Source organism: Cyprinodon tularosa, unplaced genomic scaffold (assembly GCF_016077235.1).
Source record: "Cyprinodon tularosa strain WSP-4 unplaced genomic scaffold, ASM1607723v1 ctg798, whole genome shotgun sequence".
Taxonomy (NCBI): domain Eukaryota; kingdom Metazoa; phylum Chordata; class Actinopteri; order Cyprinodontiformes; family Cyprinodontidae; genus Cyprinodon; species Cyprinodon tularosa.
The window spans coordinates 128639-270113 of NW_024039560.1; the positions used below are offsets into that span (position 1 = coordinate 128639).

Below are 141475 nucleotides of genomic sequence, written 5' to 3' on the forward strand. Positions count from 1 at the left end.
GCGTTAATGTGTTTGAAAACCAAAGTTTATATGGAAGAATTTGGGATATGAGCAGTGCAGGCTCACAGCAAACGGGGGTTTTCATGTCCCAGGCTGCTACACTAAGGGATCTTCACGAGACGTTTTCCTCCAGTCTGGCTCTGTAAGTTCTGAAACTCAAGAGAAATGTGTTGCAAAATGTCTGTTTTACAGCAGTTCGGTTCAGAAAAGTAAAACATCATGACTTATCCTTGGTCATCCTGGATATCCATGCTGGTTGACTCTTCTAGGCAGCCTCATGCAAAGAGAAGAGAAAGAGATCCTGTGTGCTGTGGTTTTACTGTTCCCAGCTCTGCGGGGGACCAAGGCAAGTCCATGTCCAAACCCACAATCATGGCACATAGCATTACAAAAATACAGGTGCTGGTCATAAAATTAGAATATCATGAAAAAGTAGATTGATTTCAGTAATTCCATTTAAAAAGTGAAACTTGTATATTATATTCATACATTACATACAAACTCATATATTTCAGATGTTTATTTTGTTTAATTTTGATGATTACAAATGACAACAAATGAAAATCTCAAATTCATCATATCAGAAAATTAGAATATTGTGAAAAGGTTCAAAATTGATGGCCCCTGGTACCACACTCTAATCAGCTAATTAACTCAAACCACCTGCAAAAGCCTTTAAATGGTCTTTCAGTCTAGTTCTATAGGCTACACAATCATGGGGAAGACTGCTGACTTGACAGTTGTCCAAAAGACGACCATCGACACCTTGCACAAGGAGGGCAAGACACAAAAGGTCATCGCTAAAGAGGCTGGCTGTTCACAGAGCTCAGTGTCCAAGCACATTAATAGAGAGGCGAAGGGAAGGAAAAGATGTGGTCGAAAAAAGTGTACAAGCAAGAGAGATAACCGCACCCTGGAGAGGATTGTGAAACAAAACCCATTCAAAAATGTGGGGGAGATTCACAAAGAGTGGACTGCAGCTGGAGTGAGTGCTTCAAGAACCACCACACACAGACGTATGAAAGACATGGGTTTCTGCTGTCGCATTCCTTGTGTCAAGCCACTCTTGAACCACAGACAGCGTCAGAAGTGTCTTGCCTGGGCTAAAGAGAAACAGGACTGGACTGCTGGTGAGTGGTCCAAAGTCATGTTCTCTGATGAAAGTAAATTTTGCATTTCCTTTGGAAATCAAGGTCCCAGAGTCTGGAGGAAAAGAAGAGAGGCACTTCATCCACGTTGCTTGAAGTCCAGTGTAAAGTTTCCACAGTCAGTGATGGTTTGGGGTGCCATGTCATCTGCTGGTGTTGGTCCATTGTGTTTTCTGAGGTCCAGGGTCAACGCAGCCACATACCAGGAAGTTTTAGAGCACTTCATGCTTCCTGCAGCTGACCAACTTTTTGGAGATGCAGATTTCATTTTCCAACAGGACTTGGCACCTGCACACAGTGCCAAAGCTACCAGTACCTGGTTGAAGGACCATGGTATCCCTGTTCTTAATTGGCCAGCAAACTCTCCTGACCTTAACCCCATAGAAAATCTATGGGGTATTGTGAAGAAGAAGATGCAATACACCAGACCCAACAATTCAGAAGAGCTAAAAGCCACTATTAGAGCAACCTGGGCTATCATAACACCTGAGCAGTGCCACAGACTGATCGACTCCATGCCACGCCGCATTGCTGCAGTAATACAGGCCAAAGGAGGCCCAACTAAATACTGAGTGCTGTACATGCTCATACTTTTCATGCTCATACTTTTCAGTTGGCCAACATTTCTATAAATCCTTTGTTTTTATTGGTCTTCAGTAATATTCTAATTTTCTGATATGATGAATTTGAGATTTTCATTTGTTGTCATTTGTAATCATCAAAATTAAACAAAATAAACATCTGAAATATATGAGTTTGTATGTAATGTATGAATATAATATACAAGTTTCACTTTTTAAATGGAATTACTGAAATCAATCTACTTTTTCATGATATTCTAATTTTATGACCAGCACCTGTAAGAAGATGCAATCTGTCCTCTAGCAAGAGTAAGTGAGCAGGGCATTTACCATTGGGTTGTAAGCAGAGGCGTAGCCAGAACATTTTTATAATGGTGGCCAGGCAATAACCAATGTACACTGAGGGGTGGCCAAAAGGGGATAGTCACCAGAACCTCAGGGTCAATCTACACTGTTCCAACAGGAAAATTAACAGGCAAAATATCCATGTTTTCTAAATAAAGACTAACTATACTTTCCTACAGCCTTTGCTAACAAATAGACTCATATATTTAAACATCCGTGCTTTCTAAACAAAAGGTATAGTGGATAAAATTCTTTCAGTTTTTAGATCTGGGTCGTAAATCTTTTCCATCGTCATTACTTACCTACTTGTATCAATAAACATTCTGCATGAAACTCATATTTACAAGCACTTATTAATAAACTGATTATTTGATTTTTTTTTTTTTGTTATTTATCTATGATTTCACTGAAGATTCCCAGATGACTTGCAGAGACACATTTTCTCTTTACCCCACATAACACAAAATCTAGTTCTGAAAAGGGCATGAATTCTGTATTCATCATCTTTGATCTTAGTATATTGATGTGTATAATTAACCACAAAAAATATAAATGTTTTGAATATTCCACTTGAGAATATTACTGCTGCCACCGTATTAGAGGGAAAAAATGGTAGGGGTGGCCACAGGGGTTGCCAGTGATTGGCTAAGGGTGGCCATGGCCACCCCGGCCCCTGGTTGTAAGGCCAACAGCGAGGCACACTACAGTTCAGTCGACTTCGGAAAGAAGGAATTGTCATCTCAAATTATCCTGGATCTTTCATGTAATGGTAAAAATTTTGACTCATATCAGCTTTGTCTCCTAGCTGATCAGGAAATCTGCAGAATCACTGTTCATGCAGAACAAGCTTCTTTGAAGGATAAATTTGTCTTTGCTAACAAAGATGGAGCACCACGAGGTATAAAGTGTTTCACAGATGCTGAATGGCAGGCTCATCTTGGTTATGTCACCTATGGTGTGATGTCAGAGCTGCTGGGCATGCTGGGGACTGTAGTTATATTTTGATATGATTATATTGGCCCAACACTCCACTGGGGTTACAAGCTGCAGTTGGTGTCCTTTACAGTTCACTGCTTCTGCCCCTTTCTTAATGACTGAGCCACTCCCTCCTGGAAGGCTGTGGTTGTTGTCCTTGGCACTTGCTTGAGCCGTGCACCATTGTCTTTCATGTACAAATTGACCGAGACACTCTGGTTTTGTCTTAATCTGTGGCAAATTTTAGAATTTGGATTGCATCCATCCCTTTTATTTATAAATGGATCATTGGATGGTGCATGTCTCCCTCTGTGCGTGTTTTAATGTGATTAATTAGGGGGAATTAACAGTTTTCTCCAATGTTTATAGTTTGATTATTTATTTGATCTGTGCATTTATTTAATTTGCTATTTTATCTATTGATTTTGATTTTTTTATCATTGAAAGGTTATTTTTTTGTATTTTTTACATGTTTTGTTTGTTTGGTAAAGCTAAATGTATATCTTTGCTTCATGCCCTCTTTTCCTGAAGTCTGTGGTGTCTTAAAAATAGGATCATCTGTTCTAATTAATATTATGCAAGCCAAAGGATTTGCCAAGACCATTGAATGGGTTTCAGGACTTTTTCAGAAAAAACGAAGTGAGATTTTGGTTACCTCAGAATAAAGGTTGTTTTGTTGTTTAAATAAATTGCCAATAAAAATAAATACAGTTGTAGAACCAAGTCTGTAGTCCAAAATGCATTTCTGAGCTTGTGATTTTTAATTAGTTGGGTAGTAAAATTCCCCTAACTGTGACAGCCAGACTGACTTATGGCCTCTGTAACTTAGTCTGGCTGGCAATGGTATGATTAATGAGGGTGGAGGAGAATACCTCTGTTTACTTTGGTTTGCGATAACAGTTATACTGATCTGATACATTGTACCAATCCAATACAGTTAATAAATTCTTTGTCATAATGAAGACTTTTGACTGTATTCTCTGATATGCAAAAAAATAAAGGTGGACTTTACCTTGAATGTGTCACAGTTATGATGCTTTTGTTTTCTGCTAAGGGTTCGTTGGTCGATTGTACTTCCTCTATGTTTGTCGAGAAATTATGTTTTGACATACAGAGTGTGACAAAGAGCATTTATTTAGCTTTCTGGTATACTGTAAAATTTTAATAATAATAATAATGGATTTTATTTATAACGCAATTTACATTTGAATTCAAACCTCAAAGTGCTACAGTTCAAAAAGGGAAACTTAAAACAAGGTTAAAAGACCATAACATTAAAAACAGAGTAAAAAGACAATCATTAAAATCAATACATTTGAAGGCATACGTAGCCTATAAAAAAAATAAAAAATCTAAAAATCAGCAGTTGTAAGCATTTCTAAAAAGGAAGTTTTTTTCCTTGCATACTAGAAGAAGTGCCGTAGAAAACAGGAACTCAGCACTAGTTGGCCATTTATAGTGGATCTGACTTCTTTGTGTGGACTGCCTAGGTTTCATTTACTCAGAAACCACACCCTCTCTCATTTCAGCCTGTTTGCTCTTCTAGTACTGTGTTTCCCTTTGCTTAATTTGACCAGTTTTAAACTGCTTGCCATCAGACACTGAAGACAAGAGTTGTTCTGGAGACTGTAAGTTTTACATTTTAATTAACAATGATTCAAAACGATAGTGTTATGGAGGAAATTAGTTTAGATAATTATTTAATATTGGGAAAGGATTTGCTGTATCTTTTTGAAGAGTGATGATTTAGTATCTCTTATAATGGTTTGATCTGATAGAATAAATCTATGTTTCTATTCAGTACTAAACTATTTTTATTCACATGCTGAGTAAAAACAGCAACCGAGTGCTTATACTTGAAAGATAGTGTAATGCAAAAAGTTTGACAAAGCCGTGTTTAAATGTGTTGTTCTTCTTTACTATTCAAAACAAGCATATTCAGTTCAGATCCTCAGAGGAAATTGTAGAAATTAACTAATATTTCTTGATTTCTTATTGATCTGAAATTAACTAGACTGATTTACAGCCTATGTAAACTTAGTCTGGCTGGCAACAGCTCTATTTTTCTTTATTTAAAAACATGCTAAATGAAATTGATACTGTACACGTTCAGCTGGACCCTCCCCAGCAGGACAGAAAATACATGATTTTTTTTTATAGATTTACTGGAATAAGTACAAAACATTACACTGTTTTTTGTGTACATCTCTTTTCTTTAATACATCTCAGTACCAAACAAGAGTCAGGAGGAATGTCTTAGTGCCGGTCAGGTTGCTGCTCACTCCAGTTCCATGCACAGTGCATACAGTCATCGAAATTGATTATATATAATTTAATATTAACAAATAATGTTTTTTTTCTGAATTTGACCCAGTCAAATGTGAGGTATTGTTTCAATATTTTTGACATCTAAAAGTGAAAATTGTGACATGTCAGGGCATCTGGTCACCCTAAAAGAGCTGTACAAAACAAAATTTCGTTTTGTATACACTCTGTGTATACAAAATGACATTAAAGTTGTATTAGTCTGAGTCTAAAAAGGACGTTAATACTATGGGCCTAAAATCTTACACTTGGTTTTGGGTACTTGAAAAGGTGAAGAGAAATTTGCAAGGCAAAGCAAGTGTATTTGCAAAGGTGGATGATCTGGGTCCATAAAGTAAAAAGCCTGCCTACTTTTCCTAACCCTGTTCACTTAATGAGGTGATTAGCCCGCAGTATGTGTTTGTGGAGCTAGAAATGCAAATGGCTGGAACTGATCTCAGTTATGGTTTTTACCAACACTGTTTATTTGTATAGAACGGTGCTGTGCATGGTGGAAAATATTCAAAGGAAAAAAAAAAAGAAAAGGTACATAGCAGTTGAATTATTGAGGCAGGTGAAGAAAAGGTTTGACAAAAAAACTATGAGTAATCAGTTTTAGTTAATAGTTTAAAGAGACATTTTCCAGGTTTTTACTTAAAAATATCTTTAAAATAGCATTTTTATTTGACCCTTGTGGAGTAGTAGAGAACTGAGAAACATGGTGCGATGAAGAACACAGATTTTGTTTTACGTCTGCAGATGGAGAGACGGCCCTCCTGTGAGTGAGCTTAGCTCTGACTTGGTCGATTTTTTACCCCTACACTGGTTAACACGTTGGTTGCTCCCAAGAAAAACAACTTCAGTTGATCAAGGACATATATCTTTCACCAGCCAGATGAAACATTTCACAACAGCTGTCTTCCTCTCATGCCACGAGGGAGGCTGAGGAAGCTGTATTTACTTATCTCTCCTGGCCTTCCCTTCCTTCAACCCTCGAATGGAGGGCCCGGTCCACACACTCCTCCTCACAGGCTCTAAAACTTTATTTTTATTTCACATCCTTTAAGACTAATGCATTGTTGGATGAGCCCACTGACACCTCAGTAGTTCAGCATCGATGCATCTACAAGCCTGTAGCCTCTGTCACAACCCCAAATCTGTCCCAGAAGCACGATCCGTACCATCAGCTCATTAGCGCATGCGCAACCAGATATAATCTGTCGCAGAAGCACGATCCGTACCATCAGCTCATTAGCGCATGCGCAACCAGATATAATCTGAGTCGCCCTCGAATTTATTTTGTCAAAAGACCTAAAATACGTTTGTCCCTCTCCAAAAATAGTAATTGTACTAAACTATAATGTGTTAAATGTTAATAATGTATTTACTGAGAAAATAAATGCATTAAAATTCTCTCTGTTTTATCACTCTCCTGTACCTAATTTGTACCAGAAATGGGATCCTACGCTACTTCCATGAGCTTTTTCCGCTTTGGATTTAAACATAAATCTAGTCTCTTTGACTTTTGTTTTCCTTTCTTGTTAACATTACGGTATATACAGGTGCTGGTCATAAAATTAGAATATCATGAAAAAGTAGATTGATTTCAGTAATTCCATTTAAAAAGTGAAACTTGTATATTATATTCATACATTACATACAAACTCATATATTTCAGATGTTTATTTTGTTTAATTTTGATGATTACAAATGACAACAAATGAAAATCTCAAATTCATCATATCAGAAAATTAGAATATTGTGAAAAGGTTCAAAATTGATGGCCCCTGGTGCCACACTCTAATCAGCTAATTAACTCAAACCACCTGCAAAAGCCTTTAAATGGTCTTTCAGTCTAGTTCTATAGGCTACACAATCATGGGGAAGACTGCTGACTTGACAGTTGTCCAAAAGACGACCATCGACACCTTGCACAAGGAGGGCAAGACACAAAAGGTCATCGCTAAAGAGGCTGGCTGTTCACAGAGCTCAGTGTCCAAGCACATTAATAGAGAGGCGAAGGGAAGGAAAAGATGTGGTCGAAAAAAGTGTACAAGCAAGAGAGATAACTGCACCCTGGAGAGGATTGTGAAACAAAACCCATTCAAAAATGTGGGGGAGATTCACAAAGAGTGGACTGCAGCTGGAGTGAGTGCTTCAAGAACCACCACACACAGACGTATGAAAGACATGGGTTTCTGCTGTCACATTCCTTGTGTCAAGCCACTCTTGAACCACAGACAGCGTCAAAAGCGTCTTGCCTGGGCTAAAGAGAAACAGGACTGGACTGCTGGTGAGTGGTCCAAAGTCATGTTCTCTGATGAAAGTAAATTTTGCATTTCCTTTGGAAATCAAGGTCCCAGAGTCTGGAGGAAAAGAAGAGAGGCACTTCATCCACGTTGCTTGAAGTCCAGTGTAAAGTTTCCACAGTCAGTGATGGTTTGGGGTGCCATGTCATCTGCTGGTGTTGGTCCATTGTGTTTTCTGAGGTCCAGGGTCAACGCAGCCACATACCAGGAAGTTTTAGAGCACTTCATGCTTCCTGCAGCTGACCAACTTTTTGGAGATGCAGATTTCATTTTCCAACAGGACTTGGCACCTGCACACAGTGCCAAAGCTACCAGTACCTGGTTGAAGGACCATGGTATCCCTGTTCTTAATTGGCCAGCAAACTCTCCTGACCTTAACCCCATAGAAAATCTATGGGGTATTGTGAAGAAGAAGATGCAATACACCAGACCCAACAATTCAGAAGAGCTAAAAGCCACTATTAGAGCAACCTGGGCTATCATAACACCTGAGCAGTGCCACAGACTGATCGACTCCATGCCACGCCGCATTGCTGCAGTAATACAGGCCAAAGGAGGCCCAACTAAATACTGAGTGCTGTACATGCTCATACTTTTCATGTTCATACTTTTCAGTTGGCCAACATTTCTATAAATCCTTTGTTTTTATTGGTCTTCAGTAATATTCTAATTTTCTGATATGATGAATTTGAGATTTTCATTTGTTGTCATTTGTAATTATCAAAATTAAACAAAATAAACATCTGAAATATATGAGTTTGTATGTAATGTATGAATATAATATACAAGTTTCACTTTTTAAATGGAATTACTGAAATCAATCTACTTTTTCATGATATTCTAATTTTATGACCAGCACCTGTAGTGTGTAATCTAAAGAAAAAAAAACTAAAATGAAAAACATGGTTTAATTATATTTTGCTGCACCACTTTGAGCATGTCTGATTATGTCAGACAAGCAGTTTAATGGAGAAAATTTAAAAAGCATGAAAATTGTCTTTCGAAAATTCATAGTTTTAGAGAGTTAAGGATAGAAATGAGTAATTATAGTACCATAATGACATTATTTATGGAAACCAAGATGTATATCTGATTGCGCAAATGAGCTGACGGTACGTATCTTGCTTCAAAGACGGATTGGGTAGTGACAACCTCCTTTCCTGAATTTATTTAGAGTTGGAAGTTCCCATGCTGTTCACCGGATGCAACGTCCATTATATTGGTCTGACCTAGCACACAATTGAAGCATTATATAAAAGATTTTTTTTTTGTGGATACGACCAGCATTCACCTGAACTCAGACACCATTAGCAACTCGACATGAGGTAAAATAAATAAAAAATAATAATTAGCAGAAGAGTTCTGCAGTTCTGTGTTTTGAGCACAAGTGGCAATTTAATTAGAAAACTCTGTCATGCCTCTTTAAATTAAACTTTCAAAGACAACTCTAAATGAATCGTTTTTTTAACCTTGACTAACAAGAATTTGTGGTTTACCACCTGCACTGTCTTCTGGGAATTTATTTTGGATAAGTGGAGCATAAAAACTAGATCCTGATTCTCCATGTTTGGTTCTGGGTATGTAGAGTAGACTTTATTCAGAAGATCTGAGAGGTTTGGGCAGTTAATACACTGACAATGCATTTTGAAGTTAAACCGTTCAGGGATTTATAGACCAACTGGAGTATTTTTTAACTGCGGTGATGTGCTCCACTTTCTTAGTTTTGGTAAGGATATAGGCAGCAGCATTCTATTCTAGTATTAGCATATAATACAATAGAATCTCTATCTTCACCAGTGTTAATTTTGTCAGCTTTTTTTAATTTAGTCTTAGTAACAATGACAAAAATCAATTTCAGTCTTAGTCATATTTAGTCATTGCCTTCCCAATTTCATCTTAGTGTTATGATTTGTTTGGAGGTTTTTGTGACGACCCAAATGCAGAAGCTATGAGGCAGGGGTAAGTTCTTTGAAAATGTAATGAATGATCACAGGCAGCAAAAACAGGAATCCAAAAAATCCAACTGAAAAAATTCACACAAATCATGAGGAGCCAGGGTAAGACAAGGAACCAGCACTGAGGGACTGCACAGGGAGTGTATTTATGGCTGACTGAACAAAGGCAGGACTAACGAGCTGATAAGGAGCAGGTGTGAGTAGAGCTGACGAGGAAGCCAAGGGAAAAGAAAACACAAGGAGTCAACAGAGGACAAGCAAAGAAAAACCTAAGAAACTTAAAAAATAAATCCAGAACACCAATAAAGCTAGAAAACATGGAAAAACGTGAAACTGAAAACTTAGAGAAAACAAAGAGAACCAAGATTGTTACACTTAGTCTTAGTCTAAATAACGAAAATAAATTTTAGTCTAATTTTTGTCATTTTAGTCAACACTGTAAATAATAGAACTTCTCCACACACTGCTTCTCTTTTTCTCTATTTTATTTATATAACACTGCAGAATAGAACTTCACACACTGATTCTCACTTTAAATTATATCACACTGTACATATTGAACCTTTTGTCAGTTTGTTTCATCATATCCACAAAGTCTTCATCCTCAAACAGACTTCCCTTCCTTCCCCAACCTCTGATTTGGTTGTGGTGTCACTGTGTCAGGTGTCTAGTTGGGAGGAAGAGATTTAAATGATTAATATCCCGTGCATCAGTAAAACATCTTTCTTCTAGGACAGAGAGACAGACAGACACAGGCACAGGAAGGCACACACACATCCACATGCATGTGCGCCTGCGCACGCGCACATATACACGTTACTACTACTACAGTCCCACCTCTTCCTACTACTACAGGCCCACCCGTTCCTTAACTTCTTACATATAGCAACATTTTGGCACCTCAGATGTCACTTGAGATTCGCTTTCTACTGCCCTGCCATTTTGAAGTTGCAGACTCTTTGGTGGCGTCCTTCCTCCGGTGCTTTCCTTCGCGTCGTAAACGAAATGGCTCCATACATCCAGGCGTTGTTTTCGCCCAGCTCCTTCAACAAACCGTACATCAGTATCCGAGCCCTACGCAATGACTGCAAAGTTGAGCTAGGATTACAGGTGCTGGTCATAAAATTAGAATATCATGAAAAAGTAGATTGATTTCAGTAATTCCATTTAAAAAGTGAAACTTGTATATTATATTCATACATTACATACAAACTCATATATTTCAGATGTTTATTTTGTTTAATTTTGATGATTACAAATGACAACAAATGAAAATCTCAAATTCATCATATCAGAAAATTAGAATATTGTGAAAAGGTTCAAAATTGATGGCCCCTGGTGCCACACTCTAATCAGCTAATTAACTCAAACCACCTGCAAAAGCCTTTAAATGGTCTTTCAGTCTAGTTCTATAGGCTACACAATCATGGGGAAGACTGCTGACTTGACAGTTGTCCAAAAGACGACCATCGACACCTTGCACAAGGAGGGCAAGACACAAAAGGTCATCGCTAAAGAGGCTGGCTGTTCACAGAGCTCAGTGTCCAAGCACATTAATAGAGAGGCGAAGGGAAGGAAAAGATGTGGTCGAAAAAAGTGTACAAGCAAGAGAGATAACCGCACCCTGGAGAGGATTGTGAAACAAAACCCATTCAAAAATGTGGGGGAGATTCACAAAGAGTGGACTGCAGCTGGAGTGAGTGCTTCAAGAACCACCACACACAGACGTATGAAAGACATGGGTTTCTGCTGTCGCATTCCTTGTGTCAAGCCACTCTTGAACCACAGACAGCGTCAGAAGCGTCTTGCCTGGGCTAAAGAGAAACAGGACTGGACTGCTGGTGAGTGGTCCAAAGTCATGTTCTCTGATGAAAGTAAATTTTGCATTTCCTTTGGAAATCAAGGTCCCAGAGTCTGGAGGAAAAGAAGAGAGGCACTTCATCCACGTTGCTTGAAGTCCAGTGTAAAGTTTCCACAGTCAGTGATGGTTTGGGGTGCCATGTCATCTGCTGGTGTTGGTCCATTGTGTTTTCTGAGGTCCAGGGTCAACGCAGCCACATACCAGGAAGTTTTAGAGCACTTCATGCTTCCTGCAGCTGACCAACTTTTTGGAGATGCAGATTTCATTTTCCAACAGGACTTGGCACCTGCACACAGTGCCAAAGCTACCAGTACCTGGTTGAAGGACCATGGTATCCCTGTTCTTAATTGGCCAGCAAACTCTCCTGACCTTAACCCCATAGAAAATCTATGGGGTATTGTGAAGAAGAAGATGCAATACACCAGACCCAACAATTCAGAAGAGCTAAAAGCCACTATTAGAGCAACCTGGGCTATCATAACACCTGAGCAGTGCCACAGACTGATCGACTCCATGCCACGCCGCATTGCTGCAGTAATACAGGCCAAAGGAGGCCCAACTAAATACTGAGTGCTGTACATGCTCATACTTTTCATGTTCATACTTTTCAGTTGGCCAACATTTCTATAAATCCTTTGTTTTTATTGGTCTTCAGTAATATTCTAATTTTCTCATATGATGAATTTGAGATTTTCATTTGTTGTCATTTGTAATCATCAAAATTAAACAAAATAAACATCTGAAATATATGAGTTTGTATGTAATGTATGAATATAATATACAAGTTTCACTTTTTAAATGGAATTACTGAAATCAATCTACTTTTTCATGATATTCTAATTTTATGACCAGCACCTGTATAAGCCCTATGCTACTACTGACTGAGCAGTGTAAGGCATGTGGAACAGGCGCCATGTAGGGACAAACAGGGCAACAACGTGTAATATTCTATGAAGCTCAAGAAACACTTATATTAACAATTACAAATGAATTATAAACAATTACATTTCTTAATGTCCATTTGTCTGGCTCGTAAATTTCATCTGGTCTTAGTCCCTTTAACGAAAATAATTTTTTATTTTCGTCATATTTTTATTTTCTGGAAACAATTTTTGTGTGTTATCGTCTCTTCATCGTCACGGGAAAAAGGGGCGTTGACGAAATATTTTCGTCATTGTCCTGGTTGACGAAATTAACACTGATCGACACTGCACATCATGAAATTGTAGTGCTTCCCCATTTGGTGCATGATAAATATCGAATTTGTACTCGTACTCATTGTCTCCAACTTCACCTGGGATGGGGTCGCGGGCGCAGTAGTCTTAGTAGAGACCTCCAGACTTCCCTCTCCGCAGACACCTCCTCAAGCTCTGCCTCTCTCAAATGACTAAGCTCCTCACCCTATCTCTAAGTGAGAGCCCAGCCTGTCAAGGCTCAGAAAATAGGACCCAGAATTCAGGCAGACAGAACCAGTTTGTTTAAAAGTAAAATGCTTTATTGACTGCTCTGGATTGCGCAGCTCATCAGCTAGGACCGGCTTGCTGGATTCTCTGTAGAGATGGATACTCAGGTTAGAGACCACTAGTCTCAGACACGGAACATTAGCAAGCAAGCGAGTCACTAACCTGGTTCTTCTGTCCGTGTCCAGAGGAAGGATTGAGAACCAGTCGGATGACTTCTCCACAGCTTGTAGCAGAAGTCGCTCATAGAGTTCCGAGAGTGAGGCAGAGCAGACTGACAAGTGGAAGCCAGCAGATGCAGTTTTTAATCAAGAATTAAAAAGAACTGATAATCTTTTCCAGATCTATATTTCAACAAAGAGTTCTGTAAGTAATATATCAGGCTGAGTATAGCTAAAAACTTTATTATCCCTGTTAAGCTCCAGGGATAATCAGGCTTTTCTATCAACTAAGGGGTGTGTATAAATAGTGACAGGGTGTTTATTGTTAATTATTTCAATGAATTACATTATATATGTAATCCATTCTGCTTTAATTTACAATAGATTGAAAAATACTGGAGATTTAAAAATTATTCTGAAAATTAAGAATGTCTGTGCATTTTCATATCCAATTAATCATTAAATATTTGGCAGCCCTAAATATTTATTTTAATGTTTAATATCTTTACTTGAATAACCAAAATGGACAAGATAAAGGCTAAAAATCCAAAATTCAAAAGTTTAATTTTGCTGTTTTATTTAGATTATATTGTTATATATCACAAAAATCAAATATTTTAAAATGCATGAAGGCTGTAAAAAAAACATTATGAGCCAATTTTATTTTTAAAACAGACAGTGTGGTTCTGCAACTATGCCTCCAACTGATTATGCACCTTGGTTACTTAGCCAAGGGATATCCCTTTGGCTGAATATTCAGCATGCATGACTTTCAAATGGGAGTCTGTGGGATCTCCCACCCGGGGTTCCTGATGTGTACCTTGTCACAGCCTGTTCGGCAGGCTGTTCGGCAGAAGGCTGGTACTAGACATGGTACTATGGGACTACTTAACTACTACCTCCTAATAGAATGTGATTGGGGTTGTGCACAGGCTTTATAACAAGCACAGCATTGTGATGGGTTTCTCAGACTGTTTTGCAGAGAGATTGGTGCAGCCTGGGGTCTGCACAGCTGAACAGCTTCCTCTATTATGTATTTTTTACAGTATACGATTTTGGTATATGAAAGAAGTGACCTGGCTATCATCTGCAGAGGGTTAAAATCAAGGTAAGTGATTTAGGATTTGATAAATCTTAAGATCTTTTTCTCTTTAATAAATAACTTAATCTAGGAATTTTGTTGCAGCTACCATTTGTGATTTACATTTTCAAGGAGGACATCACTGCCAATATGACAGAAAATATAGAAATTAAAGTAAGTACTGCTGAAAATAATGAGCTCTTTGGAGGACATATCTATATATATTATATCTAAGCAAATACTCATTATTTTTTTATTTACACAAATTTCTGATTACAGTATCAACTTTAAAGTGAAATACATAAATAATCAAGGATTTTTGCAGTTACTTTTTTTTCTAAATCAAGACATTTTAGTAGAGCTCTGGAAAAAAAACATGTTTACCTTTTTCTATTCCAGAAGGAGGATCTACCACCTGATATTGAAGACTGGAGTAAATTTGATGTAAAGAAATGGGCTCTGTCACTGCAGAATGTAGATGACTCTCTTGCAGAACTGCTGTTTGAAGAAGAGATCTGTGGTTCCAGTCTTTTACTTTTAGACGAATCAAAACTTAAAGAAATTGGTGTGAAGCTTGGACCAGCTATGCATATTGTCCATGCCAGAGATGAGCTCATCAACTTCAAGAGAGTTGAGCCAACATGTTCCAGAAACCAGTCAACTGGAGAACCAACTAAACCATACCCATTTGGTAGATATCATGATGCTTTTAGATATCTAAAGGACAACATTCTTGCGGTCCCAGAATCAGGCCCCTTGAACCTCATAGAACCCTGTCATGAATTCAAAGGATTTTATAACACACAAGAGGATAAGAAAATGGAAAAATTTATCACTGAGGTCATTAGGTTTGCTGCTGCCTGCATGAATAGCCGCACTAATGGTACCATACATTTTGGAATAGGAGACAAGCCAGATTTTGTTCATGGTCAGGTGTTGGGAGTGGCTGTTGATGACAAAGAGGCATATGCAAAATCCCTAAAAGAAGCCATTGATGGTTACTTTGAACACAAGCACAAGGAAGATGCTCAAAAGTGCATTAAGCCTCCTCGTTTTGTTGAGGTCTTAAACAAAAACACTACGTCATCTTATGAATATGTGATTGAAGTGGACATTGTGCCTCAGTTTGCTATCTGTGGAGAAAAAACCTACCAAACGTATACCATAAAGAAAGCAAAGAAAATGACTAATGAGACCAAATCACAACAATCAAGACTTTTCTACATTCGTGATGGTGGTAGTTCCAGAGATCTTTTTGCCCCAACTACATCTTCCAAACCCATGGTTGAGTATAAGAAGTTTGTTGATGGAATACCACAACTATCACAGCTCCGCAAGGATGCAGAGGAGAAGCACTCCGAAGCAATAAAAAGCTCAACTCAAGGCTCAGAGTTAATGCACATGATAACGAGTGGAACTTTGTCATTGGATAAGTCCAATTTTGATTGCTACCTGGTCGTGACAAACAAATCTCATTCAAGCCATCTTGAAAATCTGGATTTTCTCACAGAGCTCGAACCTGTAGCTGTTCTAGACTTTGATTCTGAATCAAATGAAAATGGATTACTGAGTTACTATAAGCAGAATAACACGGTGAGTCCTCATTTACCAGCAAAATATAAAATAATGGGAAGTGTCAAAGAAACTGCGGTCAAATTGGAGTTACCTAATAACACCGGCTGGGTATTCTGCAATGGAGGTATTGAGGGAGAGAAACCCTCAGACATTAAACAGTGGTTAAAAGAGAAAGGGGCCTCTGTGCACGATGTGATTTCTTTCTTGTGCCGCAGAGATGTGCTTCCAGACAAGAGGTTCCTTGTCATTTTCTTACTTTTGTCAACAGTTAGTGAGAAAATGGACCCACTGGTTGAGACTTTCATAATGTTATTGCAGGAACTCAAAGCCACGGGTCAAATTCTCTGTATCTGTGATAATGAAAATGCATTTACTTCATGGAAGGATCTCATTTTTGCAAGGTGTGGGGAGGACATCTCTGACAGATGTATATATGAGCTCAGCTTTGCTGAAGTCAATGGAACCATTCGTAGTCTTTGGTCAGAAAACCGAAGAGCCATTCGGTTTCTACCTTGTGGGGGGGGGATTAAGGTGCCTCTGTTGAAAAAATCTGAGCGCAGCCTAAAAGCCTTAGAGGTCCTGTGTGTGAACCAGTGTGAAGGAGGAAATGAGGACAGAGTTGCCATTGAGGAGGACTTTTATAGAGGTGGAAATGTCTCATGGTGGAATTTCCATTTCTCTGAGCAGCCTGGATTAACCGCATTCATCAAACGGGACAAGTTTGATTACATTGTGGACACTAGTATACCAGATCTATGCTCACTAACAAAAGCTTGTGTGCTGCTCAATCTCATCCATTTGCCTGGGTGTGGTGGGACAACTTTGGCCAAGCATGTGTTGTGGGCTCTTCGTGACAGATTTCGCTGTGCTGTCCTCAAGAAAAAGTCTAACTTTGCTGATGTGGCTGAACAAGTGGTCCAACTTTTGATGTATGCCTATGATGAGCAAACACCAAGGATCCCTGTACTGCTAATGATAGATGACTTTGATGATATGGAGAATGTTAATGACTTACAGCAGGCCATTGAAAATGAGTGCATTGAGAAAGACATACAATCAGCTAAAGTCATTCTCCTCAACTGTATGAAATCAAAGTCATTTGAAGTGACAGAGACAACTCCTACCACTGTATTCATTGGGAACCGTCTCTCTGACAAGGAGCTGAAACTGTTTGAGGTGAAACTTGGAGAAATAGAAAAAGAACATCAGAACATTGAAACTTTTTATGGTTTCATGATAATGAAGGAAAACTTTAACCCAGAATATATTAAAGGGGTGGTCCAGAAAACTCTGAAAAACTTCAACATGGGGGAAAAGAATGCGCAACTATTTGCTGTTTTGGTTCTGTTGAAAGTTTACTGTAATGGCTCCTCTATCTCCTTATCTCTATGTATGGATTTTCTGGACCATCCAAAACCTGTTTGTGGAGATGTTTGGATTGATGATATCTTTCAGGAATATTCCAGTTTCATTTCTAGCTGCTTCGATCAAGACATAGTTGTTTACAAAGCTGTGAAAATAACATACTCAGTCATTGCAAAGCAATGTTTGGAGGAAATCAAAAATACACACAATGTGACAACAGCAAAAATTGCCAACTTTCTTTTGACCACAGACCAGCTTTATGAGCATACCCAAGGTAGAGACAATCTCTTTCAAGATGTTTATCATATTTTAGTTAAAAGGTTTCCTTCATTTGACGAAGATTCTCGGTTCTCTCCTCTCATCCAACAAGTGGCTAGAGAAACACCAGGGCAGGAAGAGATAGTGCTAGCAAATGCAACAAAAAGATTTGACAATGATGCTATTGTCTGTCAGTTGTTAGCCAGATACTACTATTTGAAAAAGAAGGATTTTTTGGTTGCAAAGGATTGGGCAAATAAAGCAATGGAACTTTCCAAGGACTCCTATATGGCAGACACTGCAGCACAGGTTATTAAGCATCAGCTAAAGAGTGAAATTTCAGAGTGCAAAGAAGATCCCATCAGCCCAGAGAAATTGTTAAGTTCCCTCAAATTGGCCCAGTCTGCAATGGTAGCATTTAGGGAAACACAAGACCTTGCTAAGAGGGAGTCTTTTGAGCGATTACAAATCAAAAGAAATAACTGCCCTTTCAACACTTCAGGATGTCTTGGAGAAATCCAGGTTGGAGTTTTTGTTATACACTTATTACAGAAAACTGTGTTTTCCTCTGATGGTATTCGACATGACATAATGAGCCAGTTTCTATCTGGAAATATTTCACTGAGTAAGATGGAGAAAAGTGATCGCCAGGGCATTAAATACAAAGAGTATTATCATATTCTTAGAGGGTTTGAGAACATGCTTTCCATTCTCAAACAAAGAATGAAGTGGAACTTTGACTACCTTGATAGAGGTCATGTGAATCTCGGGACCGTGATTGGAATAAAGAATCCCCGTGAGAAGGTAACCCAAACTGAAATTGCTAGGTGTTTCGAAACGTATTCAAATGTTTTCTGCAAGACAGAATCTGAAAATGATTTGAAAAAGCAACATTTTAACCTTGACCTTCACCTGGCAAGACAGTTCCTTGAGAAGGAAAAAGCTGATACCTTCTCTGGAATTTTGGATTGTCTCACAAAGGAAATCACAACTGAAAAGATAGAAGAAATTGTTCGTCAACACAATTTTATTTGCCTACCTAAGCACAAACCAAAAATAATAGAAAGAATCAATATGATCTATGCAAACGTTGTGTTGGGCTGTATTAAACCAGAATCAGATGTTCTGTTATACCAAGACCTGCTTATTGTCCTTTCTGAACTTCTGCGTGAAAAACACACAGAGGAAGAGTATTTCTCACTGCTCTTCCTTGCAGTTGTGCTATTATGGCCGTCACCAGAACATGAACTGTGTATCCAGCTTGGGACTTACATCTCACAGCTGAAAGTGTCCTATTTTGAGCAGATGAAGGAAGTCTTCAATGGAAAGCGTCCAATTGTCCATTTCCTGTTGGGGACTAAGAGCAGCTACATGAGACTCGTGCAAATAAAAGCAATCCAAAGTTGTGTCACAGGTTCAGAGGAACGGTTTGCTTCCCTTTGGGGAAATGGCCAAATATTTAGAAAACAGGAAGTGAGAAAGTTACTTCAAAGGTTCACTGGTCAGGTGAGGGGGAAAAAGAAGATAATGGTAGATACTTGTTTCCTGGATCAGAAGCTGGAAGTCATCCCATTGTTTCAGAGTCAGATTACTGGACTTCAGCATGGATCAAAGGTGTCATTTTTTATTGGGTTCTCCATGAAAGGCCCTCTTGCACTGGACATTGAGAGGTTCTAAAAGGCCTCCTTGGACTCATTCTCTTTAGTGTTTATTACTCTCTTTACAAAGAAAGAAAAGACATTTAATAAATCAGAACAGTAATAGGACCACACCATTTCCGATTATTCTGAACCCCTATGGATGATTGCATTTGTATTGACCTTTTAAATGGGTTTTCAAGGGGCATAATTTTATTTTATGAAATTTCCTATTTTTATCATAGTAGCTCGGTGTGGTTGCACAGTTTTTGATGAAATATTACTCATATTTTATTTTGTTTATTTAAGCTTTGTTTTTGCTCAATGTATTAGTAGATAAATTCCTTCTGTGTATTTACCATAATAATAATAAATTGTGAACCTAAGTATGAAATAGTGCATGTGCGCAATGCGTAAACTAGGTAGTAATGGGTCAGCAAGTCACAGCCGAGGTGTAAAAAAAGAAAGAAGTCCTAGATTCAGTGTGAAAAAGCACAAAAAAATATTTGATTTCAAGAGGGATATTAAATAATTTTAAAAATGTCTTATTTTATTGGTTGTTTTTTGTTTTTTTTTTATGTACAAAGTGCATGTATCTGAAACCTTTGTTTTAACATGTCTTATTATGCTTTTCACTATTATGGTGTTTTTAATATCCTAATGAGTTTCTTACATTTTTTTTTCAAACTCAACATTAAATGATTAGAGATTTTTTTTTTGTGTGCAAATATTAACATTTGGATGATAATCACAATTATATATGTTAATTTTTTATTTTTTTTATTTTTTATTTATCCTTTATTTAACCAGGTAATACCCATTGAGATTAAAAATCTCTTTTGCAAGGGAGACCTGGCAAAACCTTTGCAAAATTTAATGCAAACAAGAAGGTAAATCTTTTCTGGTCCTTTGGAAATAATAAAGAGTGTTTAATTGTTGTTGTTGTTGTTGTGCTACTTTAATACATTTATTGCCCACCCCGCTAGGGTTATGGTTAATAAATATCTTATTTAAACAGATATTATTCAAAAATTTTTCTTGCAGAATTTGAGATGTGATCAAATTAGCTTTTTACTAATTTAGAGCTATTGGAATGTTTTCCAACCAATCCACAATGCAAATCCATGAGCTGATTAAAACATTATTTGGTCAATTAAGGTTTTATTAAATTATTTGCTTAAGCAGGAACCAATAACTTTTAGTTAAAATGATTCTTTACCCTCTTTGAAATAGCTAGCAGCGAATAGACATGAGTGTTAGGTTTATTCAATGATGATTATAAAATTAATGTGTGTACATATGAAACATTGAGAAATGAGATGCTTCACTCTGTCTTATGATTCAATCAGAAGACCACTCTGTCTTGTGATTCAGTCAAGAGGAGAGCTCTGTCTTGTGATTCAATCAGTGCAGCATCCTGTCTTATAACCTGATCAATTGTCCTGTCAGAAGAATACTGTTTTGTAACTCACCCTCTGTGTTATGTTCTGTTAATAAAAGGCACTGCAGAAGGAAAGGGGTCCGGGAGAGAGAGTTTGAAAGTTGGGTTTGGCTCTTTCCCCTTCTGCAGAAGCTGTTGAAAATCCCTTTCTGTGTGGATTCAGTCCCTCTTTTACGAACCTACATTTTTTAACCTAACAATGAGGATGTCATTAGATGACCTATGGTCATAATTTGATAATTGAAATGTTATGAGCATATGAGAAAACACATGAACATGTTTTATCAGTGTTAGTGAAATAAAGCTTGTTTTGGCTTATAAAGAAAACAGCTGAAGAGATCAAAATCATCAAAAGACATATTGTTTAACTACAAACTGTCCCTATCTTTGCCAGACCTTATACTTCTGCCCATGTCCGTTTTGGAATGTTTGAGTTTCCTCCAGCAGTTAGAAGCTTAGCACGGCAGGCTCACGGCTAAGGAGGTTTCCTTTGTCCCACGTGGCTCACATCAAGGGAAAGGCTCCCTTAGCAGGCTTTCACCTCCAGTCCAGTGTTCTGTCAGATGAGCATACCCGGTCAGACCAGCATACCATAGTCAATACCTCTTTATCTCTTTAGCTTATCCCTCTAATTTGTCTCTTTAGTTTTGTACGAATAATACACTTTAAACCACTTCAACAGGTGTACAGGTGCTGGTCATAAAATTAGAATATCATGAAAAAGTAGATTGATTTCAGTAATTCCATTTAAAAAGTGAAACTTGTATATTATATTCATACATTACATACAAACTCATATATTTCAGATGTTTATTTTGTTTAATTTTGATGATTACAAATGACAACAAATGAAAATCTGAAATTCATCATATCAGAAAATTAGAATATTACTGAAGACCAATAAAAACAAAGGATTTATAGAAATGTTGGCCAACTGAAAAGTATGAACATGAAAAGTATGAGCATGTACAGCACTCAGTATTTAGTTGGGCCTCCTTTGGCCTGTATTACTGCAGCAATGCGGCGTGGCATGGAGTCGATCAGTCTGTGGCACTGCTCAGGTGTTATGATAGCCCAGGTTGCTCTAATAGTGGCTTTTAGCTCTTCTGAATTGTTGGGTCTGGTGTATTGCATCTTCTTCTTCACAATACCCCATAGATTTTCTATGGGGTTAAGGTCAGGAGAGTTTGCTGGCCAATTAAGAACAGGGATACCATGGTCCTTCAACCAGGTACTGGTAGCTTTGGCACTGTGTGCAGGTGCCAAGTCCTGTTGGAAAATGAAATCTGCATCTCCAAAAAGTTGGTCAGCTGCAGGAAGCATGAAGTGCTCTAAAACTTCCTGGTATGTGGCTGCGTTGACCCTGGACCTCAGAAAACACAATGGACCAACACCAGCAGATGACATGGCACCCCAAACCATCACTGACTGTGGAAACTTTACACTGGACTTCAAGCAACGTGGATGAAGTGCCTCTCTTCTTTTCCTCCAGACTCTGGGACCTTGATTTCCAAAGGAAATGCAAAATTTACTTTCATCAGAGAACATGACTTTGGACCACTCACCAGCAGTCCAGTCCTGTTTCTCTTTAGCCCAGGCAAGACGCTTCTGACGCTGTCTGTGGTTCAAGAGTGGCTTGACACAAGGAATGCGACAGCAGAAATCCATGTCTTTCATACGTCTGTGTGTGGTGGTTCTTGAAGCACTCACTCCAGCTGCAGTCCACTCTTTGTGAATCTCCCCCACATTTTTGAATGGGTTTTGTTTCACAATCCTCTCCAGGGTGCGGTTATCTCTCTTGCTTGTACACTTTTTTCGACCACATCTTTTCCTTCCCTTCGCCTCTCTATTAATGTGCTTGGACACTGAGCTCTGTGAACAGCCAGCCTCTTTAGCGATGACCTTTTGTGTCTTGCCCTCCTTGTGCAAGGTGTCGATGGTCGTCTTTTGGACAACTGTCAAGTCAGCAGTCTTCCCCATGATTGTGTAGCCTATAGAACTAGACTGAAAGACCATTTAAAGGCTTTTGCAGGTGGTTTGAGTTAATTAGCTGATTAGAGTGTGGCACCAGGGGCCATCAATTTTGAACCTTTTCACAATATTCTAATTTTCTGATATGATGAATTTGAGATTTTCATTTGTTGTCATTTGTAATCATCAAAATTAAACAAAATAAACATCTGAAATATATGAGTTTGTATGTAATGTATGAATATAATATACAAGTTTCACTTTTTAAATGGAATTACTGAAATCAATCTACTTTTTCATGATATTCTAATTTTATGACCAGCACCTGTATGGCAATCTGACCTTAAATTTTTTTTTGTACGTGACTAAAGGGATGCACTCCTGTCGAGGTAGTTTAACGCATTTTTTTTTTTAGTACAAAACTTTAGGGATAAATGCAAATCTGACGTATTGGGTATTGACTACAGCTATGCAGGTCTGATGGGTATGGTGATCTGACAGAACACTGACTCTGTTAGTTCTAAAACTCAGAGAAAAACAGTCTGTTTTGCAGCAAGTTGATTCCGAAGTATCAACCATCATGACTTGGCCTTGGTCATTCTGGAGATCTGGGCCTTGAGCCTTGAAAAAGATGTGTGCGTGTGTATATATGAAGTACTGCATACTACTTGGATGTAATATAAATTGCCATTATGGCTTTGTCAAACTGCTGCCTACAGGAAGCAGGAAAAAGACTAATACAAAGAGAATCCAGTAGAACTTTTTATTGCCTACCTGGAATAGGTGACAATAGTTGAATACACTTTTGGCTCTCAAAATGTTATCGGTGCCTTATTTGTTGGTACTTGCCGATACCGATACCACCATTTTAGTGCTGGATCAGTGCAACACTAATTTATATATATATATATATATATATATATATATATATATATATATATATATATATATATATATATATATATATATATATATATATATATATAAACAGGGTCAATTATGTAGTTCTGACCGTAGACCGTATTGGATTGTTTATCCCTAATAAACAGTTTTCAGTTTTCTACCAATTACTGATACAAACATCTATGACTCCAAACAAAGGCTCCCAGACCTTTATAGGAGAAAAAAACCCAAAGCATTATTTCTTCATACAGCTTCAGAGTGGGCATAAGGACTATTTACTTTTATTCCATTGTCTACAAACAAAAACACCTAGCAAACCTAAGATAAAGTCTCCCTTAAAGATTTAAGGTTTCAGCAGAATTTAACAAACTCTGCATGTTTATATTTGTGATCCTAGCAAAAAACCCAGAGAAATAATAGTGGAAAAGACATAACAACCCAGCACTCTGTGGTGAGTTTTATAACAAGTCTCGGTTGAAACATCATACAAACAGAAATTCCTGGAGCATCTAAATTATCCTTATTCTAGTCAATTTATTGTAAGTCTTTGTGTTTTTTTTTAAATTAGGAATAAATGTCTCTGTGAAAGATTGATGGAAACAAACTAACTGAAGTAGTGTAGAGATTATAGTGTTGTTAAATATTTTTTACCTGCCTTATGACAGCAGATTAAAATTAGCCCTGGCACTAACTCTGGAATATTTATGTTGAAGCATTTGCTGACATATTGAATAATGTCTACCTTTATAATGAACATAAAATAAATGAAATAAAACAAAAAAATCAATTATGTAGAAACTGAGTGGTTATTCTTTTTGTGCCCGACTGACAGACCTTACGGTGAAATGCAACCAAAATCCAAAGTAAACAGAAAAAGTCTTGTTTCTCTCTCAGATCCACTCTAAGGGAAGGTCTTGATTACTGCAGGAGGGTTCAGAGGACTGATGGATCATAGGAAGGTTGAGCCATGACTTGTAGTTTTAGCCCCTAACAAATAACCAGCAGCTCTTTATTCAGTGTTCTGGTCGTTCCTCAGATCCTGGAGAGTTTGCTTCCCATGCGGGACGTGGTTTTGCCTGGAAGCCTTTGCTTGCATGGGTCACACCTATAGGAGCAAGTATGATGGATAAATCCATACATCTGCTGCTTTTTAAGAAGATCCTGACCAACAGGCCATTGAGAGAGGAGTTCAGAACTGTTTAAAACTGATGTTCCACAGAAATAAACACATCTCCCAGCAGTCTATTTATTTTTATTTCAAGGGGAGTGATGGCCTAGTGGTTAGAGCATAGAGATTGGAACTCCGAGTTCAAGCCCCACTCCCACAGACTGCCACTCTGGATCTCTGAGTTAAACGCAGAGGTAAATTTCTCCAATGTGAGATCAATAAAGTTCAATTATTATTAGCCTTAAACTGTCCAATCAAATCCCTCCTTGCATTTAAAAGGTCACAAGTCCTCATCAATGAACTGATGAAAGAACAAATTGAATGTTTACATAAAAATATTTCTTTATTCAATATTTGCACAAAATGAAAAACAAAACCTCTTCAGTACTTTAATAAAACATTACATTGGTCTAATAAAAGAAACGATGCTGACTTTGACTAAAAAGGCACTAAACCAAATTAAAATGAACACAGTATTGGTTAAAAACCAGATTTTATTTCTTCAGAGGGTGCCATCTAAAAACCTAAAAAAATCTTCAGTCATCCACAATGCTCAGCAACCCGCTCAGCTTGAACCTCCAGGCCAGCTCCTCTTCTCTGCTCGCCAGAACCTGACGCTCCAAATCCTTCAGTCTCTGAGCCAGAGGAACACGAGGCGGTTTGGACCAGGAAGGCCTGTCCACATGCTCATCCAGCTCAGGTCTCTGAAGGTCCTGATAAAGACAAACGAAACAGGAAAAAGAGGAAAGATGTTGAGAAGAAGGATCCATTAAACGGCTTATAAAGGATTTATAAAAAAAGAGGAAACCTGTGTCGCTGCTGCAGCTTCCCTCCTGCCTGAGGGAGAAGCTTTCATGGTGGGTGAGGAGAGCAGGGTAGAGGACGGGATGAAGAGCGGAGTGGACAGCTGGTCCAACGGGTCACCATCCAGCCAGCGCTGCAGCTGCTCCAAGCTCCTGCACAGAGGGAGCGGTACAATGACACCAGATAACTGCAAAACAGTTCTAGAGAATCTGATCCAGATTTCTGGATGATCACTTTTCTGATCCAGATGTTTTTAGAAGTTTGGAGCATTTCAGTTCTGATACAGATATTTACTCAGAGATAGGGCTGGGTACCGAACTTCGGTTCTTTTATGGTACCGACCGAAATGCTTCGGTTCTACAGAGTATCGAAACATGCCTCGTCTTGCGGTACCAAGTTTCGGTGATTGGCTGTAACACTTAACGTGATTGCGTCATCCAGGAAAAATACACAGGTGGTCTGAAGCAGATACACATGAAGCCTACAGCCAGGCTTCATGTGTATCTGTGGTGAACTGGTTGCAGCGTCGCGGAACCCCTTTAAAATGCCCCCCCAGGTCAAAAGTGCTGCTTCACTTTATTAAGTCTGATGCCAATAGTGTGCAATGCAATACAACGGAAACAATTTAAGAGCAGAAAGTTGCTTGGTGTTTGACTGCAAGAAGAGCGGACCGCAGCCGGTGCAACCATCCTCCTCTCAGCAGCCCGTGGGCAGAGCAAAGCCAGAGCGGAGTGAATCATGCTGCTTTCAAACTGGACGCAGCAGGAGCAGCAAAATCACGTCTGCTGCTTCCTTTTTTGCTGCTTGTACCAGTTTAGTTCTGACGCACGGCTGAAGCAGCTTTGCTGCTCTGGCTGCGCGGTGCAAAAGTGGCTCTGACGCGCGTTGGGCGGAGCTACTCTATCCTTTATTTGCCTTGCAGCTATATTTGCTGTGATCAGTGGGAATAAAGTAGTTTTATTATGTTTTTAAGTGGGAAAATCCACCTGAAAACTTAATCAGTGCAGTCAGTTCATCCTGCCTTCCAATATTTCTGTCGGAGCCGCTCAGACCCCCACATACCAGCGGTGCGCTGTCAATAGGATTCCCATTCAACGGGCTTGTTTGTCAGACATGGTAATTTTTCTAAAGGAAAACTGCTAAGTAAAAAGGTCCTCACAATGTAACAGTGAATATTAGACACTGAATTATTATTTTTTTTTATGTAAGAGGAAAAATGTAAATGGAAAAATCAGAGCTTAAATAAAACTCAAGATTTGTACTTTTTTATGTTGTGTAATTTTCTTTTTCTTCGAATTGATATTATAAAACTGGTATCGAAAAAAGTATCGTTCAGGAACCGGTATCGAAGTGAGGGTATCGGTATTGGTACCGGAACCGAAAATTTTTGAACAATACCCAGCCCTACTCAGAGATCACCACAATCTCAATAAACCCAAACAGAACAAGGGAGGTTCTGTTGAGATAAGGTGCATTTTCCCAGGTAGGATCTTTTTTAAAGACCAAGAGTGGTGGAAAGTTCATCTATAGCTATATAGGAGCATTAGGGAGGAGCTGAGGGATGGATGGTGCTCCAGGAGACCAAGTTCCCTGAATCCACAGGTTTACCAATACAAACAGGAATTAATTGACCAAAAAGCCTCTAAACATTTTTTTTTTTGCAATTTCCAAGTCTAAAAAACAACATAAAACTAAGAAAACTAACCTGAAGCTTCCTATAACATTTCCAGGTCAGATTCCTGTTTTTTGCCCAATGGTTCCTAAAACAGCATCAGGGCCTGAAGTTGGCTTTGGATTTGTTATTGTGACAAAGGGCTTATGGACCGACCGAAACACTTAGAGACTGAAAATTAACCTGGCTTTTTTTCTCCCACACTTTTTACATCACTGCTGCACTTTATGGAATGGAAATGTTCAATTACTGTCTGTAAAGCTGTACTAAATGAAATTTTGTTTTGTATACACTCTGCGTATATAAAATGACAATAAATGTTGTCTAAGTCTAAGTTTGATCCAACATTGAATACAGATTACTTTAATCACATTTTAGGTGAGTGAAATCTTCATTCTATTCAGAATAAAAAAAAAAAAAAAAAAACTTTCACTGATTTTAGGATCAAACCGGTCCCAGTTTCAGAGCCACAGGGCCAGTCTAAGGCTTAATTGCAAAGGTTAAACAAAGGTTTGAAATTGTAAAATTGTTTTTAATCTGAACTTTCTGTTAGTGAGGATAATTCAATTCAACTCAGAAATGTTGGACTGATCCCAAAGGGAAATGAAATAATTTTTATGATTACATTAATAAAATGAATGAAACCAGCAGATTATTTAAGGTCATTTTCCGCACATCCAGCATCAGTCACTGATCTGTACCTCTTGCTTTCAACCTTTTCTTCCTCCAAGCTCTGAAGGACTTTGTGGGCCAGCAGCTCCTCTGCTGTGGGTGTGTGTGTGATGTCCAGAGGGGCCCTCGGTGTCTCAGGGGCCTCCACCAAGCTGCAGAACAACTTCTGTCTGAAGAAAGGAGCAGGAGGCGGAGTGCAGGAAGGCTGAGTCACTCTGAGTCAGAGCAGGAGGGGAGAAATAAAGAAACAGATACAAACTTTTAACACATTTCAATTAAAAAAATTGCAATTGAACAGATTTTTTTTATAGGAAAATGATCCAAAGACTGTAAAAGTTTTACTCCAGTTCTTTTGGCTAAATAGAAAAAAACAAGAGCTTTCTTTTTATTCAGACAACTTTATTAAATCAATTTAGAGCATATTTGGATGCACTAAAGTCTCTGCCTATACAGTTCATTTCTTTAGTAATTTTGCCCTAATTTAAATAAAAAGTCTCGTTCTGCATCAACCAGCTGTGCCCAGGGACCAAATTTCTCCTTCTTTAACAGCGGTCGGGGTTATCTCTAAACCCGCCCAGAATGGCCCTGACCCAAGAGATCTGGCAGATCGATGGAAGGTTTCTATCTGGACGTCATGTACTGTAACTATGCAGGCACGACGGTCAGGACATCTGAAAATCTGGACCAGAGCCCCCTTATCATCCTCATCCCCTTTTCTAAATCGACCAAATATAAAACTACCACTTGTGACGAAGGTATTTAAGGAGCAAAGAACATCTCAGACATGTTTCTCCTTCTCTAACAAACCTTAATGCTTCTGGAAATATTTTATTGAAAGCCTTAATCTGAATAAATGCTAATGAAGTGGATCCATGCGGCTTCCTCACCGGTCTCTCTCCAGCTGTTTCTCTAGGTGGGTTTTTTCCACGGCCTGCGCCCACTCTGCAGGAGGTCTGAAACCCTCTAGGGAACCTGTGGGGAAGTAAACCAGGATCTCCCCATCCTCCGTCACTGCGTCTTTAAAAAAAAAGGGAGGAAAAACATCAGAACAAGTGATTAAACCTCCTGATCTTTGTATATAACTGTCAGCAGCTGGGAAGCTACAGAGAGGAAATAAACTACATCCTAGAAGGAGGGAGAAATAGATGAAAGGAGAGTCAGATAGGGACCAATTGGTGTATTATTACAGGGTTTTTACAGGAATGAGTAAGCCTAATTTGATGCTTTTTAATGCTTTTAGAAAAAATTTTGATGCCATCAACAAGTAGCTTTTTCTCCGCCTCGAGCTTCTTTTCCAAACATGCGGCCTGACGATCAACCGGAAGCACTTCCACGCAAACATGCGGAATCAGTTATATCTGATGGAATTGTTTACAGAAACAAATTTTTTTAAGCATTTTAAATGCAGCAAAATTTACATTTAATAAATTTTAATGCCAATGAAGGTCTTCATTTAAAAAATAAAAATTTAGTGACTTATAATGTTTTTTAATGGGCCGCGGAAACCCTGTATTAAGGACTGGATGCAAGTTAAATCCAACAGACCTGAAGGTCTATATATTTATTAAGGTCCCTTTATCAGAAAGCAGGGAAGTTTAGATTTCTAGAGGAAAGTGATTAAGAGGTAAGAAGGGGTTCAGGACCGGTCTAGTCTGCATGTTTGGGTTTTTACCTGGACAGGCAGGAGGTCCGGGCGGATGCCAGTCTTTCAGTTTGTGGTCGATGAAGATCAGCACAACATCATCCCATGGAATCAGTCTGAATGCTGAGCAAACCCTCGACTCTTCCAGGTCCATATTTCCACCAGTTAGCCTCGATCTGTTGGGTTGGGGGAGTTGAGCCTTTAATCTGACCTTTTCCAGAAGGTTCTCCAGTCGCGACATGAGGAGCGGCTGACTGTGACGGGAAGCTGGGATCTTAGAAGCGTAACGAAAGATGGAGGAGCAGATGTCTGACCAGGAGTCTGAGTGGAAAGAAAGAGGGACGGACTAAATAACCTTAAATCACTTATTCTGTGTTTTTAGTTCTAAACTTTATTGCTCTCCTACCTGCAGCAGGTATTTCCTCCCACTCCGGCAGCAGCAGGCTGAGGATAACCGCACGGAGCCATGAAAGATGCTGCTCAGAGTTCCAGCCCAGATAAGGGATAAACTCTCTGGTTTCAGGCTGGCTGAACTCGGCAGGAGGCCAGGAAAGGTCAGAGAGATTCCTGGAGCAGACTCTATCAGCAACATGAGCCAGGACGGCGTTATACAGATGGACGACGGGCGCCGCCTCCTGCCAGGGAAGCTTCACGGCGGCACGATTCTGCCGGTTGGAGTAAACTCTGGGACAGAACTCTTGACTCAAACTGGCCTCGATGAGCTGCACCAGGGTCCGACAGGACAGAGGGGGGGCGGGTGGCGAGCGGCCCAGGAGCCAGCGGACGGCCTGGGTCAGCTACAGATGGAGAGATAAAGTTGTCGATGACAATGATCAAGATTCATGCCTTAAAATTAATAAATGAATGACTTTTTAAACTGATTCAAATGTATTTTAAGTTTTTAAAGCTTTAAACAGAAAAATAAATAAGGCTGAGAATCACTTACAGTCAACGCAAATGTCAATGATTGGAGATAGATACACCAATATCAATAGAAATAGAAATATCACTGAAGAAAGTGCTAAATACAAAAAAGGTGGCAGGAGTTTATTAATTTTAGTTATTTTTTAAATCAAAATTCAGTTATTTCAGCTTCTAAGAAGAGATTACAGATACTTGAAATCGCTTAAATTGTAGATTAATGAAAGCAAGCAAAAGTAGAAGAACTTCTGTTCTCTCAGAACTAGTTTGTTAGCAACAGTCAGCCTTAATTTAAAAACTGCTGAAATACTTCCGTTTAAGACACTTTTCAAAGAGCTTAAAGTTGTATTTGTGTTTTACCTGCTCGGATCCCTGCAGGTCACTGGTTGAATCTGGTATGAAGACGAGCAGGAACTCAGAGATGAGCTCTTCTTTAATCAGAGCGTGAAGCTTCAGGGCTGAGAGACCAGAGAGCATCAGACGTTATTACAGCATCCTTCTACCAAGTTAAACAAGTGCTGAATACGTAACAAAGAGTTAATAAAGGGTTGACATACATGCATGGGTTAATGTATGAATTAAGTGTCTTTACCCTTAACTTGAGTAGGTAAATGAGATAGTTTCCAAATGGAATGAGTATTTTTACTCTTAAAATAAGATAATTAGATAACATGCACTTGAAATAAGACAATCCAATTGTGTTTTCTTATTTCAAATCTAGATTGTCTTGTTCCATTGGCAAAATGTCTCTTTTACTTCCTTAATCCAAGAACAAATGCATTTATTTTAAGAAAAAATAACTTTTTTCCAACGGATTTTGATTTTTTCCAAGTGTGGATGTGACGATAAATGTTGGTTGTGAGGATGTATGTTGGTTGGTTAATTGGACAGATGTATAGATAGTTAGAAAGAGGGCTGGTTGGATTTCTTTTCCAGTCACCTTCCTCTAGTCTCTGGGCGTCAGCATCACTATGGGGCCAGGGTACCAAGATGACCAGAGGCAGCGGGCAGTTCCAGCTGTTGATCTGCTGCAGCTGTTTGAGCTGAAGCAGAGCAGAGAGCAGAGGAACGTCCTGCTCTTCCTGCTCCGGCTCCACGAGGGGCTGCCCAGGAAGCAGCATGATGATGGCTCTGGTGCCATGCAGCTCACAGAATTCCTCCGCTCCAGAAAGGCCGGCTGTCGTCAGAGGACCTCTGGAAGCCTGGAAGACACAGCAGAACGCTGCTCAGTCTAACGGGATTAAAGTAACCTCCTCAGAAGGTGAAATTGTGTTTTATTGAGACATTTATCTTTGGAATCAAATCAAATTTAAAAATAATAAAGAATCTTTTTTTATTGAGTCTAATAAGCCCAGAAATGTGTAAATCTCCACCTTTAAGCTCTTCTACAACTTGAGCGTCATGTTTTCATCTAACCTTGACTGTAATGTGGACTTTATAAGTTCCCTCTCCCTTTTCCTGCAGACTGTTGGAGACGCACAGCGTCTTCAGGCTCCCGTCTGTCTCCTCCTCCTCCTCACATTCTGGATCACGCCCCAGTTTCACCTCCAGCCAATCTGAAAGGATCCTATAAAAAAGACACGGGGAACAATCAGACACATTAAAGAGACGTTTCAAACAAATGTCTGTTTTATCATAAAAAATAAAAACACCATGGAGCTCTTATACATTAAAATACCAGCAAATTGTTTGCATTTTTCTTTTCCAAGTCTACATAACATTTTAATTTAACAAAGAAACCTCTGAGTAACTTTCTAAACCCAAACTTAATCTTCTCCATATTTAACTAGAATCCATTAAACCATCCCTAAACAGAAACACGGTGGCAGCATAATCAACCTTTCAAATTCAGACACTTCTGCCCACGATTCTGCACAATAAACATTGTCTACTGCAGCAAAAGGATTTTATTAACCATGCATTAAATAAAAAGCTGACAACGTTTGTCAAAACTGTGTCAATTTTTTTTTTTATGAATGGAGGAAGAAAAGGCAATTATGGCTCCAAAAATCAGCCAAAACTAAAACATTGGCAAAATACATTGGGGGGGAAAAATATCGGCCTTTGAAAACCTGTATCTTTTGACCTTTTTAGAGATCTGATCCATGCTGTTGCTTGTTTTAGCAGATATTGAATAAAAAATATAAGAACCATGAATTACAATAGAAGGGTTTTGGTTGAATCATTTATTAAAATGACCTAGTCAGTCCAGAACAACTGAGAATCTATTGCAAGACTTAAAAACTAACTTTTATGCAGGAATTCCTTTCTGCAGAAATAAACTTCAAAGGGGGTTCTTCTAATTATTATAAGGTTCATGTTTTATCTTGTTGTATCTAAAGTAAAAGCAATCCTAATATTCACTATTTACTTTGTTTAATGAAAAGTGGTTTTTGAGCTGCTCTATCATTTTCTTTCAATCTAAAGAGTGGCTTGGCTTTATTTGCTTTGATGGGGAGGAAAAACATTGTTTAAACATGTTATTTAAGGGAGCAAGTCCACCTTAAAACTTCCTCTGTGCAGTCAGTTCATCAGGATCATAACCCTACTAAAATATTCTGTTCTGTTCAGAGTGGCGCAGTGTCGGAAATCATCCCGGTACCATTGAAAGTGAATATAAAACCTTTCTAATGTTTGTGGTAAAATCTGCGAACACCAGAACATAAGATTGAATATTTCCCACATGCAGGTTTGAACCTTTTTGTTAATGAAGGCGTTTCTAAATAGCGTTTTCTTTGTTCATAAAAAAAGATTATTGTGGCTTTTTAAAAACACGCAGAAAGATTAAAAACATGCAGCATTACAGGGCTCTGTGTGGAAAACATTGCCCAAAGCATAATTTCTTCTGACTGACTGACCCTCTGACTCAGCTGCAAATATAAAAGCTTCAAAGACAAAAGGTTGATGAACTGTAACCCTGATATATTCCATCCAAATCCAGTCAAAGTAATCTGATAATTCATAAAACAGAATCGGTTTGTGAAATAAAGAAGTTTTCCATTCAGAGAAAAAAAGAATAAAAGTCTGTGATGCTCACCTGTCTGCTGGGCTAACCTTGCATTCCTGATCGCTGGGTAAGAGCAGCAGAGCTTTCCAGAAGATCCTGTCAATGGAGGCTGGAGCGTTTTCTGTAGCCAGAGCTGGTAGATCCAGAGGCTTCCAGGACTTCTCCCTGAAACAAACAGAACCAGTTTAAAGTGCTGCTTTAGGATATGAACCACTATCTGAATAAAGTCAGGACTTACTCAAGCAGCTGCTGATAGTAGAAATGGACTCTCATCTGGTGGACGGCGCTTCGTCTCATTTCTAACAACCTGAGAAAGAATCAGAGACACGTTAAAAAGCTGCTTCGCGCTCAGCACCAAGTAGAGGGTGGGACGGACCCACCTGGTGCTAGACACGGCCAACAAGCCGCCGTTCCCCAGGTTCACGAGACCTCGAGCCAGATCGGCCATGGAGGGCCGTGCGGGGGCGCTGGGAGCGAGGGCCCTCAGCTTGAAGTGGGGGTCCACGCAGCACGGCGCCGCAGGAAAACTTCTCATCTGTCGCTTCAGCTGACGGCGAACTGCGACCACTTCACGCCACCTGGTGGGTTAAACAGAAAACATCACAGATCCTCTAAAAACCAAACAATTCTGCAAAGTTTATCTAACCGGCCAACAGGAAACATGTTTGAGCAACAACGTTTATATCCGCCTGGCTTTAACCTTTTGATGAACTTGCGGATCAGCTCCTTCTCCGCCTCCAGAACTTCTTCTGCCAGCTGGGCCATGTCTGAGTTCAAAGTCTCCTCAATCAAGCTGCTCCAGATCTGCTCGGTGCATTTAGCAAAACGCACCGCTTTCTCCTTTAATGCTTCCCTGAAAGCAAAAAAAATAAAAAATGTAAGAGTCACACTTGATAGTCTGAACAGTAACAGAGAAGAAAGTTAAGTTTAGGCTCCTTTAAGCCTCAGGATATGATGAATGCCATCCTTATTATTTTTATTTTTACAAAGACGAAGCCAAGATTAAAAATGTGTCTAATAACATCCCATAAAGCAACAGAATGAAAGACCAAAGGAAGGATCAGGTTGTCTGACTAAGACTCTCCCTTTATGGTGGATTTTAGGTCACATCACAGTATTTTAACCAGACAGAGGTCTGGGCTTTGACTAGGCCTTTCCAGCAGCTGAATTATTTTATTTTTCAGTCACACTGTTCTAGATTAGTTACTGTTTGGGAGGATTGTTCTGTTGGTGACCCAGTTGGGTCCAGGCTTCAGCTGTTAGACAGATGGACTCTAATCCAACTCCTCTTTAGATGCAGAGCCCTCAGACTGCAAGGTTCCCCGTTTCTGTAGCAACAAAACATGAGAAAAGACCATCCTCCCTCCACTGCTGAGCTGAACTGTTGGTCTGAGGCGTTTGTGCTGATGTCTGGTTCTCTCCAATCATCGTTCTATGCTTTATGGTCAAACTTCTGGGTTTTGGACTCATCTGTCTTTGACTTTGTCCCAGAAGCAGCTTTGCGGACCTCAGTCCTGCTGCCACCCAGCAGAGGATTTCTCCTTCAACCTTTCAAACTGTCCTGTTATGACCTTTAACCTTCTAACTGGGTCTGTGGGGTCTGAGGTTTCTGGTCTTTCCTCCAAGCTCCTGACCTTTTGCTGAATCTGATGGGGGAAACTGGAGATGATCTTATAACCACTTACAGATTAACAGGCAGCATCAGCAGTTTCTCTCACCTCATTGCTGATGTCTTTCCATCTTGGCATTATGCTTTTCATGTCAGGTTTCTCTTGGTTTAATTAATATAATGGATTACATATCAGTTTAAACCGTTTTCTGAAAAGCAGCTGATAACAAGTCATAGGGAAGCGGCTGTTCCAACCGCTGCAGTTCCGAATTGTCCAAGTGGTGCCCGGGTGAATTTGATTGGCCGTTTATCAAGGGAGCAGGATTGTTGTGGCGGAAGGTTCTCAAGCAAGTTTGGTTGTGGCCGGTTTGTCGGAAGCATCTTGCTAACCAGTTAGCAACTTAGTGCTAGTAGGTTCCCAATGATAAATTCCAATGGGACCAAGTAGCACTAAATTGGTGACTTAGCAATAACACTGTCAAGGAACGCTATGGACAGCGGAAACATGCAAGAGGAGGAGAGTTTTGTGTCTGAGGTCGTGGATGAGTATCCTCTGTCATACATTTTTCATTTAGAGGAGGCTAGCAGGGAGGAAGTTGTTGTGGAAGAGGACGCCAGGGCGGCAGAAGCTTAGTTTGGTTTAGAAGGCTTACAGCCGTACATTTTTGAGCCCTTGCCTCGCAACGCTGCCAGTTCTGTTAGCTCTACGCCTGCTGAAGACACAGACGTCCATCCCCGTGAACACTGGGACAGATGACCGTTAATATATGATTGGCTGTTCAAGCTGAAGTATAACTAACCAGCTAAAAAACACAAATTTTAAGATAGTATTTTTTTTTTTAATAGAAAATTTGCAACAATATAGTTCGATAAAGAGTACAGTTATAAACATGTTTAAGCCAGAATGATTTGAAATTTAAATATGACCTCCCTACGACTTTAACTTGTCCTGATACCTAAAAACTGAATGAAAACGGTAAGTACTTCCTTTCCACCATGATTCTACATTATAGATTTAGTTTTTCAAGGTTCAGAGAATCTTACTGGATCTCAGAGGTGGCGGCTTCCTTCACAGCTTCGTCAACCACCTCATGGATAATCTCTGTGCAGAGAGAACCACTGAACTGCATCAGGAAAGCTTCATGCTCCTGCCTCCTCCTTCAACAAACAGATATGGTAAAGAAAGATGAGGTGAGCTGTGAGAAAAATAACCCTTCATAATGTTTTTGATCCTCTATCCTGCTGGAGTTCCTGTTAAAAACAGTTTGATTACAATCATCAGGGAACAGACCTGGCCTCTTCGAGTCTGCGTTTCTCTTCAGCCAGTCGCTCTTGCTCTAACTTGATCTCCGTAGCTGATATCTCCTTCAACATCTGTTCTGACACCTCACCCACCAGAGCCTCCACCTGCACACTGCTCTCCCTGCAGAAACAGCAACGTTCAATCAGTGGAACTGTCTGCATAGCCTCAACACACCATCCAATCCTGTTAGCTTACATGAGAGCAGCTTTGGCGTAGCTGGCGCCACCATCAGCCACCGCCCTGACCTCTGCTCCAACCACCTCCTCTATCACAGCGTCCACCTCCGCCATGATGTCCTGAAACAGAAGGAAGAAAACAGCGGCTGAGTACAAACCAAAGCAGAGTTTACAGAGCAGGAAAATCCTGCCGGGCTCTTCCCACCTCCTCGCTGTAGACCGGCTGAGGTTTGGGTGCAGGTGATGGAGGTTTGATGAGCTCAGGCTGAGGGATAGGCTGGAAGAGCTGAGCTGCAGGTTGAAACGATTCTCCCCTCTCAGCTGCAGCGGTCGGAGCATCCAGAGCTTTGATCAACGCAAACTGGGTGGGCACCTCTGTGCGGGGCGGGGAGCTGACCTCCACAGCGTCAGCTGAAACAAACCACAGGAGCTCCTTAGGTTCTACTGAGAGAGAAGGAGGTGACTGCACACAAATGCTGAAAACAAACCTCTAATGGAGCTGAAGCTGGGCTCTGTCAGCACGCCGTCTCCTCGGAATTTGCTCTGCGAGTCGAAGCTGCAGACGGGAGTGTGCCGAGGTGGGTTGGGAAGTGGACCGCCGTTCACCACCTGTCCGATCAGAGCCGCTTTCTTAGCCAGGATCACGTCGGACCTCTTCAGAGACAGCGGCAGTTCCGGTTCCTGGAAGGACGTCCGACTCAGCTCCACCATCCTGAGGAGAACCGACAGAGTTCTGCTACAACCCGACCTTCTAATGGGCGAGTCAGCCTGGAGAAGGTCCAGCTGCTAAGGAGGAGAACTGAACATGATATGGTCAAACCGCTGCTGAGGCTCACCCATCATTAACATTGAGCCCATATTGCTGGATGAAGTCTGTCGCCTCTGCGGCGCTGCGGAACATCAGCATTCGGACGATGTCGTCCACCGGAAACGGGGTTGATCGCGGACCCACAGTGTGAGCCCAGTTCAGGGTCTTTAGGGCTCTTGATCGGACCTGAAACAGAGTAAGAAGAAGCAGCTTAAAACAAAAACATCAGAAACATTTAATTTGTTCATCCAATATAGAAACTTTCAATGGTTTAAGCAAAGAATCCAAAGCCGACCGTGAATCAAATATAAAGTTAATCAGAAAGTGAAGGAGGAAAGCTTCCCTGCTGGTTCCTCACCTGGTTGAAGTATCTGTGTAGGAGGCAGCCGGACAGGTAGGAAGCTCTTTTCACCAACTTGAAGAAACGCACAAAGTTGTTGCTGCTAACAGCAGCAAAGGCTTGAACTGCAAACTTCACCTCAGGAGATTTACGGACTTCGTCGCGGAACTGCTGCACCTCCCTGTGGGGACATTAAAGCAGTCCAATAAAAGCTGAAGCTAACAGCTGGACCTGTTTTAGGTGAAACATCGAGTGGGGTTTGTTCCGACTGACCGAAGGATGTCGCCATCGTTGAGTTTCAGCAAGACGCTGTACTGGCGGAACTCTGCCTCCCGGGGGCAGAAGGTCTGCTGCGTGGCCAGGTCCTCGTACATCTCCTTCAGACTCTGCATGCACTTGGTCATGTTCTCGTTGTTGATTTTGGCATCGAAGGACGACAGGCGCTCCTCGCAGAGGTGGTGGGCGCAGTGAACGTGGAAGCGCGTGCACTTCTCTATCAGCGCCACGGTGTCGGGGCAGCAGAGGCGCTGCTGGATGATATCCTGTGGGATGGATCAGCGGAGCAAAAGGTGAAACAGCTGCGTTTTAAAAACCGCTGCTAGATGCTGCTTCGGTCCTGACCTTGCGAATCCCTCGGGTTCTGTTCCACACAAAGTCGTACCAGTCTCTCAGGTTGTCTTGAGCCTGATCCATGATCTGGGTCACCAGGTAGTCCATGGTCATTCTAAGCACCGGAAGGGGCCGCAGCTCATGAGGAAGAGGCTCCTCCTGGTCGGCGGAGGAACGGCTGTACTCCTTTATAGCCGCTTCATGATCCACCTGGTTGGAACAGAAGACGGATCCTTTAAAAATATCTGAAGGTTTTCAATAAAAGCAAAGGTGTGCGCTCTGCAACTAACATCAGCTCCTTCCTGTGTGTCAGAGCTGCAAACTACATATTTAAGAACAGCTAATAATAACAAGAACAGCATTAAAACCTTCAAAACATCTGGAAGAATCTTAGGCAGTCGTTATTTCTGACCAACCCAGCACCACATCCATTCTAATTCGCCTAAATGAAACGACTAGAAACGCTTTGTTCTGTGAGATTTCACACGCAGCCTTCACTTTGATATTAACGGCTCCGTTATGCTTGATGAACGTACGCTACATTTGGAGATGAGACACATGGACACAGCGCCTGCAGCTTTTATAGTCTGAATGACTTCTCCACTTGTATATAATATCCTGTCCGGTTCCAGGGGGCGTGTACAGCACTAACCGCATATTTACAACACCACAGTACATGAGGAAGTAGGAAAGACTGATGTTTTCAACTTTTTCAAAGTTCTCTTGATCTTTGTGACATTTACGTCCTAAATCGCAAGATGTCTTCAGCTGTTTGTATTGGCAAACCCTCACCGGTCGGAGCCGATGCTCGTCCACCATGTTTATTAGGAAGAGGAGCATCCAGCCTGTTAGTCAGTAGGATGTCATCTAATCCACAAATGTTTTCAGTAGCTTGTGTGCCAAGAGATGTGATTTATTTTGTTCCTGTATGATGTAAACATCTTCCTTTGTGGTTAACTGTAATTGTTTTGAGTAATTGAAACCTATGACTAGGGGTGTGCAAAATAATTCTCATGACGATGCATCGCGATCCTAATTTTTGTGATCTGCTGCGTCGATTCTTGATGCCAAGTATCGATTCTTAATTAACAAAAAGGAATAAATTAAATACATGAATGGTTGGCACACATCAGCCAAAAACAAGTGGAATACAACTTTCAGTCCAGTAGATGTCGCTGCGGATACTGCGACGAGTCATTTATAAACAAAACATGGAGACTGAGAAAATTTGCCCAGCTCCATCACATTCCAAGTCAGATGTTTGAATGCATTTTGGCGTTGAAAACAAAGAATGTAAAAACTAAATTGATATAATGTTTCCATTTCATTGGTTTAAAGGGCCACTGAGGCCATGTAAACGGCACTGTTATTTTAAGTTTTATAAATCCTAAGCACTTTTTGTCAGTGTGTCGACTCCAGTAATAGTAATATTTGTGTCCAGTATTTGTTTTCATGGCAATCCTTCGATAGTAGTTTCAATAAACAAAGCTAATTATGAATTCAGTTGCTTTCAGTTATGTATCAATTGAAGACACTATCCAGATCATACCCACGCAGTCAGCCATTGGTAATAGCTGTATTTTTTTCTTACAGTGTTCAGTGAAAATATCGCAATGCATCGTAATATTTCAAGTATTGCGATGCATCGTGATAGAATCGCATCGTGGCATGTGAATTGTGATTCGGATCGAATCGTGACTCTTTGGCAATACCCACCCCTACCTATGACTATCTTGGTTTTATGCAAAGTAGACTTTTCATACTGTGGATTGAAATTATCATCTTATTCAGATCTAATTTCATCATTTTATATTGTTAATTGTGAACTGTAATGATCATTTTGGTTTTATGTAATTTCACATATATTTCAATTTAACGAACTCAAGGAAGAACAGCAGAGCATTGGATGTGGCTAACGGGGCCAAATAGATAAATAAACAACAACTGTTGCTTTTAAGACCACAGGAGGGTGGAGCTGCTGGGCTGTCCTGCCTGCAGTACAGATGTTGGACACCTGGGGTCCATCCCAATAGTGCAAAGAGAAGAGCGTCAGCGGTTGCCATGATTAGTGGTGTCTAGAAAGTACAGAAGGTGGAAGCTTCTAATGGATAGTTAATTTAGCATAGGGACCAGCTTACGTTCCTATCCGCTGCATAGGAGCTGTGTGGTTTACTGAAACCCTCCTGAAGTTTAACATAAAAACATTATTTCTTCAGTGAAATCTTTGAGACTTGCTAATATCCTCACCTTCATATGGCTTCATTTTTATAAGAGAAAGCTTTACTGCATTTATGTAACTTTTATTTTGTAGTTCCACTTTCAAAGGTTGTATTCAAGATTTGACCAGCATCATTTATGGGCGTTTCCGTCTGTTAATGACGTCTGTAAGGCTGAAGTCTGTCTGGATTCAGCATAGCAGTCCAGCGTTCCCTTTCTACCAGTGAAACGGTTAGGAGTTAGGACTTCTGAATGCTGGATGAACGGTACTGTTCATGGCTTGGTGTCCTTAGGAGGTTATTTAAATGTAGGACATGAAAAGCTGAAGAAACTTTGGGGTTTTGCATTAAGGTATCATATTTGGTAAAACGGAAAACCTTTTGGATTTAAACTCCAGATTAAAACGAAATAAAGTTTCAGACCCTCACCATCTCTGTGTTTGGGAGAACCTCGAACACGCTGAGCTGGTTCCGTGTTTCCCTCATGTACCTCTCCTTCTCTGGACACATGTCGGGACACGTCCCTACAAAAACCCTGGACAGGTCCAAGTCTGTCCTCTTTGGTCGTTCTGAGGGCACATGTGGACAGGGTTAGGTTTTTTTCACATCAGGGTCTCAGATGTGTCGACAGATTCCCTCACCTTGACGGAGAACTTTGTCTCTCTGCTCCAGGATGCGGTATCTTTCCTCGGCAGTCTCTGCGAACTGTCCTATGAGGTGGCTGAGGGATGACGGGACATTTCGCTCTGAGCTCTGCGGCTCTGTGAGGTTCTCTTTTTGAGGCTCTGGATCAAACAGCGGCTGCTTGGATGGAGACGGTCTCAGAGGAGAGCTGCATGAAAAGAGTCCATGAGCTGCAGGAACAAAACCAGGGTAAAAAACAGGCTCTGAAACACAGGAGTTACCTTTGTCTAAAGGTGAGATGGCTGCTGACTGTGGGGGGCATAAGTGTGGGTCGCCTGAGAGGGGAAGAACCGGGTTTGGGCTCTTCAACTTTAGGACTTTCTCCTGCAAATTTGTCCTTTTCTGGCGGAGATCTGCTGCTTTTATCACCGGGACCTGAAATGGACCAATGAAACAACTCAGAATCTATAATATGATCTAAAAAAAAAAACTAACAATATTAGTATGATCTCAGTCAGGGCCTAAAAGACGACCCCAGAACCACTGATCCATCTCTGATGTTACAGAGGTCCATCCAGAAAGTTTTGTTAGAGGGGCCAGATGGGGGCCAGGAGCTCTATTTAGCTCTGCTGCTGTGGTACTGACTGATTATAAACACAGCTGCAGATTTGACAAGCTAACAGTAACCTAACATACAGCAGCTTTGAGTCATAAAAACCACTGTTCACTTCAAGAAGGCAAAGAATAAACATAAAAACATCTTAAGGAAACATGTTTGAAGTGGAATGTATTAGTTAAGCTTTAATAAAAGCATTTGAGCTAAAGTTCCAAACAACCTTGTCTGGTTAAATAAACTTAATCTGAACATGGCAGACAGTAAGAGTGTCTGGGGTCACATCCATTCATCAATTTACAGTAAAATCGGCTAAAATTGTAACAGAACTCCCCCCAAAAATGACGTAATTATCAATTAATTAACATTTTCTTTTACATTCAACCAGATATCTTTCATTAATAGTCAGTTAGACTTTAGCCTAATCATAAAGTTTAGGCATAAGGTCAAGCATCAAAGCTGCTGATTTCTGGTGAATGGTTGATTAAAACATTGACCAACAGACAGCTTGATTTATTTTAAAGCAGACTTAAATGTCACCAGTTTGTTGATGGATAAAAAATAGTTTTGTGGGTAAAGTAACTGGAAGAGGTCCAGCAAATTATTAGGATTTTAACAACCTTCTATTAAACCATAACTCTTTTGGCCTCATCTGGCTAAACTCCAGAGGACATAAAATGTTTAGCTTTAATCTGAAAACATTTTCATATCCTGCTTTTTAGATTTTTAGCATCAGTACTATGAAGTTTAGTGTAGTTTTGGTTGATAGTTGTAAATGAGTTTGATTTACTTTGCTTCTTCTTTTGCCAGAGGAGGAGCAGCTCCTCTCCATGCAGGACTTTTCCTCGCCTTTTTGCTTTGGCAGCGGAAACCTTAAAAAAAAAAAACGAAAACAGAACAAAATTAGAAAACACTTTCACTGCAGAAAAGATGCTTCTCCACTAAGACACCAAGAACAGCAGCGTCCTGTGGTTCAGTGTGAGTCAGAACAATCGTAGAGTACGTTAAACAAAATCATGGATAACTCACATGGTCCTCAAAGTGAACGATGGCCAGGTTCTTATTGGGTCGGCAGAAGATTTTACAGACTTTTCCAAAACGGGCAAAATGCTTCTCGATCACGTCCTTTTTGTTAAGGCTTGGAGGAATGTTCCTGCACATGATGGTGGTGAGATCGCTGGGAGACAACCCGCTGAGACTGTCCAGGCTGTCCCTGCGTGCTCCTTGGCTGACGGGGGTCAACGCTTCGGCCACTGAGCTTGGAGGGACCACTGTGTCTACAGAGGGAAACAATAATCCACCTTATCATTCAGAGGCTATTTTAGAGAAGCCGCTGTTTGACTAAATTAATTAAATTCTTAGAAACAATTATAAATATGTGGCAAAAACTTTAAAAGAAATAAATATTTCTGGCAGCAGCATAATCTAAGTAGAAGCACTCGGAGAGCACAGACCTACACCAAGCAGCAAATGTTGTGACCAATACCTATAGCTAAGAACTAACACATGATCTGGATTATTACCAAACTTTTATGGGTTGTTTCTTGGCATGAGGCGCACCCCTAACGAAAAATTCTTTGAAATCTATTCAGAACTTTCAAGTAATACTGCTAATAAACAAACCAACTGAAATCATAACATCCTCAGTGGAGCTTTTAAACCATGAATAATCCAACCTTTAATTTGAGTACATTGAGTGAACTAGAGACAAATTCTACATTTAGAAATACTTGTTTTCATTTGAAGTATTGGAAGAAAAATTATTGGATCCTTTTTAAAAGAAAAATACTAAAAGCAGCCTTTTAAATTGACTAGATTGTCAATGAACTTCTGGTTAGTCACCCAGAATTTTTAAGTATGATGGCACACAAACTGATTTCTTTCAGCAACTGCCAGAACAAGGACTCCAGGGCTCGATCTGAAAACCTTAGATTATAGCTCTAACAGCTCCTACACTGGAAAAACTATCTAGAAATAAATAAACATTTCTGAAATTAAGTGCATTTGCCCTTTATTTAAGTAGGTAAATGAGATAGTTTGCCAATGGAATGAGTATTTTTACTCGTAAAATAAGATAATGCAATTGTGTTTTCTTATTTCAAGAGTAAATTGTCTTGTTCCACTGGCAAGATGTCTCTTTTACCTCCTCAATCCAAGAACAAATGCACTTATTTTAAGAAAAAATTGACTTCTCTAGATGTCGATTTCCCAGTGTATCCCTCCACCTTTTATGGGCTTAACAGGACTCTATGCAGGGAAGCGAAGGAGCTCTGATCTGCTGTGCTGAAACCAGACAGCTTTCAACCATATGGACTTTATCAAGCAATAAACATGCACATGAGTGATGCTGGCCAAATTGGGACTCCATTTTTCAGGAGAACTACAAAAAAATGTGTCGGTGAGGACATTAGCATGAGTCAACTAAGAGTCTGTGAAGAAATAATGTATTTTTGTTGAACTCTTGAGGTGGGCTCTGCAAATGGCCTCCATTTATCTTCAAACAAAAGCCGAGAAAGCCAGGAGCTCCATATACTAAATAAATTGATGCTAAGAAGTATCCTGCATCCTGGTCCCTCTGGTTCCTAACTGCCAGCACTATTCACACTGCAAAAATGATCTAAAAATAGGTAAATGTGTCTTAAATCAAGTGTATTTACCCTCAATTTTAGTAATTAAATGGGATGATTTGCCAATGGAATTAGTATTTTTACCATTAAAATAGGATAATTAGATAATATGCACTTGTAATAAGACGACGCAACTGCTTTTTCTTATTTTAAATGTAAATTTTCTTGTTCCATTGGCCAAGTCTCTCACTTATCTTCTCAATTCAAGAGAGAATGCACTTATTTTTAGAAAAAAGATGTCAATTTTCTGCCATGAAGATAGCACTTCATATTAAGTGTCCTAAAAAATTTGAGGTATTTAGATTGAACCCAGTTGTCACCACAAAGAGGAAGGAAGCAATTAACGAAGCCAAACACATGAATAAAGCTCATTGTTTGAAAGATTAGCAGCAGAGAGTGGTTAAACCTTTTCTACCATACTAACATAAAAACATAGAGTTTATGACTGGAACTTTACCATGATCTGTGTTATTTACTCAGAGCAAAGATCATGTTAACACATCCTCCAGTCATCGTTTCAGTGGAGGCTGGTGATGCTGTGGGCCTCCTTCTCTTCCCAAGGTCCCAGGATCATTGTTAGTATGATTATAGTTTAAGTATTTTTTTTAGTGTGGCTGATAAGGTGTACACTGTGGAGCAAATTCTCTAAATCTCACCTGATCGTTCTGGTTTTCCTACAGCGTCTCTGGTTGGTATCTGTGCAGTGGGTGGCAGAGCAGAGGGGTCATTCCCCTGAGGTTTTTCTTCTTCCTCCAGGTTTGGATTTTGTCTCAAAGCCTCGTTAGCTGCCTCCCTCTTCACTGGGTTTCCCTGGTTCTTACGGATCCCGCTCAACGCCTGGCCAAACAAGCCCGCAGGACCACGGGACCTCGTTACCTGCCTCTTGGCAGGATGTCTTGGTGAATCAATGTTAGCTGGAGCATCCTCTTCAGCAGCCGGCTTCTCGAACCCCGAGCTAGAAGCTGCAGGATCATCCTTCCTCTTGATTGCTTTCCCGAGGCGACCAAATACATTTGTGCCGCCTTCCTTTCCATCAGTACTAAACTCTGCCTTAGGGTGGATGCCTCCAAATGATGGAGTCTGACTGAAAGTAACATTCGATGAGAATTGAGTTGGCTGAGTCTGCAGGGCACTGGCTGTGAAATTGAAGGATGATGGGGTGGTGGGCTCTGTAGTGGGACCAGTGGAGCTGGATCCAGGCAGGGCAGCAGGTTTGGTGAAGGTAAAGTGAGGAGTGCTGCTGCCCTGATTACTGTTAGCAGTTGTCGGCTGGTTGGATACAGAGGAGGTTGCAGCTGGCTGTGTGAAGCTGAAACCCGTCGGCCCAGACTTGGCTCCAGTCAGAGCAGAGAAGGCAGTGGAACTGGAACCCCTCTGTGAGCTGCTTCCTCCAAAAGACGAGCTAGAAGTTGTCAGGGTTTGGTTGTTACCCAACTCTGGGCTGCTACTGAAGATGGGTTTGAATACAGACTCTGTGGGTGGCTTGAAACTGAAATCTTGGCGTCCAAACCCCTGGTTCTGGTTCACATTCTGCGCAGCACTGAATACGTTAGACGAGGCCGTCTGTCCGGACGAAGTCTGCCCGGAACTGGAGGTGATGATAATATGAGAGCTTCCAAAAGCAGGAGGTGGCTTTCCAAACCCAGAGGTCTCTCCAAAGGATGGAACCTGACTCATAGAAGGCTGGGCCTGAGTCTGTAGCTGTCCGAAAATGGAATTACTCTGGGCTCCAGGCTGATTCATCGGGGATGGCTGTCCGAAAATGGAAACACTTTGGGATGTAGGTTGGTTGACTGTTGATTGCTGTCCGAAGATGGAGCCACTTTGGGATGTAGATTGATTTGCTGTGGATGGCTGTCCGAAGATGGAGCCACTTTGGGATGTAGGTTGGTTGACTGTTGATGGCTGTCCGAAGATGGAGCCACTTTGGGATGTAGGTTGATTTGCTGTGGATGGCTGTCCGAAGATGGAGCCACTTTGGGATGTAGGTTGGTTGACTGTTGATGGCTGTCCGAAGATGGAGCCACTTTGGGATGTAGGTTGATTTGCTGTGGATGGCTGTCCGAAGATGGAGCCACTTTGGGATGTAGGTTGGTTGACTGTTGATTGCTGTCCAAAGATGGAAACATTTTGGGCCCTAGGTTGACTCCCTGTGGATGGCTGTCCGAAGATGGAACCACTTTGGGCCGTAGGTTGACTCCCTATGGATGGCTGTCCGAAGATGGAACCACTTTGGGCTGTAGGTTGACTCCCTGTCGATTGCTGTCCAAAGATGGAACCACTTTGGGCCGTAGGTCGACTCCCTGTCGATTGCTGTCCGAAGATGGAACCACTTTGGGCTGTAGGTTGACTCCCTGTCGATTGCTGTCCGAAGATGGAACCACTTTGGGCCATAGGTTGACTCCCTGTGGATGGCTGTCCGAAGATGGAACCACTTTGGGCTGTAGGTTGACTCCCTGTGGATGGCTGTCCGAAGATGGAACCACTTTGAGCCGTAGGTTGACTCCCTGTGGATGGCTGTCCGAAGATGGAACCACTTTGAGCTGTAGGTTGACTCCCTATGGATGGCTGTCCAAAGATGGAACCACTTTGGGCCGTAGGTTGACTCCCTGTCGATTGCTGTCCGAAGATGGAACCACTTTGAGCCGTAGGTTGACTCCCTATGGATGGCTGTCCAAAGATGGAACCACTTTGGGCCGTGGGTTGACTCCCTGTCAATTGCTGTCCGAAGATGGAACCACTTTGGGCTGCAGTTTGATTCGCTGTGGATGGCTGTCCGAAGATGGAGCCACTCTGAACTGCAGGCTGATTTATTGAAGACTGCTGCCCGAAGATGAAACCGCCCTGAGCGGCTGGCTGATTAACGACAGACTGCTGCCCAAAGAGGGGGCCACCCTTTGCTGCAGGTTGGTTAAGAGCGGACCCTTGTCCGAATATGGACCCACCCTGAGTGGCAGGCTGATTCACTACAGATTGCTGTCCGAAAATGGAACCACCCTGAGCTGCAGACTGGTGCGTAGCAGACGGCTGTCCGAAGGCAGGTGGCTGCTGGAAACCAAAACTTTGTCCCTGAGATCCGCTGGAATTCTGCTGTCCGAAAACCTGGAAGAGACTGGGCTTCATGGAGCTACCGGGAGCCTGGAAAGCTCCACCCTGCGGACTTCCAAACGGATTCATAACGAAGAAAAATAGGTTTATGCGGTGTTACCGGATAAAGCTGGTTTTTAACCTAGCCGTTTGCAGCTCCGGCGTTAGCATCGGAAAACTCAACATAAATTTGCCAAATATCCCCAAAAAAAAAGGTTATTTTTATGCTCCTTCGGATATTAAACAGGAAAAAGAAAACTTCCCGTACAAATAAATCGAAGATATACTGATTAAATTTTAAAATAAAACAATCTCTGCGCTCTATTTCCTTCGAATACTTTATACTTCCGGTCTAAGTCCGATGAGGATTTTCTTCCCCGAGTTACACGAAAACAGTTCCTCGACCCTCGAACAAATAAACAACTACGATTTTTTTCTAAATAAGCGAATAAAATAGTATGTTTTTTGTTAAAAATATTCATAACTCAGAATTACCATGAGGTGGATTTTTTGACATGAGAAATTGAGTTAAACTAAGACGACGTATTTTTTTTTTATTTTAACAAAAGGCCCTTATATCCTCTTCTAACTATAAATGTGTAATGCCCCAAACATTTTTATTTTGATCTAGATTCTCTGACATACAACCATTACTTATAAAACATTTATTGAACTTGTTAACTCTAAAAAATGTGAGTTTTGATGTTTGGGAACTTTTGAAGCTTTTATATTGAACCTGTTTAAAATGATTTAACAGCTTAACTTGTAAATTCTGAAATCGTTTCTCATAATTTGATAATAGGTTATTGAAATTACAGTTTGCAAGCCCAGATCATTCTCATCTAACTTAGTATTTAACATTGGGGCTAATTTCATAACTTGCAAGATTGGTCAAACTGACAGATAAGGCACTGTTTGAGTGTTTATTATCAATTATCCATACTCTTATTTTTCAAATACTTTAACAAAAAGCATAATGCTCTCAGATATCTTAGTCTTGATTAAACTGAATTCAAAACTTGTTGTTGTTCAATTTTTTTTACATAAAAATATACATAGTGTATTTTTTACATAGACTTTTTAATAATTATGATATTAGTCTTGAAATTTTGGAAAATGGCACAGTTAATCCAAGATCATAATGAGTTTGAAATCTGAAGATTAGGGCATTCTCTTGAAGATTTTTATGCCCCATAAATTTCAGGCCTCAAAACTGAGTGTGATCAAATCTAATCCTAATAACACATTGAAACATGTAATTCGTTTGTCAGCTTTCAAAAAAGTGCAATGCAACAAATTATTTAACTCTAAGTCAGCTCTGTTTAAAATATGCACCATGCAATTTCTTGAATTAGTTAACACTAGGCCAGATGTTTTTTTACACGTCACAGCCTCTTTGGATCAGAGTCCCTACATAAAATAGATGACTAAAACATGTCAAACTTAAGAATAGAATGACATGTTATTTACAACAACATGAACGGTCCAACAATTCTAAATAAAATATGGTTTAGATTTAGACATTATTTTATTTTGGATGCCAAAAACAACATCAACAACCTGTGGCTCTTAAAACTTTGGAAAAAACTGATAAAGAGAAAACTCAGATGTAAAGAAATAACAGTAAAGTACTTTTTTTTTTTATTAAATTAAACAACATTTTCCAAATAGAAAAAACACAAAAGGTGCAATTAATATTTTTATAAATATCAATTTTTTTGTCTATTATCTGGTTCATTACAATATGCCATGTGCTCCTGTTTAAAGAAAATATTCCAAAAAATGCTAAGAGGAAAGCTACAGAAGCGTATTGCTGTCACTTAATTTTTGATTGTATAAACGTAAAAGTATATTGTACAAATGGGATATGTTGTATAAACGTGATAGTTACAGCAAAAAGTTATTTTCTCACATACCAGCAATATGCTTCCATAGAACTATATGTTTGCAAAAGTTTTATTTCTTTTCTTTTGTTTAAAAACTAAAAATAATCAAACTTAGGTTATTTAGAAAAGACAAAAAGCCTATGTGTGGAAAAAAACATTATTTTTTGAATAAGACAATAGAACAATAAAAAAAAAATTATTTTAAGAGGGTGAAAGTTGGCAAGGAGTATCCAGCTTCACTTCACTTTATTTTTTAGCAAATAATCCAACATTAAACAATATCAAAACAAAACCAACAATTTACCAAAAAAAAGGAATAGGCTGAAGCAAAGCTTATTTTTGCCTACCCTGTTTTATACTTACAACCTTTATAACCTACCAGGTTCTTTACTGCGTATATAAATATTCAAATCTACATAACATAGGATTTTATCATTTTACATTTTAAAGCCCTTGTAAAATTCACCAAGAAAGGACATAACTTTAAATCATCATTCAATTCATTCCACATTTTTACACCAATAACTGAAATAAATTTAGTATATCTGGCTCTTCTCTTTTGCACATAAACAAACCTCGCAAATTATATTTATTCTCTCTTAACTTAAATAATTTCTGAATACCAGAAGGAAGACTTTTGTTCACTGCTTTATGCATTATTTCCAGTATTTTTATATAACCAATGTCTTTGAATTTTAATGTGTTGCTTTGAATGAAGAGTTTATTACCAGTAGTTGGTTCACAGTATCCCACCTTATTAATAAGCCTTTTTTTTATTTGCATTTCCCAAAACTTCTGAACAATAAGACAAATAAGGCATAACCAAAGAGGAATATATAATATGCAGGCCTTTAATATTTATTAAATCTTTTATTTTAAATAGTTTTTGCAATTTTATTTCTAATATATTCTATGTGAGAATTCCAACTAAGTTTGTTGTCTATAATGATCCCTAAAAATGTTGCCTTTTCAATTTGATAAAGCTCGGGCTTTATCAAATTAAATATTATAGATGCGAACCTAAAGAACATTTAATTCAGCCCAATAGTGATCTGGCCCTTTAATCAAACGGTGAATCGGAAGTTGTGAATCAGAAACCAGCTTCAGCTCCGGTTTGATGGTGTCACCTTAAAATGTGTCCTGAGTGAAGCTAAACGAGGCTGTCCTCCAGAGGCTGAGTATCAGTCCCCATCAGAGGCTAAAGCTTTGAGTTCATTCATGCCTTCAGGCTCCATTTCCACACCGGTTCGTTTCCTTCTCGGTTTAAAATGGGAGTAGTTCTCCGGAACCTCCAGAGGGTGGTTCCTCTGCGGCGCGCCAGGCTGCGCAGGGACGTGGACACCCTGAGACACATCCTGGGCATCCACAAGTTCGACCTGGGGATCATCTGCGTGGATAACCGCAGGATCCAACAGATAAACAGCATTTACCGAAAGAAGAACGCGCCAACGGATGTCCTGTCCTTCCCATTCTATGAGGTAAACATAGTCTGAATATGTTCAAATAATTAATTCACTTCAGTATGAATTCGGCTGCATACGGAAGAGGATTAGGGCCAAAAAAAAAAAAAGATTTAATTTTATTTTTATTTAAATACATTTTATTTCAGAGATTAAAGTCAGAATTCTGACTTTTTTTCTCAGAATTCAGACTTTTTTCTCAGAATTCAGACTTTTTTCTAAGAGTTTTGACTTTTTTCCCAGAATTCAGACTTTAATCTTAGAATTTTGACTTTAATCTTAGAATTTTGACTTTAATCTCAGAATTCTGACGTTAATCTCAGAATTCTGACTTTTTTTCTCAGAATTCTGACTTTTCTTTTCTCAGAATTCTGACTTTTCTTTTCTCAGAATTCTGACTTTTCTTTTCTTAGAATTCTGACTTTTCTTTTCTCAGAATTCTGACTTTAATTTCACAATTCTGAGTGAATTCTGACATTTAACAAACATGTTAGCATCAAGCCGTAGCTCTCGTTTTAATCACCTCCTGGTCTTCCATTAATGAAATAGTATCACCGGGGACCCCTCAGGCACATAAAAAGTCACCCAGTTCTGTCATTTTCCACCAATGTGTTACCGGCCCTCCCAAACAACTCACATCTTTGTCAGTTAAGCTAAGTGCTCCCAAATGTTCTTTAATTGTGCCCATCTACATTAAGATCCAAAATTCTGAAATTAAAGTCAGAATTCTGAGAATTTCATATACTGAAATAAAATCTAAAAATCAGTTAACTTTTTTAATATTTTTTCAGTGGCCCTAGTCTTCTTCCGTAGATGCAGGTGCAGCTACTGTCCGAAAAACCAACATCCTGCTTTTTATCTGGAATTTACTCTAAAGCAGCATTTCGTAGGCTTGATTTTCTGAATTAATGTGAAGTCATTGGAAGAAACCATGATGAATGAAAGAAGGTAGGAGGAAATTTTATTAACTCATTGCCCCTCCTTTGAGTTAAAAGAAAGTTTTCGTGCCCTCTGGTCAGTCTTTTCCACAGCAAGAAAAGTCAAATGTTATCTATGGAAGCCTGTTTCCGCCAAATAAAAAAATATAACAGTGCCGGTCTAAATCAAACTTTACTGGGGGGTTAATTTTTTTTACATAGGGGCACAGAACAAAAGAGAAACACACACTTGCACAAAAACAAAACAGGGTGAAAGCTTATCATCTAGTTTTATAAGAAAGGCCAAAGCCAAGGTTGCAGATCCTTGCAGGAGCTCAAAGAATGTTTCATCCGGTGAAAATTACAGTTCATACATTCATTCATACATATAGAAAGAAGCAATTACATTTATTTTTAATGTAATTAAATTACTTATTTTTTTACATGGTGCATTTTGATCCTCCATATATCTCGGGGATCACATCGCAATGATTGGAAAAATCATCTTGCGATCTACCCAAGGGCTCCTGACCCTCACTTTGGGAACCTCTGATCTATAAGGTGAAAACTGATTCCATCTGAAGCGTATAATGATACACCTTAGGTTCTATATAATTGTAAACACTAATGGTTAAAGATTAAATTGGTACAAAAGATCATTTGATCTGAATCCTTTCTGTCACCTCATATAAGAAATTAATTTAGAATTAGTTTGTTGATACAGGGGCACTGGCTCCTGTCTAGAACCGCCCATGTAACTAGTTAAACCATATCGCAATAAAATAAATTGCAGTCTCTGTTAAATAACAAAACAACATTTTTTAAATGGTAATTTTATTTTAAGTTTGTTTATTTTCTTAACTCTCAAGTTTTCATCCATAGTGGTGCACATCCACCTTGAATTAACTGTAGATTAAAAAGGATAATAAAATAAAGAGCAGAGTCACCAGTTGCCATGGTGATTCCCACACTACAGGAGACAAGTGGGTGGTAGGAAACATGGCTGACAAGCTTCTGGTGACATTGACTTCCACACACTGGAAGAAAAACGGAAACCTGGAAAATAACTAAAGTGTTTTGGACATTTACTCTGAACTCTGACATCCTGAGTTCTCTTTGTTTAAGGTTTTCATACATGTTTCTAAAGTCGTTTTTTTTGTTTGTTTTTTTTGTCATACATCTAGTTTAAAGAGACCAGTCTGTGTATTTCCAGGACCTGCGACCCGGAAAGCTGCCTTGCCCCCTTCACAGAGATGAGCTGAACCTTGGAGACATCTTCCTGGGGGTGGAGTTCGTGATGAAGCAGTGCCAGGAGGAATCTGTAGATCTTCATGCTGCTCTCACTGTGAGTTACTACTTCTCTTTTTTTAGACATTTTCATTTCTTTGCTAATAGGTTAACTAGTTAAAGACTTTTATCTGGAAACCTGATTTATCCAGAGTTATTATAACTGGTGGCGACACTTCTTAATTCAATTCAGTTTATTTATATAGAGCTTATTCACTACACGTCATCTCCAGCCACTTTAATGATCGATGGAGACCCTGGATCATCTTCTCAGATCCTGAAGTTGGTCTCAGTTTGAGTTCTGTTTCTTCATCTGCTTTGTAAGAACCAAACAGTTTCTCATTTAGGGTGCAGACCTGGAGGGTTTCGTCATAAGTCCAAATATCTCTGAACCACTTCCTGATGAGGTTTAAGCAGCATCTCTGTCCATATGAACTTTTTACGTCTGTAAAGTTCAGAACCTGAATAAAAGTTTGTCAGATCATGTTCTGCACGACAGCCGACCGCCATTTTCAACCTCTTAAACCCCCAAACTGATGTTAGGAAGGAGCGAGGACCCCCTAATTATATATATTGTATGAAATTGTGTTCTATCAAACTAGTCCTATAGTCACTGTTTTACAGATTGAGTAAAGTAATTTCTCCCTGGGATTATTAAAGTATTTCTGATTCCTGGTTGATGGGACAGGTGTTGTAAATGAAATGGTGCCCAGCTTGAAAGAGCTCCTGTGTGTCGCTGAATGTGTGCATTGATGACAGAAAGACATCTTCTGCCTCCATTTATCTTTTTACTTCAGTGTGTTGAATTCATTTTAATGTGGATTTAAAGACATTTCTATTAGTGGAAAAAATTGCAGGGTGGAATATATATATATATATATATATATATATATATATATATATATAAAAATTAAATCAACCAAAACTTTTGCGACCCCCATGCAGTACCTCCATGGACCCCCTGTTGAAGAAGTTTGGATCCAGGTATCAGCAAATTAAACAAAGAGTGGGAATGGAAACTACTTTTTGGAACAAGGGAAAAAAAGACATTCTTTTCATCTGCACACCTTAAGCAATATAATCCTTTCTCTCGCCAGACACTCAGTATACATTTGCAGGAACTATAAACTTTTTGAAAACAAGTCACTGGACTGCTGGAAACTGTTAGGACTTTTTGAGAACCACAGTAAAACACAGAAAAGCATCGACAAACAACTTTGACAGGACATTTTCGGACTGCTCAGTAAAGGCAAATATTTTCAAGACTGGACAATTTGATTGATCGGATTGCATAAACATTTATTTTTCCAGTGTATATTATTAAGAGGGAAAGTATTTATGTTGAAATCAGTTTGTGATGAGTTTTTGTGTTTTTTTTCTTTGGTTTTTCTGTAAACGAATGACAATGTTTAATTATCTTTTTTGCTCACTGTATATTGTTGAACCCATTCTTTTAAATAGAATTTTTCTAATAAAAAAGATCACAGCTCGTTTACATTTTTAGTCACCTGATTGGTTTGCATTAAATGTCGTCTCTTCCTGCAGGCCGTCACGACTCACGGCATCTGTCACCTGCTGGGCTACAGGCATGAGACAGAAGAGGAATGGACCGAGGTTTGTATCCATGTTTAGATTGCTGCTCTCAGGTTTCACTTGTGTTCTTTATCAGTCCTTCTTTTGCTGGATTTTTAGCAGTTATTCTAATCATTAGTTTAAGTTTCAGAAGGTGGAGAACTTTTTTTTATTTTATTGGTAAAGCAAGTTTTACAGAGAAAGGTCATCAAAGTTTCAGTGACCACCTCATTACTGTGAATAAGAAAATCAACATATGTTAATTTGTTTTGTTTTTTAAATAATAACTGGTATAACATGTGAATAGTTGAGGGAAGGTCTATTTTTTTTTTTTCACTTTCCAAAATAGCACGGTCAGCTGAGACCTTTTTCAATTACTGTAAAAATGTCCATAGCTGTATATTGGTTATTTATTCTCCAGATGCAGTTTTTATATTAAAACACTTTACAGTGCATTATTTTATTATCTTTTAACTCTTCATTATTATGTTATTCTTATACATTTTTCTAAGGTCCATATTTATTTGACAGTTTTTTTTTCTATAATCTTTTTGCTGCTGTAAACGCCAGGATTTCCCCACTGTGGGACAATAAATAGATTTTCTATTCTTTTCTATTAATAGAAGTGAATGTGAGAATAGATTTGAACCAACTGATAAACTTCTGTTCTCCCAAATTTTAAAGGATTGCCGATGGCTGACAAACAGGAACATTTGGACTGATTGTTATTAAATGGTTTTGGAAGCACGAGTTTAAAAGGCTGTAGTGTTGAAGATGAGTCACAGATCTTCAGGTTGAGAAGAAATCTTTTAAAATCAGGGATCCTCAAAGTAAGAAAGGAACTGAGTTTAAAATGTCTTCCTCTACTGTTTAACGTACTGATGAATAAATATCGCTATGATCACCTGATGGAAGCACCGACCTTATGGGATCATTTCCTTTCAGAAATGTTACCCCTACGCAAGGGCGTAGGTTTAATTTCAACTTTGGTAGGGACACTATTGGTCTTCATATTCATTGGTCTAATGTCATTGGTCCAATGCAAAAATATGCATGCTCTTTTTTTTGTTTTATGCTTAATGTGAGCATCAGGACACTGTTGTTTAAAGAGAACAGCAGCATTTCTTGCTACATTAATATAAATCTTATAAGCACTAAACACACTAGATGCTGTTTATCAATGTTTAAAGCATCACTGGCTCTGACGATTGTGGAATTAGGACTTCTTTCCCCCTTGAAAAGGTTTGCATGTAAACTTACCAGTTAGCTTACCACTTACTTACTTTTTTTTATTTAATGCTCCAAGCACGCACGCGTGCACACATACACACTAGAAAACAAGCAATCAGAGAGTTAAACAGCACAGCACAGTTCTATGCGCTGCTACGTGAAAGATACAGGAAGACGAGGCAGCTGCAGCTACCAGGCAGAGGAACTGCAAGAGGAAAAGAAGCCACTGCTGCAACAATGCTGTATAGTAAATTATAATCATGTTGTTCACATCGAATTATTGGTAGGGACAAGAAGGTCATTCCAAAATTTTGGTAGGAACAGGTCCCTATGCAAACCTATGCCCATGCCCCTGCGCAGACCCCACACATCCTGAACACAAACTGTCTAATTCTACCTACAAGCTACTTGATAACATTCAGAGAACCGGTTAATAATATAGCTTAAACGATAAAAGAACATAGCTTTATATACTATAATTTCCTTTGAAGTTTATATACTTTAAGCTTGACGTCTGAATGCTCATCACAGGAAACTCAAAGTCAAACTACTTATTTCTACAGTCTTGACAAATAGATTCTTTTTCATCCAAAAAACTTTTTATCTGCTACGGTGGCTCGTGGTGTGAAAAAAAAAAAAAAGGTCCAGCAGAAGATTGAACAAATGCTGCCTTTAGAAAAAGATTTGTTCCAGGGGAGGTTTATGAAATTTTAAGATACTCCAAAGCTTTGGCTGCATAAGGCTGCTGGACTGGATTAAGAGAAAATAAATTAATCAAACTGAATCTTTGGATTTGTTTTCTGGAAATGCTTTTAATGCTGGTTTTGATATAAACTTCCATTTAAGAATCAGTTTACTCTGGAAAATCAGTCTAGAAATAAGTAAAAATTTCTTAAGTGCATTTACCTTGATTTGAATAGGTAAATGAGAGAGTTTGCTAATGGAATCAGTATTTTTACTCTTAACATAATTTGATAATATGCCCTTAAAATAAGACAATGAATTTGTGTTTTATTTTAAATCTAAATGATCTTGTTTTTATTGGAAAAGTGTATCTTATCTCTTCAATTTAAGAACAAATGCACTTTTAAGAAAAAAAATGACTTCTCTAGATCTTGATTTTTTTCCAGTGTATGAAGTGGTTGCATTTTAAATAAATTAGAAATTAATCTGAATGTTTTGGGGGTTTTTTTTGGTCCAGACAGAAAATTCTAGAAACACGTTTATAATAAATATTTCTGCTGGTGTTTCAGATGCTGCAGAGGGAACAATACATCCTCAGCGAGTTCAGCAGACTCACCGGCCGACACACGGAGCCGCTCATGAAGAGATGCGGCCCGGACACATGACGGCAGCCTGCGAGGGCCAAAAGATCAACACTGCACCAATTGTTTTGCACTAATTCAATCCACTGCTGCTGTTTAGGATTTTAATAGAGACTCTTGACAGCTGGAAGGACGTCTTCAGCGACACAATGAAACATCAATCGTTAAAATAAACAATCCAGTCTGTAGTTTGACTATAGCTTTATTAAAATCTGCTTTTAGGAAGAATCAGTCGTGTATGAAGGGTAGAAAAAGCTTCCCACTCTCACTGCATAAATACATACCAGCCTATTCACACAGCACTCAGGACACATGGCAGGGGAGAGAAACACCATCAGCTCATCGATCCACCTCTCAGGCCACTCATATCCACCAAATTGATATAAATATTTAAAGGAAATCATCTTATGAGGGAGAAATATGACATGTTTAATCTAGCTGTGGAATAAAAACTAAACTAGATTTGTTTTGGGATTATTTTCCAAGCAAACGGAGAACTGAGCTGATAAATACTGAAGGAACAGGAACATTAACTATTGGGGGGCGGATCCACCTCTATGCTGCAAACACCATTAAAAATCTGTTGGCTTTATACATACGAACATGACAGAAGGTCCGACAAACATCCAAAACCAAAGTTGTGCACCTTTCAAAGTAAAGCTCGTGCACATGTTTATAAAAGTTTTCTCTGGAGGCACAAGTTCAAAAAAAAAGAAAAAAGAAATCCAAGCCAAAATATGGCAGAACCTCAGAAACCAACAGACATCTGATTTGAAAAGAAAACAACCGAACAGGCGAAGCAGCACGAAACAACTGATCAGAACCGACGTATTGCACCAAATGTAACCCGCTAAACACACCCACCCTCTAGCTCTGCCACAGCTTTGACTCCAACATAGAATTCATATTTATTATTTTATGGGAAATAAAGAATCTGCAGCTTAGCAGCTGCGTCTGATGGTTGAGGGCGACAGGAGGAAAAAAAAGGCATCTATAAGAAGGAGGCGCCGTTTGATGCGCTGAAGGTTTGAGCCTTACAGTTTACTGCCTGTAAGGACTCGAGCTCATTTATTGGGACAGTGTGGAGGACGCCCGCAGGACAGCTTGGTCTACGGGGACGTCTCAGAGAGGCTGCAGGACATTCCTTCCTGCTTCAGCGGCGCTGCTGGATCCCAATCGTTCCATCTCAGACAGCTGCTCGAAAACATCCCTGGAACAGAAACAGTTTCCCATCATCAGAAGCTAGAAACAGTTTAGTGATCGAGTTAAGACAGATCAGAGCCGTCAGATGGCCTCACTGGCTAAAGGTGGTCCTTTAGGAACATGCAATCATTTTCAGAGGGTCTTGTTTGTGAATCCCATTCATTTTTCATAGATAAATTCATAGCTCTTTTGCAAATGTAACCTTGCTGGTAGAATTTGCATGTTTTTAAAGCCAAAACAAGTTGATGGGCTATTATATAAAGCTTCAAACTCTATTCCTGACATTTTGAATTGAAAAGCTTCCAGGATAGGAAGCGAAACATCTTCAAACGTGAAAACAAAGTCCACTGGATTGTTTTTTAAAAATTTTTTGGAGTAGCTCTTTTATGCTTCTGAAACTAATCAGCTCAGAACTCTCTGCGTTCACAGTTAACAGAAATGAAGCAAATGATTTCCATGTTATTCCTATGTGGTGCAAAGCATGCGTTTTAAAAGCAGCACTGCGACTTTAGGTGCGGTTCACACACAGAGACAATCAGCTGACAGGTGGGGGAACAGGAGCTCCGTTTTTAGGAACTCTGAGTTTTTTCCTAATCTTGCCAGCAAAGATGATTTGTCAAAAGATTAGAAACGCATCTTGAAATGCAGTGATGTGTATGACGTCAACCAGCGACGGCAGGATAAAGGAAAATAAAGACGCTGTGCTGACTTTAGCTGGAATACCATCCATTTTTGTGAAAAATGGGCAAATGAATGTATCTCCTAATTTTATTTATCAGTTAACTTTGCTAGTTCTGAAACAAATCCGAATGTGATACAGCACAGCTGCTGCAGGCAGCTTTCAACCAACATTTTGTTTCCTGTACGTCCCTTTATACTGCATCATATAGGAAATTCTACGCACATTTTCTATTCCAAGTAATCTTGTTCGGACTTTAGATGGAGGTATCGGGATGTCAGACACACCTTCAAAAAGGTTGTTGTTTGTTTACGGTTCTAAATCTACCAAAGGGTGCATTAAAATATACAAAGTAAAATTTAAGTTTATTCCAATGAACCAAAATATTAGTGATGGGTAAATGAGGCATCTTGAAGCGAAACATTGCCAAACTGTATAGATACCGTCTCACAGAATACTGACACCTGCTGGACCTTTAAAGGGGAACACCGTTTATTTTTTTATTTTTTTTTACACTGGCACCTTGATTTTACGTTATTAGATCATGTTTACTCACCCATATGAGTTTTGTGTCATTTGGAGCTGTTCTGAAGATATTCTGTTAGGTTATATCTAAGTAACATCTTCCTTTGGGCAACAACTTGAAGGCACAAACTAAACTGTTCATTATTTATTATTTAAAGGTACACCAGCAATCATAACATGTAGGTGAATCACTGCCCCCCAGACATCTGCGGTTATATATTTTATATTTATATTCTCAAAACCACTCCACTTCGTTTTCTACTTGACAGTACAATATCAATTAAGTTATTTGTTGTATTATTTCATATCTATGTTTAAATTCAAAATATCTTTGATATTTTTAGATGCAGCCAATAAATAATGTAAACATATATTAGAAAGTGAAAATGTGAATGAGGATGCTTGTGGACTAGGATTTTAAATCATATTTTTAAAACAATAAGTACAGTAAAAATAGTAAAAGCAAAAGTCAATTTGAAATGAACTTTAATTCAGATAAGTGAGTGACAAATAGATTTGTTTTGTACAAACAAAGGAAAACTATGACACAACGAGAAAATTAAAGCAATGACTGTAACGTTCCTATTCCTTTAAGGCAAAAAAGTTCTTGATAATTTTAATGATAAACCTCAAAAGATTACTTTTTTTTTTTAGCAGATGCGTCATGTTGACAGATACGTTTTTAAACACATATTAGTGAGTCAGTCAGTTAAAAACAACTCCTGTATCGGTCACATGACTTTTTGGAAACAACACCCGCACCGATACGGTGTTTTGCTCCATGGCTTCCACGCATGCACCGACGCATCACTACAAAATATTATCTGACATTTTCTAGGCACCAAATCATTTTGAAAACACATCAACACCTAATCACAGCCAACATGCAGGTTAGCCGGACCCACCTGTGCATGTAGAAGAAGATGTATCCGCTGCGGTCGCGGTCTCTCTGGACGGCAGCTTCCTGCGTGCGCGACACGTCCAGGTCGTTGTAGGTCAGCCATGACTGCTTCTTCATGTCGAACACGTCGCTGATGTAATGTCCTGGGAGGAGATCGTAAAGACGGGTCGATATTTGGCTCTGGTTAAAACTCTGGATCAAAAAGGAGATGAACTGGGGGGGAAATCTAGGCTGTTTGGAAGCAGGAGCTCACCAGAGGAAGAGCTGCTCCCGATGTGACTGACCGCACTGATGAGTCTGTAGGAGTTGGCCAAGTCTCCGTTCTGTGGATCAGAGAGGAGATGCTCGTCATCTCGTATCCGATGAGTCATTCGACACGTTCTTAGTGACACCAGCGAGCCTCGTACCTCTGCGTTCCTTTTCAGGGTCTCCGCCTCGGCTTCTGTGTACTCCATGTCGAGGACGTCCTCGTTCCCGGAGTCGTCATCCGAGCACAGCAGCTCCGGCAGCGAGTTGTTGAACTCTGTTGAGGACAAAGAGGATTCCAGTCCGGCTGATCCGACAGCAAACGGCTCAGACGGACCGGATCAGGTCTGTTACCTACCCTGGAGGCTGAGCTCAGTGGCTCTTTTCAGATCGTCATCTTCTCTCATCTCCTGCGCTTCCTGTATGAGGCGAGAACAGCTCTGATTAGAGATGGTCAATGGATCCGAACGGCTGCCGCACAGGTTCTGGTCCTACATGTTCCTGCAGGCTCTGGGCCAGGGCCTGCTGCAGCTCCTGTTCCTCCCTCTCCTGGTCCAGGTTGTACTGCTGGACCCAGTCCAACTCTCCCTGCTGCTGCACGCTCTCCGGAGTTTGGTTCTCCTTGTTCTCATCCATCGTCAAATCCAGAGATTCCAGCACATCTAAACAGAACCAGAACATAGAGAAACAAACCCAAACGCTTGAGCTGAGTTATCAGATGTTTGACTCTGTACGTTCTGGTTTTAAACGGTTGCCGGTACCTGAAGGTGGTTTGTTGTCTGTTTCCAGCATATCAGCATGATAAGCCACTTCATGAACATCCGAGTCTCCGAACCCGGTGTCCGGGCTGCTGGTGGGCTCGTCCTCCAGCGGCGCCGCTCCAGGCAGCTCGGCTTCTCTTCGACTCATCTCCAGAACGGCGGCTAACATTTCTTCGTCGTTTATGCCGCTGAAATCTTCCGCATCCAACGCTGCCGCCTTCTGAAAACGCATCAAATGTGACGAATCGGAGCAGACAAGGAAGGCAGGCGAGGAAATGTAAAGGTGCATCAGAAGGCTCTTACCTCCTCTAGACGTTCTTCGTCTTCAGGCAGGCAGGTGCTGAGGCGCCGCTTGCGGCTGGTGTTCACCTTCCTGGTGGGCTCGTCTTCGCAGTCCGAATCCAGCAGAATCAAGCTGCAGCTGGAGTTTGTTGGTTTTCCCCCTGTCCTTCTGCAAAAAAAAAAAAGGAAAACGGTTCTGATCACTTCAGAAGGAGCAGAAACTGCTCTGTTCCCTTTGAAAAGAAAGCTTCAGATTCTTTCACCTTCATTTCATCAATGAGTTAAATTATTTTACAAATCGAATTTAAAGAACAGACCTCATATTCATGACAGTTAGAGGATCATATTTGCTTTTTGCATCCAGCTAAATCAGCTATTAATAACAAAACAAACTGCTTCCAAGAAAATTTGAAAAATCAAACCAGAAAAAAGGTTTTAACACTAAAATGTTAAATTATACAATCACTGGTGTGACTGGACAGCAGACCGTGACTGACAGAACAGCTAGCAACAACAGGCCACAGCAACACGCTAGCATTTAGTGGAAAGTTGAGTTGAGGGAAGAACTGAAAGCAGAATGTGGAAAAGCAGCACTGAAATCTGCAGCCTTAGAAGTATCATAAATGAAAGGCTGTTTGAGATCTGGATGAAGCTTCAAAAGTCAAAACACACAGATTGATCCACAGCATGGGCCGCCACACTGCAGAACTGAATCAGAACCATCCCAATAAGAAGAAGGAAGAAAGAAAGACTGTTCCACACTGGTCCAAAGTCCTCTCTTCTAATCAAAGCATAAGTTGTTTTTTATTTAGGAATAGACTTCCTAGAGTCCAAAGGGAAAGACACAGAACCAAGGCTGGTCCAATGTAAGGTTCTACAGTCTGCAACCATGCTTTGACCCGACTCATCTTGATAAAGTCCAACATCAGCAGAGTCATTTTTGTCCTGGATACTTTAGGGCCTTTAATGATTCCTGCAGCTGAAAAGCTTTATGTGGAGGAACGGAAACACACTGAGCATATCAGGTAAAGATACTTAGATGTTCTGTTCAATTTTTATTGGTTTGATAAAACAGTTTGGTTTTCTGGGCATTAATTACAACAGAACATCTGTTTGTTCTAATTTGCACATCTGGATCTTGCCTTTTGTTCCGAGCCCTATTTAAACTCACCTCAGAGGAGTCGTGGAGGAGTTGACTGATTGTGATGTTTTAAGCGTCCGAGACCTTTAGGATCCAAAAGAAAAGAACATATTTTTAAAATGCTCGGAATGACCAAACCACCTAAAATAAAAAATAAATGAAACAAACATCAAAACGGAACTAGAACAGTGTGAAACTGGACTCACATGGAGGCCTGGGAGGTCCAGCCCAGGCTGACGGGGGGCCGCGTGCTGTCGGTGCAGTGGGACAGCATGGTGAGGTACCGGGGGATCAGAATCTGCTGGCCCAGCTTGCTGTTCAGTGACAGCTGAGCGTTGAAGCTGTACCTCTTCAGGTGGAGGATGAGAACCCTGAGAGGAGAAGATCACAGTGAGGTGGGCGGTTCTGCAGGTTCTGAGCATGTGGGGAACATAGCAAGTTTGTTTGCAGGTACCTGGGCAGTTTGCTGAACTTATGCGTCACAGTAGCTGATTTCCCGCTGCACTTTTCACAGGAGTATTCGATTTCCTCTATCTGCAAACAAAAGGGGGAAAAATGTATCTTCATACTGATGCTAACGTCTCTGGCGGTGGTTAGCTAACTGATGAAGAGGACCCACCCTGAAGAAGAGGTCCAGGGAATCCTGGATGGAGCGAAGTGGAAGCGTCTTCTTCCTGCGCGGCAAGTCGATGGAAAGGTCGTTGAACTGCTCGCGCTTGTTCACCACCTCACCGCAGCTGAAGCACAGAGGAGAAGCATCACAGCCTGAAAAACCAACCGTCACCATGACGACCCAAATGAAGCCGAGCCTCACCATTTGCAGGTGATGGTGTGCTGCACCTCGAACTCCATGTTGACGGCTACGGGGCAGGTGTAGATGCGGGAGGTGTCGGCCTCGTCGCCGGGTTCCGCTTTGGCCGTCGCCTCCGCAGCGTTATCAGACACGGAGGAAGACGAGGGTGCGGACGTGTCGTTTGTCAGGGATTTGTTCATTTTCTCCACGTCGTCCTTCAGCTGATCCAAACACTGGCTCAGGAACTCGTGAGCGTCCTGATTGACAGACGGGATGATATCAGAGACCAGGGGCGTGAACTATGGGGCAGCGTCTCTGATTTACCCGCCGATTTCAGGTTCAGTTTAAGATGATCAGTGATAGCTTCTTACAGGGTCAGTTACCATAGAAACTGGTGCTTAAACCAGAGTAGAAATCATGAAAGCATCTCCTCTCAGCCAATCAAAGATCTTCATTGATCATTAGTGGGCATGTTCTGTCTGCACATTTATGTTGCAAAATATTTCAAAGTTTCCTTTAAATCGAAGATAAAAGTGTTTAAAGGGTCAGAGTTTCTGGACAGGCAGTCAGGAATACTCTAAATACAGGACAATTTCCCTAAAAAATATTAAATTTATTAACTTCGCTCAAAATGATATAATTTTCATATGGATATAAACTAAATAAAAGCCTCAGATTCCCAACAACAGTTGACTGTACCAGTTTATAAAACTCTTCCAATATAATATTTTAGAAATACTTGGTGTAAAAGCACAAAACACAAAAAAACAACATAAAAGTTGGAATTTCAGTCAGTGACAAATGCTGTAACCATAATCTTTAATCTATATTGAAAATTCAAAAATGTTATATTCTATTTGATAGAAATTATGCTGTAATATCTATCTATATATATAAAAAAAAAAAAAAGTCGAACCCTAACAGAAGCGTTATTACAGATCCTTCCTCTCAGCAGCTGTTAGACTTTATAACCATCACTGCTCCCAGCAAACCAACTAATTGTAGTGTCTCCCCCCTTTTTCTTTTGAATCTTCACCATAGCAGACTATGGTGAGCTCTGTGGCTATAAGAATATCGGATGTTTTAGTTTCTGGTCAGTCGATCGACTGCTGAGGATGATCAGATTAAATATCGGCACACTGCAGGCTCCACTCTTTTCTTTGCTTTAACCTCTAATACTCAACGACAGCGAACCGGAAAATCTTACGTTCTGCATGTTTCCAGAGAAGCGTTCGGCTGTGGAGGAGATGGCGTTCTTCACTTTCCTCAACAGGTCCTTCTTGGTCTCTGGACAGGCCACGTCCTTCTTCACCATGAGGTGAGCGAAACGCCTGCGTGCATTCAGGAAGCGACACAGAGGGAATCAAAGTGCTGCACAGACAGCGGAACTAAAGCTGTGTTTCAATACAGACTGAATTTAAAGCGGCACCTGAGCAGAGCGTTGATGGGAACCTTCTTCCATGGGATGCCCTGCTTCAGCATGTCGTTGGAGAACGAGGGGAGGCTGAAGAGCGACTGGAGGATGGCGTTCATGTAGCAAGTGTTGCCCAAGTTGGAAAACCTGCATTTTTGGATTATTAGAAGTTGAGTAACTAGTAAGATGAGTAAACTTTGTGAACAAACACGCCCCCATTTCTTACCCCTGCAGAGGGGGCTGTTGCTGGGCCAGGCTGGAGGGTCTCTGCTTGTTCCAGCCTCCGTAATCCAGAGATGGTCGGACTTTCTTGAAGGGAGTGGAGTGGTTGGGGAGCACCAGGCTTCTCTTGCTGCTGGTGGTCTGTGCAGCGCTGGAAGCTCTGAAAAGATCAGAAAATGAGTTTCAGTCGCCACTAGCAGCTAAGGAGCACATATGGAGCACATATAGAGGAACTCACCTGTCCAGGAAAGAGCTCTGGCTGTAGTCTTTAGCTGCAGATCGACTACCGTAGAACGATGTTGGCTGGAGAGGAGTGGACCCCAGTGGAGCTACAGACCAAGGAGGAAAGCTGTGGTCACTTCAGCTTAGAAAACCTAAAAACTTGAACTAAAAAATAAAAAATTTGTCTAGATTTGTCTATTTATAAAAAAATAAATAAAAGCTAAATCTTTTAAAAACAGATCTATACAATTCGGTTTATGGAGGCGATTTCTAATATGGAATTTGTAAAGGAAGCTAACGATTGGGGTGATGGCACAGAGGCCTACCACCTTCATAGACCCAGAATTCATCACCAAAGACAGTTAAAAACAACAAAACCATTCACCAACTTTACAAGAAGCTGCTGAGGATTTAAATGCTCTTATGATAACAAGACGTGAAATGTATATTTATGGACAAGCAAAAATATTATTTTTTTAATTAGCAAATTTTGTCAGATTTTACTTCTTTGTACTTATTGTACCTGTGCCATATTTTTAATGATGCCTTGTTTCACTTCCTTTCAGAAACAAATTATTGATTCAAAGAAACACATTTAATTAAAAACTAACAATGCTATTAGTTTAAACAGTCTGGATTTAAGGAAAAAAAAAAGTTCTGGTCAAAGCAGATAAGTTAGCAGTAAGTGACTAGACGTGTTAATTGACTGGAAACACGTCTGTGTTGAACTCTTTTTTTTTTTTTTTTATTTAACCTTTATTTAACCAGGAAGTGCCATTGAGATTCAGAATCTCTTTTTCAAGAGAGACCTGGCCAAGGTAGCAGCCAAACCACAGGAAGTTCATACATATTTACAACAAATTTCATTTTTCATAATAAAATCAGAGCAGTGTGTTAAAACACATTGAGCATCTCAAGAAAAACAAGCACATATCTCCATCACTACATTCTTCATGGTTGCTTTAAATTCATTAATGGTCACGAGAGTTTCTAATTTGAGGTTATTCCATCCCCAAGGTGCAGAGTAAGAGAATGCAGTTTTTCCCAACTCAGTTGAATCCCAACTCAGTGGGAACTTTTATTCCATTAATGACCATCCAGTGTCCTCACAACTTCACACAAACTGTTGGTCTAGTGGTTAGAGCAGTGCACTTGTGCTTTGAGAAGGTTGCAAGTAACCGGTTCAATCCCCACAGCCTCTACTCTGGGGCTCTGAGCAAGAACCTTAACCCCACACTGCTCCCAGAGCCACACAATGGCAGCCCACTGCTCCCCAAGTGGATGGAATAAATGCAGAGAGTAAATTTCCCATTTTGAGATCAATTAGGTTCAATTATTATTAGTTATCAACAGTCAAAGTGGCGCCTCTTCCAGCTGTCTGCCACGAGGTTTTACCTGAGCTCCTGTTCTCCTCTGCCTGCTTCAGTTTGTCTTTGCAGCTCAGCAGAAACTTTCTGGATGGGTCTGCAGTGGCCTTGTTGTTGCTATAAAAAACAGATTATAGATTTTCTTACCCTTAGTTTGACTTAATGTCTCTGTGGTTTTGAATTAGAGCTGAAGGTGTAAAGCGTTCACCTGGAGGAGTCGTTTTCCTTGGGGTAGTCCTCCGTTAGGTCACTCTCAGAGTTCAGCAGCCTCTTTCTCTTTTCACCTCTGAAACAAACAATAACACCAAAACAGGGCTACGGTAAACCAGACTGACCACAATCAGTAAGACAGACTTTCTGGGAGATTTGGTGAAACCCCCACCTGTTTTCAGACAGTCCGCTGCGAGTCGGCGTGGAGGCCGCTCTGCTCGGGCTGCTCAGAGGTTTCCGTGGCGTCGAATCCTCCCTGGCATCCGCGCTCGGCCTCCTCGGTGTCGTCTGAATGTTTGGGTCAAAAGTTCAGTCTCTCTTTATGACAGTCATCGGGTTAAACCGTCTTCATGAAATTGTGTCTCACCTGTCTTTCCCCAGTCGAGCTGTTCTCGTTTTTCATGGAGCGGTTACTGAGCACGCTGAAGTTCGCACTTCCGTGGGAGGATTTCAAAACTGAGGGGGGAAAAAGCACAGCCGTGTGAGCAGCTCGTATTGACGAGGAAACTAGACTCAGCTCCGTGGCTGAATGTATGAAGCCGCATTTAAAAAACAGTTGCTCAGTCCGCCTTATAAACGGAGTACTGAGATGTTTTTCAGACTTTTCCTGGAGTTGAAAAGCTAATCATTTCCAGCCGCTCGTTAATTGTTATAAAACTTATGTTTTTAATTTATGAAATTTAATTAGATTTTGCATTAAGCAGTAACTTTATTTGACCCAGACTTGATCAGCACTAAAAAAAAAAAAATGTTTTTTTTACATAAACAAGAGCAAAGGTAGGGGTGGAGTAAAATGTTGCTCCATTCACAACTGCCTGTTTAAAATGATAATTAGAATATAATTATTGTTGTTTGCTGTATAACACTTCCTATTTTTTCAGAGGGGCAGAACAGGCATCTGGGATTCCAAAGGTGAGAAACAATCTTACTTATTTTACTCTGATAATTATAATACAAAGTAGAACAAGTCTAAGAAAAATGACCATGTCCTTCAGCTAGTCTGGTCAAATGAGACAACTCTGCCACCTGCTGGCTGACACTGAATCTGCATGTACCTTCAACAGGAAGTTTTGCACCTTCAGTTATTTTTAGCGGGAAACAATCAGAGCGCTGCTGTCAAACTCAATAACTTTAACATCCACCAGGATTGCATAAAACTTTGATCACAAACAGAAATAGAAATAAAACATAAAAGTTGGCTTAAATGCAGAGTTGGACATTGATTACATTTGTGATAAAAGTCCCAATTTAACAAAACAGAAATAATTTTCTTACTAATCACAGAAGCACTCAATCTTATTAGCCCTTTAGTAATACACTTAAAGGGGTTTTGCAGCCATACAAAAAGAGGAGAGTGTCAGCAGATCAATGCATGTTAGTAGAAGTAAACACTTTTCCAGACAACAGTAAAGTCCTCCAACGATTTACTCATACAGAAAAGCTTTCAAAGTCATGAAAACAACAAAACCCTAGAGTGATATATCTACAGGTGTGTGTTGTAGATATTTATGCCAAATAATAAAAATAGGATTCAGGTCACTTAGTTCAAAAAAAATATTGCTTATTCATCAACAGAATGATTAAAACCTTTTTTTTTACCCTAATCAATAATAAAAAGTCCATCTTCATCAACTACTAATGTTGTCTAAAGCAACAGTTGTGGCGTCTGTGACAAATGCTCCAAATGGAAGCACTTTGCTGCCATCTAGTGGTGAGACAGAATTAAACCCACATTACCAGTTTTTCCCTGTTTCAGCTTTTCCAGGTAGTCCTTTGTCCTCTGAGCCAGCTGTGGGGGCATTCTGTCGAAGGTGATGACACTGTGGTCCTTCAGGGTCAGCATAATTCGGTTCAAGCTCGGGGATAATTTCTTCACGTTCTGGTTAAGCTGATGGCAGCAAAACAAACAGATTCAGTCAGATTATCAGGCTGCTGCTGTTTAAACGCTCAGCATCACCTCACTTAAAATAAGTAAACAGAAAAACAAAACTATGGTCAAACTTTTTACTGATCTGATAAAAAGATGTAAATCCACCAGGAAAATAACAACCTTGCATAATGGAATCCTGAACTCACTTATTCATAATATTTATCTTAGTTTAAGAGATTGTGCTAATCTCTAGAAAAACATTTTGTCACAAATCTTTGCTCACTTTTACATACGAGAACAGGCTCTGATTACTGACTCATAAGCACATAACCAAACCTTTTGAGCTGTCTTAATTTTATTACAGATTATTTACTAATACAAGCCATGCAGTAAAATTTTACCTGAAAGGTTTTGGGGGCCCCGGAACCATTGAATTTCACGCAGAGGTTAACTCTGTTGTCCTTCTCCAGGATCTCAAATGTCCCCTCTCTCCATTTGGTGAGGCCCAGATCTATGCTATCCAGGCGGATCTTTACGGTGGCACCACTGGAGAGTTTGGGCACAAATGCTGCCATAGCAGACTATCCTAGAGGTATGACGTTGGACAAATCCTAAAATGAGAGACAGGACAGTTTCTGTTACCAGACCAGATACAGCTCGTACATGCAGAGCAGAGTGAATTTTTGAAAGGTTAATCCTAACAAAAAAACAGTCACAAGAGGAGTTATTATGACGATTGGAAACTTGTAATATATGAAAACATGAGAAAGTCAGTTTCTAAACTGGATTAATGAAAAAAAAAAAGACAGATAGAAAAGAAATGTGTTAATCTCTGTTAGAACCTGTTGCTGGTGCCATTTGATTCCTGAAATGACATTTCTGTTGGTTGGTTATGCTCTGCTCTAAAGGCACAACGAGGAGCTCCATCATCAGCATGGAGTTGCAATGAGGTAAACTAAAGCTGAGCTTCTATTTAGGAATATCTGGATTTCACTTCTGGACCTTTTAGTGCATAAATTATCCTCTAAGGTGGAGGTCTTCAACAGTGGGTCCGCGACAACTAGGGGGTCCACAGAGGTACTGCATGGGGGTCGCGAAAGTTTTGGTTGATTAGACTTTTTTTCTTTATTTCCCCCGGCAATTTTTTCCACTAATTGAAAATGTCCTTAAAGACACATCAACATGAATTCAACACACTAAAGTAAACAGATAAATGAGGCAGGAGATGTCTTTCAGTCATCAATGCACACATTCAGTGACACACAGGAGCTCTTTCAAAGCTGGGCACCATTTCATTCACAACACCTGTCCCATCAACCAGGAATCGGAATCAGAAATACTTTATTAATCCCAGTGTGAAATTACTTTTGTTTCATTACTCCATAAGAGATAGACTGACTACAGGACCAGTTTGATATAACACAATTTCATACTATTTATATATATTTAGGGGGTCCATTTTTCAATCAGTTGGGGATCCTTGGCTTGGAAAATGTTGAAGACCCCTGCTCTAAGGAGTGGAAAATTATAGAATAATATGAATGAATGGGTGGATAAACAGAGAAACAGGAAGATGGATGGATCCAGGGATGTACACTGTCGATTCTAACGATTCTTCCACAAAAAAATACATTTAAGAGTCATGTTTTAACTTGTTATAGTTAAATAGTTAAACAGTAAAACATCTATCCGTGATTTTAACAGACCCTTGAAACATTGCACGACATAGGAAAAAATAAACAAACACATCAACAAGAAATGTACAAGAGTAACAGTAAGGAAATTAAGCAGCTTTTGTTAGAAGTTGTAGTTACAGTAGCAAATAAACCTTATAACTCATTTTCCTGAAGTCTGTACCAACTGACAACAAACTCTGCAATAAACGGAACCAACGCAAAAAAATAGCACGTTTTTCCCTGAACATAATTTATTTTATTATGTTTTTTTGTTTGTTTAATGACGGTTTAATTGGGGGTGTTATTTGTTTAGCCTGCGACTGATTTAGCTAACAGACCCCTCAGTGCCGCTGCATTTCGTTCTGACGAGACGGATTTCCAATGACAACACAAACATTATCGGCAGGACAGGGGGAAGAGGGAAAGAATACAAGCCACTAAACGTTTAGGATGCGAGTAACTCCGTCTAGTTTACAGCGAAACGCTGAATGGATGGAGGAGGCCGACGTTAGCAGGCATGCTAGCAGCAGCTAGCTGAGAGGCTAATTTGCCTGATTGTAATTTGGTGATGGAACCGGAGTAACGGCGTCTTTAACTTGTCGTTTCTTTACCTGAAGACGTTGAAGGACCGAACCTTGGACGTAAATAATGTAGTACGGCGTTTGTTGGTGGTCCTCCGGGAGCAGAAAGTTAGTTTAGCCGGCATTCACCTGCACTCCGGAGGGTCTCTTGTTGACAGTAAACGCGACGCTTCGCAGCAACGCTTGATGATGGCGGGAATGTGAACATTTACTACGGAAAGGAGATGGTGATGGGACTTCCAACTAATTTCCGGGATCCATGTCATTTTGCTTCATTTGACCAAAATGATTCGGATCTTTAGGCTTCTGCTCTTCTAAGTAGCGAAATAAATTTTCGATAGTCATTATGCATTTAATAAATATTATTTACTAAAATGTAATTTTTTTAATTGATATTGTCAACATTTGTTGATAATTATGTTTGAAAAATGATATTCAAATAAAGTAGAAATTAAATGAGTAGACTGAGAGACTCCTTCAGGGAATTCTGGTTCCAGTAGCTTATATAGAGTATAAAGAGTTAAAGCAAGAAGAAAAATGGAAATATCCTTAAATATGTTTCCTTTAGATATAAAATATCTGCACAGTAATATCTAGGGAAAGACTACACAGTATTTGACTTTGATTATTGCACTTGTACTGCAGATATGTACTGACCTTATATAAATAAGTAAAAAATGACACAAACTGCTCAGTAATTGGCGTGTGTTATTGCACAGTGAGAGAGAAGACTGTTGCACATGAGTGACAATAGGTAATGTTTCGCACAAGATTAAATACCTTATGTCCACTACTGTTTATATGCTTGAATCTTAAAAAACTCTATTCAAGGCACTTGATTTAACACCAAATATTCAACGATCCAGTATTTATTGTGAATTTTATTTTATTTGTTGACCTTTGTAATCACTAGAGGTTATACAATGCAGGCCAGGCAGTGTAAATTGTCTACATTTAAACTGCTATTTAGATTTAATTTAACGGAGTCCATTGGCGAATAATGGGGGGATAATTTACTTCACGGGGGACTGGATATATGAGAATTATTCATTAAAAAATGTAATAAATATGCATGCATGCTGCATTTAATTTTCATGAAATATTTACAGCAATTGTTTGCATATTTCTGGCCTTGTCATTTGTGGGTGATCTGACAAAAATAAATTTAAGATACAGATTCATGCATTGAATCTGCATTAAAATTTGTGTGAAAGCATATTTTTGATATAACGTTAATGATATTCTTTTATTTATTTTTTATTGAAATTTAATTAAGTTTCTGTTGTCTGAGAAGGGTACTCTAATTCTTTTTGCCCATTCTTTCATTTAAAAAAAAGGGGGCATCTCGAGTTGGATCGGGCCCAATCAACACAGCACCTAAACGAGAATGATGGCGATGTCCTGTGCTCTCGCGATACTTGTGACGTCCGTGTCTCGTTAGCCTCCATTGCTGAACAAAAATTGAAGAATTCTCTCCACTAAGATAGGATCAGGCGGTTTAAAATTCTTAATTGTGTTTGAAAATAAAACAAATTAAAAGTTTAGAGCATGACTGTTTAGTTGATGCGCAGATTTTTACAGTAATATTAGGAAACCAGTGAGCCTCAGAGAATGCTGACGACGGGAGCGGTGAGTGTTAAATATCAACGGTTGTTAGCTAGCTGCTGTCTGGCTTTTGCTATTTCTGATGTTTTCAGGATTACTGGATGTACGTATTTAATATATTATGTCAAATAAAGGCGAGAGGCTTGCATTAGAGCTTCTTTAATACACCTAATGGAACCTCTGCTCCACATTTGCTCCATAATAATAAAACTCCTCCATGCTAAAAGTATTTTGGCCCAGTTTATTGTGAAATTGCAGATATTGGGATGGTCATGTGTATCTTTAATGATGTACAAATTTATCAGCAGTTTCTGTAAGCTTTACTGACTTTCGTTATTTTTTTTTTTTTTTTGTATTAACAGCACAATTCAAGTAGACCTATTGTGATTAAATGGGGGAAATAGTAAGAACTGTGGGTTCTGTGGGATCAGGTGAAGCCTTTCAATATTTTTTAAAAAGCAGCAAGTGTCTGTAGATCTCTCAGATGAACGGGCAGGGATACCAAGAGTGTCTGTGATGAAGTACAAGGCAGATGGAGGAGGTGGTTTCATGGGTTGTGAGGAGATCCTTTAAGTATTTGGGAACATTGCACAGAAGAGGATTAGGGCTACTGAAAAAAGAAAAAAAGTTAACTTAATTTCAAATAATATTTAAGTTTAATATGGGGGAAAAGTCCGAATTCTGTCTTTAATCTCAGAATTCTGTCTTTAATCTCAGAATTTTGACTTTTTTCTCAGAATTGTGGATCTTAATGTAGATGGGCACCATGAAGGAAGAGATATGGGAGCACTCAGCTTCACTGACAAAGATGTGAGTTGTTTGGGAGGGCCAGTAACACACTGGTGGAAAATGACGGAATAAGGTGACTTTATATGTGCCTGAAGGGTACCCGGTGATGCTGTTTCATTAATGAAAGAGCAGAAGGTGATTAAAACGAGAGAGCTAGTTTGGTCTCTACATGGAAGACTTGATGCTAACATCTTTGTTAGCTGTCAGAATTCAGTCAGAATTCTGAGATTAAAGTCAGAATTCTGAGAAGAAAAAAGTCAGAATTCCGAGGAAAAAAAAGTCAGAATTCTGAGAAAAAAGTCAGAATTCTGAGATTAAAGTCAGAATTCGGAGAAGAAAAAAGTCAGAATTCCGAGGAAAAAAAAGTCAGAATTCTGAGAAAAAAGTCAGAATTTTGGCTTTTTTTCTCATATTATACTGAAATAAAATGTATAAGTCAATTAACTTTTAAAAATTTTTCAATGGCCCTAATCCTCTTCCGTAGCATTGCCATGCTGACATTTATGGGCAATCTTTTATGATTCCTGCAGTTCTGGATAGGGAAGACCAGATACACCTTTTTTATTTCCGACATGATCCCCATATTGCAGCTTAAACTACTGACAGTACTGATATTGACCTGATACGATATCAGGTTTAATCAGACTTACTTTTTTTACTTATTGTATGAAATAATGGAAAATGATCAAGTGATAATTCTCCAAAAGAGAACAATACTTTTCATCAGGTATGAGAATAACTGAGCCTTTTTGTTATTCACCAAAAAGTTATAAACTTCAAACAAAAATGGATAGAGGTGAAGCGTTTCTATGAACTCTACTATCAGAGATTTTAGAGGCAGGCTGGTATATACCCATATTTATTTTTGGCAGATATTAGACCAATTTGATATCTGATCACCTAATTCTGGATTTAATGGAGATTCTAGATCTTTTTTGCAGGACACCCTATGAGCAAGGCACTGCAGCGTTAAGATTAGGAGTGTGATGGAGTTTGGAGGTTTTGTTTTTCTATTTAAAACGGATGCTAAATGGGATTTTCAAATAAAAGATCAAGGTCCAGTTGTAGAGACAAGAGGACATGGATGGTGGATGGACCTGATGAGGGGTAAAGATCAGGATGGCTTCTGGTTAGGGATGAAACAATTAATCGGATAAATCGTGATTTATCGAAAATTGAAATAATCATCAACTTATTGATGTGATTGAATGATTAAATACGATTAACCGTTAATTGAAGTATAGAGACACCAAAATGTGTCTTTAGCTGACAGAGATACCCACCTTGAGCAGCAATTATACCAAAATTGTAAAAGAAATATGTAAACATTTTGAATTTAAGATAAAAAAAATAAAATTGTCTGTATATATCCTCTATCCAGGATATATACAGACACATTTCTAAATGAGACTTTTAAGACAATGTCAGTTGAGAGTGAATTAGAGGACTTCTTTCTTATGAAAACACAAATTAACCAGAAGGCCTAAAACCAGTGTTTAAAAAAGCTCACAAAAACATGTATTCTTGTTTACAATATTAGCAAGTTAAATTAATTTTCATTCCAAATACTTTTGTTAAACCTTTTGCCAAATATATGCAAAATTCCCAGAGAAAATTAAAAACTCTGATTAACTGAATTAACACTTATATTTTCATGCAACCTGCAAAGACACACCAGAAGCTGGAGAGCTTGTTTTCTCTATACTATTCCACCCGACCTGTAGTCTGGCTCTGCTCTATTCTTCCCTGCTTGCTTCATTTTCCATGACAGACCGTCTGTTGGCTTCATCAGCCAGTCAAAGCCTGAGCTGCACTTAATAATAAATGCTACTACTTAATGCTTATTGACTGAGTGCCTGCTGAGGTCCCATAGAGGTTCCTGTAGGTTCTAATGTTTGCAGACAACCTTGTTGGCTGAAGACAGGAGAGATAATGGAGTGATGGATGTATGATGACCCGAAGGCAGACTGTTGCAAAAAGGTGGAGAAGAGAGAGCAGACGGGATTTACCTGGGATAGAAGAGTAGCTGATATGGAAAGAGACCGTAGGGATAGAGGAGACAGGAGGACGATCATGTTGTGAGGCAGATGATGCCGTGATAACGCCCAAAAGTTAACCGTTGCATGAAGAGGAAGATGTTGTGGGTGTTTGATATGATAATAAATGACTTCATGTTTTTCAGGCTGTAACCAACGTTACAGCGCTGGCCCAGGTAGACCGAGAGAAGATTTACCAGTGGATCAATGAGCTGTCCAGCCCAGAGACGAGAGAGAATGCTCTGCTGGAGCTGAGCAAGAAGCGTGAATCAGTGCAAGACCTGGCCCCCATGCTCTGGCACTCCTTCGGCACCATTGCCGCCCTGTTGCAGGTAAAATCCTCTGGACTGTGTTGAACGGTCCGCTCTAACCGACGGCTTCTGGGATGAAGCAGAGGACAGTTCAGCTATTTTTTTTCTCTGTGTTTACAGGAAATAGTGAACATCTATCCTTCCATTAACCCTCCGACCCTCACAGCTCATCAGTCCAACAGAGTGTGTAACGCCCTGGCGCTCCTGCAGTGCGTCGCCTCACACCCAGAGACACGGTAAAAAAGATGCAGAGAAACATTCAACATAATCTGCTTCCTTATGTTCGTCATGCAGCTTAAATCACTTTTAATTCCTCTCATCAGGTCGGCGTTTCTTGCTGCTCATATCCCCCTGTTTCTGTATCCCTTCCTGCACACGGTCAGCAAAACGCGGCCATTTGAGTACCTGCGCCTCACCAGCCTTGGAGTCATAGGTACGTCCTGCTGCTGAACATGCTGGTTAGCATTAAAACAGATCGGTCAGAGTTTAACGTTTATGTGCAGAAGATAAAATTAAGTTTGTATTCCAGGTGCCTTGGTGAAAACAGATGAACAAGAGGTGATAAACTTCCTCCTTACGACTGAAATCATCCCGCTGTGTCTCCGCATCATGGAATCGGGGAGCGAACTCTCTAAAACGGTGAATTAAAAGTCGTCGTGCCAAACTGTCAGAAATGATTGTTTATAAGTTGGATTTTTCTTCCAGATTGATTGCTAAAGGCGTCCTGTAAGAACTTATTATGGTCACAGAAAAGAAGAAGCTCTTAGCCTTAATTTCCCTTAAAATCAACCTCCTAATTAGAAAGTTTGAAACATCCAGACGATAAAGTTGGATCTGAATGAAAAGGCAGCCTTCTGCTCCTGCTGAGCTTTACCTTTAACACATCGCTCTAGATTAGGATGCTGACATGCAGTTTTATTATTTTCCTTAACAGGAAATGAGTAGAATGGATGTTTTAATGAAAGGCAGGGGAGTTAATAGCCCAGTCAGCTAAGAAATTAAACAAAATTCCTTACAAGTGACATCCTCTATTAATTCACACTAGATAAGGGAGTGTTTTAAGGATTTATATCCTACTTATTTTTTAAAGAAGTTCTTCCATTTTGAACTTCCATTTAATTTATTGAAACCTGGTTACTGATCTTCTCAAGGCTTTTCCAGGCCAGAATGGTAGAAATCTCTTCCCCAAAGTCCTCAATCTCCAACTTCAAATGGAAGAAGAGTAAAATGGTCCATCAAAAGGGGCCAGACAAAAGTTATTTAATGATGTTTGTGAATGAATCAAGGCAATAAATCATGGTGAATGAGGTAGGGCTGAAACAATCGCCAACTAATTAAGTAATCAATGAATCATTAACTTGAGTATAGAGCTTGTAAAACATGCATTTAGCTGACAGAGTGACCCACTAAGAGTAGAAATATCATAATTGTAAAACAAAATAATACATAAACATTTTGCATTTACATTTTTTTTTTAAAAATCTATTATTGTCAATATTGTCTATCCAGAGATCCTGGATAGACAATAAGGGTTTATCTTGGATGTCAGCTGGGTTTGCTCATTTCTAACATAATTGTAGTGTCCTGGGGTTTTTCTTTTATTAAATTTTGGATCTTTTTTTTTTTTTTCTAAACAGTTTTCTGTCTGGCAATGTGCTAATAAGAATTATTGTCTTGATGCCAAAAAAGAGCCAAACAGATTTTGCTTTCACAAGTGGAGCAGTACGGCTATCGCCATGGTGTTCCACTGGATTTCTGCATGTAAATAGCTTTATTATAGTTCATGCAGGGAGTATTATAGATTATATGGACACTGCAATGTAAATAGAACGGTAAAAGGAAGTACTGGAAAAAGGAGAAATGATTAAAGAAACAGGAGATAAAAGGGAGACAATGATAAAACGTCTATCGTCTGCTTAATCACCTGCAAAGAGAGATGTAAAAATAACATCTTAACAAACCTATAGGGGGCACTGTTTAAAGCAAGCTGGATGTATATTTGACAAAACTCTGTTTTAAAATAAAAATATATATTTTTCTAAATAAAGAGAAGTTTTTGCTACGTTTTACCGTTCAAAACATCACTTGTACCGCTTGTACACATTTCTATTTTTATAGGAATATTATTGTTTATTCCATTTTAATAAAGTGCCAAAACTGGAACATCCTGCAGCAGAATTAGATTTATTTTTATTTTTTTTATTGAAACTAATCTAAAGGATCTAATCTGACTTTTGTTAATAAAAAAAGAGCCAAAGCATGTTTTTCTGGTAAAAAGTTTGTCTCTATTCATCATAATTTCCTCTTTTTATATCCATGTCAGGTTGCTACGTTCATCCTTCAGAAGATACTGCTGGATGACACCGGCCTGGCCTACATCTGTCAGACATACGAACGATTCTCCCATGTGGCCATGATTCTGGTGAATTTTACCGTCGGGCTTCAGCGTAGCTTTGCATCTTTCTTCTGACCGCTCCAACATTCCATCGTTCTCCGTTTCTCTGCAGGGGAAAATGGTGCTGCAGCTCTCCAAAGAACCGTCAGCCAGGCTGCTGAAACACGTCGTCCGCTGCTACCTTCGCCTGTCAGATAACCTCAGGTAGAAAAAAAAAAACGCTAAGCTGATGATTTGAAAAAAATATATAACACATATATATATATATATATATATATATATACCGTATTTTCACGACTATAAGGCGCACTTAAACGTCTTTTTTTTCCCTCAAAATGTGCGGTGCGCCCTATGGTGCGGTGCGCCCTATGTGTGTTGTAACTGCAACTTTTGAGACCACCTCATTGAGGAGATGATGAAAGAGTGGCTGAATGTAAGGAGACCAGGTGTTTTTTTTCCACTCATCACCATTAATATGTAACTCCATGCGTGCCCATCTCACAGCTGATGTGAAAAACATGGGGAAACAAATTAACGCTGTGCTCGCTGTTCAACCGCTCGACATCGGTGTGAACCGGACCCAGCAGGTGCAGCAGAAGCAGCGAGTTTACATGCAAAGTCAATGGTTGACGCGCGTATAGGCGCAGCAAAAGGTCCCGTTTTGGTGCAGCACGTCGGGAGCGTTTAAGCATCTGATGCACCGCCAACGCGCTGCTGCTGCTCAGATGGAAAAATTGAAGTTTTGCTGCTGGACGCGCCGCATCAACCAATCAGAGAAGCTGATCTGGGAGCTGGCAGCGAGACAGACAGCGCTCTGATGACATATGATATTAACGCAAATGAAAAGGCTGGGTGAACGCTGTGCTCGCCGTTATCCCGGGGGTCTGACAAAGGAACTTCCACCGCTCGACATCGGTTTGAAGCGGCCGTTCACAGTAAGGCTGCGAGCGGCGTGGGAGCGATGGATGACAGACTGAGACCACAGTTTCAGGATAAATGGAAGGCAGCGCCGGGCAAGTTACGCCACCGTTTGCGGGTGGATTGTAGATGGACTGTGTCTGCTGGCTCTGTTGTTCAAGCTTTCGCAAAAGCCGGCATTATTTCTGAGGAGCTGCGCTGCACGGAAAGTGACTCTGACAGCGAAGAAGGGGAAACTGGCATGTCTGATTTAGCGCTGTTTTATTCAGAGGAATGCTGAGGATAACAGAGGATGATGACTTTGATGGGTTTGATTAATACTTTGTAATAAATACATGAATAAAGCACAATCATACTCAGGTTTGCTCCCGCTCTATTTTTCTCCCTGAAAGCTTAATTCAACAGCAGCATCTGGGCGCGTCTCCTCCTCTTCATCGCGGTGGCTGGCAGGTGTTTTTTCATCTAAATAATCTAAATCTTGCAGCTATATTTGCTGTGATCAGTGGGAATAAATAAGTATAAATATGTTTTTAAGTGAGAAAGGCCACCTGAAAACTTAATAATTGCAGTCAGTTCATCCAGATTATCTATTTCTGTCGGAGGCGCTCAGACCCCCACATACCAGCGGTGCGCCGACAGGAGAAATCCTTTCGTTCACCGCGGCTGCTGGCAGGTGTTTTTCATCTAAATAATCTAAATCTTGCAGCTATATTTGCTGTGATCAGTGGGAATAAAGTAGTTTTAATATGTTTTTAAGTGAGAAAGTCCACCTGAAAACTTAATAATTGCAGTCAGTTCATCCAGATTATCTATTTCTGTCGGAGGCGCTCAGACCCCCACATACCAGCGGTGCGCTGACAGCAGAAATCTCTTCATCAGCAGCCTGTAGGCTGGGCAGCCTGGGGTTCACCGCGGCTGCTGGCAGGTGTTTTTCATCTAAATAATTTTAGCTGCAGGCACCAGGATACCGGCAATAAAAGCGAACATATTCCGTCAGCAGGTTTCAGGATTTTAAGTTAATTTAGGAGTGATCACAGCGCTGTGTCATCTGTCTCACGGCCAGCTGCCAGGTTTGATTAATACTTTGTAATAAATACATGAATAAAGCACAATCATACTCAGTTTTGCCCCGCTGTATTTTTAAATACGCAGTAGAGGTATTTAAAGGTAGTAGAGGACTTGTACCTGTATATAAAAAACGCGCCCTATAGTCCGGTGCGCCTTATGTGTGTGTTAAATACAGAAATGGGACACATAACTGAGAGTGCGCCTTTTAGTCCGGTGCGCCTTATGGTCGTGAAAATACGGTATATATAATTCTGACTTAATTGGGATCTGTTTGAAACATGATCAGTTCATACCACCAGGGGGAGCCATGTTAAGAGATTTCTACCAACAGCAATCAGATAGTACCACTATGCTGTCTTCTATTTTTTTTTATCCAAACCTATTTGTAGATGTTTGTGGGAAGAAAATAAAAGGGAATTTATAAATTTTTAGTCTGAAGTTGTCAGGCTTTATTTGATGCAGCTCAGGAGAGGAAAGGTTTCTAACTGGGTTCTAATAAAGTGTTTAAAGATCTGGGAACGAGGTGTTTAATTCAGAGATTTTCCAGGTCAGCAGAAGTAAGGAGACAAAAGTTATTGTTTCTAACCAGTCCGGTTTATGCAATATGACCATCTGCAGGATTTCCCCATGAACATGCCTCTTTTCCCGGACTTTTCTCAGCTCCACATACTTTCAGCTCACAGAGAAAAGCACATCAACAGTTCGGATCGATTGTTCAGCTTTTTCATCAGCTGCTATAACAGTGAGGGAGCTTCTGTAATTAAGGAAGACCTCATACATGGACTGCTTTCAATAGAAAGCCCCTCACCCTGTGCCATTAAGTACTTTCAGGGTGTTTACATTATTAAAGGAAACTCTTTGTTTCACAATAATTTATGAGGCTGTATTCTCTGTGGCCTAAAACATTTCAACAAATCGCCTCACAGCTCAAAAATCTTTGTTTGCTCTTCCTTTATTTTTTCAATCCCCAAACTCCGACTAGATGCAGTAGTGACAGATTTACTCACTTAAAAAAAAAAATCACTTCACACACTAATAAATGCCCTAAAAAGGGTCCAGATTGCTGTGATACTACCACTCTTATCTCAAATTAAATAGATTAAATAGAACATGATAGATAAAAACATTTGAAAATCTTACATTCTTCAGTATGGCAAACTTTTACCCCGTTTACACTACCCTTAAAAAACTGAGCCGAGACCGGTCCGAGCTCAGTAACTGAGATAACTTGTCGTGTGTGAACGGAAACAACCTGAACTGAACCGAGATAGACATAACCGGACCGATAACTGCAGACCAGTTCCCGAGGTGGGTTCGGCTCGGTTTTTTCCTGGCTCGTTTCTCTGATAACAAGAGCGCATGAGCAGAACGCGTCATCGCCGACTGGCTGAACATGCCGATTCACACTCCATTCCAGAAAGTCGGCTTCCCAAAAGCCGACTTTCTCAAGTACATCCGCGCAAGGTTGCCGTCTTCGCCTGACCCACCGCAAACACGGAAGTACAGCAATAGTAATCAAGCATAACTTTCTGAATGTGACGGGCGCCGCCATTTTGATTTGCTTGATTCCCTCCTCCTTCGTCTTCTTCTTCTTGGGTTATACGGCGGTTGACAAACAGCGTTTGGTGCATTACCGCCACCAGCTGCTTGAGTCCCTCCTTCAATCCTAGCAGTAATACCGCACATCGTCACTAGGAGGCGAAGCGTCGAGATAACCGAGATAAGTGTGACGTGTGAACGGTCGTCAAAACTGAGCTTGGCCTGGTTACCGATCCAAGCTCGGACCGGTCTCGGCCTGGATCGGTTTTTCAAGGGTAGTGTAAATGGGGCTTATGTAAAATGTTATGCAAAAATAAAAACAACTTGAATAAAATGTTGAGATAGTTGCAGCCTTTGGCTAAAGTCATTGAACTGATTGTTCATCCCTGTGATTGAATTAACTAATGGGCACTTTCACAGTACCAGACATAAACCATTAACTGGTAAATTGTGGATCCCCAGTTTGCAGGTTATAAATTGGTCCTGCTTTTATTTTAAAATGTGCTGGCACAAAAACTCTCATTAAATCATCTCTTGGATCTTTTTCATTTTTTTTAACCTTTACAATTGTATTTCAGAATGATATAAAAATGAAGGTGCTGCTCTTTCAGCTTTGGTTGTGTTGAAACGGGTTCACAGTTTTAGCGAAGCACTGACTGCCAATAGCCAATCTTTAAAAAGATACCCGTATTCTTTAAAACAGCGGTCCCCAACCACCGGTCGTCGGTCATTTGGTACCGGGCCGCACAGAAAAAAGTATATGTGTATATATATATATATATATATATATATATATATATATATATATATATATATATATATATATAATTTATCGACGATCAAAGTCTGAGTGATGTTTTATTTTGAAAAATAGGAAAAAAATTGCCGTATTCTCTAGGAATTACATCAGTCGGTCCATCTGTGCCTCTTGACACAGGTTAATTCAGTTCAAGACTCATCCTATCTATAACATCCTATCTTTGTGAAGCGGGATTTTCTGCGGTTACAGCGACCAAAACAAAGCTATGGAGCAGACTGGACATCAGGAGCACACTTCGTCTGTTATTTTCTCAGATTACGCCTAGATTGGACCAGCTTATTGTTTTATTTTTATGCCCCGCTCCCCTCCCCCGACATATAGCGGCCCGTGGTGCAAAAAAGGTTGGGGACCGCTGCTTTAAAACATTTATTATAGGTTCACTATCAATCTTGAATGATTTAATCTGGTTTCATCCAGTAGATTTTTTAGAACTTTGCAGAGTTAGATGACATTGGTGGTTACGATCATTTTTACATCTATTAAAGATCTCTCAAAATTAGGAAAGAAGAGTCGATTAATAGGCGCACCCTACTTTAGCTTCAATCATCTATTTCATTCTGCATCTCACCTACTGCATCCAAAAATAAACTCTTGCTGAGATATATTTATATTTTTTATGTTGCTTGCGTTCACTGGGGGGTCATATGGTATCTGGTTGTGTAAATACGCTGTAATTTGTTAAGCTGAGTATAAAAACCGATGTCAGTCGTTTGTTTACAGAGTTGAAAAGGTAGGCTGTTGTATGGAATATCAGTAAATATTGGTTATAATCCATAACAGCAATGATAATATCCACCCATTTCTATCAATTACTGAGCTCTACTTGGTTCAGCAATACTATCTATTCTCTGTATCTGTAGACTAAAGAGTAGGATCTGATACAAATAATCTCCTACCAAGAAAAAGGGACAGGGTGGTATATTCTTGTAAAATGAAAGCAGCGGCTGTGACCATCTCTTCCAAAAAACACGGTGGTGGCAGCATAATGCTCTGGGGTGACATTACTTTAGAAGGAAGTTTCTGCCAAATTTGAATCAATTTTCAGCAGTTCTAAACACAAGCTTATAGTTCAGTTTAGACCCAAAATCTACATTATTTTCCCATAGAGAGCTGAAAAAGGATTAAATGTTTAAGCCTCACAGAAAGGAAGCCAAAGAGTCATGGTGATGGGTGCTGGCTGTCTCCTACTACAAAGACTGGAGTATAACCATAGTTATTGTTACTCAGACAGCATGCTATCTGTCTGAATAAAGATGAAAAAGAAGCCGTAGACTGTCGTCCATCCCTGGTTTAGACTGACTGCTGTCCTCAGCCTCTTTCAACATCATGTTTTTTATCCGTATCATGTGGTCTTGCTTGTTTTAAAACGTTTCATGTTTCGCCCCTCTCCTGCACTCTGCAGACTCATCGTTTTATCATTCTGATAGTCGCAGCTATTCTTCATTATTGGAGTCCATTTGGGAAGATTCAGGAATGCTTCCTGCATAGGAGTGGACTTCGTCTGGAGAGATTCGGTTCTTTAGTGTTGCTGTAAAGCAAAAACTGAACCAGGTCCGATAAAACGGGCTCTAAGATGAACATCCTGCGATTCAGTTTGTTCTATTATTTTTTCACCAAATGAGCAGGAACTTTCAGTTTAAATTCTGATTCAGACTGCTTTAGATTTTCGATGCACAGATTATAGCTGATAATCATATTTACCAATATTACTATATTTCACTACTCTTTGGACACAGATCAAGCAAAGCTGTTTTGCATCATTAGTTTCCATATAAAAAACCTGGAAATAAAACTAAGTAGAGGCCAGAATTCAAAAGTGTTTGAAAGCAGATATGATACCATCTCTCACGGTATCTGATATTCTGAGTAAGATTCAAAATGGCCTGGATTTAACTAGTTCTCCATGTTTCTGTTCTTTTAGCATTAGCTGCTTTTGCATCGTTTTGGTCCAATAGGGAGGACGCAGGGGACAAAGGAAACCTTTAGGTATATAAAAAAGATCATTAATAGGGGTGTAAATCACATCCATCATGGCGATTCGATTCGGTATCGATTTCCTGACCCAACGATTCGATTATTTTCGATACTCAAGAATACACCACGATACGATTAATTGGTTCTTTTTTTTTTATTTTATTTTTTTTTACACCTTACAGGCTAAACAATGTTTCAAATTTGAAATAAATCAATGAAAGCTATAATATCGTTATGCATTTTTTTTTTTTTGAGAAACAACAGCAAATAAGTAGAAAAGTTGCATCAAAAAATCCTGCACAAAATCAGTGCAATGAGTGCAATTCAATACCTCTGCTCCAGACGTCCCCGCCCCCTCCACAGACGCTCCACTGCACCTTTCCCAAATTGTAGCTGACAGCAGACAGTGCCGCAGACAGGAGGCCGGCTTGTTTTGATGACCGAAATTGCGGAAAACAACTCGTGAAGTTTGACCCGCTAGAAGAGCGAGGTGCACGAGAATGCTGGGACCCTTTTTCCACCTGGATCTCCGCTCTTTTTGACCCCCATGTTCCTCCGTCATCAGACTAAACTCGCCCCCACTTCCTCGCTGCCTCGGCCGTATCTAGACCCACAGTGTGTAGAACAGACCACGCTTCAATACTGAGCATAAATCACAAATGTCTGTCAAGCTCACTGCAACACACTGCTGTAAGAGTATAACCAGGAAGCGAGGTAGGAGGGCAAAATAGGTTTAGCGCCACCGCAGCACGGGAGGAAGAATTATGCCCAGGAGCAAATGGATAAAAATAGACAAAAAACATGAATCAATTCTCTTGCAGACGTGTCGATGCATCGGATCGTCGGCTGTTGGATCGATGCATCGATACAAAACGATTATTATTTACACCCCTAATCATTAATACTATTTAAAAGTCTTGCCTCTAAAGCCCCTGAGGAAGAGAACAAAAAAGTGACACTCCATAGAAGAAATGCATCATTCCTCTGGGGATCATCTGCTCTGGATTAGTTTGGGAATGGATTGTCAGCAAATTCATGCAGTCAAGAGAAGAAGACAGCTTTTACGATTCATATTAGATTTTCAGCCTGAATTAGAAAAAGCAAACTAGAGCCTGGAGGAGAAGATGAAGAAGAAGAATGCATAGGAATTTAGTTTTGCAGCCCCTGCTTTAGCAAGTTAAATATCTGTTGATATATGTGCAAAAAATTGCCGCTCACCCTGCTGACTCTGAAACACAGAAAAAAGAAATTTAGAAAATGTTTGAGTAATAAATTAGGTAATAAAGCACCTCTCATTATGTGCTCATAAGAGTTCATTTAGAAAGAGGTTTAATCTACTAGCAGAAACACGGCTTCTAGGGGGGAGGAGACTTCAGGGCAGGTTTTTGGAAGGGGAATGTTATCTAAATTTAAAGATATAGATTTTGGAAAGAAAGATTCTCCCACTTTGAATTCAGCGCCGTATTTTCAGAGGTCCTGATCGAATCACGTTTTTCTGACCTTTGCTCTGGTTTCCACAGAGCCAGAGAGGCGCTGCGTCAGTGTCTCCCCGACCAGCTCAAGGACAGCACCTTTGCTCAGGTCCTGAAGGACGACACCACCACCAAGCGCTGGCTCGCTCAGCTGGTGAAGAACCTGCAGGAAGGCCAGGTGACGGACGCCCGGGGCATCCCGCTCGCCCCGCAGTGACGTGGAGACGTCAGCCATCCGGTGCTGAGACTGCCTACACTGGACAGGAGAGGACGGAGGAAGATTTTTCTTTTCATGTTTATTTTTTTGTTACGAACTCTTAAATTTAAAAAAAACTGTAGATTTTCAAACCTGGTTGTGATATAAAAAAACAAAAAAAAGAATAAATCTTTTACGGAGACAAAAATCATTTCTTCCGAACTGTTTGACATTGATGTTACAGTGAGATGTTTTACAGATAAAATGTTTCACTGAACTAATAGCAGCTTTACAATAAAAAGAAGCAATGGAATAAAGATGCAGTTTTTTAAAATATGCAACAGAAACGATAAGCAGAAGTAAACGATTCCTTTATTTCTACCAGCTGCTGATGTTCCAGTTCTGCGCTGAAACATCCAATGACCCCGACAGTCCACCTTCACACTCCTCTCATAACTTTAAAAAAAGTCAAACTCTTCTGTTCCCTCCTCTGCGGTTTTTACCATGCAGTGTGTTCCTCTGCACAGTATTTTTATTTTTTTTGTTGTCTTTGACTCATTTGTACAGGAATGATTGCCGTTCCAGGCCTTGGCCTCAGTGTGTTTCTAAATAAACCGTTTTTCACCATATTCAGGATACGATTGGTGGCTTTTAACATGTTAGGTAGTATGGGTTGTGTTCAGCGGGAAGATGGCTATCAGCCGTACAGGATGGGAGAGTTTGGCTGCTCCTCTAAATTAGCTGAGGTCATTGAAGGATCTTATCTGGATCATCTCCCGCTGGATGTTTGTGCCACAGACCCCACTGGGAGGAAACTCAGAATCTGCCAGCAGCTGGTTCTGGGAGTGCCTTGGTCAACCTTGGAGGGAGGAAGTTTACAAGGAGACCTGTAAATGGTAGAACTACAGCTAGAGTTAAACTGTCAGGGACGGAAACTGAAATACTTTGTGGGATTATTGTTACAGTAATGATTCTGCAATGTTTTTCATGAAAAGGCACCCACTCGAGCCTTCGTTAGGTCCTGTGTCAGGATTTTGCTGAGCTTCATTAAAAATCTGGTTTCTGAACTTCAAACATCCAGAAATCTGAAAAAATGTACCTCATTCATCTACCCTAACATATAACCCAGGATAATCAGCTCTTAGGATTTTTGGATGTTATTTTTTTCTCCTTCCTGCAAACATTCCTTTTGGTATCCATAACTAAGATTTGTTTGTTTGTTTTGACCCGCTAATCTGAGCCTATGCCAGGATACAACCTTCAACCATCGTATAGTCTGGCTGTAGGGCGCATGATGCTACCACAGAGACACACAGCCCCTATATATATATATATATATATATGGAAAGTTTAATTTTTTCAATGTAAACAATCAGCTTTATTTGTCAAGGTAGTGAACACAAACAAGGTATTTAAAATTTGTTCCAATTTGCTCCTAATTTGAAATGTTTTCTAATATAAAAGAATGTAAATATATACTATAGAGGAAGAAAGAAAGTTTTTTTTTTTAACTAAAGATAAATGGGTTGTATTGATCCATTTTGCTCATCAAAGAGAATCTTGCAGAAGAAACTGACAGCCAATTCTTTTGTAAATACTCTCTCTAGCGCCAACTTGTAGGTCTAAACAGGTTGTATCCAGGACGAATCAGGTCTGCAGAGATGTTAGTTTCCCTTTTTCTCATACCTCTGTTGTTGCTATTTGGATCCATGATTCTTGTGGATGTGCAGAAAAAAGACTGAATTATGCCAGTGTAGAGATTACTTGCAGCCCAGGAAGAAGGTTGAGGGTCTTATGCCACAGAAAAACCAAAATGGTTTCATCCTTTAATTTTGAGATGTTTCACATATGGGTCAACAGAGATAGGAGTGGTGGGGAGATAACATCCCATGGCTGATGGTTCCTGATTGGCAGAAGATGCTTCTCCTCTCTCATCTAACCCTGTTTTGGTCAGTTTCTGGGACCAAGATGATGTTGGAGTGTTTGAAACATGATGGAGCCTCACACAGCTCCAATCACTGATGACTCTTACAGGCTGTCAGGCAATGAGTGGAAAACAGCGGCAGGTCTTAGAGCTTTTCTTTTTCTGACGTCCCAGGTTGGAGGTTTTAAAGAGGAGGGCAGGTGTTTAAAGAGCTTTAAAGAGTTTTTAGGAGGGCTGCTTTTCAAACCTCAGTGGGAGCTGTTAAGGTCATCTTCCAGGGGGGGTTGCTCTGTCTCTGGCGGGGGGGAAAACAATGTTTTTAGACCAATCCAAACTGCAGCAGGGGTTTTAAGTAAAAACATGTTTTTTAGCTTCTCATTGGTTCTTTAGGGCCCTGATCTTCTTGCTCTGGTTGTTTCCAGTCTCCTCTGCTGAAAGCCTCTTTGTAATCCTTGGTAGTTTCCTCAGCTGTGAAGCGAACCACAGATTACCACCTTGTTCATCAATGCTTCTATTCAAATAAACTTCATTATGATGTAACTCTGCTTCTCAACTTTAAAAAAGTTATTTTCCACTCCATGTATTTGTTCAGCTCTACTGTACTTCCTCCCCTAATTGTGGACAAACAGCAGCTCTTCTGTTCCCATTTTCTCTCTGCAAACTCAACCTTTCATTTTTAAAACTAGGTTTCTCTTTTTAAAAGCATAGAATAGAGTTGAATGAAACGTATCTGTAAAAAGCTGTATTAAATGGGTCCAAATGATGAACCTGAAATGATGCATATCGTCCCTGTAGGCTGAAATGTTTCAGGCTTTCAGTCCTTGTTGTTGTGATGGGAAAGCTATGTGGAGGTTCACCTGTTCCTACTGAGTGCTCCATCCTTACAGCCATCACTAATGAGGATTCATTTCCTCTAAGCGCCACATTAACAGATTGCTCCCCTCGTGGACTCCATTATCTTCAGTGACTGAGATGGACAGGATGCATCATGGAAAAAAAACACCTGCGCTCCATTTGGGAGAAAATCTAATCCTGATGGGGACGATCCCGCGCTTTTTTTTCTATGTTTAGATTTTATGAGGGAAAGAGCAGCAGCAGCTAAACTCATTAGCAAATGGAGCAAAGCATTTAGCTTGAGTGAGTTTAGAGAACCTGAAGTGTTTGGCTTTTTTTTTTCCATTTTACCCACTGATCTGTCAGTGAGGGGGAGATAAACGCTCATCCATCCCTCAGTGTTCTTCCCAGCATCCAGACTCTTTAACATGACCTTGATCAACATTTCTTCAGGCTTTCAGAAGGACTTATGGAGTTTTATCAATCATTTCCAGTTCCTTCTGACCACCCCAATATTTTGCAGATATTATCTTTACCTAAATATATATTATGTCCTTCAAACAAAACGGGGAAATTACTATCAAAGACTTTATTGAGGATCAATATTGGTGATGTTAATGCACAAAATCTGATCTAAATTGATGCACACCTCTGGAGGTACCTGCTTTCTTACATTTGGGCCTGTTTTAAGATTAAATGTACCAAATCCATTTAATTAAGAAAAGCTGTTGCTATTTTTTGGAATTTATGAGCTTTATTGAAAGTAATCATATGGAAAGAGAAGGAGAATCAAGACTCTTTATTGTTATTATGAGACCGTAATAGGATTTTATTCAATACAGAAATTGAAAAGACCTCCTAAAGAAAATTAGGTATACTCAGAGGACACCTTTAGCTTATAAAATATAAACTACTCAAGGAGAAAAGCACAAAATATTAAACATCCTAAAAGTTAAAAGAAGTTATCTGCTGCTGGTAAAATGCATGAAGGCTATTTTAAGGAACCCATGAGAATATTTTTCTTTTACAGTAGCAGAAAAAAATATTCTCCAACCTTCAATTTAAAACTTTTAAACTAGTTTGACTATGTCTGTTTTTAATTCTTCACAGCTTTACCTTTTTTAATATCCAGGCAATTTTTAGAATTTAGTGAACTTACTGTAAATATCCTCCGAGAAGAAATTTAATAAAAATTTAATTAGAGGCTGCTAATAATATACTGCTTATAATATGTTTACAGCAGTAAGTCACCAAAACTGAAATTCGTCTTTGATGAATTTATGAAAATGAGAGAAAATGAGAGAAAAAGCAGCTGAAAAAACTTTAAGAGACCACAAGAAAGCTTCCAAAACTGTTAAAGGGAAAAACTTTAAAACAATACATGAAGTCAGTCTTCTTGAAGGAATAGAAATAAATAAATGCTGGATCAGGACTTTATTGTTTTATGATCAAATGAAGCGTTGGAGTCTGAGTGTTTCTGCCAGTTTTGCTGGACACTTTATTTTTTGTTTAGTTTCATTAAGTTTCTCAGGAAGAATGCTTTTCTCTGTTAAATCAGAGGAACTGAGTCAACCTGTGGTTAATCCTTCAGAGGAGGTTATTGTTCTCATGCGCTTCAAAATAGTGACTGTGTTCCCAATAATCTGAGCTAATAAAGGAAGTAGAGACTCTGAGTCCTGCAGAGGATCCCGGATAACAAGAGAGGGGCAGAAACATGCTGGACTAAAGATGTGATGCAGCAAAAGGGCTGCAGACATCAGAGAGAGAGGGAGTGGCAGGAAAGGAAGGGAGGCTGGCGGAGAAGAGGGAGAGAGGTGGGGAGGGCTGGTGGGAGTGGAGTACAGTGGAGCCTATAGGGAATCAGGTTTCTCCTACCGAGCAGGACTGAAGGAAAGGGAAGGGAGGAGTCAGACTGTGAAAGACTTCCCTTTAAACACTCCCAGTTATTTAAAGACTTGGAGCTCTGCAGGCCAGTCCCAGGACTCTCCTGGAGTCTCAGTGGCAGTTTAATCCCCTGGACTCTCTCCATCCTAAAGGCCACCTACCCTGGAGCCCACATTACTCTGGTAAGTGTCATATTATAGTTTTCCTGAGTCATTCTTACTCCCTTGAGCTGCAGATGCATGGAGACTCTTCTGAGGTGATGCGTCCAATTTCTACTTCTGGTTCTAATTTACTCTGAGATTCCTGCTGGCTCTACAACCAAACTTTTGGAGGGTTCTACTGGGTCGCATTCCTCACATAGTCACATGTATTAATACAATCCTGGATTAATGCCTCAGCACTAGAGGAGGGTTGTGCAACGTTTCTTGAGTGCATAAAAACTGATTCTAACTGGAATTCTGCACAGCATAAAGCCATCAGATGCTGCTGGTCTTCATGACACATCCTCTGCTTTCATCCCGTCAGATGTCCCCTCTTAGTCATGCGTTTAGGTTTGTGTGTGATTAGTTAACTCCCTCATGAAGTGTGTGACTCAATGGCCCCAAAATAAAACAACACATCAGGGCCAAACAGCAGCTCAGAAGTTTGGATATGGAGTCAGGCGAAGGATGACTGCTGGAAAAGCTGGATGGAAAAGAAAAGTGATGCCTGAAGAACAATAATAGGAGCTAACACAATGTTCTGTGGAAAGAATTCATCACTTTCACAAGCACTTCTCTTTTTGGGCGGGATATTAAACCGTGAATCAGCTGTAAAGGGATTCCTTTCACAGTGTCAGTCATAATGTGGGGGAACTCATACAGTTTTTGAAAGGAAGCAGGAGCTTGGACGTTAAAAACAGCCCAGGACAATGAAAGGAAAGGATAGTTATTACACAGGGAAACAGCTACCGCAACCTGAGAAAGCTTTTCCTTTCCGACTTGGTGTGATCCCCGGTTATCAGCACACAACAGAGATCTAAAGAGACGATCAGCTTTCAGGTTCGAGCTGCAGGTTGGAGACGATTGGTCTCACAGTTTTAAGGCTTTTAATGAGACCCAGATTGAGGCATAAAATGCAGATGGTTTGCTTTGTATTTGTGCTCAACATATCCAAGGCTGATATGCAGATTTTAAAAGGCAGAAATGGTTCTTTCACCTCAAGAGCTTTTGGAAGAAATGTTAACAGACTGTTTACTGCTCAGGTGGTGTTGAACTTATGATGGTGCACCTACAAAAATCCAACTCGAATACCAGTTAAGGTCTTGAACTTTACTTTTTTTTTTCTAAATACCTTACAAAAATCACTGATAGCAGCACACAGCATGCCCTGTTTTAAAAAAACTCAAGAAAAGCTGAGAAACGAAGTCTGTAAGATCAATCTGTCTATTTAAAGATGATATAATTTAGAAGAAAAAGTGGAGTAAAACATGAAGAGTGAAGGACCTTCCCAGGAATGGCCGTCCAACAAAAAGTTACTCAGAGAAAACAGCAAGGATTCATCCACGAGATCAGAGGGGAACCAGACCAAATCTGCAGGTCTGCAAACCTTACTACCTTCATTGGAAATTTCCAACGCCAGAACCACTGCTTACCGAGAGGAACAAATAGAACGATCTTACATTTACAGAACAAATATTTTGATAAACCTTTTGGAAAATATTCTATGGACTTACAAGAAAAAAGGTTAACCTCTATAGAAGGTTGGCTTCCTTCTTCATCTGGGGTAAAGCTAAGAGCATTTAAAGACGGGAAAAAGCATGGGGGTGGTTGTGGGATGGTCTGGGGCTGCTATTTTTTTTTTTTATCAAACTATGAATTCTGTCTGAACCAGATTCTTTTTGCTACTCATGAACAGACCATCCATGAGCAGATAAAATCATCTGTTTGTGATATAAAGCTCTAACAATGATCCACAGCAGATCAGGAATTCCACCTTTGAAAGTATTGGAAAGCTAAAGAAAGTATCCTAGTTCAAGTATGGAATGGAATCTGATCAAGATGCTGTTGTATGTCCTTAAATGTGTTGTTTTCATGCTTGAGGGATCTCCAATGAGCGGGACAAAGTTATCAGGTTAGGAATACAAGGGGAAATAAAGCAAAAACAGGAGCAACCTTTATGGCCAACACTCTTTCTTATACAATCAAAAATCTGGATCCTTTGGAGAGGCCGCATTACAGTCAATAAATCACAGGGAAGTCGGCCTGTATGTGCTCTCCTGGTTTCCATCCAGTGTGGTAAAAGCCTGAACACTGATTTCTCCTCGTCAGCACTCAGTCTGAGTCGGCCTTTCTGCTTCCATCTAATCAAAGACCAGAACGTCTCAAAATACACAGATGGTTAGCTCAGGAATATAGATTTCTGTAAGCTGTTTTACTTAGATCCGGTCTGCACAGTTGATCCTGTATTGGAAATAAAGATCCTTAGTATAATAATAAGCATACCTCACCACCCCACTGCGCTAGTGTTCATCATACAACATAGAGAACATGCTGGTTCCTTCACACAGTGCCCAGAAATTCCTGCATCACCAGGGAGATGACACTAGAGCCAAAGAAAATCTTTACCGAGCTGTGAAGAGCAGGACGTCTTCTGGACTGTTAATGAGCGAAAAAGCACCCAGAACCAAGGGAAATTCTTTAGAAAGCTTGGAAAACATTTGACCAAGAACTAATTGTTAATATCTTAAGTGTCTAACAATGCGAAGTTATTCCAAATAGTTTAGTTTGAACTCAAAGAAGTTAAGATTTCTCTAACATCTCTTTCTTTTACAGGACAATATTTCCACTCATGTTCTAAAGATTAAGATGGAGCTTGAAGGTTCACGTGAGTCAACTGTTTTGCTAATATCTGTTCCCTAGAAGATTATGTTGGGTTTGATACTCTGCTTTGTTTTTCCCTGAAGTTCACAAGTAAATGGAACCAGAGGTTTCAAAAGTATTATTATTTATTACTCAAGTAGAAGTAAAAGTCCCACTGTTTATTAAAACATTTTTGTAGAAGTTAGAGTATTAACTTACGCTTTTTATTCAAGTAAAAATGTAAAAGTACAATTTTTAAAACTACTTAAAGTATAGAAATAAAAGTAATGGGGGTAAAGAAAAGTAAAGAAAAATACTTCAAACATACTGGTTAGTGCACTACCCTATTAAACGAGTTTTTGTAAAATTCTGAATGATCATGTCCTTATACTTAATTTTCTTAGTTTGATAACTTACAGTGTCAGATTTAACTTTGCATCATGTTGAAAAACTATTACTTTTAGTATGTGGGAAACAACAAGTTGGAGCAGTACCGAGTCCAACCCCATAGAAATTAATTGTCTGGATGACACTAATTATTTTGATGGTTTTTATTTTTTTTAATACTAACAGGCCATAACCAAAATTAGTTTAAATTAAAAAAAGGGAAAAGTGTAAAGTTGTCTAAAAGGTAACTACTTCAGTGAAGTATAGATAGCCAAAATCTCTACTTAAGTAAGGTAACGAAGAATTTGAACTTGACAGTTACTTGACACGTCTGAATGAAACTGAGCATAACTTCCCACCAGACCTCAGTACTGGTTGCAGTTTATTCTGGGAGATTTCCTGCTTCTCTTCTTCAAAGAAGCAAAGATTTTCTTTTAGCAATCACTGCTGACTCACTTTCCCAACAGCCTGTATAAATACAGTGGCACTTAAGATTTTACACATTGTTGTGAAAAAGAAAGAAAAATGTTTCAAAACCTTTTCCACCTGTAATTTGCCAAATCTCCTTTACAATTCAGCTGAAAATGAACTGGATCTATAGAACAGTGCTTCCCAAACCTTTCCACCATAAGTGTAGCATTTGTCATGATTATATCTATGATTTCCTTTAGGTGTCCAGGATGACCCACACGTCAAGCTGATGATGGGTGGGTCCACTCTGAGGAAGATCAAGTCCCGCTCCTGGAAGAAGCAGCGGCATTTTCGCCTGCTGGAGGATGGACTGACGATTTGGTACAAATCCAGATGGGCAGGAAAGGGCCACTCAACCTGTAAGTGCACACCCTCATAGCATGAATTGCCTCTTTCATATGAGTTGACAGGTGATTGAGGAAATTACAGGTTATCGTATTCAGTGAGAGAATGAAACAACTGGAAATGAAGGAGAAAGCCTTAGATGCTCCTAAAGGGTTAAAGGAGTCGAACAAAAAGAAAAAGCTGCTCTCCAGAACAGAACCAAGTCAGAGACTTAAAGATATTTATTAATGACCTCCTTTGGTTGTAGCTTTGTTATTCCCATCTTTTAAAAACCATCTCTAATCTGGAGCATGACATTCTTGAAATCTTTTAAATTGGTCTTAAGATTACTCTAAATAGTTTTTCAAAGTTTTCTTTTTAAATTTTTCCAATAATAGCATCTGATTATTTTGGGTGAATTGTTTCTTGCTTTGTTTATGTTCAATTTCTAATCCTTTTTACAAACTTAAAAAGTGCTCGGAAAGTTGAGACCTCGGCATAGTAGCTCACTTTCCCCGACATATTATGTGTCCACCAAATGTATTCACAAAAAACATTTCAAAATGCTGCTGTATCCCGATCCAGTGATCGGGATCATCACCAAATAATAATTGTAATAATTTATTCCCAGTAGCAGTATGCACCTTCTCTGAACATTTCAACAAAATCCATCCAGAACCTTTTTGGTTATTTAGAAAACAGACAAACAGACCAACAAACAAACGAACCAACATCGATGAAAACATGACCTCTTTGAGGGAGGTAGTAATCGAAACATAACAAGTCTGAATGTTTTACGGTCAAAGGGAACCTAACATAATATGAGAAAAGCTCAGATCCTGGACAAGCCCCCAAACAAGTCACTTTCTTTGAAATATGTCAAAATGAATCATTATCAGTCAAATATAAGTTAAAGGAAAATATTATTAACAAAATCAGAGAGAAAGAGATGGTGCCCCAAATTAAATGGAATGAAAGACACATACCGCTAAAGCAATTGGTCATTGTATTCTAGTGGTTTATATATATGAAAACCCAACAACAGACTCTGGCTGGTTTTTACTTTGTTGTTCTTTGTTGTTCCCAGTATCTATTTGCATACTCACAGAAACAGAGATGGAAAGCTAAATAAAATGGTTTGAAAAGCACAACCCAGCCAAGTAGTTGATGAAAGGATTCTGCTCACTTCCTTAGACTGAAACGAAAACAACTTAACCCACAAACAAAGAGTGACAACAGAACCCCTTTTTACTTCTTACCATTTTGTTTCTTTGTATGCACCTTTTCCATTTCTTAACAATTTGTTTCATATTGTTCCAAATATGCATCAGTTATCTCGAGTCTTAGAGATGTTTGATTCCTGCTTGGACAACTAAAGATTTATCATACTTTTTTTTATGAACTCATAGCATACTTTAAGAAAATTGGGTTCTTTGTGCAAAGTAAATTTTATATATTCTCAGAAGATCAATCAATCAGCTAGTCTCTCATGTTTTCATTTCGAGATAACGGTATCTGCCAGCATGGAAAATTATTTTTGTCCTTCCTAACATTTCAGTTAATAGAAATTGCTTTTACATACGTTGTATTGCTGAACTGAAAAAAAAAACTTTGCTTTTTTTGGAAAGCATGCTACATTTGAATAAAACCTTCTCAAAAACCCAGAGAACTCTAGTATTGATCAAGAATCATCTTAAAAAAATGAGAGAATGTCTGACTTGTTTGAAGGACAGAAAGAAATAAGACCTCAGTTAATATAGTTGCAAATTATTTTAAGGAGAAGTGTAAACTGACCTAAGATCACAAACTGTGTGGAAATCAATGCATTTCTTTCTAGCTTCTAGATTTTAAAGTCCCATAAAAAAAAAAAAAGGAACAGTTTTTACATCTTGGGCTCTGATGGCAACCATTGTACAAACTGATAGACACAGATCTAAAAACGGGATGAAGAGACTCAGGTATCAGATCTAATTAATTAGAAGGATTATTGAATAGGAGGCTTGAGTATTCAGACAATTTGGTGCCAGACTGCAGCTCAATGTCATTCCGCAAAATTAAAGGAAGTTGAAATACTGATATATTATACAAAGATGAAGGAAGGACCATTCAGGAGAAACAAGTCAAGGAGAAAATGTGATAACAGTGATGCTTTGTCTTATTGATCACAGAAATCACTGGATTGCAATAAATCGTGAAACCCACCACAGTGACTTTTGTCTGTAATAGTTCTACACTTGTGTCTCAGTCTCAGTGATGGACCTGGAAGCAGTGCGTGAGGGCCATCAGTCTGAGGTCATGCTGAGCATCGCTGAAGAATTTCCCTCTGAGCTCTGCTTCACTTTGGTGTTTCATGGACGCCAAGGAAACCTAGACCTCGTGGCCGACTCTCCAGAGGAGGCCCAAGCTTGGATCCAGGGAGTCCGCAAGCTGATTCACAAAGCCCAAACCATGGATGAACAGGAGAGGCAAGACCAGTATCCCTAACTCTGGTGTTTTAGGAATGCTGTTAGTAAAGGATTCTACCTACATTAACTAGATCAGACATGTGATAATTAAATGTGAGCTTTTGCATTGGTTAAGGTTTTCCTCAGCATCTTCTCAGATGGGTGCGAGACTGGTTTCAGAAAGCCGATAAAAACAAGGATGGGAAGATGAACTTCAAAGAAGTGAAGACGCTGCTGAAGATGATGAATGTGGAAATGAATGAAGATCATGCTCTGCATCTGTTTACAGTAAGAGTCTTGTCTAAAAAGGGTTTCTAGAGATAAAGAACCAGTAATGTCTTTTCCATCCTCAAGAAGTGGTAAAGCTTTTGTCAAACTTTGTTTTGCTTGCTGAATGCTGCAGTTTTTACACAGATAAAGCTGCATTATATTCGCCAATGTGGGTTGCATTTGTGTTTTTCACTGAGCCACTTAACTATTTAAAACCAGTAGAGGTTAAAAGTTGAAAACATTACTTAAGCAAATTGAAAAAGGGTTCAGGAGAACAAATGACACAGAACGAAAGCAGAAAGTCATCTGACTATAACAGCTTCCTGAAACTAAATGTGTCTCATTGTCTCTGGCTTTTTTTTTGTCTTAATAGTTGTGCCTTTATCTCCATAAAATTTCTAATCATAAACTGTCATAATCTACGAGACTTTAGCTCTGTGTCTCACAGTGTTTACTTTTGCACTGTTTTGTATTTTTACATACATTTTCCTGTTTTTTGTTGTAAATTAGCTTTTTCTTTACACACTTTCAGAATAATCTGATGTCCTCTTTTCTGTCATCGAGTTTGAAACAAAACCACAACATTTAAAAAGTTCAAAAGTGGAGATGAGAAAAAGAGGTGTCATATCCAGCAAAAACCTGACATGCATTTTCTGTCAATTTATTCAGATTCTTATATTAAGCGAACAACAATTTACCTAAACTGGATAATATTTTTTTTTTGTAATTGCTTACCAAGTTGTGTGTCAGCAAATCTCTTGTAAATCCAAGTTTTCCCAAGGTACAGTATTATCCTCTGCTGTATCTTGTAAAATTATTTAGTGGGTCAAAGGTAAACTGTCTTTGTTTTGGTTAGATAAATGACCTAATGGCAGAAATAGACTAACAACAGAGTTCTTTTAACGATAAAATAGAAAATATAAAGATGATGTAGCACAAGGAGAGCAGAGCATTGGGCACATACAGATGAAAAGGTAGAATAAGTGAAAAATCCAGAAATGAAAGGTCACAACCAGAATGCATATACACAGAGGGAAACATGCAGAATGACACTGAATGCAGGTGGGAAAATCAAGGCCTTATGTGGAACAGTTGATAGAGGAGGAACGCAGGGAGACTAAAGGAGGAAGACTCATTAATGTGAGAGAAGCTTTACTTAGTAGGGATAATTAACATAAATCACAGAAAAATAACTCCAAATATACAAAAAAAAAAAGAAAAATAATCTAAGAAATGAAACACAACAATGTTAACTTATACTTTGAGGACATTAAGGAACACAAAATAAAGCACAAATGACTTGGATATCGCTTATAAGCAGACATTTCTGTATATCCATCTTGTTAAAGCCAATTTCTTTTCTTCCAGATGGCTGACAAATGGGAAAGCGGTTCCCTAGAAATCGAGCAGTTTGTCCACTTCTATAAGATGCTGACTCAGAGAGATGAGGTGTGGAAGGTGTTCCAGGACTATTCTGGAGATGGAGAGAAGTTAACATTGGAGGAACTGGAAAACTTTCTGAGGGTTGAACAGGGCGAAGGTGACCAGAGTTCCAGGCATGCCCAGGAGCTGATCCAGGCTTACGAACCCTCTGAGACGGGTACTTTCATTTCACATGGTGTCATTTACAGCTTCTGCATGAGCATCCCCAGCTGTATATGAGTGAAAAGCGCCAGATCTGCCCATGAGTTGTTTTATGCAGTAAGGGGAACATGGTTGGGTTTGTTTAACCAGTAAACTGACTGAGTTTACTGTAAATAAAAGGAGTAGAAAAGGTTTGGTTGGACCTACCCTTATAAGGGAGTGAAAAAGATCATATTTCTTTTATTAAGATATAAATATTATTAGTTAAACTATTACATTTCCTCATTAGAAATTGTTAATTTATATTTGGACTACCTGGAAAACACCTATCTGAAAACTGATGGTTATTAAGCATGGACTGGGTTGAGTTTTCTCAAATTTGGGTCAGAATTTGTTCAAAACACAAAAACACCTTTGATAGATTGTTTGGAAGCTGCTATAAAAATCCTCAAACTGAAAGCATTCATATTTTGTGAAAACTAAATTCAAGTCAGATCTATTTTGGGGCCAAAGAGCCCAAGAAAATTTAGAAAAACAAAACTCAGAAATTCAAATCTGACTTTGTTTCCATGCCAACACAAATGCAATCCTTTCTATGTTCTTTCAATATAATAAAATATAGTTGTAAATTTTTTTTTCCAAGTCCAAGTTTAACACATTTTTTTCCTTGTGTAACCGGACTTCAGAAAACCATATTACTAGAAACTGCTAGTGGTACTTATAAGGTAACAGTTTCTCTGCTATTCTGCATTGGGTTTTGCGCTTGTTCACAAAAAAAAAAAAAAATATATATATATACAGGTAAAAAATATATAAAAAAAAAATATATATTTGATATTGATATTGACTTTTAAGTGCTTCCTCTATATCGCACAAAATAAAGAAAGTGGAAGGGAGTTTGTTTCTCAGATGAAATATCAAATTTGCTAACACCTTCCTGGGTCACAGTTAGTGTACCATCATCCCAGGATTGTTTGATTCGCTTTCAGTTCTGTTTGTTTGGGCAGATTTAAAGCTCTTTTAAACACAAGTCTTCTTTCACTTTCGAGTTCACCCTGGTGCGGTTTTTTTCACGCTGGGAAATGCAAATGGTTTATCCAGCAGAACAATGAGAGGACTTCAACCAAACACACTAAATCTTAACACTGCCTCGCCTGCTACAGATTTTTAAAGAAAAAGCTTTAAGGTTTGAAAGTTAAAACATAAAACATCAGTTTGTTTAAGTTTGATGTTCTGAACAAACAATGATCTCTGTGTTCTTCTACTTTGGGCCTTTTTTCCCTTCCAAGTCCTTTCTTGTTTTAGACCACACTACCTCAAACAAGCAGCTGCAGTAATTGATGCTCAGTAGGTTTAGGCAGATTTCAGTGAGAAAGTGAACCAAATCAAATTAAAGCATAACAGTGCTTGGTATTTCCTACCAAAATAAAACAGGTTATCTGTTATAGCCGGGTGTAAAAGGCCTATAATGACAAATAAAGAATGATTTATTATCCATTAGAGCCCCGTATCTTATCCCTTTAGATCTGTTTTCCTCCTTGTGAGCATCAATTTAAGCTATCTGATCTTTTGTTCTTTCCATATTTCATGGATATAATTGCTGTGTAAACTGGATTTGTATCTCCATCTCTTTGCAGCCATGAATCAGAGCTCCATGTCCCTGGAAGGCTTTCAGATGTACCTGTGTTCCCAGGAGGGCTCCATATTTAAGCCGGAGCTCCTTGAACTTCACCAGGACATGAGCCAACCAATCAGCCATTACTTTATCTCCTCCTCACACAACACCTACCTCCTGGAGGACCAGCTGAGAGGGCAAAGCAGCCTGGAGGCATACATCCAGTGAGGACTGCATGAACTTACCACTTAACATGAGAATTAAACATCAAGGCACAAAGGAAAATATCAAATTGTCTTGTTGAATGTCAGGAAATGGGAGTTTGAGTCCTTCATCAAACAGAATAAAGACACAGTTGCTTTTAATGTCTCTGCTTCTGTAGAGCCCTGAAGAGAGGCTGTCGCTGTGTGGAGGTTGACTGCTGGGACGGCAGTGACGGGGAACCCATCGTCTATCATGGCCACACTCTAACTTCAAAAATCCTCTTCAAGGACATTATTTCAACGCTTAAAGAGTACGCCTTTAAGGTGAGGAGGAAATGTTTGAATGATAGAATGAACAGGGGGGTGTGATTGCAAACATAACATGATCGCTCATGAAATCTGGATCATGACCGAAAGAACGAGATCCCGGATACAAGCGGCTGAAATGAGCTTTCTCCACAGGGTGGCTGGGCTCTCCCTTAGAGATAGGGTGAGGAGCTCGGTCATTCGGGAGAGGCTCAGTGTAGAGCCGGTTCTCCTCCACATCGAGAGGAGTCAGTTGAGGTGGCTCGGACATCTTCTTCGGATGCCCCCTGGACGCCTCCCTTGGGAGGTGTTCCAGGCACGTCCCACCGGGAGGAGGCCCAGGGGACGACCCAGGACACGCTGGAGAGACTACGTCTCTCGGCTGGCCTGGGAGCGCCTAGGGCTTCCCCCAACAGAGCTGGAGGAGTTGTCTGCGGAGAGGGAATTCTGGGAGTCTCTGCTTAGTCTGCTGCCTCCGCGACCCAGTTCCGGATAAAGCGGGAAACGACGAGTACGAGTACGAGTATGATCGCTCAGCTTGTAGGATCACCTTCAGAACCAGAAACTCTCTGCAGTGGTTTTCTGTCTGACTTTATCAGTCTCTTACAGCGGTACTGAAGTCTTTTCTCTACTTCATAACAGAACAGCAGGCAAAATATGGCCTTTTTTGACCTGCTGTATCTTAGCCAATATAAATTCCACTGTGGGGGGTAGAATAGGTTGGATACTTTGGAAAGTCTCTTCCCTTGGAATCTGCTGGCAGTTTATTTGCAATCTCTAAGAAAGGCTTTCCGTTTCTGACTGAGAACCTTCATCAACCTAAGAAAGGCTTCTTTTTTTGTCATCAAATGCACAACGTTCACTTGATCAAAATCAGTCATTTTTGTCGGCTGTGACAGGAGAGCTGCTACGCTTTCCTCCTCTCCTGCTCTGCTCTGTCTTTCACCCTGAACCTGGACCTGTGCCATCTATCCTCTCTTCTGGCGCTAAGCTCAAGTATTTTTTTGTAAAATAAAAGTTGTTTTCCCCTTTACACTAGCTAGCGGATGCTATACTTTAAAACCACTTTGATAAACGTATTGCTTTTTACCTGGCTCTGATAGGCATCTTTCTTCTGCAATTCTGTTCCTGGACCTCTTCCTGACTCATCCTCAGTTTATTTTTTATATTTAGCCTCTCAAGCCTTTGATGTCATCTTCCCTTTTCACTTTTTTTTTCTGTGCACCGGACTTCTGAAAATCTGAAATTCTTAGTTTGCAGCGAAACAAACTTCAAAAGTTGCAGCCCGCCATTGTTGTTCATTCTATGTAGAGTCGGGCGGATTCTAATGGCCCCCTTATTAAATACACTTAGTTACTCTGATATTAAACATTTATATCACAAATATTTTCTGAAAAATTACATCTGCCTGTATTTTTTATGGTCAGAGTGTCAATTTTGGGCCCCCCTCTGTCCTGGGCCAGGGACAATTGACCCCTTTGTCCCCCCCCCTGTCGGTGGGCAGGGTTAGGCATAGTAGAGGCTCAGCTAACAGCTATGTGTAGAAGAGAGACAGAGCTGACCACTAAAGTCAGGGCCAAGTGTATCAAGAGAAAAACAGCAGCAGCAGCAGGGAGGCTCATATTGGAGAAATAGGATCTCTCTTTTATATTTTTATGAGAACTCTTGCTGCAGTGTTTAGTTTAGGATCATTGTTCTGTTGATGACCCAGTTTGGACTGAGGCTCAGCTGTTGAAGTGACTCTTAACATTTTGGTATACGGAGGAGTTTGTGGTTCATTTAAAGACTGCAAAGAGACCAGGTCCAACAAAATAAGCCTGAATTATAATATGTTCACCTTGACAACTGGTATAAGGTGTTTATTTGAAGTTCATCTAAAGCTACATTTTATCATTTTATCACCTGTTAAGAACCAAATGAGTTTGCTATTAAAACACGTGTAACATCTGGAACTGCATTGTTCTTAAACATAAATTGCTGTCTTTTAAGTAATGCCTATCCGTCCACTTATGTTGGCCTGAAACAGAAGACACATTCACCAGAAACGATCCCCCCTAAGTGTTATTGCAGGAAATTTCACTAATGAAGTTGCACAAACCTCTAATTGACAGACTGAACCAGTGTCTCTGATAATTATCTAACCATTACCCCATGTGAAAACAATCCATTCCTCAAACCGCAATGTTTGTCCTCGGTGGACTGAGCGTGTTGATAAAAAGGCTTAATCTTAATGCAGTTTAAAATCTCTGTTACCTCAGGAGTTGAGTGGACCACTTGTTCAGACTGTCTTTGTTAGTTTGATGTTTTTATTAATTTAGCATCTAGTTGTGCTGCACGGTGGTGAAGTCTGTAGCACTGTTGCCTTGCAGAAAGACGGTTCCTTTCTGCATGGGGTTTGCATGTTCTCCCCGCGTATGGATGGGTACTCTGGCTCCTTCCCACAGTCCAAAAACATGACTGTTAGGTCAGTTGGCTTCTTTAAATTGTCCTTATATGTGTGTGCATGTGTGCATGGTTGTGTGTCTTTCTGAGTTTCTATGTTGCCCTGCGATAGACTGGCAACCTGTCAAGGGTGTACCCGCCTCTAGCCTAGACTGCTGGACATAGGATCCGGCCTGACAGTGACCCAGACAGTATAAGTGGGAGAAGATGGATAGATGGATATTATCCATTTATCTATTTTTATAGAGACAGTACAATTAAACATTGTTCTCTTTAGGCAACTGTTGAAGCAAAAAAAAAAAACTTATAGACAAAGGGTAATTAGGTTTTGGCAAAGCTGATTTGTTAAGCTGAGTATAAAGAAATGAATATTATAGCTGTTATTCTAAGCTAAGTACAGGTTTTGTCTTATCCCCCCAACAGGTGTCCGACTATCCTGTCATTGTGTCTCTTGAGAACCACTGTGGGGTGGAGCAGCAGACCATCATGGCCAAACATCTTCGCCAAATTTTGGGCGAGATGCTATTGACGGCCCCGCTGGACGGACAGACACCTCAGCTGCTTCCCTCGCCTCAGGTTTTACTTTTTCTTCAACATTGTCTGATTTATCCTAGAGACAGTTAAAACCAATGATATATTGCACTATGTTTCTCAGTTTATTAATGATTCCCATTGGTTCCATCTCAACACATAAAAGATCTTTGGCATTAAATGTTTCTGGAGCTTGTCCCATTCTTCCTTTAAAGGCATCTTAAATCTATGCAAATTCATACGCGTCATCTCAAGGCACTTTACAAAACATTCCCAGTGGGTTATAGTTATAATCGCTGCCAAGTTAAGTTTATTTTTCAAATCGCATAAGAAGTTTTCTATCGAAGCAAAATCCAGCAATTTGCATCGAGTGTTGACTCATAAGGCACTAAATTAGTGACAGTCGACAGTTGCTTGAAAACTTAAAAGATTTTGTTGTTTTTTTGTATTGCTTGCAATGAAATATACATAGCTTTAAAATGATTGATTGTACTCATGGGGAAAACTTAGTCTTAGTGGCTGATTGCTTGCAAGTCTTCTAGTTTTGCAACTCGTCACCCTAGCTGTCTCCCAAATTATTTTGGTTAGCTAAATAAAAAGGATTCCTTTTTAAAGTCTTTCCCTTTTCTGTATTTCATAAGCTTCACCTCAAATGTTGCATGTGTTTATGGTTTTCATTCAAGAAGACAAAAGTTGTTCCCAGATACTAAGCTGAGGAATCTCATGAAAACTTTGTTCCAAAATAAGTGATCTAAAAAATGTACATCAGACTTCATCTTGTTTTCCATTTAGCACAGATGTTAAAAGCACTACTATTTATACCTAATGATGCTCTCTCTTCATTGAAGCTCTTAAAACAATCAATGCAAAGTTGAAGTAATGGTGGATGAACGCTGTAAGAGAATCCACTGAGGAATTAGTCGAAAAAGACAGTGCTGCAGTGCTACATTTAGTTATGAAACACTTAAGTGCAGAGAAACAAAACATCTTCAGTCCGACTCTAGATCCTACGGACAGAACCTGGTTTTCCTCATTGTTCAACACAGGAACTGAAGGGAAAGATTTTGCTGAAAGCCAAGAAAATTGGCGGGCTAGAACCATGCCTGGATGAAACTCTGACTGATGAGGTTAGCGATGAAGACGAAGCCGCCAATGGTGACACAGAAAGCCCCTGCACAGAAGATCCACCAGCAGAGACGACGAACAAGGTGATTTCTAATGCATCGAGCTTTTGCCGTTTTTTTTATTTACATGAACTGGTTATTCTCCAATTTTGGCTTCTGTTGTTCTCTGAAGTCTGATATCCCAATCTTCCCATCAGAAATATATCAATTATTCAACTGTTTATTAATACTTCTAACTGTTGGTATCTCACTGGAATTTCTACACACTGGTTGCTGTACAAATACATTTATATCTTACATATTACGACAGTGTTTGAATGTATCAACTTAAAAGGAATTAAACATTTTTGTTTTAGTTAGTGCCATATAAGTTAGCTAGTACCAGAACATGTTTAACTACCAGGCAACATTTCTCCCAGAGTTCCAGTTTCTGGTTGGCTTCATAGCTTAGAAAGTTAGTAATATGCTGATCAAGATTCTCAGTCGTAGGACTCAGTCATAGTCAAAAAAGTTAAAAACAACCCACTAAAAGTTGTTTCCAAGTTTGAAGACGTTTCACTTCACTTCCTTTTTTTATTTTTATGAAAAAGCTTCCTGGATGGGAAGCAAAACGTCTTCAAACTTGGAAACAAAGTCCAGTGGATTGTTCATTAACTTTTTTGGAAAGTTAGTATTGCTGTACAAAATATACATGTTTTTATTTATCCATAAAATCTTTTACCAAACATTTTTAACCTGTGAAGAGGAGCCTCTTTTGAGCCCCTCCTAGTAAAAAAACTAATATTACAATAATATTACTATAATAGAATGTTCTTGTCCTTGTTCTTGTCTAACTCGGGTTCAGTCGTAAATTCAGAATCTGGCTGGTTGGGTCCTCTGACCTTTTGCCATCAGTTTATTACTCTTCAGTCCAGTGGCTCAGGTTAAGGTTATTGCAGTAAAAGGTGGGATTTCAGTTGAAAAGCCCCACTCTGTTTGCCCCTAACCGTTTTGCCTAGTTAGTGTTAGCCTAGATTAGTGTGTGTTGGGGTCCTTGATAAAAGCTTTAAATACAAATATAAAATATGGTTTAACATCAACAGAGGCAGATTAAAGACACCCTCCTTTGCAATATTGCTCTTTTCATAAACCATAGATGGCTTAAAGCTACCTTGACCCCACCTTTAAGAGTTTTACATTTTTTTACTCTTATTTCTTTGTTTATTATATTTTTTCTTGTGCTTTGTTTTAAGCTCCATAAAGGTGTAACCCAGGAAAGTCAGAACTAAAAATATACAGTTGAAGCTAAATCCCATCATTTCTTTCTTTAAACTACTGAAGCAAATTTTAAAGAAAACAGCAATTATTGTCTGAGATTTAAACACTGCTGGAAACATAGCTTCTGATTATTGGTTTCAGGTGTCTTACCTCTTGTGAGGAACGTTTGTCAGGTTTGCTCCAAAACAATGTTGGTTTTACTTTTAATGGCTACCTTCATGACTGAATCATATGATGAGTCAACTGTTCCCAGAACTCTGTTTGTTGTTGTTTTTATGCAACTCTTAACACTGTTTAGCTGATAACGTGTAGGATGTTGTAGCCAAACACAAACTGAATCATCTACCAATCTGAGACTGCGCTGCATTTTAACCAAATTACTACCTAGAGCTACCTTCACATCAGGTTTGTAATGGCAGAGCCTTACTGAACTCAGTCCATAAATAATCAGACATTTAGGAATAAAAGAAAACATTTAGTTTGATAAGTATTTTATATTTTGTACTCTTCCTTTTGCAGAAGTCCAAATTGTCCAGAGAATTGTCCGACCTGGTGGTTTACTGCAAGAGTGTTCACTTCCATGGCTTTGAGCATGCTCAATCTCAGGCCAAGTGTTATGAGGTGTCTTCATTCTCTGAATCCAAAGCAAAGAAGCTTGCTAAAGAAGCAGGTATGTGGTATTAATTACAAATAAATGGCTTTGTAGCTGTTTTGACCTGCAATACTAGAATATTACATTTAAATATAGTCTTTCGCAACTTTAGCTGAGTGTGGTAGGTGGGAGAGCTTATTGTTAAAGATACAGAAAAGCAGCATGTGTTTTTCTCTGCAGGGACACAGTTCATTCAGTACAACACTCGGCAGCTGAGCAGAACCTACCCCAGTGGACTGAGGACAGATTCCTCCAACTACAATCCACAGGACATGTGGAACGTGGGGTGCCAGATAGGTAGGAAGTAAATACCGCCATCTGCTGGTTAAAACCGCTCAAAAAGTATTGCCTCATGACACTTCCTTCACATTCTGGACCAGGCATCCTCAAAGTCGGTCCTCGATGGCCACTGTCCCGCAAGTTTAAGAGGTTTCACTGCTCCAGAAGAGCTGATTTGCATTGATAGTTGATTAACAGGCTTTTGCTGAACTGTAATCATGAGAGTCAGCAGTGCTGAAGAAGAGAAACCTCGAAAACCTGCAGGACAGCGGCCCTCAAGGACCAACTTTCAGGATGCATGTATCTGAACGGTTTGTCTGCAAAGTTTACTTCACTTTTAGTCAGCTGTTAATGTTTCTTGCTTTTCCTCCTAGGCCTCTAACAGAGTAGGTATAGAAGTGATGAAGAGGGATATAAATATAACTCCCATCATATCCAGGTTCTGATCTGATGTGGCAGTTCACAATCGCAAACAAAGTTTGATGGTTTTTATAGAGGAAGGACGTTGGGAGTGGATAATGTCAATCAATAAGTCATTTAGGTATTAATGCACCACTGCAGGACTTAAATGAAAGTGGAAAATCTATTCCATTACCTCATTTCAATGGGTGATAAAAGAAACACTGATTGAAGATAAATTATTAATTTCATTCTTGGAAATGAGGCTATTTATTTGCATACAGTAAACATGCCTGACTTTGACTTAAGGTTTTTTATTGAGCTAAATGTTTAAAATAATGTAGAAACTACATCTGCTCAAATCAACATTATTGGAAAGTTTTTTAGTTGCAAACATTTCTTTGTGCGCAATTGGAGGATCGTAAGCAAGGAAACCTAAAACCTGCAGATAGCTTTGATATTTTCCCTTTGTGAGTCCATCTGCTGATTGGCTGCAGCTTGTTTTTAAATTTGCACAGAACTGCTAGACAAACTGTTAATTTAGGATCCCATAAGTTAGAACAAGTGCAAAACAAGTTAGGCAAGGAAAAAAAGTCTATTTAGAACTTCATTGAATTTCAAATTGTAATCTTCTGTATTATCTGACTAGTTAATGTACTTTAAATCGATTGCTCTCACAGCCATTTCCTCATTTTTTAAAGCAGTAAAAGAGCTTTTAAAGATGGATGCATCGTTGGACTCTGCTTAGTTTTTATCTGCAAATTTGACATATCTATTTTGATTTCTGGAAGAGAACTGTACAATTAGGCATACAATAAAGAAAAAAATACACAAGAAAATCAAAGTTAATCACATTATTTTCCACTATGTCTCCCAAAGTGGCTCTAAACTTCCAAACAGCCGGTCTGGAGATGGATCTGAATGATGGTCTCTTCAGGCAGAACGGCTGCTGCGGTTACGTCCTCAAGCCCAGCTTTATGAGAGACAGCAAAAGTCAGTTCAGTCCGGAAAGACCAGAAGACCGACAGGGTTACAAACCGCTTCGCTTGTCAATACAGGTTGAAAGCCCTAATGGATTCTGTGTAGATTAGAAGAATAATGTCAGGATGTCAGTTTTTCATCTGGACGTCTGTTTTATCAGGTGATCAGTGCTCAGCAGCTACCAAAGGTGAACCAGAAAGAGGGATCGATTGTAGACCCACTGGTCAGAGTGGAGGTCTACGGTGTCCCTCAGGACCAGGCCAAGGAGGAGACCAGCCACATTAACAATAATGGTACAACACTCCTTTAAATATATAAAATTCACAAAAAATTAATAATAAGATGTTAACATCTCTGCTGCCCTTTGACCTGCAGGTTTTAACCCGGTCTGGAATGAAACTCTGAATTTCATCATCCACACCCCTGAGCTGGCGCTGGTCCGCTTCGTGGTGGAGGACTACGACAAGGCGTCCAGGAACGACTTCATCGGACAGTTCACTCTTCCGTTTACGTGCATCCAGCCAGGTGAGCGGCACACAAAGTGACACCTCTGTGTCTTCAGAAGGTGAAGTCAGGATGTCATTCAAAGCCAACTGTTCTGCTTCCTTCCAGGGTACCGACACATACACCTGCTATCTAAAGACGGAACCTCCATCCCTCCTTCTTCTGTTTTTGTTAACATTAGCATTTCAGAGCTCACATGAAGAAGTCAACAAGTTCAGTGTCCCCTCCAAACTTTAGTCAGTATTAACATGTTTAAATGTCTTACATGAATTTACTGAAAGTGTTTTAGAACCTACTGATCTACAGTTTCAGTAACAAGACATAACTTATATATTTATATATCTGGATATTGTCTATAAAATAATCACCAGGCCTGTAACCGGTCATAAACACAAACTGAGACAGACCGAGGACTGATGACATGTTAAACAGTGTTATTTCCTATAAAAAGAGGGAACAATATGTTTGTTAGTAGCCAAGTATCCTCAGTGATCCAGTAGCTTTTAAATTTCTCAGCAGCGGTTTCCTGTTTGACCAGTCATCTCATGGCTGAGAAAAGGCTGGAATAAACTGGCTGTTAATATGCTGGCTGAGGCAGTAAGAGGTGATTCTAAGAGCGAGATCTGGGAAGTTTATTAAAGTTTTTATTTATTTTTTCATAAACCTGCATTATCTGCTCTGTCTGCCCCTCTTTATTTAAATTTTTGTGAGTATTTTATACAATCTTTTTATGTTTTACCGATAATTTTTGCAGAAGTCTTAACCACTTGCTATGTCCTCCAAAACTGACAGTTTCCTTATGAAATTGACATTATTATTGATATTATTTTGTATTTTGTGTTTTACTTTGTAACTCAATTCTATTTAGTTTATTTATATAGTACCAATTCACAACATGTAATTTCAAGGCACTTTACAGAGACAAGTCAACCAGATCATACAGTCAAATTGATTCAAAGTGTTCTACCTAAGCAAAACCAGTTGATTGCATCGACTCATTGACAGAAGCAGACATAAAGAAAGAAGCAGTCCTTCTTCCTATCAGACTCGGTGCCTATCTTTATACCAAGGGTCTATCTCAATCAGAGTCCCCAGAAAATCATATTGGGTGTGAACATCCTCATTGAATCTTAATGAGTAATAAACGCCACCACCTCTCTAAATACACCGAATCTGACTTTGCGTCCAATCTGACAGAAAATCGTATGAGATGCAAAATCGGATTTGGTGTGCTTAGGGCTAAAGGGTTTGTGTCTCCTCCTCAAAACAGGCTTTTAGATCAATGAGGATTGCAGGTAATTTTTTTTTTTATGCACAACCCCTCTAACATCCCAAAACAGCATCTTAGGTCATTCAAACACTTTTTCAGCCATTCTGCTGTTGGTTAGCTGTTGTGTTTGGGATCATGTTCCTCTTGATGACCCAGATTGGACCAAAACAATGTTGTTCAACAGATGGCTTCTAGAGTACTTTGGTAGAGGAGAATCATGGTCCACTCTGAGACGGCAAGGTGTCCGGGGCCTGTGGCTGTAAAACAAGCCAAAATCGTCATCTGTCTAAAAGACATTGTCCCAGAAGTCTGCTATGTGTCTTTTGTCAAGGGATTACACTTTTTCTTTCTTTCAAACAGCTATTTCAGTGTTTTTCTAACTCCATCCATCATCTCCCGCTTACTTTGTCAGGGTCACTTATATCTAGCAGAATAAGGCAAGAGGCGGGGTGCAGGGCAAGTCACCATTAAAACCGTAGGGCAACACTGAAACACACAACCATGAACACACTAACACCTAGGGACAATTTAGTGATGCCAATTTACCTGAGAGTTTTAGATTTTTGGACTATGGGAGGAAGCCAGAGTTATTATTAGAACTTTCAAACTCCATGCAGAAAGACCAAGGGCCAGGAATTGAACCAAGGACTGTCTTGCTGTAAGCAACAGTGCTACAAACTGTGCCACCATGCATATTGTTTTTCTTATCGTCACATCATAACCTTTAAACTGCTAATTGAGGTTTGTAGAGTTCCTGGGTATTGGTCATTGCCAATGCTCTGACCTTGAACAGAATCCGTCCACTCCCAGGACAATTAGTTGCTGTCTGAGATGTTTTCCTCTTGGAAACCCTCTCTCTAAGGATAGCTTGAAGATGACTTTGTCCCCATTCTCAGATTGATTTGCAACAACAGTTGTTCCTATGACGTCACAACGGATGTCTTTCCACCAAAGCATTGTGTTAACAAACCCAATCTGTTATTAATGTGCTCACACTAAGGAGGAACTTATTGTGTTTGACCAGCATAACTGGGCTGCCTCTGTGAATTAAATACGGTGGGACTATTTTTCACACACAGCTTGAGCATTTTATTTTTATTTTATGAGATTTTAATCCTGTAAGACGTGCTGCGTCCTTTCAGAGACAATTTAGAGATGCTGAACATGAAGGTCTGCTGCATGTTAAAACTGCCTAAACATACTAGCAGCAACATTAACTGGAAGATTGTTGAATATGAAGGTAAAAATGCCAAATATCAGTGTTATAAATATAAAAAATGTCTTAAATAAAGCCTTGTGTCAACTAATGTTGGAATAAACCTTTATGTTGAGAACTTTTAGTCTGTGGCTCATTTCTTTCTTAATTTTATTTACAGTTGGTAAACAATCCGACTTAAAATAATTAACAATGGAACTACTAAATTATAAGAAACTCTAATTGGCAAAATGGAATTAAAATAAATAGAAAAATATAACATTTTTATTTAATTAAAAAAAAAATCACTGAAGGTCACCCCATATAGCACATATGGAAAATGGGAGAACTACTTTGGCCACTGGATTGGGATAAAATATTCTAATTGATCTATAAATGGAAAAATGTTAAAACTATGGAATATGACAGAGTCAGATGATAGCCGTCTCTTTTTGTCTGACCCTGTAATGTTTTGGTTTTGTCATATTGTGTCTCTAGTTTGGGTGAAAAGTGAAAAAATGTCTTTAAGGATTGATCTGTCAATGAAGCTTGATGTGGTTTCTGTTTTACTAGGAGAGTTTATAGACACTCACTTAGTTATACTCAAAGGTTTATCTTTAAAGCCAAAAATAGATTTTCACTTAATATTAATTTCTTTAAAACATTTATTTAGCATTTTTTTTACTTTAGAAAATTATAAGGTTTCAACCATATAACAATAATAAAGCCAGAAAACAGAAACGGATGGAAAGTTCTCAAACGTTTTTCTGAAAATGTAACTTGTGGATGAACGAATTCATTCAATGTGGGTAAATGAATTTCAATGTGTCGGAGAGAGGCTTTTGGGTTGGTACATTAACTGTTTAAATGTATTCTGTGCTTTGATTTATGTTGATCTAATAAAACATTTTAAAAAAGTAAGCCAACTTGCACACAGGGGGCCCGGGTTCGAATTCCCGCTGGGGGGAATGAGCTGCCAGTGTGGGTCCTTGGGCAAGACCCTTGACGCTAATGCCTGCTTCGTAAGTCACTTTAGATAAAAGCATCTGATAAATACAGAAAAATACAGAAACAGTTATTACTCAGATGGAACCAAGAGCGGCTAAATGAATGTTCATAGATCTCAGTATCTTTATGGAGTTTCTGTGTTTTGCTTTGCTGCCAAAACTTCTTCAGACACACAAACTTCTTCATTAGTTGGAGGGGGCTGCTGGTTGATGGATCCTCGTACAGCTCCTGTGCGCAGCGCCCCGTCCAGCGCCTCCTTCAGGGTGAGGACACCACCTTCAGAGTCCCTCAGCACACCCTGTTCCACAGACTCCCCAGGATGGTGCCTCTGGAGATGTTTGACCACCTGGAACCTCTGCTTGGCTCTGTAGGAGCAGTGGCAGCAGGAGAAAGGTCTCTGCTCCGTGTGGGACAGGAAGTGATGTCGGAGCCCCGCCGGCCACCGGAAGGATTTCTGGCACAATCCACACGAGTACGACCGATCTTCCGCGTGCTTCTTCTGGTGGGTCTTCAGGATGAAGCTTGTTTTGAAGGCTTTGCCACACTTCTCGCAGACGTAAGGACGGACATCACAGTGCTGGGTGTCCCGGTGTGAGCGCAAAGCATCTGATCTGTTGGTCCGATACTCGCACTTGTCACAGGCATACGGTTTCTCCCCTGAAGAATTTAAACAAGGAGTTACACCAAATATTTTATTTAATATTAATAATAACCATCTAGTACACCAAAACATTACATTTAAAACAAACAATATATTTAAAGATTAAGATAGCAACCTGAGAAAATAAAGAAGGATTGTCTAAAGAGATTAGGGAGGTCTAAAAAGATTACAGAGGTTCTCAGATCAGTTTTTAACAGTTAGTCAAAGGTGATGTTTTATACAATAATAAAAAAAGATTTAAAATGATGGATCTGGTGTCTCAGAACAAAAGAATTGCAGTGGAATGAGGAGTGAGTGAGAGACGGAGATTATTAATATGACTGATGTCAGGAAGGGGAAAGCAGAGAGTTTTAAATGAGAGGAGAAGACAAACAGATTTGGAAAGTGTGTTTATAGTACCATCAATAATAAACTCTGTCTTGTCACTGTTAAGGTGTAAAAATAAATTATAAAAACAATGATTGAGCTCAGAGAAACAATCAGGTTGGAGGGTGAGAGTATAGATTGGTTTGGTAGTGGTGTAAAAATGAGTGTCATCACCCAAACCCATAGAATCACTTTTAAAGAAAGCAATAAAAATATAGGATAAAAAATAATTAAGTTTCTACCACTGTATTTTTTAGATGAATGTAAATTTGTTAATAGCTCCTGAATTTCTGTCACTTATTAAGGAAGCCTGCTAACATTAGGCTACCGTGCTATCGCCACTCCCGTCTCTTCCACCTAAATTCCAACAATCTAGGTCTCTTGTTAAACTTTTTATCTATTAAATAGGAGACCAGGAAACAATGAGTGAACCATGGGAAACTGCTCATGTGGCTAACGCTTAATCCACAAAAATATGCACGAGTCAAATTCTTGTGCATTCTCGGTAAAACGTGAATCTAAAGAAAATTTCGGAAGGATCTGTATATGAAAAACATCAGGTTTTGACTCCTTTAAACTGACTTTAAAGTCTTTAGTGTAAGACTGTCTGGGATTTAACAGAGAAGAATATAGAAAAAAAAGAACTTATTTTTAAGAATTTAGTGGAACAAATTTAAACTGGGAAGCCAGGACCTTTGATTTTTCAGGAGCTCATGATGGGTGGATATGAGGACACTCTACTTACAGAGTTCAGTTACATACTTTGTTGTACAGACAAAAAGGCCCAAAAGTTAGACCTATCCAGATGCTTGGAGACATGTGGGAGGACCATCACAGAGCGAGGACATGGGTTATTAAAGACTATTCAGGTTTCTAGATGTTTGTTTGAAGAACTGGTATAATTAAACATAAGAATCCAGCATGGTTTCAGAAATCAGTCCCTATAGCAGGCTTTGTGATGGTAGGAGGTTGTATCATGGTATGGGGAAGAATTATTTCATCTTTTCTGATAGTATGGTTAATGCAGAAAAGTCCAGCAGACATATTAAAGCAGGATCTGCTGTGTTTAAAACCACGTCTTTTCGTGGGACGCCCATGTATTTTCAGCAAGACAATAGAAAATGATCTTTCTACAGCCTTTTTTACTAGAGTATCGAAAAAAGACCTATATTAAAACTCAGAGACAGAAATGTCCTTGTGTGGTGAATACAAAGAATCCTAAAACCTCAGACTATTTTGTTTTTGTTACATTTGCGAAGGCTTAAATTGGATGGATGGATACCATACCTGAAAAAAAAATCTACTTTCTCCCATGAAAAGTTTCAGTTTCAGATAAAGTACAGTTTCTACTCTAGTTGATTTGTGGGACGCTCCTATTTATGTTCAAAATCAAGTATATTTAAATTCAAATTTGGGCTTCTGTGTGGAGTTCATACCTGTGTGCTTTGTCATGTGATACTTCAGCTGGGTCGCCCACTTGCATTTGTATCCACACTCTGGACAAAGGTACATCTTCTCGTCTTGATGAACTCTCATATGCAGCTTTGGTAGAAATGAGTGAAATTAGTGTTTTTATTTTAGATACAACAAAGCAGATATATTCAACTTAAACCCAAGGTTAACTTCATATTAACTGAATCTAAAGTTCAGCCAGATTTTAGAAAAGAATAAACTTCAGGTCTTAGATAACACCCACAGGAATATCCAGTAGTAACAAGCTGTGGCATTGTGTATGACGATTTTATTTCCTAATGCTGTTGTGTTAAACCCAAACTGAGGTCTTAAAGGTATAGTGAGGGATGTTGTTTTTCCAGGTGAATCATCAAAATAAGTGGTCCTCCCAATTGTCAATCATTCAGGTGATATGTTTCCGTAAGGCCGTCCTTAGTGCTCGCCCCCATTTTCCCTTACTGGTGGTGAGTCTGACATAGTGGAGAAATTCGGAAATCTTCTTTTGGAAAGTAAGCTTGTATGAGTAATCCAAACAGCAACTTTTAAACAGATCGTGCAGGAGGAGAAATGGGCTCATGCATGCTTTTGCACGCGTTTAACAGGCGTTACCTCTAGGGTGCGGGTACAGGGTTGTGCATGTGCAAGTGGTCTTTTCCAAAATTTGCCTCCACTATACCTTTAACATCTACACTACACTGTATTTATATCACTGCAGAGTGCAGTAAATAGACCTCAGAACAGGTCTAGGTAATAAGGTAAATCTTTAAAACCACAGCCGGAACATCCAAACAAAACAAATAATAACATTTTTGCCCTGAACAAAACACAAATTTTTTTCATCTTAAAACTCAAGTGAAAGGAAGTTCTCCTAAAAAATGCAATTAAATAATTCAATTTGAGGCAATTATCAGGTTATGCATTTACCTTTTACTGACTCATGTTGGTCAAGCGAAATTGCTGAAATTAAACTGGAATACCCTCAAAAGTTTGAATTCTGAATCAGAAAGGCTATTCAGGATGGATGCTTTTCGCATTAACAGTATATAAAAAATTCTACTTTAAACGGTAGCTTTAGGATATACAAGAAGATATTAAAGTGACAAAAATAAGGTAATAATTTTACGAAAATAAGATCATAATGTTTTTACAGGACTAGAGTCGTACCATGAAGACATCAAAGTCATGATATGAGGAGAAAAAAATCATAATGTTACAACAAAGCGCAGTCTTCCCCTGCGACTGTGATGCTCGGCTCAGACTGATCCTGCAGATTGGTTGAGCTGATCACATCAGATCTTAATAACCCCAACAATGTTTTCTTCTCATAGTCCTCTCATATTATTACAGCTTCGTACTGATAATATTGCCACTTAATTCTCAAATATTTATTTTTTTCTTGAAATGTCTAGATTTTTTTGTCACAATTGAAAAAAAGAAGTCTTAGTATGTCTCTAATACTCAGTTGCAGTTCTTTATCACGCATCTAACATAAAGTCAGATAGTCACGTACTACTTTTTAGTGGTTATAAGATGTGTTATTTTAACATTGTTTATCTGTGCAAAACAACAAGTAGAACTTTTTTTTTCTTAATTGTTATGGTTGTAATAGTGGCCATAGTAGCCATATATGAACAACAGTAAATATGAGCCTCTGAAAGTGGGAAACCAGAAAACTCGGAGATTATGACGATCAAATTTCCTAGCTATAAGATAAACCAAATGCAACGTCACCAAAGCTTTAATGTTGCAACTTTCACCAAATCTGACCAATTGATTACCCGTTGATCTACATGTATAATCAAATAAATAATTTGCTCATATCTGACCTTACCTTCAGCCTAGATGGGTCAGAGCAGGTGTAGGCACACTGCTCACAGCTGTAGGGTTTCTCCCCAGTGTGAATGCGGATGTGCCAGGTGATCTTCTGCTTGTTTCTGGTTGCATACTCACAGTCTGTGCATTTGTACATGCGTTTGCTCCCGTGTGAACGGAGGTGCTGCTCCAACACCAGCTGATGCCGACAAGTAAACTTGCATGTGCTGCACCTGAGAGGCTTGTCCTCCGAGGAACCCTCCTCATGTTCGCTCAGAAGGTGTTGAGCCAACAGCTGCCTTGTTTTGGCTGCAAAGGAGCAAAGCTGACAATGGTGTGGCAGGTGGGTCCTCTGATGGATGTCAAGGCTTTCTTTAGTCTGAAACACCTCCTGGCAGGTAGTGCATTTCACTTCAGTGTGTCTGCTCTGCTGGTGGTGCTTCAGTGTCACTTCACTGCTACATGTAAAGTCACATTTCTTGCATGAAAAACAAACCTGAAGTTTGTGTACCCGTTTGCAGTGGTTTCGCAAAGCAATCTCGGAACTAAAACGAGCATTGCAGTGACTGCAAACATGCCGCAACTCCCCTGAGTGACATCTGCGGTTATGCCGTCTGACATCGTCAGGAGCGTAGCCGGTGAAGTCACACAGTTGGCAGAAGTGTGTCGGCTGCTTGTCGTGGATGCGTATCTTGTGCTGACGTAGTTTGGCCAATGCGCCAAAGGTCTTGTCGCATACGTCGCAGCTGTGTCGGCCAACCCCTGTGTGCAGAGACTTGTGCTCCTCTAAGCGGTAGCGCCTCAAGGTGCTGAAGGAACAATAGGTGCAACGATGCCGTCGAGCAACTTTGTGTTTGCGTGAGATATGCTGCTCCATGCAGCGTTGTTGCCTGCAGCTGAACTTGCAATCCTGGCAATGCAAACGTTTCGGAGCTGGACCCTGAGACTTTCCTTCCTTATGATCGGAAAGTATGAGACGGTTCAAAGAACGTTTGGATTTGGTCAATAAAGAGCAGATGGAACTCTGGACTTCACCTGGATTCATAGATTCTTTCTTCTCTTGATTGTCTGAAGCAATTCTCTGACTTCGTCTGAATCCAGAGTTTGGTTGCTCCCCTGAAGAACCCCTGTTACTATTATTCATATAGTCTTCTGCGCTTTTCAACTTTTCGCTCCCTTTATTTTCTATTTCTGAAGCGGCCTGATCAAAAGTCCCTTGGCAGGTCAATATGTGCCTTCTTATTGTTGGCAGCTTGGTTGCAGAAAAACTGCATAACTTACAGTTCAATTTACCATCTGTTCTATCATAAAGAGTTTCAGCCTGTGATAATTTTGGTCTTTTAGTTGATATTTCCTCCAGAATTTGTACATCTGTAGGCTTATCTGCCTGGGTTACACTTGCCTGATCTTCTGTAACGGAGTCTGCTTTGTTTTCGGAGGTGCACGCTGTTTGTCCTAGATGTTTCAGCACCGTCGACATCTCATTTGCAGTCGACAGAACTTCCATCTGATTCGAGTTTGTTTCCTTTTGAGCTTGTCTCGATTCTCCTCGAGCCGCACCAGAATTTCCCAATGAACTTTGAGGCACACTTGAGCTGCCAACAGATGCTCTTGTGTTGTGCGAAGCTACTGGGTGCTTCTTTTTCAGGTGGTAGTCCAGCCCGCGCCTCTGTTTGAACTGCTCCCCACAGGACCGGCACTCGTGTCTCTTTATACGGCTCTGGCACAGAGCTCTGCGGTGGTATTCCAAAGTCGACTCCCTGCTGGTTACATAGGAGCATTTGTCACAGCCATAAACATGTTGAGATGGCACTGCAAGCATCTGGACTCGTCCCTCTAAGACCATGGCTTCTGCTTGGTCCTTGTCGTGTTTCCTCAGAGTTTTTAGTCGGACCTCAGAGTGTGAGGGCTGGTTCTCCCCAGAAGGAGAAGCAGAACCAATTGTTGCATTACTAACTCCGTCAGGTGGGTGCATTCGATGGTCCACAGTCTCATCAGCTTGACTCAGACTGGTTAAAGGCTCACTTTCATCTTCTAAGTCGCTTTGCTCAAAAGGTCTATGTTGCATTTCCTCCAGCGAGTTTTTAAGGTCTAAGGTCTCTTGTGATGAGCCAGGGTTTGTGGATTTCAAAGGTGGTGTGTTTCTGAGGTTTTCATCCTGGCTTTGTAAAGCTGTGCTTTGGTCTTCACCAGTTGTCAGAGTGGTTAACACCAGGGTACAGTACTGCTCCGGACTACTGATGGATCTTTCTGAAACTGCTTCATGACCAACTTCTTGGGACGCAAAGTCAAAACCAGATTCATCAGCTTGTGAGGCAAAGGAGCTTTCTAGGCAGAGATCGTTCTCCGATTGGTTCTTCTGTGTACCAGAAGCAGGTTGTTCAGACTCCTCGTGACCCACTGAGGATTTACGGTAAAAGTCATCCACAAACGCTGCAGAATTCCTCTCCTTCTCCTTCGCTGCATAACTCTCTAGCCATGCCGTATCTCCTGGTACGTAGCCATGGGCTTTCTTCTTGTGCAGGAAAAGGCTGACACTGCTGTAGGATGAGTAGACACAGAGGGCACAGTAAAATTTCTTCAACTTGGTATGTTTGCAGTTCTCGTGGTTTTGAAGTGCCTGCCGGTAGCGTGTGGAATACGTGCAGTATTTGCACTTGTATGCAGACGACTTCTTCTCCTCTCCAGAATGTTTGACCGACATGTGGTTGCGGAGCTCATACTTGCGCTTGCAGGCATAAGCGCAGATTTCACACATGAGTGACTTAGCCTGATGCCGTAGTTTATGGCTCTTAAGCTGGTCCATTCGGTGACATCGGTAGGAGCACTGATCACATGAATATCTAGAAGAGACAAGTAGTTTATTCAGTGTAGGACAGAGAGATCCATGCAACATCCTCCACAAAAACCGGCACACATGGTAACAAGGAGTACAAATTCTTAAGGTCCTTTATAATATAATGAATTGGCGCTATATAAATAAACTGAATTGAATTGAATAATCCAGTTTTCATTATTAGTCAATTTTATCCAAAGCCTCATTTACCTTTTCTGACTATGTCTCCGAATCAGCAGAATCTTAACTCTGCTTTATGCTTCATGCATCCGTGAGGTCAGGTTGGCCAAATTATGGCATTTTAGCACCCTTGTACATGGCATCAATGGGGCCTGATTTCTCCACAACATGCACCTAGAAAAATTCTTACGATGCAGAAAGCTCTGTGCAGAAAAGCAAGGTGACTGAGCAAAAGCTCCTGCTAGTGAGGGATTGCACATATAAACTAGGTGTCTAGAGACATCTTAAGATTTTGCCTATAAATGATCAGCAGACTGTGGAAAAACTCTTGGAGAGAAAAATTTGTCACTCTTGGATGACACAATGAGGCTTGGCAGCTGGCCCAGCATGCACCGTGACAGGAGCAGCTTCCAGTGGAGCAATCACAGAGCTATTAAGCTAAAAGATCACTTTTCTGTCGCCGTTGTTCTATCAAAGTATACTTTGGGATCACTTGATGCTAGAATTTTACGCACACATTATACTTTTAGGCGTCACTATATGGCCCATTTACTTATTTAGTGCGTAATAAAAAAAAAAAAAGTTCAGATGTTGAGAGGACAGTGGCAACCAGCGGACGTCCAAGGCTAAACGCAGACAGGGCTAACCTTAGCCAGTCTGCAGCAGCCCTCTCTCAGCATAGCTTCTGTGTGAAGGACCGCTGCCTCTGATGGAGAGGTATTTTTTTTTTTGGTAAAATGTTCCTTTTATTTGTGTGTACCCAACTATGTTAAATATTATTCCCCCACTAAATGAAAAAAGTAAGGATTTATTACTATCTAGAGACTATTAATAACAGTACTCTTCTGTTCCAATTGACCCATATTTATGCTGCATGCTCACATTCTCCCCAAGTCCATAATTTCCAGTGTACTTCTCAAGAATATACTTGGCGAGAACACGTCAATAGTCATGCTCTTGTGAATTGAGAAACGGGCTCTGTTTCAGAAATCATGAACGTCAGAACTGCGTTGCTGTCTACCTGAGGTCTCCAGCATGTTTCCTCATATGAACGGTGAGATAATGCTTCCACTTGGTGACGTATCCACATTCAGCACACATGAAGTTCTTTTCATCTGCGTGGACGAGCATGTGTTTGGACAGGTAGGACTCGTCCCTGCATCTGAACTCACACTGGCTGCACTTGTGAGGCTTCTCACCTGGAAACAGAAAATAAACATCAGGAGGCGTCAGGCGCAGCAGGACAGAATGTACCCGAGTTCCTCCTCACTGCTGTGCATAAGGATGTGTCGCTTCAGGCCGCGTTTGTGCGAGGTGACGTAGCTGCACTGAGAGCAGCGGTGGATCTTCTCGCTGGCGTGCAAATGTCCCACGTGCTGCTTGAACTCCACGGGGTTAAAGGTGACGAAGGGGCAAAAGTCACAGCAGAGCTTTTCTTGGCCGGTGTGACCCAGCCGTCGGTGCTGGAGGAAGACCGTCTTATTGGAGCAGGAGAAGTCGCACTCTGAGCAGTGATAGGCCAGGTGGGTCCGGTAATGATCCTCCATGTCTGCTTCGCATTTGAAGACGGCGCTGCAGGCGTGATGACGACACTCTGCGGCTTTGACCCCGTGCTCCTCAGCGGCGTGTTTAACCAGGTCTTTGCACTGGGAGCTCTGGAAAGAGCAGCCTTCCTGGAAACACGCCATCATTGCACCGTCTGACAAGTGTGTCTTCATGTGAGCCTTCAGGGCCCTGCTGTGGGGAAAGCTTTGGCTGCAGGAGGGACACGGGAAACTCGGATTGCTTGCAGTCTCCCCCGCCTCGTCAGGATGCACGCTTGCCACATGGCGGCGGATGGCGTTTCTCTCCACAGCAGAATAATCGCATAGATGGCAGCGGTGGATCTTCTCCCCGGCCTCTCGGAGGCGGTGTATGCGTAGCTTACTCTTGCTGGTGAAATAACGATCACAGGTCGGACACTGGAGGCTGGGATCAGGGAAATGTAACCGTAGGTGCTCCTGGAGGTGGGAGCGCATCTTGAAGCAGCGCCGACATTTGGGACAGGCGTGGGTGCGATACATCTCCTCAGACCCCTCAGAAAGGTATGCTGATGGACAAGAGCACAGTATCAGCTCAATTCAAATCATTCGTAAATCTCATTTTTAGGCACTTTACAAGTCAAAGAGCACCGTCTGTGCACTTTGACTTGTAAAGTTCATATATATATATATATATATACATATATATATTTATCTGCAATAAATATATATGTATATATCTGAATATATTTAATATATAATCAGACACAAAATAAAGAACATTTGCTCAGATTCTGATGATTTATTTTCAGCCTATAAATTGTTTTCTATCTAGGCTAACCTCTTTGAGTTGCTGCAGCAATCCCTCCACCTCTGCAAGCAAGTGGAGAGAAAACGTGGAAACGGTTTCCTTGAAATTTTATTTTTATTTTAGCTTTTACTGCATTTTATCTGTTTTTACTTGTGTTGTTTAAATGTTATCATGTGAAGCACTTTGTGACTTTGTCTGTGAAAAGTGCTATACAAATAAAGTTTACTTACTTACTTTCCTTGAAATGAGAAATGGAACCAGGCTCAGTACAAGGCAGTAAATCTGTGGGAAGCTCTGTGTTAGAACTTGTTTGTTAAACTGACTTACGATTTGTAGGTTGGTGCTTGAGTTGCCTTTTTACTAGTGTTGCGACAATGCAATTTTTTAGCCCCAATACGATACCCGATACTTGGCTGTGCTGTATTGGCCAATACCGATACCATCTGTTTGAAATTGATGTGTGTGTGTATATATGAAGAACTGCATGCTATTTGGATGTAAAATAATTGCCATCATGGCTTTGTCAAGCTGCTGCCTACCTTTGAGAAGCAGGAAAAAGACTAATACAAAGTGAATCCAGTAGAACTTTTTATTGCCTACCTGGAATGGGTGAAAATAGTTGAATAAACTTTTGGCTCTCAAAATGTTATCAGTGCCCTATTTGTTAGTACTCACTCGATACTGATACCACCGTTTTAGTGCTGGATCGGGGCCCCGGTCGATGCTGGTATCGGTATCGGTGCAACACTACTTTTTACCAAATACTTTTTTTCTCCCGAATACGTTTTTTCAAGGCTACTTTTTACTTTTAGTTGAGTATAAATATAATAAAGTAATGCTACTCTTACTTAAGTGCAAGTTTGGTATATCTGCCCACATCTGGTGAAGACAGGTGTGAGACAGCGACAGCGGAGGTGTTTTAGACATTTTTGATTCCTGCTGCTTCCAACTGTGAAAAATGTATCGATTTTCTTCTCAATAATTGAGGGAAACCATCTTGATTATGTTTGTGAAATACATGTTTGAATTTCCCCATAATCCACAGACTCACCAATTTCCTGAGACACCCTGAAGGAAGGAAGGAACAAATGACATAATAACTGTGTTTACCAGTAGATGGTGCCGGACATGCAGCAGTGGAGCTGTCCTTCTCCACGGCTGCTCCTGGTTGTTTCCCTGCTGGTGATTCAGTCAGACTCCCTAATAAAAGATGCAAAATAACAGAAATAAGAGAGATATGAAACATGGCTTAAATGATTCCCACGCCTCCTCCAGATGTTGTCTTTACCTGGATGGGTGTTTTCCACATGTTTGTGATTCAACATGTGAGTCCTGAGCTGTTTCACATCCTGAGAAACAAACTGGCAGTAGAAACAGCCGAACGGCATGTGGCTCCTGCGGTGGCTTTCCATCTCTCCCTGCGTGAGGAAGGACATTTTACAGGAGCGGCTGGTGCAGCAGATCAAATTCAGGCCGTGAACGGAGGTCAGGTGGTTCTGGTTCTCCAGACGGTCTTTACTGCTGAACTGGCAGCCTTCCTCGCTGCAGGGGAACGGGCCCTCTGTGTTCTGCTCCCTGTGGTTGGCTTTAAAGTGTTTTTTCAGAGCAGCCGGTTTGGAAAAACTCTGACTGCATCCAGAGCATCTATAGATGTCCGGCTGGGTTCCGTGGGACGGAGCTGGATGCAGGTTTGGACAACAGTGGGAGATGAAGGTGGACGTATCTGAAAAGTTCTGCCCACATTTATCACAAACATGTTCTTCTGTCTCCATCATGCCTGAAAAACACACAAAACACTGAACCTGATTTATTTACATTTAGCCTCACAGCAAAAATTTAAATCTATATGTTTTTTTCTTAAAATAAGGGATTTTTTTTTTCTTGAATTGAGGAAGTAAGTGAAACACTTTGCCAATGGAACAAGACAATTTACATTGAAAATAAGAAAAACAATTGCATTGTCTTATTTCAAGTGCATACTATCTACTTATCTTATTTTAAGAGCAAATATAATCATTCCATTGGGAAATCAGCTTATCTACTTACTCAAATTAAGGGTAAATACACTTAATTTAAGAATTTTATAATTATTTCTAGATCATTTTTGCTGTGCAATACGGGTGGGCATTGATCGTATCGTTTATCAGGATACATTTCTAGTCATTGTGACAATTTAGATTTATCGTCTAACAGATTCAATAGAATTAGCAATAATAATAAAAAAAATTCAAAATGGGTGAATTGTAAATTTTACTTTTAATATTTTTTACTTTCATGTTGTTTCTTTCATTGAGGTATTGGCAAATTTGTGAAGTATGATCAAATGCAATTCCTATGGGATGTTTAGTAATATAAATTAATATAATTTAAGTAATATAAATTACACTTCTTTATCCTGAAAAACGCCTGGTTTAAACTTGCAGTTTTCCATTAGTGTTTGTAATTGTCATGCTCTGCTTGCTGTGGCAATCATTCACAGCAGTACAGTTACCAAAGAACGAAATTAATAACTAAATGATTTTATCTGAGTGTTATCATCAGTTTTATCATTATCACAATAGTACCACAAAGTATCATGATAAGATTTTAAGCACATATCGCCAAGCCCTAGCCTTAAAATAAACAAAATAATCTAATAATGTATAGGCTTGGAATTTTTTTCATGCTCTTTTAAAAATGGTAAATGAGCTGATTTTATATTTCTTTTCAGGACAGTTGCTGATGTTTGGTTTGCTAAAATGAAATAAACAGAATTTAGATTTTATATTCAATACAAAATAATAAAGAATAGAATAGAAAAGATGACCTGCAGAACCATGGTGGAAAAATCTACATTCCTAAAAAACAAACCTGTAGAATTTCATCAATAATCCCAAAAGCAATTAAAATGTGAAGAATTTTGAGAAGGTTTAACAGATCCATCATAACATTGCATCTTAAAATCCATGCATCCAGCATGGTGGAGGCTGCATCATGGTTTGAGCCAACATCTTAAAGCCATTGGGGTCGGATTTCATGTTGAACTGGTGAAACTATAGATACAAAAAGAAGTCCTAGAGTCTCCTCTTAATAGAAAGTATCCAACTCCACAGGGAGAAAAACTAAAGAAATTACCCCCCCCTGGCTTCCGTAGAGGAGCAGCAGCTATACTCCAAGCTTCCTCTGGATGATGAAGCTCTGACCAGCATTTCAGCAGCTTGTCTCCAGGATCTGATTAATTATATGTTTGTAGAGGGAGCTGTTAAATAATGTGAAGGTCTAAATTATGTTAACACAGTTTTTGTAATACCAGGAAACACAGAGATGAATAGTTAGATATGTGAAACAGCTCCTTTTAAGCAGATGTCAGACCTCCCGCCTGAGCGTCCAGCCTGACCGAGTGTCTGAAAAACAAAAGATCAACAATCTGATCTCGGTTCTCACCGGTTCCTCAGATGATTTCTGTTGTTCTGAAGAACCGATAACAGCAGAATGACAGACTGGAAGCTTTTATTTATCCAAAAATTCTGAAAAAAGAGCTCCTTAAGGGCGGCTGAATGCGAAGCTGTTATCACTAGCTTAGCTTAGTGCTAACAAGAATGCGCCGAAGTTAGCTTCCGATTTGTAGTGGAACCAACTCCTGCTCTAAAGACTCCAGACAATGGCTCGCAAAAATATTCTTGTTTAAAAAAAAAAAAATATTAACTGATTATTGTTTTTGCAAACAGCACAACTTATTTTTTGTTAGTAAATTTAGAAAATTTCTTTCAGACCATGCTTTCAGTGTTTGATTCAAAAAGTTTTTTGTTGTTTGTTTTTAAAGCCTAACAATGAGATTGTGATTGTTAAATTTTAGCATACAATCAAGTTAATTTTACATCCACGTTATTTATTTATTTGAATAATTTACTGTTTTGCCCAATAAATATTAGCTTCTTTATTTACCAGGGCTATAGCTGTTTAATGGCTGGAGTTGTTTATTAAAGCTCAACTCTTCATGCTCATGTGCCTCTGAGCAAGGCACCAAACCCCAAATTGCCTACAGATCTGTGTGTGAATGTTTCTTTATTAGCATGTCACTGTGTGGATGTGTAAAAGAGCTTTGAGCGCTCCAATAGAAACACTCTGCAGTTCACATTTGCTGTATTCATAAAAAGTAAATCAATAAATGTATTGTGTTTTAAGTATGATGTAGGTTTTGTGGCTTGAGATAAATTCTACGATATGTGGGGTGATTTAAAATAAAGATTTTTAGATTGAACTGGTTGCTGATCGGGCTGCACAGTGGAGCAAAGGGTAGCACTGCCGCCTTGCAGCAAGACGGTTCTATTTTCAATTCCTGGCCCGGGGTCTTTCTGCATTGAGTTTGCATGTTCTCTCTGAGCATGCATGGATTTTCTCTGGGTACTCCGGCTTCCTCACTCATATGACTGTCAGGTTAATTGTCTTCTCTAAATTGTGTGAATGGTTGTTTGCCCTGTTTGTCTCTGTGTTGCCCTGCGATGGACTGGCAACCTGCCCAGGTTGTACCCCGCCTCTCGCCCATTGACAGCTGGAGATAGGCACCAGCACCCCTCGCGACCCCACTTGAGATTAAGCATGTTAGAAAATGGATGGATGGGTTTAAAGGAAACTCATACCAGTTTATTATTTTCAAATACAATTGTTTATTCCCTGAAATAAGAATCATCTTTCCATTAGCCTAAATTCAGATTCAGCTGCACCCAGGTCTGCTTTTCAGTAAAAAATGCTGAGAATTTGTGGTTCCATACTGTCAAATCAAATGAAATATAAACTGTATGCTGATGAAGGTTCTCAGTCATCCAGGTCATAGTCATTCCGTAAAAATTCCAAAAATATCCACTGGACTTGGTTTCCAAGATTTGAAGACGTTTCGCCACCTCTCCAGGAAGGTTTCTCAATTCAAATGTCTGGATCCGCAGTGAGTTAAGACTCAAACTCACTGCGGATGTGAGAAAGCTTCCTGGAGAGGTACGAAACGTCTTCAAATCTTGGAAACCAAGTACAGTGGATATTTTTGGAATTTTTACGGAAATATAAACTACTGTAAAGACAAAAGAGTTATGTTGAACTAATCATTTTCCATCCAATACAATAAAATAAAAACCAGAAGTAGCTTCATAGATTTTTCATTTGGAAAAATCAGTTTTCCCAGCAGGAAAATAAAACAGTTGAAGTGTTTCATTTTCTGTTGTGTGAAAGGTGCAGATCAGGTTTGTCCTCTCAGCAGGTATAGTCCCTAAAGATGGACCAAAGCAAAGGTTGCACACATTGAGGTATAACAATAACAGCCCCCCCCCCCCCCCCAAAAAAAAAAAAACAACAACAAAAAAACACAAACAAACAAACAGAAAAAACAAAAAAACAACAACAATGAAATGTTTTTGGATGTTTCGAATTTTTACTATAACAGCACATGTTGCAAAGTTTAAACAGTGTGCCTACTGAATTTCCTGGAACCATTTCAGTTCAGGTTCAACTGCAGTTTTCAAACAGGGTCTCTGCTAAAGTCATCTGTGTGAAACTGATCTTTGAAATATTCACAAATAGAATAAAATCTTAAATAAGTCGATTAACGATTCTTAATAATCTACATATTACAACAGAACTGATCGATGCAGAAGAGGATTAGCGCCACTGAAGAAATAAAAATAGTAAACTGATTTTTAAATATTATTTCAGCTTAAGTAAGAATTCTGACTTTACTCTCAGAATTCTGACTTTTTTTTTTCAGAATTCTGACATTAATCTCAGAATTCTAGATCGTTCATTAAGATTTCTTATTATATTTCGCTGAAGCTCCGAATCAGAAGCCAACATTAGTCCCGGAACCATTGGCGATAGATATTGGTGGATAGTCGAACTGTTTTTATGAAACACGGGAAATGTGGTAAAGGTCGCTGCTTCGCATGGAACCGCTAGGTTGCAGAGGTTTTTCCATCCATTGAGTTCTGTGAGGAACTGCAGGACTCGGCACCATGCCGCTGTCGGACTTCTTGGACGGCCTGAAGGACAACCCGTACTTTGGAGCCGGGTTCGGATTAGTGGGGGTCGGAACGGCGCTGGCTGTAGCCAGGAAGGGAGCCCAGGTGGGGATGATCTTTTTCCGTAGGAACTACATGATCACCCTGGAGGTTCCCAGTAGAGACAAGAGCTACCACTGGCTGCTGAGCTGGATCACCAAGCACGCCACGCACACGCAGCACCTCAGCGTGGAGACCTCCTACCTGGCACATGAGAGTGGACGGGTCCACACGCAGTTTGACTTCCACCCGAGTCCTGGAAACCACATCATCTGGTCAGGGAGACCTTCGACTCGGTTTATTTTAATGTTGTTGCGCTTCTAAACTGTGTCTTACGGTCCCATCATTACTAAATGCTGCCTTTAGGTAAACATCGTTGATCAAATATCCTACATTTCTTTAACTAGGACTAGAACAATCCAGTGCATTGTTGTTTGCAAAAAAAGTTTTTCTCTTATAGAGATTAATTAAGACATGTATTTTTAATAGCTGTTGAATACGTATTTTTATAGACTTGTTTCTTAAATGTTTCAAACTAGATGTCAGTGAATGTAACAGAGCTACACCAATCAACATATGAAACCGTAAAGAGCAGGATAGAAGCGCATCGATTTTATAACAGGTGCTGCTGGGGTAACCGTTATGTTTTCTATAGGCTGCTCATATTCACACAGTTTTACACAGATTTCTATTTTTATTTACTTTAGATATAGACTTAAACTTTATTTTTATTTTGTGCACACAGGTTGTATACAAAATGAAATTTCTTTCAGTACAGCTCTCAAGACACTCCCATTTCTTAAAATGGTTTGGACTGAACTTTGATGTTTCTTTCATTGGATCTTGAAAATGCTTGTCAGACATAAATATCCTGAAAAAAATATCCCACTTTATAAATGAGTATTAAATCTAAGATATACAGTTACTAAGAACTGTATTCTTCAATAGCTTTGAATCAGTCTAGATGGTCCCAGTATGCATTGTCCATAATCAACTGATAGTTTCCACAACTTGGGGAAAGAAAACACACAAGTCACTGTGACACCAGATTTAGATACTCAATTATTAATTCTATAGTCATGCAAATGTGAGCATCACATCAATCTAATGCTTTTAATGTTATTTTTCTTCTGAGGGTGTTTTATGTGTTTTTTTATTTTATTTTTTATGATGTTCTCTATAGATGCTTATTTTAATTGATTTTAGATTTTTAACTGTGTTCTTTTATTGAATTGTGAGCTGGATGTTTTCAACATAATTAGACTATCAGTTTAAAATGACAATAAAGAATAATCTAATTTCCAGTTCTAACAGATTTTTCTCAATTTCACGTTGCTCCAAAACAATAATATTGCTTCCAGTGTGATAAAACCTGTTGGTAACATTCAACATTTTTTTGTTTCTTAGTAATTTCACCAAAACATTAAACTTTTACTAAAAGCAGATTTTATTAAACCTTTATTAAATACAGATATTGATTTTAAAATAATATGGGACATAAATATTTCATTATTTTTAGTTAAAATAAAAATGCATACAAGCAAAATGGAAAATGTGGGAACAGTAATAGTCTTTTCCAGGTAAATTCAATATAGTTTTACATTTTTCCATAATATGAATCTGGTTCAACCCGTAACAGGTTCTGTTACCATGGTAACTTATTCTAGAGTAAGTCAGGTTTGTAGATTAGAGATCAACATCGTGAAAGTAGCATCTCCACCACTCTGTGTCCAGACTAGAGGTGGGAGATGTGGAATCACCAAGTCTTCTGTTTGTCATATATTTGTTCTGCTCAGCCTCTGAATCAGGTGGATCCAATCTGCACAGTGAATTAAATCTGCAGGTCAGACTTTCCTGGTTCAGTGGCTGGGCAGAGCTAATATATGGCGTATAGATGATGGCTCCACAACTTTCTACAATTTTTTTTTTATGATTTAACTCTATATAAGTCCACTCCTCTATTTTTAATATAGATAAAAAGTTACTTTGCAGTTGGAAATTTAAACTGTCTGATCCAACCAGAGCAGAAGGCATCATAGTGTTGGATAGAAAATGAGCCGCAAAGTTCACAATATCTTCCCCTGATGGACTGAATCATTTTTATCTTCCTACATGGGATACCCAACAGGAAAATTCAGCAATGTTTGATACATTACCTTTGTATGATACCAGAAATTAGACAGTTTCATACTTTTATTATGTGGCTTCAACAGGTTAAGGTTAAATAGTGGCTCTGTTGTTGCTTTAATATTGTAGGATATATAAACAGGTAAGGTGCTCCAGGATAGGATCGTATAGGACTCAGGTTTACCATAAACATTAAGAGAAGAACAAAGAGAGCACATAAAGCTGATGGCAACAATAGAAAATGCATAGATGGAGAGAAGTAGAAGAATGCAACAATGTAAGAAAAAGTAGTCATTATGTCCTCCAGCATCTATAGGCTATGGCGGCATAATTAGAGATTTCAACCAATCCATCTGTATGATCTGATGGAATTAAATCTGTAGAATGACTTAAAATGACATGTTGTGAGACAGTTTGGTTTTAATTTGATTTTGCTCAGGAGACTCTAAGCCAATCTAAGTAAATGTTTTATCAAATAGGCGAAGTTGGTGATAAAACCAGTTGGTGTGTCCATCTCAGAGGTTAAAACATGGAGCTGTTTCTTCTGCAAGTCCTTTCTCTAATAAACCACCTTCAGAAAGTCTAAAGAAGTACTAAAAGCAGAGCAGAGTAAACAAGAGGCTGCTGTAAAGCCAAAGATCACTTTGAGGGCAATAAGATGTTCTCTTTAATCTCTGTTCTCCTGGTGGCTGCAGGTATAAGAGGAAGTGGATCCGAGTGGAGCGGACCAGGGAGAAGCAGATGGTGGATCTTCACACTGGGACTCCATGGGAGTCTGTCACGTTCACAGCTCTGGGGAGAGACAGACAAATCTTCTTTAACATCCTTCAAGAAGGTACGGCTGATGGCATGGTGGTTAATTTCAGCTTTCCTTACATAACGATCAGGATCATGGAGGCAGAATCTGGCCTTAAACTGAGATCATCTCAAAGATCTAACTTTTGGAGATGGATTATAGTTTGTTTTTTTTTCTTTTACTTTAGAGCTACTACTGTCTAAAAACTAAAGTAGCAAAATTTAGGATTGAGTTAGAGCTCTTTAAGCTTAAAGGAATAGTACACCCAAAACATGATTAGTCTTCATTTTCTACTCACCCCCATGCTGAACAACACTCTGGAGTACTTTTTTGATATCTCAAATGCATCTGGAGATCTGGGAGGCTTCTTGCTGTCTGCTGACATTCAAATAATGGAGGTCTATGGTGCCCGAGACAGAAAGGTCCATAAAAGTCCACAAAAAACGTGTCAATATTCCTCCATACTGCTCGTCCAATGTATTCCAAGTGTCCTGAGTGGGTAGCATCCATAATTTACTTGAAACGAAGTCATTTAGAATGTTTTTAGAGCATAAACAGTAGTGTATAGGATTTCCTGAAAGCACGCACATGCGCGATCACGACGCTACGGAAGCCGGCAGACCAAACCAGCGCATTCAGCTCGGCAAAGAACTCATGCTCTTCCTCAACACTGAAGTCCTCAGACATTTTTCTTTCGTTGTTTCTTTCTTTGCACAGGTAAACAGCACATTTCTTCTTCTACGCTTGCATTATTGGCAGAGCAGACGCTGAATGCGCACTTTGATCTGGTTTGGTCTGCCGGCTTCCGTAGCGTCATGAACGCGCCGGCGCGTGCTTTCAGGAAATCCTATACACTACTGTTTATGCTCTAAAAAAATTCTAAATGACTTCGTTTCGAGTAAATTCTGGATGCTACCCACTCAGGACACTTGGAATACATTGGACGAGCAGTATGGAGGAATATTGACACGTTTTTTGTGGTCTTTTATGGACCTTTCTGCCTCGGGCGCCATAGACCTCCATTATTTGAATGTCAGCAGACAGCAAGAAGCCTCCCAGATCTCCAGATGCATTTGAGATAACAAAAAAGTACTCCAGAGTGTTGTTCAGCATGGGGGTGAGTAGAAAATGAAGGCTAATCATGTTTTGGGTGTACTATTCCTTTAATGCTCAGAGAGATGTTTGAAGAAAACCACATTCAGATCTGCAAAAACTAAACACCTCTTAACTGTAAAGCACGTTGGTGGAGGTTTGCTGGTCTGGGTTTTTTTTCTGAAGATACTTAGCAGTTTCCCTCATTCAAGTAGCTGATAAAGATGAAAGAATAGTTTTACTATTTTATCACTCTGGGTTGAATCTTGGTGAACCATGACGTGTTCTTCTCCCTCGTTATTGTTTTTTGCAGCACGGGAACTGGCCCTGAAACAGGAGGAAGGACGTACCGTGATGTACACGGCCATGGGCGGCGACTGGCGGCCCTTTGGGTTTCCAAGGCGACGGAGACCCCTCAGCTCTGTGGTCCTGGAGGCTGGTGTGGCAGAGAGGATCGTGGACGATGTGAAGGACTTCATTGGAAATCCAAAGTGGTACACAGACAGAGGTGGAGTTTTTTTTTTTTGGAGGGGAATAATTCAAACTTTATTTTCTTTGTCAGGGATTTTTGTCTTTTCTCAGTAGGTTGGTCGTTAAAGTTTCTCTCTCTGTTTGCAGGAATCCCCTACAGAAGAGGATATCTGCTGTACGGTCCACCAGGATGTGGGAAGAGCAGCTTCATGTGAGCGCTCCATCATCAGTCCGTCTCCTGGTTCCTGTTCTGTGGGGCTGTAGCTCCAGAGCCGCCCTGAACGTTTGTGCTCTCCTTTCTTGTTTTAGCACGGCGCTGGCAGGTGAGCTTGGCTACAGCATCTGTTTGATGAGCCTGAGCGACAGAACGCTCTCGGACGACCGTCTGAACCACCTCCTGAGCGTGGCTCCGCAGCAGAGCATCATCCTGCTGGAGGATGTGGACGCCGCCTTCGTCAGCAGGGACCTGCTCCCCACTGAGAGTGAGTGGGAGTCCTGACCTTGTTCTGTTTCTGTTAGTGTCCAAGACAAACTATTGCTGTGGGTCGTTTTTTTTTTTTTTAGGGTAGGTTTTCAGATTAATAAATAGTTTTTTCTCTGCCTTTTCAGACCCGATGGCCTATCAGGGAATGGGAAGGTTGACCTTCAGCGGCCTGCTGAACTCCCTGGATGGAGTTGCTTCATCTGAGGCCAGAATTGTTTTTATGACTACCAACTTCATAGACAGGTATTGTTACCAAACTTTTTAAATAATAAAAAAGCTACCCTTAAAGTTTCCAGAAAGCTCCAGTTAGGTGACATGACTCTATTACACCTTGAAAAACCGATCCATGCCGAGACCGGGCCGAGCTCGGATCAGTTAACCAGGCCGAGCTCGGTTCTGAAGACCGTTTACGCATCACGCTATCTTGGTTCCTCGACTCCTCGCCCCCTAGTGACGTTCTGCGGTATTACGGCCAGCATTGAAGGAGGAAATCAAGCGGTTGTTGGCGGTAATGCACCAAAAGTTGTTTGCCAACCGCCGTAAAACACAAGAAGAAGAAGCCGAAGAAAGAGGGAATCAAGCAAATCAAAATGGCGGCGGCCGTCACATTCAGAAAGTTATGCTTGATCATTATTATCATCCCAGGTCGCTCCACGCTCTTTTGAAGCCATTATTTAAAATGTTGCATGGAGAAGATTTCGAATGTTGTTTAATAGTTGTTCTTCTTCTTCTGTTTTTGTTGGTTGGCAAGCAACTTCCAGAGGGGCATTACTGCCAACTACTGGAATGGAGTGTGAATCGCGATGTGCAGCCAGACAGAGATGACGCGTTCTGCTCATGCGCTCTTGTTATCAGAGAACCAAGCCAGGGAAAAACCGAGCCGAGCCCACCTCTGGAACTGGTCTGCAGTTAGCTCGGTTCGGTTGTGTCTAGCTCGGTTTAGTTCACTTTGCTTTAAATTTACTCAGTTACTGAACTCTGACCGGTCTCGGCACGGTTTTTCAAGGGTAGTGTAAATGGGGTATACAGGAGCTTCTTGGTCGTCCCTGCAGACTCTGGTTGATCTTTGTCTCAATGTTAAACTGTTCTCTTTTTTATATGGTTTCAGCATACAAAACTGTATAAAACAATCCTAGCTAATTATTATTTTGTCCTTTAGTCACAAGGTTTCGTTTTTGTCCTGAGCCAAAAACAAACAATTTAACATTTTCTGAAAATAGTGATAAATAGAATATCTGAGCTGTAATAACATCCTCTATTTTTCTTTGTATTATCACCTTCCAATATGTAAAAGATCTATTTCCTTCTAAGCGACTTTATATATAGCTTTGTATTTCAAAATCATTCATTTAATTTCCTTTGGCTCATTTTGACTGAATAGTAAAAAGCTGCATTACAGTTGGTGCTCACCTTGATGTAAATAATGATGCGTTCAGGAGCACTAAGAGCAAAAGATCTACCAGTAAAATAGATGATGCAAATTAACCATAGTTGCTTTAGAAATTTGGTATTGGGTATTACCATTTTATACATTCTTTAAATATGTTATATGTTTCTTAGCCATAATTTCCCGATGCTAGAAAAGTCTCTCTTAAGAAAAACAGTTATTCCCAGATTTCTAAACCTTTATTTGACCCTTTTAAAATGTTAAGTTCAATCCAGCTGAATAAATACAGCATTGAAGAAAAGTAAGTATCGTCAGCATTTGTCATCAACAAACCTATAGAACTTAATTCTCTACCCTTTTTCGCAGGTTGGACGCGGCGCTGATCCGACCGGGCCGAGTCGACCTTAAACAATACATTGGGCACTGCACCGCCTGGCAGCTCACCCAGATGTTCCGGCGGTTCTATCCAGACACGCCGGCCTCAGAAGGCGAACGCTTCGCAGAGCGAGCGTTAGCCGCTCACTCTGAGATCAGTGCCGCTCAGGTCCAAGGACACTTTCTGCTTCACAAAAATGATCCGGTTGGATCGATAGACAACGTGGCCCAAATAAAGGGATGATGGACCTGGACGGGACTCAGAGACTGATTACAGAATAAAGAGAATATTTAAAAGGAAACGTTGGGTTCATTTCTTCTATGTTTTTATCTAAACCTTTTATTTATGAGGACAAATTGTGCACACACGCCACACTGCAAAAAATGTAAATCTTAAGTGAATTTTTTTCTGAATTGAGGCGGTAAGTGAGACACTTTGCCAATGAAATGAGTAAAATTCACATTTAATATAAGAAAAAAAAAACTGCATTGTCTTATTTTATGGGCATATCATCTAATTCTCTTATTCTAAGAGTAAAAGTACTCATTCCATTGGCAAACCATCTTATAGACCTGCTCAAATTAAGAGTAAATTCACTAAATTTAAGACATTTTCACTTATTTCTAGATCTTTTTTTCCGTGCAAATCACACAGATGAAAACATCGGTTAAGAATATATTATTATATTTATTACTTTTTACACACGCAGCTGTTTCTTGACCTCTTGGAGGAAAATATGTTTAAAGTTTTATATTTCGTTAAGGTGATCTGTTTCTAGTAAAGTCTTGGGTTTTTTTAAATTACATGTTTGTTTTTTTTAAGAGGGAAATTAATCAAATTTTAAGATTGTTTTTTCCACGGCTATTTTTAAGGAATTTTTTTTCTTTACATGCAAATGTGAATCAAAACGAAAAGCAGTTAAAAGATTTGCAATGTAGTATTTATTTGGTGGCGTGCCTAAGCTGATGCTGAGTCTGCACTAATACAAATTATCCTTATATCACTGACACTTAAACTAATTTTTAATTTCCAGATTCTCTCTGGAGGACATTCTCTTTGTTTTAGACATGTTGCTCTATCTGCTGCCTTGGGGTTTCATTTTTTTTTTTAAACATTGCATTAGTTTCTTGTATGGGACACATTAGCGTTAAAACTGATTAGATTTAAAACCATAACATGAAAATGCATAATATGTGGGATTTGCACCTTGGACAGAATGGATGTGCAGGTAATCAGGAGTTAACCCTGGCCGGAAACATAGAGAATAGTTTTGTGCAATTTGATTGGTTGGGGAGCAGCATGTGGAAGGCCCCCATCAGGATGCCATTGATGGAAGAACAGCTGCTGCTATGCAGAAAACAGATTTCTCTTTCACTGAGAGGAAGCCAAGACTCCTCGTAAAAGTGTTCAAAAAGCCTTACATTGCACTGAGGATAAACCCACCATCCAAAGCAAATTTAGAGCAGCATTATTTAAAGGTCTAATAAATATCCACATTAATTTCCTGCTGTAGTTGCCTCCACTGAATGTTTCTAGGGAGGTGAGCTGGATATTTGAGGAGCATGGCTCCTCCCACTCAGTCTGCATGATTTTAACTGGAGCTCTTTTCCAGTTTTTTTTTAGTAATGGCTGCCCGGCTGTCGCAGAGATTACAGTCTGGGAGCTGTGGCAGATGGCTGCAGCTATGCCGCATTTTTAAAGGCAATGTCTGCTTCAGAGGACTGGGAAGGGCCTCCTCTCTCCAGCAGGACAAGCTGCGGACGGTGGAGGACCTCCCTCGTGTCAGCCCCTTGGAAATGCTTTTCAAGATCTTATTCCAGGGTTATTTCCACCGTATGCAGGAGTTACAGGTAGGTCTGGGTGTGTGTATTGATCTGACAGCAGCTTTATAAGACGATGATGCACACAGATATCAGACAGCAGTCAGATTTTTCTATTCATCTTTTCATAAATTGTTCTTTTTTGTGAAAACTGACAGACATGCAGACAAATAGAATTACTTATTATTACTAATCCTGGTGGGTCTGAATATTTTTATGGTTGCAGTTAACTTGCCCTGTAAATGCAAGATAAAATCAATGTTTAACAGGAAATGTGACCTTTGATCCCACAGATGAGGGTTTGTGGAGGGATACGTTTCAGGGAAATGTTGTGGAAATGTGTAATTTTTTAAAATTCCCTAAAAAAAGATTATCCTGTGTTCGCCTTACTGCTGCCTTTTCCTGCTTTTAATTGTCAAAGTTTTGATTCTGCATAAAGAAGTTCATAAAATGCTTTGTCTTTGGTTAAGATCTATGAGAGGAAGCTGTATGGACCCATTTACAAAAATGGACGTAATGCTGTTTCTGTGACCACTGCTCAGCTGCTGGAGGAACTGGTGAGGATGGATGACAAGTTTCCCTCCAGAGCAGACCTGTCTCTGTGGACAGAGTACCGCGATATGAGAGGACACGGCTATGGGCCGCTTACAGAGTAAAGCAAACTCTTTAATGCTCTCCCTTTAACAGTTTCATTGAAGTGGATGAATATTGGACTGGTCTTTTTAGCATAATTATCAGAGTAGATTTAAATGTGATGCTTTTGTATCAGTCCACACATTTCCAGATGCATCCAATTTTCAACCATCTACTTTCTAATTTTTGGCTAATTTGAATAATTTAGGCCTGCTCCTTCTTTATTCCAACATATTCACCCAATTCACCAGAACTCTACGCAATTAAATACTGTAGAACATAGCATGAAGCTTTCAATTCCCATCCAGGAAGCTTTATTAATTAAAAACATCAGAAAAAGCACTAAATTCAAGACTTTATAGATTGGACCAAAGCAGGCGAGTGTCAATTCCACCATTTTATATGTGTATTTACTGTATGTTGTATGTTTATTTCTCTCTTATACCAGAATTTGTTGAATTCTCTTTTGGATACTCTACACACATCTGCATCTAAATAATGACAATCATAGGGCTGTGTTTTTTAGCCCTTGTCCTAAAAGCAAACTACCTTGTTTTAGATATTTCTCTGCTTCATCATTCCTGATTCAGATGATGAAAAGACAGATACAGAAACCTAAGGTCCATGGATTCATTACCTAACTCTAATGTAATACCTGCGGTTTATCCCCAAGCATTGGTGGATAAGAAACCTAAACCTGAGGCCAATTGATTTAAACCGACTTCATTAACATCCTGCAGGGAACTACTTCTGGCAGATGGGACCTTCCAGCACTGAATATAAAAAGGGGGCTGAATTGCCAATATAAATAACTAGGTAGTGACAAAGAAGCATGAAACAAAAAGATTTAAACTAAACTAACTAAATAAGCCTTGGTCTGTGTGAAACCAAATAGTTTTCCACCTTTTTCAAAGCATCAAAACATTTTCCATCAAACCTTAAAATGTGCTTCTGCTCCCAGAACAGGGGAGCGCTGGTACAACCTGAGGGCGGTTCTTAACAAGCGCATGCTCCATCCGAGGGATTCTGCTCAGTACGCTGGGGTCATCAATGAGGTGGTTACAGACTTCATTAAAAGGATCAAACATCTGCGTGAAGCCAGCTCAACAGGGGATTTTGTTTCTGACGTTTCCAATAAGTTTTACCTATTTTCATTGGAAGGTAAGTTTAAGCAGCATTTCCAAGTAATTAAACTTTTTTTTTTTTTTTTTTTTTTTTGGATTATTTAGTTTTTGCCTCACAGGTATTGCATCTATATTGTTTGACACAAGACTTGGCTGTCTGAGAACGGAGATTCCTGCTGGTACTCAAGAATATATCGCGTCCATCTCGCAGATGTTTTCCAATAACTTGCCTGTTGCAATATTTCCAAAGTGGAGCCGCAAACTGCTTCCTTATTGGGGGCGCTACATCACCAGCTGGGACAACATCTTCGCTTTTGGTAAGTTTCTAAACTTTTATACCTAAGTGCTTTTGTACTATTCATTGTTGCATGATAAACTACAACTGAACTGGGCTGCAAACCATTCAGACATGACTGTACCCTTTAAATAGGTTCCCTAAGCTGTAGCTTAGTATCCAACTAAATCAAGCTTCTCACAACTATTTTTTTTAATATTGTGTCCCTATATATTCTTATTCCTGACAAACAAAAAATGAAATTTTATCAGCTTGAAGTAAAACTACCTAAAAATAAAATGCTTCTTGTCAAGGGCGTAGGTTTGATTTCGACTTTGGTAGGGACATTATTGGTCTTATCTCATTTTTATGCTTGACGTGAAAATCAGGGTGTATTTTGTTTAAAGAGAAAAGCAGCATTTCTTGCTACATTTGTACAAATTTTATAAGCGCTACACACATTCGATGCTGTTTATCAATGTTTGAAGCATCATCAGCTCTGATGAATGAGGAATTATGACTTTTTTCCACTTTGAAAAGGTCTCAGACTCAGACAGAAAGTAAATATGTGCCTATTTAACAAAATATAGTCTAAATATTTCTGCTATATGTGGATCTATCCTGTTTTTTGTTTTGAAGATATACATTTGTACAGAGGTAAAACCCACTTTTATTGTTTAAATATTCTCTCTGTATCATGAAACAAAGCAAAAATAATAGATTCAAAGAACACCAAATAAATTTATTGTATTAAATGAGCACTGGAACTGACACTGACACTGAGCATTTAGAATATTTTCACTCTACAGGTCATCTAGGCTGTAGTTACTCTATTTAACCCATATCATGTATTTTATCTTGCTCTGAAACAATTCATTGGAATAATCAATTATTGAAATGTCAACAAATTTAATAATCAATTAATCATTAACTGGACTATAGAGACTCTAAAACATGTCTTTAGGTCACACATCGACCCAGTTAGAGCAGGAATTATACCAAAATCGTAAAAAAAAATATCTAAATAAAAATATTTTTGTCTTTTAATATTTTCCATCCCCTCTACTGCTGCAACAAAGCTGTATTGTAAATTATAAACATGTTATTCACATCTAATTGTTGATAGGGACAAGTAGGTCGGTCCAAAATTTTGGAAGGGACATGTCCCTATGCAAACCTACGCCGCTTCTTGTGTCTTTTTGCTGTCCTTTGTTTCCAATTTGAAGCAACAGGTAACAAGCAACAGGAACTGTCCCCAGGTGTTAAAACTCAGCCACATCGATCAACAGAACAGAACATAGCTTTATCTCTGTAGGCTGTGGTTCACCTTCTCCATACTCTCGCTGAAGATCATAATTTCATCTGCAAACATCATAATCCATAGATTCTCCTATGTATTATCCCATGCTTGACCTGTGCCAGACACCTCACCACCGTCTCACTATCTTTGCTTGTGTTTACCCAATGTGCACTTCTGCATCACAAGTATATTCACATTATAAAGCAGATAATCTGTCGTGTGACGTCTGTTATGATTCAAGCGAAAACTTTGATCGACAAGAAGATAGAGGACATCCAGCGGCGAGTGGACAACAACCAGAATGTGGAGAGTGAATATCTAACGTACCTCCTCTCAAACAAGAATATAAGTACTAAGGACGTCTACGCCAGCATCACTGAGCTTCTTTTGGCTGGAGTGGACACGGTAATGAACTCATTATTATAAAAGCTTTTATTATAACAGATCTGTATGTATTGATGTTAGAGTTTGAATCATATACAAGGAACTTTAAATTTGTTTGTGACTCCTCTACTCAATAATGCATATTTTATGCTTGTATATGTTAGTAGTGTTAATAAGTATTTGTTTTTATTTCAAAGACCTCCAACACCCTTACATGGGCTTTGTACCAGCTGTCCAGGAACCCAGAAATCCAGCACAGACTCCATGAGGAAGTGTCCACGCTGGTACCTGCAGACCAAATCCCCACGGCTGCAGAGGTCACTCGGATGCCATTTTTACGAGCTGTGATCAAGGAAACTCTCAGGTAGGAGTGCATGGAGAAGCTTTGGTGTTAGCAGAGTAATCACATAGAGCCCTTTTATAATCGTCTAAATATTTTTGTTTTCTTTTAAAGGATGTACCCCGTGGTTCCTATAAATTCAAGAATCATAACTGAAAAAACAGTTTCTGTTGGTGGATATCAGTTTCCAAAGAATGTGAGTCTAACATTTTGAACATATTTACTATAGAATTTTCTCTTACTGCAAGATAGTATAAAATATATTGTGTGCTAACAATGTTAAACTTAAGCTAAGATCAACACAATAAAAAAAATCTATTCAATTTTCTTTTCATTTTTTTTTTTTTTTTTCCAGAC

At 39.6% G+C, this 141475-nt stretch overlaps 9 protein-coding genes across 13 annotated transcripts in view; 6 read left to right on the plus strand and 3 right to left on the minus strand.

The window, feature by feature from the left end:
* Positions 1 to 10622: 10622 nt before the first annotated feature.
* On the plus strand, positions 10623 to 19260 carry LOC119774014 (sterile alpha motif domain-containing protein 9-like). Its single transcript, XM_038271274.1, has 2 exons — positions 10623 to 10727; positions 14580 to 19260. Exons 1-2 carry the CDS (start codon positions 10623 to 10625, stop codon positions 19053 to 19055), a joined length of 4581 nt encoding a protein of 1526 aa, XP_038127202.1. The 3' UTR covers positions 19056 to 19260.
* Positions 19261 to 24822: 5562 nt separating this feature from the next.
* Positions 24823 to 47597, minus strand: LOC119774015 (minichromosome maintenance complex component 3 associated protein). Of its 2 annotated transcripts, XM_038271277.1 has the most exons (29): positions 46228 to 47597; positions 44798 to 46176; positions 42544 to 42791; positions 42305 to 42386; positions 41183 to 41336; positions 40919 to 41109; positions 40707 to 40846; positions 38074 to 38271; positions 37726 to 37994; positions 37471 to 37633; positions 37141 to 37298; positions 36793 to 37016; positions 36510 to 36715; positions 36324 to 36424; positions 36117 to 36248; positions 35870 to 35983; positions 33917 to 34069; positions 33597 to 33794; positions 33455 to 33523; positions 33247 to 33381; positions 31626 to 31776; positions 31150 to 31411; positions 30570 to 30667; positions 29695 to 30085; positions 29319 to 29609; positions 28534 to 28663; positions 27676 to 27861; positions 25307 to 25454; positions 24823 to 25211 (listed from the first exon to the last, which is right to left on the minus strand). In XM_038271277.1, exons 1-29 carry the CDS (start codon positions 47316 to 47318, stop codon positions 25035 to 25037), a joined length of 7239 nt encoding a protein of 2412 aa, XP_038127205.1. In that variant the 5' UTR covers positions 47319 to 47597; the 3' UTR covers positions 24823 to 25034. The 2 variants fall into 2 exon arrangements, with proteins under 2 accessions (XP_038127205.1, XP_038127204.1); XM_038271276.1 differs by having other exon boundaries at positions 44798 to 47597.
* A 2622-nt stretch (positions 47598 to 50219) lies between these two features.
* Positions 50220 to 57367, plus strand: ybey (ybeY metalloendoribonuclease). Of its 2 annotated transcripts, none has more exons than XM_038271280.1 (4): positions 50220 to 50592; positions 52690 to 52836; positions 54324 to 54392; positions 56834 to 57367. In XM_038271280.1, the coding sequence occupies exons 1-4, from the start codon at positions 50383 to 50385 to the stop codon at positions 56927 to 56929; spliced, it is 522 nt and encodes a 173-aa protein (XP_038127208.1). In that variant the 5' UTR covers positions 50220 to 50382; the 3' UTR covers positions 56930 to 57367. The 2 variants fall into 2 exon arrangements, with proteins under 2 accessions (XP_038127208.1, XP_038127209.1); XM_038271281.1 differs by having other exon boundaries at positions 50227 to 50592; positions 52705 to 52836.
* usp37 (ubiquitin specific peptidase 37) lies at positions 57090 to 71213 on the minus strand. Of its 2 annotated transcripts, none has more exons than XM_038271279.1 (24): positions 71029 to 71213; positions 69143 to 69352; positions 68609 to 68759; positions 67239 to 67327; positions 67044 to 67159; positions 66870 to 66947; positions 66690 to 66778; positions 65311 to 65401; positions 65077 to 65232; positions 64866 to 64997; positions 64644 to 64767; positions 63458 to 63693; positions 63263 to 63380; positions 63098 to 63177; positions 62850 to 63014; positions 62674 to 62727; positions 61524 to 61671; positions 61221 to 61437; positions 60955 to 61121; positions 60818 to 60878; positions 60621 to 60736; positions 60467 to 60536; positions 60218 to 60356; positions 57090 to 58115 (listed from the first exon to the last, which is right to left on the minus strand). In XM_038271279.1, the coding sequence occupies exons 2-24, from the start codon at positions 69314 to 69316 to the stop codon at positions 58028 to 58030; spliced, it is 2859 nt and encodes a 952-aa protein (XP_038127207.1). In that variant the 5' UTR covers positions 69317 to 69352; positions 71029 to 71213; the 3' UTR covers positions 57090 to 58027. The 2 variants fall into 2 exon arrangements, with proteins under 2 accessions (XP_038127207.1, XP_038127206.1); XM_038271278.1 differs by having other exon boundaries at positions 61221 to 61440.
* Positions 71214 to 72403: 1190 nt separating this feature from the next.
* On the plus strand, positions 72404 to 86750 carry cnot9 (CCR4-NOT transcription complex subunit 9). The gene is made up of 8 exons (XM_038271292.1): positions 72404 to 72627; positions 75575 to 75760; positions 75860 to 75975; positions 76063 to 76172; positions 76269 to 76378; positions 78063 to 78161; positions 78247 to 78338; positions 85974 to 86750. Exons 1-8 carry the CDS (start codon positions 72610 to 72612, stop codon positions 86140 to 86142), a joined length of 900 nt encoding a protein of 299 aa, XP_038127220.1. The 5' UTR covers positions 72404 to 72609; the 3' UTR covers positions 86143 to 86750.
* A 4042-nt stretch (positions 86751 to 90792) lies between these two features.
* On the plus strand, positions 90793 to 109644 carry LOC119774023 (1-phosphatidylinositol 4,5-bisphosphate phosphodiesterase delta-4-like). The gene is made up of 16 exons (XM_038271288.1): positions 90793 to 90945; positions 93577 to 93628; positions 94662 to 94820; positions 97031 to 97259; positions 97388 to 97517; positions 98868 to 99099; positions 100721 to 100922; positions 101081 to 101225; positions 104073 to 104225; positions 105227 to 105388; positions 107081 to 107231; positions 107394 to 107510; positions 108771 to 108949; positions 109033 to 109165; positions 109248 to 109397; positions 109485 to 109644. The coding sequence occupies exons 2-16, from the start codon at positions 93610 to 93612 to the stop codon at positions 109574 to 109576; spliced, it is 2253 nt and encodes a 750-aa protein (XP_038127216.1). The 5' UTR covers positions 90793 to 90945; positions 93577 to 93609; the 3' UTR covers positions 109577 to 109644.
* A 2847-nt stretch (positions 109645 to 112491) lies between these two features.
* On the minus strand, positions 112492 to 124262 carry znf142 (zinc finger protein 142). The gene is made up of 7 exons (XM_038271270.1): positions 123776 to 124262; positions 123598 to 123687; positions 121427 to 122245; positions 121178 to 121355; positions 117160 to 119983; positions 115313 to 115418; positions 112492 to 113506 (listed from the first exon to the last, which is right to left on the minus strand). Exons 1-7 carry the CDS (start codon positions 124260 to 124262, stop codon positions 112974 to 112976), a joined length of 5037 nt encoding a protein of 1678 aa, XP_038127198.1. The 3' UTR covers positions 112492 to 112973.
* A 4078-nt stretch (positions 124263 to 128340) lies between these two features.
* LOC119774006 (mitochondrial chaperone BCS1) lies at positions 128341 to 135544 on the plus strand. The gene is made up of 7 exons (XM_038271266.1): positions 128341 to 128785; positions 131333 to 131472; positions 132839 to 133033; positions 133144 to 133207; positions 133306 to 133478; positions 133606 to 133723; positions 135234 to 135544. Exons 1-7 carry the CDS (start codon positions 128466 to 128468, stop codon positions 135484 to 135486), a joined length of 1263 nt encoding a protein of 420 aa, XP_038127194.1. The 5' UTR covers positions 128341 to 128465; the 3' UTR covers positions 135487 to 135544.
* A 254-nt stretch (positions 135545 to 135798) lies between these two features.
* Positions 135799 to 141475, plus strand: part of LOC119774012 (sterol 26-hydroxylase, mitochondrial-like) — a 6586-nt gene continuing 909 nt past the window's right edge. Inside the window, exons 1-9 of one of the 2 annotated variants that reach the window (XM_038271273.1) lie at positions 135799 to 136529; positions 136563 to 137093; positions 137534 to 137715; positions 138658 to 138857; positions 138940 to 139137; positions 140636 to 140799; positions 140976 to 141142; positions 141233 to 141314; positions 141474 to 141475. The exon at positions 141474 to 141475 is cut by the window's right edge and continues 199 nt beyond it. In XM_038271273.1, the coding sequence (XP_038127201.1) occupies positions 136869 to 137093; positions 137534 to 137715; positions 138658 to 138857; positions 138940 to 139137; positions 140636 to 140799; positions 140976 to 141142; positions 141233 to 141314; positions 141474 to 141475 (1220 nt within the window). In that variant the 5' untranslated portion in view covers positions 135799 to 136529; positions 136563 to 136868. Of the gene's footprint in view, positions 137094 to 137533; positions 137716 to 138657; positions 138858 to 138939; positions 139138 to 140635; positions 140800 to 140975; positions 141143 to 141232; positions 141315 to 141473 lie in introns of both variants that reach the window. The other variant, XM_038271272.1, reaches the window with a different exon arrangement.

What these genes read in the sequence shown, in the direction of transcription:
- LOC119774014 (XM_038271274.1), top strand. Translation starts at nt 10,623, where the DNA reads ATGGCTCCATACATCCAGGCGTTGTTTTCGCCCAGCTCCTTCAACAAA. An exon ending in AAGTTGAGCTAGGATTACAG is followed by an intron (nt 10,728 to 14,579) that starts GTGCTGGTCATA and finishes TTTCTATTCCAG; the next exon opens with AAGGAGGATCTACCACCTGA.
- LOC119774015 (XM_038271276.1), bottom strand. Translation starts at nt 47,318, where the DNA reads ATGAATCCGTTTGGAAGTCCGCAGGGTGGAGCTTTCCAGGCTCCCGGT. An exon ending in CAGCTTCAGCTCCATTAGAG is followed by an intron (nt 36,716 to 36,792) that starts GTTTGTTTTCAG and finishes GGTTTGTTTCAG; the next exon opens with CTGACGCTGTGGAGGTCAGC. An exon ending in ATCCGCAAGTTCATCAAAAG is followed by an intron (nt 33,795 to 33,916) that starts GTTAAAGCCAGG and finishes TTAACCCACCAG; the next exon opens with GTGGCGTGAAGTGGTCGCAG.
- ybey (XM_038271280.1), top strand. Translation starts at nt 50,383, where the DNA reads ATGGGAGTAGTTCTCCGGAACCTCCAGAGGGTGGTTCCTCTGCGGCGC. An exon ending in TGTCCTTCCCATTCTATGAG is followed by an intron (nt 50,593 to 52,689) that starts GTAAACATAGTC and finishes TAAAGAGACCAG; the next exon opens with TCTGTGTATTTCCAGGACCT. An exon ending in CAGAAGAGGAATGGACCGAG is followed by an intron (nt 54,393 to 56,833) that starts GTTTGTATCCAT and finishes CTGGTGTTTCAG; the next exon opens with ATGCTGCAGAGGGAACAATA.
- usp37 (XM_038271278.1), bottom strand. Translation starts at nt 69,316, where the DNA reads ATGGCAGCATTTGTGCCCAAACTCTCCAGTGGTGCCACCGTAAAGATC. An exon ending in AAGGAAAACGACTCCTCCAG is followed by an intron (nt 66,779 to 66,869) that starts GTGAACGCTTTA and finishes TGTTTTTTATAG; the next exon opens with CAACAACAAGGCCACTGCAG. An exon ending in AGAGGAGAACAGGAGCTCAG is followed by an intron (nt 65,402 to 66,689) that starts GTAAAACCTCGT and finishes CTTGGTCTGTAG; the next exon opens with CTCCACTGGGGTCCACTCCT.
- cnot9 (XM_038271292.1), top strand. An exon ending in GCCTCACACCCAGAGACACG is followed by an intron (nt 75,976 to 76,062) that starts GTAAAAAAGATG and finishes TCCTCTCATCAG; the next exon opens with GTCGGCGTTTCTTGCTGCTC. An exon ending in CGCCTGTCAGATAACCTCAG is followed by an intron (nt 78,339 to 85,973) that starts GTAGAAAAAAAA and finishes TGGTTTCCACAG; the next exon opens with AGCCAGAGAGGCGCTGCGTC.
- LOC119774023 (XM_038271288.1), top strand. An exon ending in TTAAAGAGTACGCCTTTAAG is followed by an intron (nt 101,226 to 104,072) that starts GTGAGGAGGAAA and finishes TCCCCCCAACAG; the next exon opens with GTGTCCGACTATCCTGTCAT. An exon ending in CAGCAGAGACGACGAACAAG is followed by an intron (nt 105,389 to 107,080) that starts GTGATTTCTAAT and finishes TTCCTTTTGCAG; the next exon opens with AAGTCCAAATTGTCCAGAGA.
- znf142 (XM_038271270.1), bottom strand. Translation starts at nt 124,262, where the DNA reads ATGATGGAGACAGAAGAACATGTTTGTGATAAATGTGGGCAGAACTTT. An exon ending in ATGTCCGGCACCATCTACTG is followed by an intron (nt 122,246 to 123,597) that starts GTAAACACAGTT and finishes CTTGTCCATCAG; the next exon opens with CATACCTTTCTGAGGGGTCT. An exon ending in CTGACCCATCTAGGCTGAAG is followed by an intron (nt 115,419 to 117,159) that starts GTAAGGTCAGAT and finishes TTTCTACCAAAG; the next exon opens with CTGCATATGAGAGTTCATCA.
- LOC119774006 (XM_038271266.1), top strand. Translation starts at nt 128,466, where the DNA reads ATGCCGCTGTCGGACTTCTTGGACGGCCTGAAGGACAACCCGTACTTT. An exon ending in CTTTAACATCCTTCAAGAAG is followed by an intron (nt 131,473 to 132,838) that starts GTACGGCTGATG and finishes TGTTTTTTGCAG; the next exon opens with CACGGGAACTGGCCCTGAAA. An exon ending in ACTACCAACTTCATAGACAG is followed by an intron (nt 133,724 to 135,233) that starts GTATTGTTACCA and finishes CCTTTTTCGCAG; the next exon opens with GTTGGACGCGGCGCTGATCC.